Raw genomic sequence first — 144179 nt, 5'->3', positions numbered from 1 at the left:
CTCTAAACAAAGTGTACTTGCTTATTTAGGCTCGCTTCCATTTTTTTTAAATTACTATTTAAACCAGTGGTTCTCAAATATTTTCATGAAAAGGTGTTGTGCTCAGGGAGCAATTTGTGTTGTTAGAATGTTGTTGTTTTTTTAAATCCAAATTTTATTGCAAGAGTTTTTGAAAGTAACAGTTTTGAAAATAATAGTATTTTCAAATAATCGACGGTTTACGGCCTCATGTGGCATATTAAGTTGCTTCTTTTGGGCTTGTTTTCCTATACCGTGGTTGCTTATTTCTCTCACAAAACCTGGCAACACTGTTCTCAATCTGATAGCGATCGATTCTCTTCTCTCCATTTCCCTTTGACGTCACGATTTCCGCGCGTTCCCCTTTAAGGTTGCCAGGGGTTACGGCTCACATGTCAGAACGAGGAGAATTGACGTCAATGACGGCTCGTGATTGGTCCTAACCCGTATCCGGTGGGGCAACGGTCCAGGGCTTGGGGAGAAAAATCGAAGGGAGAGAATCTGATAACAGTTGACTTTTTCACTCATATCGTCCACCCCGAGTCACTGTCCGACGGCTCGGTAGGAATTAAGAGTTTTCTCGTAAGTATTTGCTCGCTGCAAAATGACCTCTGGATATAAACGAAGAATATTTGTTTGCTTCGTCTCGCATTTGTTTATGATAGAAGCTCAAGATGGCGTCATTGGATGAAAGCTTTTGCATTTGCAAGGCCAGCTGACACAAAACTGGCCGCCAGGAGCTTGGTGCCCATCGAGACACTTTATTTATCGAGATGTTTCGCAAAGATTCGCCAAACAAAAGAGTTAAAAAACGTACGCGATGTGCATTTTGCTGTGTATGGGTATACCCCGGATAGTATGTATCTCTGCATTGATCTTCTGGGCTGCATCAACATCCCCATCAAGCGTTCCTGACCTATAGCTGGTTACACAGTATACTGGCTTTAATGTTCAAAGGAATATGATTACAAGTATGTGTAGTTGAGTCGTCTTTAGAGGTTGTATTTTATTTTTAGATTTTTGCATATGCAGCAGACTTCATCAGTTGTTGAGCAAGGTCATTTATGCATGGTTGTGGTTTCAGTAATTTGATTGACAACCCGTTTTAACCACTTAAACCCTATATACGTTGTTGACCAAGGTCCCCCAGGGGTCTATCCTTGCCCCCTCCTCTTCCCCTCTACACCAAATAGCTGAAAATAGTAAATCTACTACATGCTCGTAGAATCCGTAGATTGGCTATTTTCGCATGATTATTACTATTATGGAATGCCCAGAATAGGAATGCTAGGGTTCAAGCGGTTTCGGTTTACATGTGAGATGGTGCATATAAGTGTAAGCATCTTCATTACCACTGGCAATAGGCCCTTTTATGGCAGCCATATTGACTGATAGGGTAACCGGAAGAGGGGGCACCTAAACATTGTGGGCACTTAGTTTTTTTTTCCAAAATGTAAAAATATATTAGAAAATGTTCCAAAGTAATGTATACATGATTTGAAGATGCTTCAACATTTTAAGCCATTTAAGGCCTGCTATTTCTACAATTGCTAAGAAGTAACATTACACAACTATTTATGTCCATATGGTGGCCATTTAAAACAAGAGGAAAACAAAGACAAACTTGACAGGTGTGCTCCGCATAGTGCATATCTCCGCCAAGCCAGATGGCCTACCCGGCTGTGTAAGTTGTGGGTTGCAGCCGGCTGGGCCACAGGAGCTGCAGGGGGAAATGCCATTTCTAAGGGATGTAGTTACATTTTTCACATTTGTGGTGGCCTCTATGGAAAAACCTTTGGTGGTACACTTTATAGAGGCCCCTCAACATTGCGATTCCGATTTGGCGTTGAAAGGGAATTTCACCGCGCCTCAGCCAGGTAGAGGTACTTCACAGCAGAGGGACACAGCGGCAACAAATGTCAGGAAGACACTGGAGCTGCTGGGACAAGTTTAAGCCTCTTTATTTAAGGTGCAAAGTATACAAGTCCACGACTAATGTGTCGATGTTTGTACATCCTCAGAGCCATGAATCTGAGCCTGGAAACCAGGCAAATCTGCCAGTGTCTTCCTCACTTTTGTTCCGATTTGGAGTTGCTGGATGTTGTAATCATAGATATAGAAACCTAGATACCTCATTGGCCTCTGCAGTTCGTTGGAGCAACTCGTATCGCGGCCGCCATTTTCGCGTAGGCAAACGGACACTCAAAGTGACTACTGGCCAATCACAGCGCTCACAGCGCGTTGACTACTGGCCAATCACAGTGCGTCTTTTCTAAGACTTGTCAGAATCTAGTTGCCCCCACCTGCCTCTGATTGCCCTACCGAACGCCCCCTTCTGTGACACACGTGGAAGCTTCCCTACAGCTTTCCTACGCTAAAATGCCGCCCGAGATACGAACGCTTCACAGCCAAAGGAGGCGTCTACCTTTATATGTCTATGGTTGTAATCATGTGTTTTTTGTAAGAAATAGGCCCCTCCCACTAATTTCTAAAACCAATTACAGGCAAACAGTATGGAATATCAAAAAGCAGTTTGATGCTCACTGTCACATGACTCATGTGTCAAAAATCCACTGCGGTGCATCCAGCTTGCCCGAGTGTTTATGCTATCTTTGTTGCTCTGCTAGCGACTCCTACGGGCCGGGACAGTACCTGCCAGCAGGGGGTGTTGATATGGGAGGAGTACGACGTTGGCACTAGGGGCTCCTCACTGGCAGGTGAGCCAGTAGGGTACAATAGCATTGACTAAAAGAGCACCGAAGTCTAACATCACTGCTGCTAGAGGACCCCCCCCCCCCCCGGGTCACAGCGTTATTTTTTGTATAGGCAAATCTGACTTGGATCGTGTTATGTAAGAACTGTGTTCCAGAAATAAACAAACCACACCGGTGATTTTACTCATATGGATATGGAGCATCAACTGACAGTGAAAAAGTATTAATTTCTCCACAACACAAACGGTACCAAATGTAATTCAATATCATAAACGACACATACCTGACAAAATCGCCAGGGCGGTTTGTTTATTTTTGGAACACAGTTCTAAATAACACTGTGACCCAGGGGTAGTGGGAGTGACGTCAATACTTCGGTACTCTATGCTGAAATGTGTCTGGAGCGTTTAGTTGCGTAACAACTAAATTGGCAGAAAAAAGTGGTACGAATAATTGGCTACTCTAAATTTTGAAAAAATAAATTAAAGGACAAGGTTTTGATCAGATTTGTTATCTGTTATCAGTAACTTGGTTCGATCTTTGCCTATTTTTTTTGTTGCATTGCAATGGCATTTGTCACATGTCCCTGTAACAGATTAGGTGGGTCTGCCAAGTTTCCAGCGACACTGTAGTAACATGAGGTCTGTTGATCCTGGCTCATCTTTGATAACGTGGCTGGTAATCTTCCCCTGGGACTTGTCAGATTACATATCATCCGAATCCTATTATACTGCCGCATATGCATGATTTTAGGCATGGGTAGGTCTATATAAGTTTACACAGTGGACCTTTGTTCTGGCAGAATTGAATCTGTTTATGTAAAATGCAGGTAATGGTCTCAACAGGCCTCTCGAGTCCTTCCTGTTTTTAGAATGCATGAGTAGAGCCGGTGTGAATATATCAAAACGGCTTCTATCAAGCAAGTCAATGGTGATCTGGGGTCTCTGTCAGGCTGTTTCTGGTCAGCATTGGTACAGTATCATAGCCTGAGGTCTTGCAATCCCACGGAAATACGTAAACAAACTTCTATGCTATGGTTTATATTGTTGGGTTATTGGACCTTTGGCTTACTGTTCTAGCCTAAGAATAGACCTTTTGCTGCATGTGTGCTACAGTTGTAAGTACAGTCATTTTCTATCTGTGGTGGAAAGTAAAACCAACCAGCTTTAGTTTATGCTGGCTGGGTGAAAACAGATTGTACTTTTCTTTTTCAGTTTTTCTTTCTTTCTTTCCTTCTTGAAAGATCTATGAACTGTGCATTGGGGGAGGGGTCTTGTCCATGTTAGTCAATGCTCTGTTCAGTCATTTATGTACCCTTTGAGTTTGTGAAACTAATCGGATATGTTCAAAAACAAAGCTTATAGTTACCAGCTTATAGCATAGCACCAATTCAGGGTTTGTGCTGGTGCTGTTTTGTTTATCTAGTTACAGAGATGACATCACATCATGTGACCAGAGTTGAAGCCTACTTCATACTTTGTCTAACAACTGTGTCACTTGCCATTGAGTTTGAACCAAAAAATGTGTCACATTTTGTTAATTTTTATTGTTATTTCCGGCAAGTGTCATGGTTGTGCGACAAAGTATAAATTCGCCATAACTCCTTCCTTTTAGAAGCAAGCTAGCTCTGCAGTGCCAAAAACACTCTCCTCTCTCTTTGCTTTCTCACTCTAGCTCTATTTTTCGCACTCGTTTCAGTGTCTGTCCATTTTCAGGAAGCCACATGCACACACACTGACGCAATTTGCACTCTTTATGTATTATGTATGTGGTGTTCCCTCCTGCGTACTTCATCTGAAGCCCTTTTTAAGTTGTCCTGTGTTTCACATGTGCTCTACATTTAGGGCTCGACTGTATTGATTGTCTCACATTGCCCTCCTTTGCCCCTTGTTGTAATGTGTCTCTCCCTCGCTAGTTCAGAGGTTAGAGGTCACGGAGCAGGGGTCGTGGTGGTCGTGTCATGGCGTCAGGCAGTACAAGCAGCGAGGAGGAGCGGAGCCTCAGGGAGTGTGAGCAGTATGTGCAGAAACACAACATCCAGCAGCTGCTGAAGGATTGCATTGTCCAGCTGTGCACCTCCCGACCTGACAGGCCCATGGCCTTTCTCAGGGAGTACTTCGAGAGGCTGGAGAAGGTGTGTGGGTGGATGTCTGTGTTTGTCTGTATCTGTGTTTTTATGTGCCAGTGTGTTTATACTTGTGTTTATGTGTCGTTGTATGCAGTACATATATGTAAGGCTGAGCAATATATCAGTATTTTATCAATGTCAGGATATGAGACTAGATCATTGTATGGGATTTTGTATATTGTATTTTTGGCTGGTTTTAAAGACTGCATTACAGTAAATTATTTGACTGTTCTACCAGTTCTATTATTTACTGAGTTGATGATTATTTATCAAAAACTCATTGTGTAAATATTTTGTCAAGCACAAATGGCCATTTCCACAATATTATCATATTATTGATAGCAAGGTATTTGGTAAAAATATTGTGAGATTTGATTTTGTCCATATCGTCCAGCCATATATAATACTATCTAGTATGTTGTATTTGTTTGTGCATGTGTGCATACATATGCACTTGTGTGTTTTGCTTGTCCAGGTGATGGTGTACAAGTTACTGTACATAGATAATTATACGGTCCATCCATAATTTAAACTTTATATTATTAAAGTCACGTTTTGGTACAATCCAGACTGATTGAGTCAGGTTGTCAATTTGACAAAGCCCTAATAAAAAGAAAGTTTGCTATTATTATCCTGAAACACTTCCTGTTTGTAAAAAAAACAGAGAAACGAGTATGTCTCTTTGGCAGATGAATGAAAATCCAAACAAGGTCCTCACAAGGGTGACAAAGTCGAATAACAAAAAAAAGAAATGCGACAATGGCACTCTTAAGAAATAATTGAAGCCTTTATTGTACTGGCCAATGAAAGTTGACGTTTTTGAATTCTTCCACATGAGTGCCTGGGTCTCTTTTGTTTATGTTATTCAACTTCCTGTTTGTATTACTAGACAGTACTCCAACCCTATTGGCTGACCGTGGCATTTTTAAACCCCTCCCCTATCCCACCCGTCCAGGAGGAGGCCAAGCAAATCCAGAACCAGCAGAAGGCCAGCAGTTCCCGTTCAGACTCTCGGGACGAGGAGGTGTCTCCTCCCATGAACCCCGTTGTGAAGGGGCGCCGGCGGAGAGGAGCCTTCAGTGCAGAGGTCTACACAGAGGAGGATGCAGCCTCTTACGTCAGAAAGGTAAGACACTCAATTATCAACACATCATTGAAATCATCATTTATATGATAGCTAAATTACATATTAATGAAGGGTGAGCTGCTTTTTCTTTCACAAATGTCAAAATATACATTGTCACATGTAAATCTATGAGTCTGAGAAGATGTGCTCATAATCTGGAAAATATCTGTTTTCAAAGGTCATTCCCAAAGATTACAAGACAATGGCAGCCCTGGCCAAAGCCATTGAAAAGAATGTACTCTTCTCGCATCTGGACGACAATGAGAGAAGGTACCAAAAGTCTCAAATCCTGCTAAGATGATCTCCATATTGGATGTGTTTTTCTTAGTAATGATTTTAAATTCGGTTATTTAGGTGTTTTTGTATCCGATGATCAAGTAACACGTGAATCTTTGTTGTTCTTCAGTGATATCTTTGACGCAATGTTTCCAGTTACTTACATCGCCGGGGAAACCGTTATTCTACAGGGTAGGAACACATCTGTTTTTTATGTTCAGTGTAATCGCTATTACAGAAGATGATTGTGTCTCTTAGGTGTTTGTGACAAGTTAACCCCAACACTCACATCTTGCCACCAACCATTCTTGTTTTTTGTATGAAAGTTTGCTTTATTGGGGTACTACTGTATATCCTTGTACGCAATTCCTTTGCATGTAGGTTTCCTTGCGTATGAAAAGGAATGTGACTTGACTAGGTGCCATGGTGATATTTACAATGCCATTCTATGCACGCAGGTGACGAAGGAGACAATTTCTACGTCATTGACCAAGGAGAAATGGATGTGAGTGACTCACGTAACGCTGTATTTTGGGAAACAATGTCACACCTGCTATAGTTAGTTAGATCTGACATTAATGCAAGGTGCTGGGCTTTACCAATGAAGATGATATAATGTCCTCACTCTTTATGCACATATATTTTATTATACTTGCAATGATTCTTTTCACGTGAGGTTATACGTATACAGTATAACTATGACTTAGAATGAATTAAGACCTAAGGATAATTTCGCGTCGCGAAAATAGCCCATCTACAAGCTCACATTGTGACATATTGTGAGCCGCTATTTTTTTATGTTTGCCCATAAAATTGTGATGCCAGGGTTAAAGTGGCTAATACAAAAATGTCCTACATATGACATTTTTTCCCTTCCTACTTTCCGCTGTCAGGTGTATGTGAACAATGAGTGGGTGACCAGCATTGGGGAGGGAGGCAGCTTTGGAGAGCTGGCTCTGATCTATGGAACACCCAGGGCAGCCACCGTCACAGCCAAGACCAACGTCAAACTGTGGGGCATCGACAGAGATAGCTACAGGAGAATACTCATGGTGAGGAGGCATTGCACTTGCACCGTTACATTTGTACTGTTATACAAAAGTTTGGTTTCATATGTTAGATTTGTTTGGTGGTCAATCGTCAATTCGTCACACTAAATCACCCTTTTTTGTGTGTGTGCACAGGGAAGCACTTTGAGAAAGAGGAAGATGTACGAAGAGTTCCTCAGGAAAGTGTCCATCTTAGGTCGGTGACTTTTTTTTCTCCTGTTATTTTATTGGTTCCTCTGCTCTTTGTGTCCACCTGTACTCATCACTATACAGTAAAATCGGTGTTAATTTAATTCTGAGAGTGTACAAAATACATTTGTACACACAACTTCTTGAAACTGGTCATTGAACAAGTACAGGGAACACATTGGTCTTTGCTATATTAGTTCTATAACATTATACATCAGAGTTTCTCACCTGCTCTCACACCAGGGCCCAAATATTATTTTGGTCAAAAGTTGGATCTCAGTCTGTGAAATAACCCAATATTCCTCTGCTGAAGTAACATCTCTCACAACGCACTTAGGTTATTGCCTGGTCTATAATATACACTGCATGGATAATGGGGATGTGTTTATGTACACAAATAAAAGCTAGTGCAGGGCAATGTTCCCTCAAATCTTTCATCGGTCTGAGCAAACAAGAGCATAACTTAACTCTTTAGCTGCCACCAACAAGATTTCTCGTCAGATTCTGCTAAGGCGCAGCCTGCCACTGACGAGTTTGACGAGATTTGTGTTTTCAGTGGTTTTCCACCAGTTGGTGCTGTTCGCTACCTATGAATGATGCCTGTCAGAAAAGGATAGACCTGGACATGATGTCATTAAAAAGAAAAACGGCTTGTTTACTTCCTGTTTATTGGTTGTGGAAAAATGGCTTCATCTCCGTTCCTGTTGTTTTTTGGCAAAAACAAGCCACATTCAACTGGCCACAACTATGCAACCATAAGATAGATGACTTGTACAAAGAATCTATTTACAGAAGTAATTGCAGTTGGATTACTTTTAATTAATTATACTATATCTAGGTCAGTTACAATGAAAATGAAAAATATTGTTTTTGTATGTCCATTCAGTGGTATTATACGGTAGGAATCGGGACAAAGCACTGACAGCTGCCAAGGTGACTAGAGAGGGACTTATATAGTAACAATAGCCAGGAATATGGCGTTCTCTGCAACAACTCGCCATCTTCACACAGAATAGGTCCCAAGCCCTCCCCACGTGCACGCATGCATGCACACACATTCTGGCCAACCAGTTGAACCAGCTTTACTGTTAGTTTGATCATCAGCAACCACCGCTTCGCACCTTTCTGCCGGACCCACACTCTCCACTTTCCGTTGAACAAAGTATACAGGCTAGTTAGGACCCAGAGACACAGGGTTCCCTCATGACCTGGAAAACCTAGGGGTAGAGGTATGTTTAGATGCACCCTATCGGATGAAAGCTATGTTGAAATATCGCATAATTTAGCGGCATGTTTTAAAATCAAAGAGCGCTGTAGAATGGAAGTGCATGTCACATGTCTTCAGTGTTAATCACTCTAAAAGGAGAATCCGTAATTAAAGGTGCTATAGACAACATTCAGCCACTAAATGTCAAACTACGCTCCACATCATGACACCTGTTATGAAAGGTTTCTTATTTCCCTGTGTCAAGTCTATAAGGCGACACTCATGCAGTTTGCACCATTGTAACATTTTGGCTGCCCCAAGGTAAACAAAAACAATATTTTTCAAAGTGCAAAAATGAGTAAAATAATTACTTCACAATCATAAAAGCGAAGAAAAAGGTGTGGAATGAAAGATACTTTTATTCCATTCCTTTTTTACAAGCTCTGGATGTATTTTCTTCTTTGCATCATTAATCTACATAAAACAGGGTAGCATGGGAGTCCATGTTGCTTACTGAGTGAGTGACTGACTCCCCATTGTTGAAACACACATGTTTGACTGGGTTATCTGTTCCCTACACATGCACTGGCAACATGGCTGCATAGACTGAAGTCAGTTGACGAACTAGTTGCAGAACAATCATTAGTCCAGGCTGGCATTAAAAAAAAGCTTGTGAGAACAATGGCGGCTTCTCTGGAAACTTAAGTATTTCACCTACAGTATGTGGGGCCAGAACCGGAAGGAGGGTGTCCCCAGGGGAGTATGTGCTGGGTTAGCAACCTTCATCGAAATGAGTGTGCAGGGACTCTGTGTCTGTTCTCCAGATAATATATAGCTCAATGGTTGCTACCTTGTCACATTCAACTATCTGATTGGCCGCCGCCTACACTACTGTACAGCTGCCAAGTGTCACAGCTTCCTGTATTTGTCGTTTTGAATTAAAAGCCCTCCAGCATGTCATACGCATTGGTGTAAACTCATAAAAGACCTGTACATCGCCAGTGCAAAGAAAGTGCTGTCAAGATTGCGCTGGAGGACCCCATCCAGCATAGCGCAGCAACCAAGTCATGTTGTCCTGACCTATGTGTCCTGACCAAATTGTTATTGTCCTATGTTTAATGTGGCGCCTTAAACAGACCCAGTTCTTGGATGTCCAACACAGTAATTTACACATTGGCAATAACGTGCTTCTGAGTTTTAATAATAGTCTCTCTACTATGGTTGAAGCCACTAGACGGCTATTATGTGCTGTAAATATACTGTAAATCCAGAATTTATTGTAGGTCAGCTGTTTCCGACCAAATTATTGAGAAAATTCTCATCTACAGTATATTTCTATCTAAGAGTGTATATTTCAGTTTAATCACAGGAGTCATTGTATTGTTGTCTATGGTATTTAAACTTCACATAGTTTTTTGATCATGTCCTCTGGCGGCCCTCTTCCCTCTTTAGAATCTCTTGACAAATGGGAGCGTTTGACAGTGGCTGATGCCTTGGAGCCGGTGCAGTTCGAGGACGGACAGAAGATTGTGGTGCAGGGAGAGCCTGGTGATGAGTTCTTCATCATACTGGAGGTATGGCTATTGTTCTTATTCAAATGTCACACTGGTTCTAGTACTCTATGGGAAGGAGTTGACCATTTTCAACCTGGCTTCCCTATGGTTTTACAAAGTGTGTTCGTCCGTCCCTCAGGGCTCTGCAGCTGTGTTGCAGCGCCGCTCGGAGAACGAAGAGTTTGTGGAAGTGGGGAGATTAGGGCCATCCGACTACTTTGGTAAGAAGTCTTTCTCCTCCTCTCAAAATGACTAATTAATTAATAGTTTCTTAATGATTTTGTTTTGTCTGTATTTACAGAGTCATTTATTAAACTTGTGTGTGCGCGTACGCTCTTCCAGGTGAGATTGCATTGCTGATGAACCGTCCCCGTGCTGCCACCGTGGTCGCCCGTGGCCCCCTGAAGTGTGTCAAGCTTGACCGGCCTCGCTTTGAGCGCGTCCTGGGCCCTTGTTCGGACATTCTCAAACGCAACATCCAACAGTACAACAGCTTCGTCTCGCTGTCTGTCTGAGGGGTGTGAAAGGGAGTTCACCCTTCCTGCACCCCTCCCTCTCTTCTCTCCTCCTCCCAAACCTCCTAACTCCCTCCCTATAACCCTCTCTTCCTCCTTTTAGACCCAGGGTCCACCAATGCAATTTGCTTTGTCACACTTTGTTATAACTTCCTTTGCTTTTGATTTATTTTCCGCTTTAATACTCTCTCACACACACACACACACACACACACACAGACACACACACACACACGCACGCACACATCGTTCATCTTTTGTTTACTACCAGTAACCTGGCCGTCACTTTTAGCCATTCACCAGCGCTTGTACCAGCTGCCATATGCTACCTTTATAGCCACAGTTACATGCCATGTCCACACACATCGTAAATATATCCACCGATTTTATGCTTCTTTCTTTTTTAAGCTCGACTTTGGGAAAACGCAAAGCGGGATTGTAAAGGGAGACCCCTGACCGGTGTCGGGGTCTCCCCATGATGAGATAGGACAATCAAAACTTTCCATGGATGAAGTTAACACTTTGTATCTTGTTGAATTAGTTCCTGATTTCATGTGCTAGATCGCTTTCAAGAGGACTGCGGAGGGTTTTCTTCCTGGTGTAAGGGTTTACTGTTAAAGACATCAGACAGATAGGTCAGATATCTCCCGCAGACCCTGTAGAAGGCTGGAGGCATGTGATTGCATTACATTTTGTCATAGGTTGAAATCTATGATAATCAATGGATCTTCTGCATCAAATTTATTCGGTTTCCCTCGATTGTCGAGTCAGTTACTCCGTTTTACCTAGTTTGAGAGTGCCTGTACGACATGGGGGATCGTGCATTGTCATACAGCCACCAGGCTAGTGCCAAAATGTTGATTTTATTCTCAAAGACGCATAGCCGTGGAAATGTATCAAGCACTCGGTTGCAAAGGAAGTGGAACTAAAAGACAGGAAGTAGTTGGTGTCACCTCATCCTCTGATTGTTAGAGCCATCAACCATACAAGAACTGCCTTGACTACTTAAAAAAAAAAAAAAAAAAAAAAAGTATTACTGTAAGTGTATTTCAGTATTCAAAGTTTTTCAGTATACAACACCAAATAAAGTCATTGCTCTTCTGCTATGGTTTGTAAAAAAAAAAAGGAAATGTTATGATATAGTTAAATTGATTCTAGTTCTATTATCAACATCTACTTAATGATGAACTAAAGTTTTGGCTATGGTTTGGAGTGAGGGTGATCTTTTGAAAACAAAGTACGTTTTAATTGTCTTTTTTTTTTCTTTTTTGGTAAATGCTTATTTTTCCATAAATTCTATTTTAGGTGTCCAGTGCCACAACATAAAAATTGCTTCTTTCTCGTCAACCGACGAAGCCGTATGTAGTCGTATTGTATAAAAACGTCATGGGATTAAACTTTTTAAAAATAGGTTAAATGGGCAATTTACAAAGTCTTGAGGGAGGCAAAAAAAAAAACAGTAGGCTAGATGGGTTTTAAGGATTCAGGACTTTGGAGTATTTATGTATTTAAGCGCAACAGTAAGCAGAGAGAATTTGGCAGGATCCTGACATGAAGATGAGATGCATTTACCAGGTAGAGAAGGGGATGAAAAGTTATTTATTTAAATCTTGTGTCATTGGTTGTGCCTGTTGAAGGGGAGGGGGGTGGGGGGGAGTAATTGTCTTATCATCAGAATAGCTTGTGATCTGTTCTCTATGCTTACTAATGCATATTAATGTTTTAGGCATCCAGTGAGTTGGTATGAATGGAAGCGTGTAGTTAAAAAAAAAAGAGGAAACTTTACCCTGCAAGCTACATGGTTAGTAGCACTGGGGCTTTGTCAAATATTTGGTTATTTACTCCGTAGCTTAACTGCTTGATGATATTTAGATGACATAATAAGTAATTTTATGGCTTTCCTTTCTTCCTTCTTTTTTTTATTTGTACTAACTCCCACTGAGATGTTGACTGCTGGGGTTTAAGGCCTAACTCCTCATTCCTGCCGTACCGCTTGTCACTATTAACCCAGATTACCCGTACCCAGTTACATTTGTGTTCCTAAGCTGCTTTCTTCTCTTTTTGACGTACTGTTACATTATATCACCATTCTGAGCTTATGTATGAACAGAGTGCATGGTTGACTGACTGACCTGAGGGATGAATGGATTGTTTGTATGTCCAAAAAGATCAGATTTTTTGGGACTGATTGCAGTGTAGTCAGCTTAATGAGGCAAGAGTGCATTTGTTAAGAGGACTCCGCTGTTTCCTTTACTGTTATTGGCCCTTCTTCCCTATTCCCCTACCTCTCAGGTGTTTCTTGTTGATTTGGTGTTGAATATGATAACACATGTTCTCTATCCTCATCTACAGGAAATGACTTTGTTAGGGGATAGGTCTATAAGACTCTTGTTTCACATCCTTATTTTCCTCCAGGTTGGGAGTATTGTCATTGTAAACTTATTTAGTCACACACTGCAATCATCCCAGTTTGCCTTAGCTTACCTGACCTGGGCTTACAGTAGTAGTCAGTCTCTCCTGCTAGCCCAAACTTCAGCAAGTTTGTTAGGCCTGCAGCACTAAAAGCTGCTGGTTATCAGAGGACCATTCTTTTTCTATTCTATCCTATGACTGTATTCAGTTTGACATCCTCTATGTGCAAAGATGTTTATCCTTTTGGTATAGATTGTTCCAGATGGCAGTTTAAGCAATAAAAGAGTAAAAAAATATCTGATTTTTGTCTTGTTCCTTTTTTTTATATAAATGTTTTGCGTGATTCTATAGCCCTGAATCCCAGCCTGAGGTCCACAACCTTTTCTAACCGTTTCAGTGACATAATTGCTGTCATGGGCAGGTTGGTAGAGTCGTGTGTACTGTATACATACTGTACAGCAGTCTAATCAGAGACTGGCCTGCAAGTTCCATGTTTGCCCTGCTGAAGTTTGTCGTTGAGCACTGAATCCACAAGTTCCAAAGGTCATAGCTGACCCTGTGCATGCACCTGCACATGAAGGGTGGTCACCAAGAGGACATTTTATTTTTGTTACCCGGCTGGCACCCAGCATGTGTGTGGGCCTTGGGAACGCACACATACAGGATAAATGCATAGAATTGGAAGTGATGAAACAAATGTATAAGTATATAAATTATATATGTAGTTTTTTTTAATTTTTTACCTCAAATAGCCAAAGTTTGAAATGTAGGCCTACACATGCATGTTTTATCCAGTGTTGAAACTTTTTTTTTTATTGCAGAGGAGAGATGTTACCTTGATTGTTCCAGGGTAGGCAGCATTACTACCAAGTGATATTTAAAAATTGAAAATGAATACATAAATACAATTAAAATGTTATTGCTGAGGGAATTGTGCCTTTATCGGGTTCTTGCCCATTTGCTTTGAGTTTATGGTGCCGGTTTTCAGTGGCTCTGGAAGTAGATATTCCATGACCTGGCAGTGGCAAGTGGCAACCCAGTAATGTCCGGTGCGCCATTGACTCCTGAGAAAAATACTGCAGACTAGCAAACACAAAGATTTTTTTTCTCTTTTTGGATATAGGCCTACAACACAACTAAAAGGACGAGAGATTAATTTGATGTGAGACTTGTGCGTAGCCTACTACTGATGCTTGACAACCCAGGCAACCCTGGTTCAAAACTACATCAGAATCAACAATCAGGTTGGTGCATTTCCCAAAGTGGTTAACTTCTAGCGCAGGCAGCAGTGAATACATTAAAACGCTTAGGCTACAGCTTTCTTTCAACTTTTCCACTAATCTAGGCCTAATCTAGAGATATGGGAACAATCTGAGAGCTCAGCTACTCTTCCCTACAAACCTAAAGTGCAGTAAGTAGGCAAACTACGCAAGAATCAAACTGAATTTAAACAGGCCAATGAAATAGGTTCGGTACTAGGTAGGCTATATAGCTATAGGCTAATTGACATGCAGTCAATTGGATATCTGTTCATGAGATAATTGTTTATCCCCCCAAAATATGAACGCTGTTTTGATCTTTGAGACAAATAAGTCAGTGCGTCTCCAAAAATGTATACTGTCTGTAACTGCATGCATACAGTAAACTGCATACATAAGTGAAGACCAAAAAAGTTGCAATACAACATATCTCCACCAGGTGGAGATATGGAGCTGCTGTCAACAGAATGTCTCCCATTGGAAATGGATTGATAAGAATGGTGGTGGTAGTAACAAAACCTCTTCCTCTATCATTCTGCTTTTGCGAAAACACTGGTTATGGATTGTTTGTAAGCCCCACCTCACTTCAAAAAGACATGCTATGTTGTATTTTCTCAATTCTGCACACTTTTAGTTAACTTTTTCTAGTATAGGCTATGCACCCTTAAATCAGTTGATAATAATAGAGTTTTTGACATTTTATTAACAATAAATACATACATGGTCCCTGATAAGCCCTACCATTTGCCACTGTTTGTTATTGAAGGCAAAAAAAGGTGTGTGTGTGTGTGTGTGTGTGTGTGTGTGTGTGTGTGTGTGTGTGTGTGTGTGTGTGTGTGTGTGTGTGTGTGTGTGTGTGTGTGTGTGTGTGTGTGTGTGTGTGCGAGTCATAATCATTGCTAGAGAGTATTTGTTCAGTAACAGATCTGCCTGTCTCTTCAGCTCTTTAGTAAACAAACAGAAAATACATTTTCAGGTTAGGATACCAATTGTATTCAAGCAGGAGAGAGAACTCATACAGAATACAGTGATGAAACCAAAAAATGAGCAGACCAAATTGGAATTCAATGGGTTCTCTTTTCTGATTGGATGAAATTGGTGATCCACCTGGAAATGTATTTTCTGTTTACTAAAAGGCTGGAGAGATGGGGAGACCCCTGTTCTGAACAAACACGTTTAGCTCTAGAAAGTATTACTATCAGAACATAGAGCTTTAACGAAACTTTGTTTTATACCCCAACATATCACTTACACCACCTTTTAATGCAAATATACTGCCAATACTCCTGTATCCTCCTCTCTGATTGCCACATGATGGAAAGTAGCATACATTTAAAGAGGCAGAGTTTTAAAGGGGAACCCAGTGTGTTTTGTTTCTATTTTAGTTGCTGCTGGAAACATACAAAATAAGCTATTATATCAGTTTATCAGCCTCCCTGCCTGCCAAACCTCAATTGGCAAGACATCACTCATCCTGGCAGCTCTTTAAAATAGTTGTGGTTATTTGCTGTCTTTGTTCACGTCTCAGAGTACATAGAGGATGTGTTGGATTTGTAGACGCATAGCATGACAATAACGCTAACTACACCAAACCCAGACGTGTAGGAACATGCTTTTTACAGGTTTTTTAGTTGAGGACAATGGGTTCGACACAGAACTGTTGGGAATGGGACCTTGTGGTGGTAGGAGGATGTGACACGATGCAATACAGTTCTTCAGCAGTTCGATTACTTCTCTGTCTCGGCCTGTTTTGGTTGGGTTGATGTGAAACCACTTAAAGACTTTGATGACAGCAACAAGGAGTAGAAGTCTGGAAAATGGGCCGGGACAAGCTAAATTGCTGTTTAATAGGTAGCACTTTTCTCTGGGGAGACATCTCACACAAACACACACACAATCTTGTGCTTTTGCTGTCTGACTCCTTACTGTACTTTCACTGACTTGAAAGTTGCACTTTGTAATCACATAAAATGCTTTTATTGACAATGTTGGCAGTAGACACTATAATCGACTTTGATGTCACAGACTCGGTCACAATATTTACCATCATCAATTTGATAACGTCTATACAGCTTTTCCAGTGCTTTGTCCTAAAAAAATGTCTCTCCTTCAATGCTATGAAAGCCATCTCAGTTCTGTTTTCTACTTTGGCATGTATGTGTACATGAGAGAAAGAGAGCGAAACAGACAGACAGACAGACAAGACAGAGAGTGCATGGCAAGTGCACAGATTTTGTGTGGGAGGCCACAGTCAGATAACGTGAAACCCAAGGGGGGATTTTTGACAGCAGATAAAATGATTAATGACCCAGACAAGTCTGAAATGTGATACAGTAACGTGCTGCTCTGTCCATGATTGATATCCAATAATGAGAGATGAAGAAGCCTGGAAATTAAGTCCCAGTGAAGTTAGCCTGCAGTCATCCCATTACTGTATGTTCAGATAAGGTATTGCACATTTCTTTTCTTTTTTTGATTTGGTCTCTTATCCGCTCTGATAGTCAACAGTCTTCCACTTCCATAGTGTTTCACGCTTAAAAGGACTAACAGAGCTTCAATGTGAGTCTGCTTTGACGTGAAAAAAAGTAAAAACAGGTCCAAAGTTCAAGTTCAAAGTCCTCCTGTTACATGCCCTTCTGTGGACTCTTCCATGAGTGGTGTTTGGTTTTACTACAGTATGTCAATATGATTGACTTGAAAAGAGCCAGGTACAAAGCCCCCAACTCTGTTCCCTGGCCTCCTCCTCTCTATAGATGCACACTCACTTTCAAGGTCTTCAGTCTATACTCATGTAGATGTCTCTCAGACCCGATGCCATTGGTTAATTGGTTTGGGGCGATTTCCCAATGAATGGCGTGGGTACGTTTAGGGCCTGTTTTTGCAAAACATTTGCCCAAGTACTGTATGTTGTTTCATAAATGTGTAGGCCTGTATTATAAATTCTCAAATTGAAGAAAGGCTAAGTGCAAGTGCTCTCTTTCTATGTTCTGCATCTGATGCATACTGGCACACACTTTAGTAAACTCTGAGGACATATATTTTCCCTCCACAACAACAAGATATGAAGATTTGCTTGTAGTTCTGGATTTATGTAAATTCTGAGGAGTTAAGATTAGGAAGGAAATATCCATGCCCATTTTGCAAGATTGTTGGATTGTTGTTGCCAATGTCATGACTGACCATTAAGAAGGTTTTGTTTTTGTTCTATCACCCTGGCTGTGTGATATGTCTATATATATTGTGGATTTCCATGTAGAGAAAATGGACCATTTTCTTGCCTATTACTTTTTGTGAGACAGTTTTAGATTCTAAGATTAGCTTACTATAATTGGATTGCTATAGGCCTTTGTTAACATTGAATTGTGTTGTGTGACGTTTGTTTGACTTTTCTCTGTTTGTATTTAATGGGCTGCTATTGAGCTGAGAGTTTGTTCTTATTTCTGCGGTGTGCACAAGAGGATTTCGATTTCAGATGTTAACTTAAAGTTTGTTTTGCTTGCACATTGCTCACTCTTATTGGCTCGTTGGCTCTGGGACTCTTTTCTTTCAAGTGGCCTAAACTAAAACAGTAGTCATTCCATATTGTGTGTGTGATGATGCAGAGCATAAAATAGAGGCAAGCGTTTAAAAGGTGATCTGGTATCTTGGATGGGCTTCACCGCTTCATGCCCAAACTAAGAGGCAGTGTGTTGGGCTCAAACCTACAGGTTCCACACCGTGGGTACAGGGCGGGCTAGGGCTTAGATTAAGAACCCATTCCAAGTTCTTCTGTTACCAAGTCCCAATTCCCAAGTCTCCCGTCCTCCTGTTCCCTGGCCTTCTTCCTCTCTCACTTAGCTCGCTGACGTTTCAATAGAGACAAGACTCTAGTACCAAGTCTCATGTCTGAACTCCTACGTCCCAGCTCCAAGTCCCAACTGAAGTGCGAGTCCCAGTTCTCCTTGGTTACCTGGCCTCCATCCTCTCTGTGGGTTGCGGCTGAGCGGTCTGAGGTTTTGCTGTGGACTTCATGAAGTCCTTGATGACCACCTGTGCGTCACCCAGCCTGCGCACGCACCGCTGCACCACCCGGAGGGCCTTCTGCAGCCGGCGGTCCAGCGCAAGCAAGTGAGGCTCGGTCAGCACCGGCTGTAAGGGGTCTCCCTCCAGGGACTCCCTCATCACATCGCTGAGCCTGTACTGAGCCTGGGTCAGGAGCTGGAGCCGCAGCAACGTAGAACTCTTGATCCTGGAGAAGAAGGAAGAGAGGTTGGATGAACAAAAGAGATGGAGAGTAGAAGGGAACAACTACAGTTTTGTTTTCTTGTACGGTCTTATTCATTGATGTCTAATAGATGCTGTGGAACATGGAGCCATATTGGAGGAGTGTCAAAATAGGATGTATAGAGTATAGAATGTTACATTGTAACCTCTTTCACCCTGAGCAATGCCACATTTTATAGCATAATTGATGTCAAACTGAGGAGAAAGAGGTGATGAAATTACAACCTGTCTGCTGTTCTTGTCAATCCCCTCACCACCAATGGTACAGTAATAATAAACTTTTTTTTATGAAGTATGCATCCCATAACCATAAGTATCCCTCACCAAACATTCCATCACAGACCTATGTTGTTATTTGCTATGCGACCCTATGTATTTATGCCCAGAGACGATATAAACACTAACAGAGAAGATTCGACACCGCCCTCTAGATTGCATGCCTGCGTGGTACTACTTACATGCAGCACTGAGACAGCGGAGACAGAATGGACATCTCATCATGTGAGTGCTTCCCAAATCTGGAACACAGTTTAAGATGTCAACATTGATAAGGAAACCAAAGATTTTTGATTAACAACTCCATAGTTAAATATCCTATGTGCTTCTCCTCTTCTCACCCTCTGGCGTTGTCTAAGTGGAGTAGGAAACCTTCGTCCCCAAACTTGGTGAAGATCTCATAGTGATGCCTGTCCATGTTGCCTGCAAAATACCAATACCTCAGAATTGCACAAAAGTTTCTTATTTGGAAAAGATCAGTCCCCCAATTTCAGTAGTTTTCATTTCTTTACCGTAATTCTTTATTAGAACGTTTTTTTCCTTTTTTTCTCCCTATTCAGTTATGCCAATTCCCAGTTTTCCACACTTGTGGAGTCCCTGTCACTGCTAACACCTACAGTTGGTCAAGTGGGAGGGCATAGACAACTACGTGTCACTTCCAATACATGAAGACTGACAGAGAGCTAATGTATCTTTCTTTGCATATTTCACTTATTTTGTAGATCAGCTAGGTTTGGTAAAAAGATTTTGTGTGTAGAGGGAAAAAAGAAGAGGCCAAGCATTGATCCCATGGGGACACTGGTTATGGACAATGTCACAGCGCCTGAAGGTAACAGATATAAACTAGTAAGTGAGGGTTGTAGTTTTGACATTCATGCATTTTACTTATATCGCCAGTGAAATTATGGTATCCTTTTCAGCACAACTGCTCAGTTTTATGGCTGCTGATGAAACATCTACAGTATCTATAAATGCACACAATCTGTGCCTGTGTGACTGTGGCCCTGCATATCTCTTGAGAGCCGTCCGACTGTTCGACTGAGGGAGTGATGTGCCTAATTGAAAGTCTGTCGGTTTGGCGTTTGTCCAGAAATATCTATAAATCCGCACATCTCCATGTCTGTGTGTCTTGAATAACCGGAGGGGCGTGCGTTCCTAACAAGCATCATTCCCAATAGGCATCGCCCTAGTTAGCCATTAATGTCACTACTGTATATTGAGATAATGTTGAAAATCACGATAGTGCCCCCAAATGCTTGTGATTATAGGGGAAGATGTTTCAGAAGACGAACCCGTTAAGAAGTCAAAGATGGACATGTCTATGATGTTCAGGAGTCTGTTGCCTGAGTTGTAGGGATACAGTTGTTTTATGGTGTCACAGTAGAAAGGATTGGCTTCCCACCTGTTATACACAGAGAGAAACAAACATTATTTCAACATTCACATCTAACTTTTTTGCTGTATTTCATTATAGGTCATATTATTCCACGGTTAATTACACTGCTGCTTACATTACATTTGTATTTTTTCCTTGCACCACAACCCCAAGCAAAAAATGTTGCCACTCCACTGTGGCCTTGTGTAAGGTGAACTGAAAGATTTAATTAAAAGATTTGAAATTAAATAAAGAGAAGTTGAGTGGAGACTAGTGTGGCCTATTATGAGGTCCTGTGTTTGTCCTGGGTGCACTGCAGCAAATCTTGTGCCGATAAGTATTGCAATTGAATCTTCAATGTGCTTGGTTACTGGTTGGCTCTGTGTTTTAGCATGCTTCACAGTAAAATCAGGAGTGTTAACCACTTTCAACCATGGATATGGTTGAAAGTGGTTTACACTTTTTTTTGAGTGTTAACTCAAAAAAAAGTTTTGAGTCATGCTCAAAATAGTGTTAACCTATTTTGAGCGTGACATTAGGCGAATATTTTCAAAGACTTAAAAGAAATGTTTAAACAACTTCAAAACATTTCGGAAAATTTCAAGACAAAAAAAAAATAGCACATCCGCAAGCTCACAATACATTGCTGCGCTGTGAGCTTGTAAATCACTGGCCAAGTCCTGTTTATGTAAAAAGAGAGATTCTCTTTTGTCAAAGAAAACAGTATGTGGTTGTGTTGTGTCTGAGCTCGTACTCCTCTCGTCCTGTGAAGCTGTAGGAGCGTATCCATGGGTTGGGGATGGAGATGCGCGGGGCGATGCTGAGCCCGGGGAGGTAGGCAGACAGAGAACCCTCCAGCAGGTCAGGGGTGCCACACACTGCGTACTCTGTCTTGCACACGTACAGACACTTGGCAAAGAAACACGTGTTGTTGGCTGTTTGGGACGAGAAGCACAATGATTGCGTACAAATGAGTCCAATAAACTATAATATCTGAGCGTGATATTATTCATCATCCATCCACTGTCATTTCAGATATTTTTGTTTAACCTGCTGTATTTTGCTCGTCTTCCATTGCTTGCTCTTTTAACAGGAATAAGATGTAGTGACAGTTGGTTTGGACTGTGCAGGGTGGGGGAAAAAAGTGTGACACAAGTCCCTCTCAACAATAGGCCTACTATGGCAATTGGGGGCAAAATTTCTATACACTAGGCGGTGCTTCAGAATAGATTGCAAATTCCAAGCTCTTTGAAATTGCTACTACAGTTACTGAGGAATGTCTACTGGAACCTTGTTAGCGAGCATCTTGTAGTAATGTTAATGCTACACAAGAACCGTTTGATGTGCAATATAAAATCTTTAGGTAAAAAATCGGAACTATTCCTTTAACCACTTGAACCCCAGCGTCCATAATATTCTGGGGGGAACAAAAATAGCCAATCTACAAGCTCACGCTGCGTTGCGACACATTGTGAGCTTGTAGATCGGCTGTTCTTGGCGAGGAGATTGGCAATTCTTTTTTCAAAGTACAAGTAACTCAAGTCCAGTTCTCTAAGACTCCAGGGGTTTACGTGGTTAACTCATCACAGTTGCTGTGATTGTGTAAAGATGTGTGTAGAACAGCCGACAGGTCAGCTAAATATGAGACAATATGGACGTGCGTGTGTGTGGATTGAATGAAAGACAGTTTACCTGGAGATGTGAAGAAGACACTGCGGAGGTCTTCACTGTGGGTGATCTGGAGAATTTCTCCCGTGAGGTTTACCGGTCTACCTACCACCGGTGGGACCCTCCGGAAGTCCAGGATTCTGGAACAACAAGGACAGCACGATATTCACCTGAGACCCGGATTTAATCTCTTCTCTCTTTTCACTCTTTCGCTCTCCCTCACCCTTTCTCTGTCTCTGTCTCTCTCTCTCTTCTCTGCCTCTCTCTCTCTCTCTCTCTCTCTCTCTCTCTCTCTCTCTCTCTCTCTCTCTCTCTCTCTCTCTCTCTCTCTCCCTCTATTTGCTCTCTTTGCTCTATTCACAGTTCCACCCCTATTATGCCGGCATAAACTCAGATGAACTCTAGAAAGACAGTGATACCCTGCCATCCTTATCTTCTTACCTCGTTCACACAGGCCCATACAATTCACCTTGACTGATCCTTATCAGCGAAACACCCCCAACGGACAGGGCTCTGCTCATTGTAATTGAGCAGGTGTTGATATATAAGGAGGCTGTATTTCCCCAAGGGCCATATACCAGTCAGTCGTGTCTCAATAACGGTAATCAAATTATAATCAGCATGCAAGGTTGAATGGGTGGTTTGTTAAATGCATACATTCCCCACCTGCTGATAAAGGAAAATGATTGGGCTTGCTGCCATGACTAGACAGACAGACAGACAGACAGACACTTCAAACATCTTAATGCAGATTCTTGTTCATCTACTTGTTTTTGTATTTGGTGAATTTAGCAATACCATAATTCTAAGTGACTCCTGGGTGCATAATAACCGTTTGAGTGTGCCCCTGTTGTTTGTGACGTTGTTGACAATGCATTACATCCCACGGTAAAGTGGTGATTTATCATGGTGTGCGGTTACCAAATAATACTGTCTGGCTCCAACGACTGTGTTCTAAGATGAGTCACCCGAGCTAATGTGCCATAGCATGGAGAAAGACTGTGTGTGTCCACAGACCACAGTATTTACACTAATCACTTTGGAAATGCTGGGTTGGGCGAACATGTTGAAATCATGGTGGGGCTACATGAGTATGTAGTAGTCATGGGTTTTGCAACCATACCTGGTGTAGTAGGTAGCAATAAACAACGTGGCTATATTCTGTTCTTAGTCAGCAGGGATAACTGATTTGTTGCCCGATTTTGCGAGAGAAATAAGCAACCAGGTCTATTGAAAATAAGCCCAAAATAAGCGACTGGAATATATTTGGAATACTTTTGAAACATTTTAACTAGACAAATCTCTATGGGTGTCCCTGTCAGAAAATATTTTCAAATGAGGGTCTGCGGCCTAATACATATTCATTTGGGGGTTCCTTGACACGAAAATGTTTGAGAACCATTGGTTTAAACAACATTAGACAGCAAGCCCAAATAAGCAACTACTGTACACTCTAGAAAGAAGCCCAAAAAAACACAACCCACAACTACCAATATTTACAAGCGACTTTACAGAAAAACAAGCCCAAAGTCGCTTATCATAAGCAGACTTGGCAACACTACTATTGGAATCCCATGATTCTTCTCTTTCTTTCAAACATTTTGTATTGTTTTGAGATAGACAGACAGTAGGAGGTATGAGATGGTTACCTAAGACTTTTGTTTTTAGTTCTGCATTATGCAGCAGAACCATAATTGGGAGCAAAACAGGAATGGATGTGTAACCAAAACTAAAATTACATCCAAGTACCACCACAGCAGACTTTGAGGAAGAAAAAAAAGCTTCCAAGTGTAACATGGATTGTGACAGAATAGGATAACAACTTGCATTGTTATTGTTACATTATTTTTTATATTTATTGAAATATTTGTTTATATTCCGCCTATAATGACATGGGGGTGGGTCAGATTGTACTGTACCTGTCGAGGTGAAAGGCAGCAATCTCTGCATTGTGTCGTTGAAAATCAACAAAGTAAAAGGCATTCTCTGGAGTCTGCTCGTCCCTCTTCTGCCTGACACACACACACACACACACACACACACACACACACACACACACACACACACACACACACACACACACACGCCAGATAGAAATAGAAAATACTTTAAAATGAAGACTAAACTGTAAAACCACTGTACATATAGGCTTTCCATGATAGTGTTCGTTTTTCAAATGTCTAACACGGTATCTACAAGTTTCTTAAACAGTTGCTCCTGACCTAAAAGTTCAAGATGTTCTCATACAAAGAACTTTGTGTTGTGTCATGTGTTTTTCAAATATGACATCCTGACTCAATTGTCAATGCAAAATCCAATTAAGTCCCGGCATGAAACCACAGCAATAGACAGTTTATGGTGAAGATCTGGAGTTATAATCCCTCACCTCATAGGTTTGAACATGGCCTTGCCAAAGTTCAGCATCTTCAGAGCCAGCTTCAGGTGGTGTCCGCTGGGCTTCACCACTGGGGTAGAGAAGAAAAAAACAGATGAGTTTGCCATGTTACTGTATGTCCTGCATCAGTACAAACGAGAGGTCAACAGCACTTAGTTTGGAAACAGAAAACAAAATGGTATGGATGGAATATCCTGCAAACTATGGAAGCTATTTATAGCCCATCACAATGGAATATGAAAAATATTTATCAATTATTTTTCATATGACTCCAGAGATAACAATTTGTGTGTGTTTTGGACAGAATCTGTAGGAACAGTTTTGAAGAAAATGCATCTGATCTGCCATTGGGCCTGGCCTACGTAGATGGGGATTCCATGTTCCAAGGAACCCTGGGAAAAAAAAAAAATTGTTTGTACGACCAATAGTTAAAGAATTATAGACCAAGGCCTGCGTGAATGAAAAGTTTGACACTGATCGGTCCAGTGGTTTGCGAGATTAGGTGCATGCAGACAGACAAACACACACACAAACATGGCCGAACATCTCCACCTCCCTGCCTTCTGGCCTGGCAGAGATGAGAATTAAAAAAAATACATAAGAATGTTATTGTTGGTGTGAAATCAAAAGCACGGTGGGCAACTATGAGTCAGCTTAAGACCTTTGCTTACAAAACATACACAATATGTTTCAGAGGATAGAAAGAGTTGGGGTTTTGGAATGTTGCGTGATGAATTCTCGGTTGTACTCTGGGGTGGCAGAAGTGTTGAAATACAGTAAAGAGTCTGTCTGACTTGTAAACTGACACTACACCTGTATCCTTGTTTACAGCTGTATCCCTGTTTAGGATACAGGTGTAGCTATGATGTCAGTTAGTTTTTGGACTTGAACATTGCATCAGTATATCAGCAGGTCTGACTTTTTGAACGAAATGCAAAGGCAGACACCAGGCAGGTGGAATCAAGCAAAACAATATTTTGCAGAGAAAGTCCTGGAGATTTATACCTTTTTTGTGCCGTATTTTGCTCTTTACTCTTGAATTGGCTGTGTCTCACAGGGCCCTGTTCCCAGTGATAAGATAATTACAGGGTTGGTCACACAGCCTGAGTTATACTCTCTGCGAATGAAATTCCTTTGCTCTCCGTCTGGGTTTATGTTATGTCACAGTAGTGGCCAAGCTAACCAAACACACGCCTCCCCCCATTGCACTTTTATGAAGCTCTAGCTAGCGTATTAATAGTTTACAATCGCTGCTATAGTTCTGTTTTGGAAGTGAATCAAAGGGGCACCAAACTGGCACACATGCCCTTTGAAGTCACAAATGCATTGCTGCCTCCTGGTTTCCGGCTAGTAATGAGAAAACTCTCACATGAATGGGAGAAAGGGAAGATGGGGTGGATTCACGTTGTTTTTCATGTATTTTGTTCTTGGCTGGGTGTGATGTGTGTGTGTGTGTGGGGGGGGGGGGTAGAAAATGTGAATGAAAATGAAGCTGCCTACAGACATATTTGTTTACATGTGTGTGTTGGGGTGAATAGGTTCATGCAGTAGCTTGATTATTTAAGAATTATTTGATTGATTATTTTGTGAAAGTACCACACATTGATTAATGTTATTCAAAAAGAAATACATCATCCCCACAGAAGAGAAGTACATGGTTGGCAGTTGCGGGGGTCAAACATAAACAGCAAAACACAGGTCAATATATGAAACTAAGTTAAATTAACGCTCCAGGTTCTTATTGTGTGCCTAGACTAATGTAAAATGCTGTTTTACTGTGGGGAAGTTCTCAAAGGGAGACCCAGACATCTGCAACTTTTCTATTCAGTCAGCCAGTCAAAATAATTCCCAGATCTAATTTAAATCTTGATTGCACAGTTGAGAATCCACTGAACTATTGAACCAATCGCACAAGAAACTTTCCCCAACACTGTTGGTAGACAATTATGCGGTTTTGATTTGTCTGCCTCTTGGAGGTATGAGATGTGGGTAGTGGGTACTGTAGATGGATGTGTGCAGGTTGGGCCCCTGGAAGAGTTAGCCCCCAACCCCCACCCCCGGAGCCAGTGCGAGATCAAACATTTAATTAAGTGCTTCCCCTTTGAACATAAATGAGTTCCCAGCTCTTTGCCCCAGAGCGATGTCTTTATACAGATAGCGACATCACAATCGTGGTAATTTATGGAATTTTGCTGCCAAATGAAAACAAAAGCTGCCACACAAAAGCATCATTGTGTTTATCTCCGATACTATCGCCAAGCACCACAGAAAAAGGGAGCGAGCGAGAGGGAGAGAGAGCGGGGAAAAACAAAGAGACTAGTTAGAAAGACGCACTTGCCATTGTTTGTGCTGCATTACAATGTGAGATAAGGTACAAAGAGTGCAAAGTTGTGCAGATATGGAAATCTGGTTGTGAACTGACTTTACCTTGGGTGCAGTCACATGTTCCCTTTAGGGCCTTCTCGTCCTGTGTATAATCTGAACAAGAGACATATAGTATCTGTCAGGAATCATTTCACTGGTTCAGTCAACATCCTTGCACCCTTCATTTAATTAGTCTATCGATCATCCAACCATCCATGTAGTATTTCGTTGCTGTCGGGTAGAAACCATGTATCTCCATATTACAACTTTTGAAAAAAGTATTTTTTTTGGTAGTGTCACACAAACGTGGCAAAAATAGTCGATCTACAACGCGACGCACCATGACGCGTTGTGAGCTTGTAGATCTGCTATTTCTGCTAAATAAATGTAAAAGTTAAGGTTGTATAAATGTTGAACCAATGAAAAGAGCTTGTGACTAAATAATAACTACATTTTATCCATTGATGGAACAGAGGTTATTTTTCCATTTCCTGACAAGTAACGGTTTTGGACATACAGTACAAGGTTTCTGCCGATATACAATACACTACCCGTCCATCCATCCATCCATTCATCCATCTCTGCTGTTACCTGCGCTAACAACCGCATGACTCTGCATGTCCTGGACGAGCTGTGGGATGGCGGGGTCGCCACGCGCGTACAGCGCATAGCGGTTTATGCCCAGGTGGAACTTCAGCCAGCTGGCTTCGGGGTCAAAGGTCACCTCCTGTTCGGTGACAGTGATGTTGGCGGCGGCCGCTGCCTCGTTGTAGAACTTCATATGCCTGAGGAGCAACAGGTCACAGGACAGGGCTCAATAGGAATATACAATATTGTACAAAGTGCAGTCGATACACTTGACTGCACTTTGCCTCTCTCCTCTCTCTTCACCATAGGGATTAGAGATTGACATGACGGTTGTAATAGGTGTGATCCTGCAGTCCCTCATCTCGCTGCGGTTGTTAATGATGGGTTACTTTACATGATTAAGTGTCTGGTGGTGGTGGTTAGTGCATAATAATATGTTGAACTCACTGACAGAGGCCATGGCATGCAGGCTAGAGGGTTACCACATTAACCCCGGTGTCCCTATTTTGGGTTTTCTTTTTTTTGTTTAAGCTTTTTTTTTGTTTTTAGTTTAAAAAAGTTGCGGGGAAAAAAAAGAAAATATCTACAAGCTCACAACATGTCGCATCACATTTGCCATACAACAAAGTATGTAGGCCTCCCCTCCCCTCCTCTCCCCTCCTCTCCTCTCCTCTCCTCTCCTCTCCTCTCCTCTCCTCTCCTCTCCTCTTCCTCCTCCTCTCCAAGCCAATACCACTCACTTGGAATTGTCCCTTCCTTCCTTTCTTCCCTCCTTCTTCCTCCCTCCCATCCTCTCCTTTCCGGAAGCCGTTTGGCTTCACTTTGTGTCGCCTCTGCAGCCTGTACTTACAGCGACCAGGAATCACTGGAAGACCAAAACAAATAAGCCTTGCGGTTGCAGGGGCAAGGCCGTGCCAGGACCTGACCACACTGTGTGGGACGTATAACTCTTTACCCAAACAAACTCCCAGAGAACCCACCCGGATAAAGTGCTCAGATAATAGAGCGAGGCCATGTATAATTCTCTTCAGGGTCATCACCCACCAGTCCATCAGTCACCCCAGCTGACTTAAATCGACCCACCGGAGTAATCAGGCCACAGGGTAAATGTACAGACCGCAGAGTCAAGGTAGGAGGGACCATGGAAGAAGAGGGAACAGGGCAGGACGCAGACCAGAGAAAAGTGGCCCAGCTCTTATGGTGTTGATGTGGGAGACCAAATAATCTGATCTGCCATTCAGCTCGGAGCATTTCTCCAGTTATAAATAGAATAGAATTAAAAGTTATAAATGTAAGTGACTGAGGAGAATATGAACATGAACAAGGGTGCATACAGTATACAAATAAATTGGCTATTATAAACTCTGCATGTAAAACATTTTAAAACAAAACGAAAAACCTCAAAACTCCTCCCTCTCTTTAAAAGTGTTTTTCTTTTCTTTTTTCTTTTTTCTTGTTGTTGTATTGATAGACTGTTGCAAGATTTTGCAAGAACTGCCTCAAACCCAGAGGGTATCCATTGTTAGAGTATGTGCACGTTTATGAGGCTGCCAAGAGAGAGAGCATGAGCATGAGAGGGTGTGTGAAAAGTCAGACTTAGAAAAAGTGTGCAAGAGACGACAGAGAGAGGGAGAGGGAGAGGGAGAGAGAGAGAGAGAGAGAGAGAGAGAGAGAGACAGAGAGAGATCCCTCAGTCATATTTCTTCTGATTTTCCACTGCTGGAGCCCAAACTATCTCTATCTCTGTGAGGGAATGTGCACAGTGTTGGGCGCAAACACAAGCCAAGTCAGCTACGTAAGGCTCCAACAGATTTAAGGGGATTTTATCGGTATTAAATCCCTGTTTACCTTAAAGAGAGAGCGCTCTCCAGATGCTAGCTCGCAGAGTGACATGTTTGTGAGGCTTTCTTCCCCCTGCCCACCCGCTACGTGTTGTGTTTTTACGATGCACACTTTAAAAGAACGTTTACGGGCTTCATGAAAATTGCTTTGCCCTAGAGCAAATGTTAAGGGTGGTTCTTCATGCACCCGCTGTGTGTACCTGGAGTGCGTGTGTGTGTGTGTGTGTGTGTGTGTGTGTGTGTGTGCGTGCGTCGGGGGGGGGGGGGGGGGGTGCGCGCATGCGGGGTGTGTGCGGGTGTGTGTTGTGTGTGTGTGTCATGAACCTGCATACGTGTCTGTGTGTTTACATTTGAGAATGTGCAAGTGTTTACCTCTGTCCACCTGTAGGTGTGTGTGTGTGTGTGTGTGTGTGTGTGTGTGTGTGTGTGTGTGTGTGTGTGTGTGTGTGTGTGTGTGTGTGTGTGTGTGTGTGTGCGTGTGCGTGTGTGTGCCTGCCTGTGCATCATGCACTTGTCTATGTGGGTGTGTGTGGCAGGGTTGGGAAATGGGAACCTCAACCATAATGTCATTGACCCTGCCCCCTCAACCACAGTCAAGCCTCAACACGTGTTCTCTGTCTGTGTTCAGAAATGAACCCGTACTTCATCTGTCAGATATTTGAATTCCACTGAAAACTCTAAAGCTCTCAGCTGCAACAAATGTACGGCTATTTTCTGATTTAGAACACAGTTGCGTTGTTGTTGTTCTGTCCATGTGTGTATCTTAAATTAGATCAAACAACCTGCATTTTTATAGAACACATGCATAATGCGACACTGCCTGGATACAAAACAAAAATATTGAACTTTGCCATTGTCTTGCATGGTGCCCAAAATGAGCAAAGAACGGATAAAATCCAACAAACTGAAGAGACGTATAAAAGCTGGATAACTGACCGTTCCCAGCGCGACACCTTCCTCTTGTAATACTCCAGCAGTTCCTCTGCCTGCAGCAGTCTCTCCTCTGGCCCCGGCACCGGAGTTTGGATGTTGAACAGGGGATGAGCGAACAACCTCCCTAGCTTCGAGCCTCCATCCGTGGGGTCAGTTTGGGTGACGGCTGCCGCCTCACTCGGTGGCGGCAAGGAAGAGGTCCCGTTGGAAAGCCAGGGGGTGGCGAGCCCACCCTGCGCAGGGAGCAACGTCTGGTTGTCCGCGCTGCAGAAGCAGAGTACATCCCCCGCCGCCGGTCCTAGACGAACGTCCCGGAGCTTGGGTAGCAGGACGAAGTAGAGGTCGGCGCTGAAGATGGCCGTAAGGGTCACGGCTAAGATGAGACGGTCTCTCCTCATGTTCAGAGAAAGTGGGAGGAAGAGAGTAACACCAAAAAGACACAGGGAGGAACACAGACCTAGAGAAGAAACTAAAGAAAACAGAAAATGAGAGAGAGAGAGAGAGAGAAAGCAGAGAAACTATAGACAGTGCTGAAAGAGGAGAGAGAAAGACAGAGAGGAAAAAAGGAGAGAAAGTGAAAAGCAAAGTGGAGGGAAGAAAATGACTATGTGCAGCTCAGGGCTGTACGAGGCATCACTTGTAGCTCTCCCACACACTCATCCAGACAGAGGGGAGAGGGAAGCAGCCAGAGGTCGGTCCAAGCCTCTCTCTCTCTCGCTCTATCTCTGTGTTTCAGCATTCGAGGAGCTGCTCATTCCAGCTTCTCCTCCCTTGCTCCCTCCCTCCCTCCCTCCCTCCCTCCCTCTCTTCCTCTCTTCCTTTCCTTTAGCAGCAACAGAAGAGAGAGCTGAGCTGACCCTGAGCATGTGTTAACAGCAGTCACTGACAGCCTGGCTACTTCCAGCGACCTGCCGCTGCTGCTGCTGCTGCTGCTCCGAGGGGTAGAGACTGTCTGTCTGTCTGTCTGTCTGTCTGTCTGTCTGTCTGTCTGTCTGTGTGACTGACTGAGTGACTGCCTGACTGAGTGAGTGAGTGAGTGAGTGAGTATGTTTGCAGTGTGGGCGTGTATGAGTGTGTATCTGTACCTGTACACACACAAACGTCAAATGACGATGTTATCTTATTTATTTCGGTGTACAGTGATCGGAGGTGAGAGAGAGTACTCACACGTGAGAGACATACTCAAACGTGTACTTGTGTGTCTTGGCGCAAACGTACACACACTTTAGCAGTGAGACCACTAATAGTAAATCTTTACACTCTCAGTTAAATCAACAGCTGTACACACACACACACACACACAGTTAGCGACCGTCAAGGAGGGTCGCTGTAGATGTTCTCGTTGGTGACTGCGTCCGCTCACGATCACAACAGATCTGAAGTCAGCCCTGTCCAACTGGATCCTGCACTTAAAAAGGGGCTGTGCTCTGACGCACCGAAATGTTTACGGATGTGACTGTGTGCTTGTGCTGTGCTGTGTGCTGTGTGCTGTGTGTGTGTGTGTGTGTGTGTGTGTGTGTGTGTGTGTGTGTGTGTGCTGTGTGTGTGTGTGTGTGTGTGTGTGTGTGTGTGTGTGCGTGTGCGTGTGCGCGTGCACGTGAGCGTGAGTGTGTGTGTGTGTGTGTGTGTGTGTGTGTGTGTGTGTGTGTGTGTGTCTTACAATCTGACTGTCTGTCTTTCTGTCTGTCTGTCTGTCTGTCTGTCTGTCTGTCTGTCTGTCTGTCTGTCTGTCTGTCTGTCTGTCTGTCTGTCTGTCTGTCTGTCTGTCTGTCTGTGTTTACGTGTTGTCTGTGCCGAAATGTAGGTCTACGACGGCTGTTGAAAGTCTGCGTGTGTTCTGTGTATTCTGGCTAATGCTTCATGTGGAATCGGTCCTGGCACGCAGAACTCACATGGAGTACTGGAGAGAGAGAGAGTGTGCGTGCGTGCGTGCACGCGTGTGTGTTTGAGGGGGGGTGGGGTGTCTGAGTAGATTTCCAAGTGTTTTTGTAAGAATGTGGTGTGTGTGTGTGTGTGTGTGTGTGTGTGTGTGTGTGTGTGTGTGTGTGTGTGTGTGTGTGTGTGTGTGTGTGTGTGTGTGGTCATGCCATGGTCCCTCCAGGTTCATTATAGTTCAGAAGGCACAGCAGCGTAGTTCACTTATCTTCTCCTGTGTTCTCATCCTTTCTTTCTCCTCTCCGTCACTCACGTCAACTCATTCACCCCCAGCCCTTGCGGGGGTCTTTTGTCATCAACACCTCCACTACTCTCTTCTCTTCTTTTCTCTTGCTTCTCTTACTCCTCTTCAGTCTGTTTTGCTCTAGGCAGACTTCCCAGCTGCACCTTCCTTCCCACTGCTTTTCCCATGCACATGCACACGCGCGTGCACACACACGTGCACACACACACACACACACACACACACACACACACACACACACACACACACACACACACACACACACACACACACACACACACACACACAGGCACGCACAGGCACGCACATGCACACAGGCACTCCTCCCACCTCTCTATCACACTGAGCCGGGGAAAGAGAAGAAGAGGGAGAGATTGGGAAAGAGGAAAAGATAGAGTGAGAGAGCGTGAGGGAGCCCAAAACTAGTTGCTTCACAAATCAACTATTTATTTGCTCTTTTGTTCCTCAGAGTGTGAAAACGTGGATGAATTGTGGAGGCTGTTTGCGGTCCCTGTCTGCTCGGGACGCCCTAAGCAGCTTTATGCCCAAGTACTTAGGTTCTCGCGGGGCATTTCCCAGCCTGCATCTGTGCTGTTGTTTCCCTGGTATTTTGGAACATCTGTCGTCTGTTTGTGTGTGTTTGTGTGTATTTGTGTGTGTGTGTGTGTGTGTGTGTGTGTGTGTGTGTGTGTGTGTGTGTGTGTGTGTGTGTGTGTGTGTGTGTGTGTGTGTGTGTGTGTGTGTGTGTGTGTGTGTGTTGTAACTCTGGCAAAATTACGCATGAAGGTCTGAGAGTCATTCCCCAGGGCATGTTTTAGCATTTTCTTTTTTTTACTCTCTCTGAAAAGAAAACAGCCTGAGAGAATGCTTGATTGATGTTGCAAATTAGCAACAGACAGTTTTAACCTGCCATTTACTATAGCCATGTTGTAAAAATGCTTCTGTTCTGTCTATTCACGCATCGACACACACACAGTCTGAGTGGGATGAACAACTCCCTAGAACGTTTTTCAGAAGACTACTGCAATGAAAACAAGAGAAGCTATTGTTCACATGACTCAAACGTTAGATGTGAAAATATGCTTTTATAGGCTGATAGACAGACGGCTGTCAAGCCAGTAAAAGCAAAACAGTCCTGGCTGCCAAATTTAAACCTGAAGGGAAAATATACTCTTTTCCCCCCTTGTTTTTCTTTGTGTTGCTGTGTTCATTTTGTAAAATGTTACCAAGGAAGCAGGACAGTCAGGGCCACTTGCCACATTATTTGTGCACTTATAACAGCAGGACACGATGACACCCTGTCAAATAGAAGATAAGACTCCAGTAACAGTCCAGATATTTTGTCATCATTTGATAAACCCTTGTTATCACACAGGTCCCTGGGGCTGAAGCGTATCCATGTTTTGTCTACTTGCCCAGCTGTGTCTGTTTGTATTTATCCCCTAGAAACATGCTGTGCTCTGCTGCTCGAGAACAGCTTCGCTCCACTCACTTCCTCCCACCCCCTTCCTACCTAAAATATCCACAATAACGCTTAAAAATAACCCATGCAGGCTGGAAGGACAGGGAAACTAACACATGCAAACAATTTTACAAAATTGAATATGAGAAAACAGATCTCTGAGTCCTGTAGCTCAGACGTAAATGCAGTTCAACAGAATAATGTTGATTGGGGTCATGTTGTTTATTGAAGACAAATGGGGCATGAATATGTCATAGAGATTATGGCTTAATGTCAGCATGATCTGGCCTGAAACCTTTGATAGCGCTGGGTAGGAGGGATTGACGCACATAGGTCACATTCATTGTGACATTTCCACCATGCCTCACGCTGTCTGTCTGAAGTCCATCTGACACTACAGCAACTTGAATAATCAGGGGAAAAAATAGGGAGTGTGTCAATCAAAGCCCGGCAACAAGGCTGACTGTTTTTGGCTTGTGATGTTGGTGATTTTGAAATGCATATGTGAGATGCCTGCTAAATACCTCAACCTGCAGAGATCAATAAGCAATCAGAGTCAAGTAAATGAGTCATTTAGACAAACAGGTTTATCACTGTGTGTGATTGAGATATTATGCAAAAGGATTTAAAAGGAGTTCAAATCCATCCACAACAATCCCCAACAAGAGTGATAACTATAAGTATAATGATGATAATGATGTGAGCTTCTACACTGATGAACAATAATCGCTCTAAAAGGGATCCCAAAGATGCCCCTCTGGTTTAGCCACATCCGTTGTACCCATTGTCAAAGTACCCATTGTACCATTGTCTGTGTCCCTTTTATGCCCATATATGGAGATCTCTGTATCTGTCTATCCGTGTCCCTTTTATGCCCATATATGGAGATGCATTCTTCAGGGATCTCCATTATTATACATTATATATGGAGAATGGAGATCCATTGCCACATGTCGGTTCTACACAACAGGCAATCCCACTGACTTCCCACTCGACACATCACTTACTGTATGCGGGTCCTCTGCGATACGCATGGTGACTTTGATGTCGATCGGTCTGACAGTTCTCGAGATATACTGCTGTACCACGGACAGACATGCACACATGCACAGATTCTGCACATTTCTAGAAGGATTATGTGGACTATGCCAGTTGAACATATTTATAGTTATCTATCGTTCTTGGTGTGGACAGCCCTTTAGACTGTAGCCTGCTGTATTAGGGTCTAGCTGCTAGAGCTAATTTAGTTAATTCAATAAGCTAGACTGTCTACTTATTGGTTCTCAACTTATTTTCTGAGGACATTGAGATCTGCTGGGTTTCACTCCGGCCATCTGATCGTGGACTTATTTAACCTTGGGACAGCAGTTAAATTCAGCTATGTACCTGACAGAATAGACACCACTAGTCTAGTCCAATAACTAGTGCTATGCAACTGGGAAGCCTGCCAACAGTGTATTTAGAATGGCACAAAAGAGCATTATCATTGCTGCCAAGACTGGCTTATAACATTCTTTCCACATATGCGTTTACTTACATTCTCTCTAACGCCATAGGACTCAAACATAAATGGTAAATGAAATGGTGCATTTGCTGAATATAGTGCTTTTATCCAAAGCGCTTTTCCATGTGCATTACATTCACCCGTTCACACACAGATAGCGGAGGCAACCATGCAAGGTACAGCAGTTAGGAGTTAAGTGTCTTGCTCAAGGACATTTTGACCCAAAGGCAGGGCGAGCCAGGGCAAAACATTTAACTAATGCTGGGACTTGCATGTGAGCAGGTTAGGTTTCAGTGTCCAGCTCAAAGACATTTGAGTGGGACTGCAGAGGGTACTGAATATGGAAGTGACCATTCAGACCATCTGTATCCACAGACCTCCTTAGAACTCTATAGCTGCATGGAGCTAAGCTGCTCGTCACTAGTACAGGGGCTTATGTAGCCTGAAGTAGAGGCACCTGCTCTTAGTCCTGGAAGGAGACAAAGAGGGTGAACAAAGGAGAGAAAGAGAGAGGGAGAAAGAATGAGGAATGAAAATGCTTTGGCCTTTAATATTGAACCTCACGTTCACAAAATGTTTCTCATAAATGTGGCATTCAGCTGTCTGGATAATATCACATGTTTTCTGACACTCTTTCTTTTGCAAACTCCTTTCTTTTCTCCTTCCTGTGGTTGTCCCAGAGGAGCGTTCGGATGAATTCTCTCACTTCAATAGGACAAAAGCCCTTGGTGTGATGGACAAAACCAAACCAAAGAGACGAGGGAAATAACTGAACAGAGAGAGAGGATTGTAGACAAAACAGAACAGCCTCATCGCAGGCAAACTCGAAGAACGGGAGCAAGGATGACATATCGCACGATTCAGAAAGAAAGAAATGTATGGAAGCATGGCACAGGGTGTCCAAGCATGCTCCAGCATCTCACTGGAGGACATTAAGTGTTATTTATCCCCCAGATGTGTCTGAAATAGAACAGCAGTATTCCTCTCTTCTCTCCTTTCATCCCTCTCTTATTATCCCTTGTCATCCATCAGGCTTTTTTGGACAACTTGGGACTGACTGTGGAATGCAGCGACCACAGCGTTGGGTCTGAGAGGATGTGGAGTTGTGGAGCTGGCCTGTCACATGAATTCCTACAGCATTGATCGTACCGTTTATAGTCATGTTTATACTGACCAGCATTATTATACAAGTCACCACTGGACGCTCACAAACCCACATACCGTCACCGCAAACGGCAATAGCCCCGGTATACAATTCCTGCATGCAGGGCTTACATAATAGATTCAAAATACTGTAGGTGGGAGGCACATACATTGGTAGAGATTAAATATGCCCTGCCTCGAAAAAACAACACAGCTCTCATCACTGTCACGAAACAAAAACAAAAACATCCTTTTAATTGAGAAATGAATGAGAAAAATAAGTTGTACTTTAGAAGAGGGGTTCCGTTTAAGTCATCTTAGTTGATCTAATTACACCAGTCTGCTTGCCAAGTCAGTCTGAAATTGGATCACTCTCAAGGATGTGCATTGTGCAGCAAGGAAGGGAGAACATCCACACATGCTTGGGGGAGCCCGGGTTGCTGTTTAAGGAAAAAGCTTGTTTCAAGCTGATGTCCCTATTTTGGGCATTGTAGGCAACAACAAAAAGTATCCCATTTACTGTTTTTACCATTTTACATGCAAGAAGTATAGGGTGGAGAGATGGATGGATAAGAGGGTGAATCGAGTTTCCATGTTGTGTGTGTGAGTCTGTGCGAAGTACCTTGGTTTGTTGGGGCTGATCAGGACTCTCTAGGGTCTGGATGGATTCTGTCTGGCTTTGTGGTACTGGAGTGAGAGGACATTGAGACAATATGTTTTAAGAGTAAGAGTGTGTGTGTGTGTGTGTGTGTGTGTGTGTGTGTGTGTGTGTGTGTGTGTGTGTGTGTGTGTGTGTGTGTGTGTGTGTGTGTGTGTGTGTGTGTGTGTGTGTGTGTGTGTGTGTGTGTGTGTGTGTGTGTGAATGCATGCATGTGCGCGCACGCGCATGGCCAGGCGCGGCTACAGGGAAAGCATAACTAATCGTTTATTTTGGCAAGTGCAGTACACAGACAGACAGAGGGAAAGAATTGTCCTGCAGATACACGCTTATGCGTGAGTGTGCGCACAATGCTGTACACAGGAACACATGTATGCATTGCACAAGTACATTTCTGTGCTTGAAACCCTGGCAAGTGTATCTGGAGAGGAACATCGTCCCAAATGTTCCAACGTTGCTCTGCGGAGCCTGGTGTTCTAGAATGTCAGGAATGTTGGGGCTCCTGTCTTCATAAAGTGGTGAAATTGGCCGTGATTGAATCAGAGTATCAGGTTTAATGGAGTTGGAAAGACACGGTGACCTGTACACTAGTTTTAACCCCTTTCTACCAATCCACTGATGCTCTCGTGCACCAATCCATGTGCACACACACATACACACGTGCGCATGCTTTAATGCACAAAAGAATTCTGATGGGTGTACTCTAGGTAATTACTGGACGGGACATTCCCTGTGCACAGCCAAATGTGACTGGAGCTGCCTGAGGTCAGAATGAGGGATGTGTGTGTGTGTGTGTGTGTGTGTGTGTGTGTGTGTGTGTGTGTGTGTGTGTGTGTGTGTGTGTGTGTGTCTGTGTGTGTGTGTGTGTGTGTGTGTGTGTGTGTGTGTGTGTGTGTGTGTGTGTGTGTGTGTGTGCGTGTGTGCGTGTGTGCGTGTGTGTGTCTGTGTGTGTGTGTGTGTGTGTGTGTGTGTGTGTGTGTGTGTGCGTGTGCGTGTGTGCGTGTGTAAGTGTGTGTGTCTGTGTGTGTGCACGCGCGCGCATGTGTGGTTAGTAGGGTTAGTGCATGTGTGCACATGTGCGTGCATCTGAAAAGCACCTGTTTGCTGTGGATGGTTACCTTCAGAATTGACATTCCTCCTGTGAAGTTTGACCCCAGCCGACAAGGTCAGATGCTTCACCTTTTAACCCCGCTGGCTCCTGATTGGTCACTCTCTGTCATCTCCTCCTCCTCCTCGTCCATCTCTTCTGTCACATGGAACTGTTTGTCCTCATGTGTCACTGGCCAGAAGATACTGCTCTTTTCTCCAGGGAATGAATGTGTGCAAAGTACAAGCACAGAGAGTTCATAATGAGAGAGTTCATTAACCACATGAACCCTAGCGTCCCTATTCTAGGGTGAACAAAGATAGCAGATCTACAAGCTCACAATGCTTCACAGTGCGAGCGTGTTGTGAGCTTGTAGATCTGCTATTCTCAGCAAAGAGATTTGGTATACATGTAGATGGAAAAAAGGAGCGGATAGAGCCCTGAGCGACCCTGGTCAACTAAGTGTATAGGATTCAAGTGGTTAAGGAAGTGATTTATCAACTGATCAAATATTTTGACCTACAGAGTAATGTTCTGGGTGTTTGGGCACCACAGAGGAGAAAGATGTTTACATGAGCAATAAGGGAAGGGAAAGATTCATCGTCCAAGTACATTCGCACATACCTCTGTATGTAAACCATTGTAATTATTACAATCAGAAGGCAGCAATTGAGCCGCTTCCATGGAATCAATGTTCTGCTCAAGGACACTTTGACGCAATGCTGGGGGGGAAACAGGGGGGAACTGGGGGAACCGGTATCAAACCGGGAAACTTCCAAACCCCAGGCAACCACTGTACCTCCTATTATTTCTGTATGATACGAGTTTATCCCCAGAGAGTCCTATCTGATATACTGTATATACAGTATGTGTTGCTGGATATGTGGTTAGGGTGGCTTTAACTGTTCTCTGTCCCTGTGGTTTGAGCTGGCTCACACATGGGTACACTATTAGAAGTATTGCCTACTTTTACTGGATTCCCAGTGTTGATTATTACCTCATGGAACTGTGCATTAGAGAGACGGTATTTGTGTGCGTGCGTGCGTGCGTGCGTGCGTGCGTGCGTGTGTGTGTGTGTGTGACTGTGAGAGAGAGAGAGAGAGAGAACTGTGATTGGTTAAGTGAAGTCACCCTTAGCGACGGTTTGTTATCCCTGGGATGTGGATGTGGTGAATTTGTCAAAAACCCTTAACACACATGAACACTGCAAATGACATGTTACATGCACGCACGCGCACGCACACACGCACACGCACACACACATACACACACACACACACACACACACACACACACACACACACACACACACACACACACACACACACACACACACTGATGATGGTTGAACATAGCTTATCACCTACAATAAGCCGTCAACAGCAGTTTATCCTTGCAACCTTCAAACCTTTGAAATGCTTAAAAGCAGTACATCATGATTTTGACCAATGCTGCTCATACAGTAGCATACTGTACTGTATAATACAAAGTCACATTTATCTTTTTTTAAGTATATGTGCTGACTTTCCCTTTTACTTTAACCCTCAAATTCAACCTTTTCAGGCAGGCCTTCCCTTTACGGTTCACTTTCCTCTCATTGCGTTACAGAAATACAGCAAAGCCCACAGCAATCGCCCCGAAGCCAAGCCAGAGTTTATGATCTATAACCAAACTTAGATTTCTATAAAAGACTCAAGCCTCTGTGAGATCAGCACGGGTGATGTCCCTTGCTGTTTTAGGACCAGCAGTATTCAAAACAGTTGAAATCCCCAGAATGTTACCATGACATGGTGGGAAACTTACAGTTAATGACAAAAGTTTGAGCTCATCATATTTTTAATGGTCACTAATCTGCACACTGGCCTACCTTTGTTCCGCATGAAAGAAACCGTTGCCTGGGCTGGACTTGCAGAAAGGACCCCACGCGATCTCTGCTCTCCTTTCCACAGCCCAGCAGCAACGGCCACTGAGGTAGTGAGGAGAAATAACCTGTCATCACACTCCAGCACTTCCACACTCACCCAGGGCCCTCTCGTAAGCTTTCCACGATTGCCGGAGGGAATGCCGGTCTGACACTGACTGTATGGAAAGAGAGTTGCATCCATGTAGGCTGTTAGTTTGCATCATTGGGCCTGAGGGACCCAGTCCGAGGGCCCAGGACCAGAGTTGAGAACAACTAGTACATGTGTGTAAAGAAGGTATACAGTAGGCAATACAGTATGTGTTTTGTGTCCAGTAACCCCTCCCCATCCCATACACACACATGCATTCACGTTTCCTCTCACCTCCTGTGTGTGTTGTTGTGTATTGGGAGATGTCCTAGAGCTGACCTCATGTGTCTCCTGAAACCAGGGATGCTGTTATTCCTAGCCTATACAAGGACATTATGGAAATTATGGGAAGATTATCACACTGAAAGGTGCATTTTTAGTGACTGCAGTGTATGAATCCCCAGCAAATGCTCATGCACACGCACGCACGCCCGCTCGCTCGCCCGCCCGCACACACACACACACGCACATGCGCACCCGCACGTGCACACATACACAGGGAAACAAACAAACACATATGCAGTGGCCTCGGGGCATGATTCTCCTCACCACTAAACACAGATGTGCCGTGGAGCGAGACATAGCTGTGGCCAGCTAGGAATGGCACAGGCGGAAGGCCAAGTCCACAGTTTAACCCTAACTCAGTGCTTTCACTGCACATAAATCCATAATAGCAGAGATCATTACAAGCGACAGCTTGCTGTCACTTGGTTTGGACTGGCTGTGAGAAGCCATGTTCCAATATAAGAGTTGACTTATATTTTTTCCTTTTGCCATCCTATTACGTCCTGCTGGTACTGTGCTGTACTATCTGAAAAATACAGCAGTGTATTCGTCCTCTAGCAGTAAATGTTACGACTCCAATCCTGTTTCTTTCAAATTAGAAACATTGCCAAAATTAAATTCTTATTAACATAAAAAAACATGAATGCTTTTGTTTCCTACCATCTGGCTTGCTCAGCTTGCTGCTCTGTCTCTCGACACAGTTCACACATTACTCTAGTGCTTGCTGGGTTAAGGGCCTTTAACACTGAGCACTATAACTATAACGATAACTACAACTATATTGTTCACCATTGTATTTTTTTTATAATTGGTGTGAACTCCATCCACTTGACTTAGAACGATTTCTAAAACTACATTTTTATAGTTATAGTTATATTTATAGTGCTCAGTGTGATGGCCCTTTACACTGGTTACCCATTGACTGCAGAATCTATTAAAAATCGATTAAAACATATTAAAATATATGTTTTTTCGCGTGTTTTATCACATAGAAAACTACAGACTGGCCCCGATATCTGAATTATTGTGCCCTCGGGACACTGTGAGATTGCTCAAATCTTCTGACCAAGGCCTTCTAACTGTCCCAAAATGTAGGCAAACAAGAAATGACTAAAGTCATAATTTAGCCGCGAGCGGCAGGCTTTTTTTGGCCCAATCTGCCGTTGAGAAATTGAAATTAAAAAAAAAAATTATAAAAAAAAAACGTTTTGAAAAAACATTAAAAAAAAAAAAAAACTTTAAAAAAAAAATATATGTCCTTTTGAATATGATTTGACATTCATATTATTAGCAGCTGTATTGTGTGTGTGTCCCCCCCCCAACTACTCAAGTTAAAGTATCAATACTGCAATGTAGAAGAACTCTGCCAAAAAATGGCATACCTCAATATGACATTTTGCGGCTATATTATGACTTTGTCATGTCTTGTTTTTGTATAGTGCTGTAACATGTTATGGCCTAATCACTGTCATTCAAGCATAAATGTCTTAACATTAAAATAAAAATAAGTAACCGGTATAGGACTAGGCTACCTATTGTGGTACAAAACAAGTCCTTCTGCAGTGAATTACAACATTAGGATTGTGCAGAATTCAAGAAGCTTTATTTGTTACTGACTCATAAAGATACAAGCAGCGAAATGTTGTTGGAACTTGTACCACAGATGGTTCTACATATAATTGATATAATGAAGAAAAGAAAATATTAAGCAAGAAAATAAAATGGACAATAATAACTAAATAAAAATAGCCTACAGATATATACAGTTTTAGGAATACTCTGGGACTTGTCTTAGACAGGCATGTCATCAGTGGTGTAAAGTAAGTACATGTACTCAAGTACTGTATTTAAGTACAATTTTGAGGTATTTTTCACTTTACTGTGGTATTTCCAGTTTTCAGTACTTGTACTTCTACTCCACTACATCTCAGAGGCAAATATTGTACTTTTGCTCCACTACAATTATTTGAAAACTTGAGTTACTAGTTACTTTGCAGATATAAATTATTACATTATAAAACATACATTAACCACCTTAGCCCTATTTTATACCAAGGCTATTTGAAAATAGCTGATCTACAAGCTCACAAAGTGTCGCATCGCGACACGTTGTGAGCTTGTAGATCTGCTATTTTCAAACATTTGTGTACTTTTACTTTTGGTACTTTAAATACATTTGGATACCAACACTTTTGTACTTTTACTCATGTAAATTTTGAATTGCAGACTTTTACTTGTAACAGAGTACTTCTACATTGCAGTATTAATACTTTTACTCAAGTAAAACATTTGAGTACTTCCACTGCTCCTCAGAGTTAAATCAACACTGAAGCCCTGCGGCTGTTGTAAGTCACAGCTGATTAGAAGATTCTCCGCTGGCCGACTTTTTATGACTTAATGACTTTATGACTCTCAGCCTCTCACTCTGTCCTCTCACTATTACGGTTAGCATAGCATGTTGCTAACACATCAACAAAGCAACCACAAACTTTTCGCTGGAGCTGGTGTGTGTGTGTGAGAGAGAGAGAGAGAGAGAGAGAGAGAGAGAAAGAGAGCGTGCGCGCGCGTGTGTGTGTGTGTGTGTGTGTGTGTGTGAGAGAGAGAGAGAGAGAGAGAGAGGGACTTGGGAGAGGGACAGATGGAGACGGAGGGGGGGGGGGTGCTGCGAGGGGAGGCGGGTGCTGTGAATGACGGCCGTCCATTGGCCGTCCATGGGCCGTCCATGGGCTTTAAAGTAGTGTCTCCCCATTGGCTGTAAAGTAGTGAAGGACAGCCAGGACAGCCAATAGACAAATAGGTGTCCCGAAAACATGTCGAAAACATGTCGTGTCGCGAGTGACGATGTCTGAGGCTGTCTGTAGAGCCGCAGCGCTTTCAGCTCGCGGCTAAAAACGTAGGCTTGTAGTTGTAGCCCCCATTCTATGGAATCGCCTTCCCCTAAAAAATGCAGTCGGTTGATCTTTTAAAGATGTGTGAAAAACTCTAGGTAGATAGATTATTTATTATTCCTTAGAGGAAATTCTAGGACACAGAAAAACTCAAACAATACAACAGTACATGTCACCTGAGTAACATGTCAGCTACAACGATACACAATACAATCAATACACATTACACCTCTGTACAGTATACCATCGTCCTGATGGCATAAAGTGGTATTGGTTGTATAGCGGGTGCATTACGTCACTGGTAATAGCTTTCCCTTTGAGTCTCGTACATATAGGGCATACATATAGTCAGTCAGAAGACAATTTTACCTTTGTCCAAAATCTCACATGTCAACTATAAATTGAAAGGTACAGCTCAGTAGATTTCTTGTAATGGAATCGCTGGCACAGGTGGCATCTACACAAAACCATTTAGTCGTGTTTTACGTCATTCGTCGGTATACATTTCTGAAAAGAAAACACTGTGCCTTTTTTGTTTTGACTGAATGCGTTTTGTCAAAAAGCCTAGCCAGTTCTGCTGAGTGCTGACACAAGGCACTATGCAACGAGAAACATTATGCCTGAGGAAAAGGGTTCATAGTCTGCTGTACAAGCAGGAACACTGAAAGTTGCTACCGTATTCGTTGAGGTGCAAATTGAACCACAGATGGGCAGATGTTGTTTGGAGATGGAGGTGAAAGGTGGCAGTAGAGTTGGAGACTGTTAACAGCACGACTGGGTCTACAAACCCACACTTCTGTCTCACATTGCAGCTCACATGCTTATATTGGCAAATTCCTTTTACTTATTGCTTGAGGCCAATGTTATACAGTACATCATGCCAGTGTATACACAAACGTGTGTGTGTCGATGAGTTAGGTGTGTGTTCTGAAGAGATTCAGCTTTTGTCTCGTTCTGCTCCTATTGCCATTTAATCATACCAGTGGTTGTATCTGCTCTCTCAGTGCATTGTAATTAAAGGGAAAACTTGAGAAATGCATTTGTGTGTATAAAGTAAGAAAAGGTTCCTCTTGGTGACCATCCTTCATGTGCAGGTCCATGCACAGGGTCAGCTATGACCTTTGGAACTTGTGGATTCAGTCTCTGATTAGACTGCTGTATGTATACAGTACACACACACCACTCTACCACCCTGCCAATTACAGTATGTCATCACTGAAACACAGTTAGAAAAGGTTGTAGACCTCAGGCTGGGAAACACTGCTACAGTATACAAAGGCAAAAAGGATATTGCATAAAACATTTCTCTTTTTTTATGCTTAAACTGGGACAATCTAAAGTAAAAGGATAAACATCTTTGCACATAGAGGATGTCAAACTAAATACTGGATTGAGTAATATTTAGTTTGACTGAATAGACTAGAATATGGACCACTGGATAGAGAAGAATAGAAAGGAATGGCCTCTTATAAACAGCATATTTTGGTGCTGTAGGCCTAATAAACCTGCTGAAACAGCTCTTTTTTTAATTGCATAGACTGCCATCTTGTACAATCCATCTTAAACAATCTATGCAACCCAATGCCCCCCCCCCCCCCCTGTCACTGACCCTGGTTATAGGGTCGGGAATCTCCATATAGATTTTAATCTCAGCTGAACGATTACATTATGCATCCCAACAACCAATGAGGCCTGGTCTTCCCCGGTTGAGGTGGTCTTAACAGAAAGTGGAAGGTGCTATTCTCCAATGGAGGTGGTCTATATTTTGATACTCTTCATACTGACTCAATAGCATCATGCAGGTTTTAGTCGATTTGTTGGCCACACATTCGCTTTAAATCTCCTGTTCCACCTCATCCCAATGGCGCTCTACTGGATTGAGAATGTGGGACTGTGCAGTGCATTGCACAACTGAAGTCATTGTCATGTTTGTGGAACCGGCTTGAGATGATGCGTGCTTTTTGACATGGTGCATGTTATCCTGCTGAAAGTATCCATTTGAAAAAGGGTGCACTGTCATTCATTATAAAGGGATGCACATGATCAACAATGAGCAATAATGCTTTATACTGTAACTAGTTACGCTGTGGCATAGACATCCATGTATGATGGTCAAGGGGCCACTTAAGCCCTATTCAAGAATAAAGATTCAAGAGGGTTTATTTGTCACTACTCATAAAAGGTCCACAAGACTGTGCTAACAGCAACACGACACAGCAATAACAATACTTTTGGATATGATATGAAAGTTAAAAAAAGATAATTATATAATGTAATTAAAAGGAATATTAGCAAGGAAATATATATTAGATAAAGATAACACCCAGCAGTTGAGGGGTGGTGGGTAGCTTAGTGTCTGGATTTATACATTGTGAAATATGGCATAACCATGTACTGTATACAGCTTGTAGATCTGCTATTTTCAAAGCTTGGGAAAATATAGAAACATTTAGTCTATAATGACATGCCCAAAATAGGGACGATACGTTGAAAGGGGTTAATGTGTGCCGAGAATACATTCTCCACACCATAACACCACCAGCACCAGCCTATGCTGCTGACACAACGCAGGATGGATCCATGGATTCATGATGTTTTACATCAAACTCTGACCCGACCATCTGCATGCTGCAGCAGAAACTGAGATTCGTCAGTCCAGCTGACGTTTGGTTGGCTGCTGTGAAAAGAGTCCATTCAAACCAGATGTTACCTGTGCTCATCTGTGCACCTGATCCCACAAATCAACTGTCACCGGTGTAAACTTGTGTTTTCCACATGAATGTTTTGACAACCTTCCTCTACCTCCACATGTCTCCAGATCTTACAAGAACAAGCCAGTCGCCCTGGACATAGCGTGTACCAGTGGCCCATTCCCTAATTTAAAAATAAACCTCATTTAATTCGAATGGAATCCTGATTTGTGAAGCTACAATAAGAACAAAAACTAAATGATAGCCGCTAGTCTCCATTTACAGTGTCCATATTTTACTCACTTACTACTACCGTTACGTTGAAATTATATGAATGTCTTTATTATTGATTTCATTTTTCTGTATGTCTCTGCTAATGTTGAATTGTAGCCTATCAGGCCATATGCTTAATTTAAAAAATCCCTCCTTCAATCCGATGCAAAATACCCCAAACTAAACTGAAAGACTGAGTATTCAAGCTTTTATGCCAATTATCTCTGTCTGTAAATCTTCTGTTTTGTCTAGAGAAATGGTTCATGTCTGGCTCTGGTGCACAGATTCCATCAGCATACTGTATGTACAAAACAGCTGTGTTTGTTTGTTTGTTAACTTTCTAAAACTATAATGGTGTGTGAATGTATTTGTTGCCCAGCATGAAAAACGGTAAATAACTGAATTTTAATGCATAACAAAGATAGTTTACTATTTCCTCAGTGGCTTTTCATGTAGCAACTAATTCTGGGTCATGGTGTGTCTTGTTCATGTTTCACAATTTTATTACTTCTTGTTCAACCAGGCAAGCAAGCTAAAGAACCAAGGGCCACTGTATGTAGCAAGGGTGTGTACACATAAAAATTATGCTGAGCAAAATTGCAGCAGATTTTCAGGGAGAGTTGTGACTTGCAAGAAGAGATAATGCCTATTATATGTAGGTGAAATCTAAATTTCTCATCTGTTCAATGCACCTTTCCCTGTTGGGGAAAATCTTTATGAACGATTGGGCCAATACATTTCTCTAAAAAAAAAAACTTCTGGGCAAAGTTGACTCCCTTGATGTTGATAGCAGCCATGCACTGGTCCAGTGGAGAAAGCACTACAATACAAATACCAGAGATTCACATGTATTATGACACATGTTTTGACAAAACTTAACTTAATTACAAACAGTTTTGTAATTATCAGTCCCTTCTCCTCCTCCAGTGACTCTTGCCTTGTAGGCACTGATCCGCTCTTATATATAATCTTGCTACCTCTTCAAGTAATGTTTAGATTCACGGTCAGTTTTTTTCCCCCACGTTTTTTTCAGCCATTGTCTTCAACATTTCACATATGTTTAAATTAACTTAGACTTGGAAATGTATAGGTTATTAAAGCTACAATCTGTAGGTTTCAGACCAAACTTGTTCTACCGCTCTTGAATGAATCTCTGCTTGGCAGTACTACTTGTCAACCAGTAGGTGTCCTACCTGACACCAGGGTCTAAATTCCTCAATGGGAGAGTAGGGAGACCAGACCACCTCCAACCACTGCTGTGCTGGTAGTTATGTTGTACTAATATACTTCTATACCATAGAGATTCATGCATGGTTAAAATAATCTTTCATTCATTCAAATACGTTCCAGATTGCAGCTTTAACAGGTTCATTGTGGGAGTTGTTCCTAACCATTAGGGCTAAAAGTGATTTATGATCAAGAACAGGTGTGTGTTTTTTCTTACAACTGATGGAAAAACGTCCTCATAGGCAACCTGCTTCGACCTCATACTCGAGTGGTTAGGGCACATACCACCTAATGCCTATCAGCAAGTCCCCGGTTTGATTCCAGGCTGGCCGTACCATTTTCTGCATGTACCCTGCTCTTCCTCCATGTTTACTGTCTCTCTCTCTCTCTCTCCTGTAGGCTATACCTGTCCAATAAAGACTCTGAAAAGACCCCAAAATAACTTCAGTATGGTCACAAGCAGAACAATGCGTACATCCATTTAGTGTGGATACTGTGCAACCTTTCATACATACGCCCCAGGGCAGTGTAGGGCATTGGTTCTCAAAGTTGGGTCCTAGGGGTCCTTGGGGGGGGGTCCCCAGCTAAATGTGTTACTATAGCATCACAATAATATTTTTAACTACTTTAACATTTTAGCAGATATAGCAGATATAGCAAGCTCATAACGCTATGAGCTTGTAGATCTGCTATTTTTGAAAATTCGTAAACATTTGTGCAAACCTTTGAATATACACATTTTTAAAGCGAACATTTGTAACTCAAATCTTTGCTTCTGGGGGTCCCTGGAACAAAACATTTTGAGATGGGGGTCCGCGGCCAAATACATATCATTTTGGGGGTCCTTGATATTAAAAAGTTTGAGAACCACTGGTGTAGGGAGTTGCTTGCCAGCCACAGCTGATGGAATATCCCAAAATCTCATCTACAGTAGAAGGTTACACACACATCACAACGCCTAATGTGGCAGATAGCAGCATCCAGTACGGTGACCCAATGACCCTCCAGTAGAGCAGATGGACTGGCAGGCACATATCGGTTCCACAGTCTGACCACATGGATCCAAACCAGTTACCACCAGTTTCAGAGCCATGCTGTAGTCAAAGCAGTCAAAACTATAGAGTAACTCCCTGCAAAGTAGCCTACACAAGAAGAGTACCAGGCAATGATAGACAATTAAACAAAGATGGTATTATACAGTACACATACTCTGTAGACTAGACATCTGTGAATAGCCAACAATTATTTTTGTTTTCTTTAATTTGCATATCCTGCTGTTTACATTATGAATTTGTAAATACACTACATAAATCTGTAAACTAAGTTAAATTAAATTAATTTAGTTAAAAACACTCAGGATTTTTGTGCTGATGCTGTATCATTTTTTTTCTTCTTTTTTTTTTGCCATATTTTTATTCATAACTCATGATTTGCTACTTCCCTTCACCATTGTAATGAAAAAAGTATTTTCACATCTTATCTTATGTTAAAAGGGAGTCCGGTGGAAATGCTACGTGTAGTGATGTTGAATTGAGCTTTCTGTGACTACTGACTTGGTGTTTCACAGTCTTTTGAATAGTAAAACGCATCTACTGTACTGTTCGAACACTACCAATTTAGTTGGCTCATCTCATTATTCTGCACTGTGAAATTGTTATTGGCAGCTTCATTGTTAAATTGACCAAAGCCAGACAGTTTATTGGACTATAAAATCAATGTGCCCTTTCCAAAACAATCTATTAAAATATTCATGGCTTGTAGGAAATATCACCACCTAGTTTAATAGAGTTTTATATATGAGAATTATCCCTTTCCTCCAGTCAGAGACGACATGTTTCTACTAGAGTGTGGAATGGTGGGTGGATGGGAGTGTACCTTTTTTAATATAGCAAACTAGGCTCACGCCTGATATTTGGTTTCCAGATAAAACAGCTTTAGCTCAGGGGATAATTCATGTCTACTGTGTGGGTTCTTTCACTGCCATGGAAGCAGACGGCGTCTAATGGAGTACGAGTTGACTCACCCTACTGGGTCACAGAGGACTCTGTCCCAAACATGTCCGTCTGACCTCCAGTTTAATCTAATGAAATCCATAAATAAACGCTGGGTGTTGCCCATCTTGAGCCAATCAAAATGACAGCACTACACTAAGCACAAGACTAAAGGCAAAACTGTACCACACCAACACACCATGATCACAACAGTCGTTCACAACAAGTTTCTTCTACCATAAAATAATCTGTTCACCCATTTCGCTGGTGTCACGATGTGACACGTCGTGAGCTTGTATATCTGCTATTTTCAACATTTTGGAAAAACCTCTCAACATTTTCATCTATAATGACATATACACTGTAGGGATGCGGATGCCAGGTTGAAAATACTGAATCCTCCAAAAGTAAGGCTTCACCCTGCCTGACCGTAATGACCACAGAAGAAGTGTCACTTCCTGGTGATATCACGATGAGGTCATTGTAGGACTCATACTGTACGTGACTCTTTTGATTGGTTCCTGGTGGAGGTTTTGGAGGTGAATGGGGATGGAAGGAGACCAAGGCGGTTGTGACCAGACGAACAGGCAGTTGTTGTGGGTTGGCTCGGCTGTCAGCGGGCAGGTCCTGTTGTCAAGGATGGGGTCATTGTAAAATGTGGTTGGTAAGAGACAATCATACAAGCATGACGCATTATTTATTATTATGCTTTTCCGTTACACAATTTTCCATGTGAGCCCACCGGAAACAATGAGTATGAGAGAACTCCAATTTGAGTTCAGTACTGTAATTGAAAGGAGGGAGGTCAGGCTTACAGGAATATAGATCTTTGATGATGTTTTATTCACTGAAAGGATTGCCAAACATTCTCAAGGAGTTCAGGAACCACATGAGATGGGTTCCTCCATCACTATCCCACCATAGAAATGGAGAACGCTGCTCTGAGTCTGAATACTGGCATGAAAAACAGCAGGGGTACCACTTCAGTTTGTTTAATCAGACAGATGAAATGGGATAAATCAGGAATATGGCATCAGGACTAAAATGCTCGTATAGGCTACTCTTCATGGGCCCATGGATGCATAATATCTCAACTGGGATATTATTAACCACTTAATTGACCGGAATCCCCCAGGGGTCTGTACCCCTGGGGGTCCCCTTCCTTTTTTCCCTCTACACCAAATGTGTTCACCGACCTACAACATATAAAAGCTCACATACAGTAAATCTGCAATTTCCGCTGAATGTTTGCCTATTATGACATACCCAGAATAGGGACGCTGGGGAGTGGTTAAGAAAAGTAAATATTGTATAATATATTGAGGCTTATGCATGCCTCTCCACCCATCCAACCTCGCAATCTGGGCCAATTATGGACCTCAGCCCTGAAAATCCTCAAAGCTCATTCCATGTTTAATGTCATCTTCCTTACGTCTTGACTTGTGTCTGTAGATCAGTGTGGCGAGTGAAAACCTCTTGCTTCAAGTGCTCTGCGGTGAGATTTTCATCTGGCCTTTCCTACCGGCATGTGGTGCGGTGAGATTGTCATAGGCCTACAGCCTGACCTAGCCGCCTGCAGGCTGCAGTGAGATTCTCACATAGGGCCATAAAGCTGTATACTATGCAATGCAATGTGGACAGAGCTCTCCATCTTTGTCCATTCTCCATGCTGTTTTGAATCGTTCACTACAGAATTAACGCAGCGCTCCCCAGTGGTGGCACTGGGACAACACACTTTATTCACTGTATGGAAAGTATCTTGTACAGTAAGTAACATACTGAACTTAACTTGTACATATTATGTACTGTTAGTGTTGTATTATGATCACAAGACAACTCATACTACAACAAAAAAACGATTCTAGAACAGAATAATAAAGTAGAGTGGGTAAATTAAGTTTGGGGGCCAAACTCCTGTGGGGGCCTATTGCTAAGGGCAACCAGACTCTATAACAATCAGGTAGGCTACATGTCTCAGCATTCTGTGTTCTCTCTCTGGGCATGCATGAGTGGTCCTCAGTGGTGGACAGTAACAAAGTACATTACTTGAGTACTGTACTTAAGTAAATGGTTGAGTATCTGTACTTTACTTCACTTTTAATACTTTCACTCCACTACATTTCAAAGACAAATATTGTACTTTTGACCCCACTACATTTCTAGGACGGGAAAAAGTACATTATGAATTGACCACTTAACCACTGTTTCAAAAACAGTATCTAAACTTTGACTCAAGTACTGGGGTTGAGTACGGTACTTTGTCCACCACTGGCCAAGGCAAGGCACATAAGTCAAGGCAGTTTGTGACCTCAGCCATCCTTGCTAATCATTCGTACATTTAGACAATACAGATAATGATGAAAACCGTGTGCACCATCAGAATCATGTTAATTTGTTTTAGTTTGAGAGCTTTTTGTTAACACTTTACAGTTTACACCATGAACAACAGGCTTGTTTTAACAACAGGCTGAGACATCGGACCTTGTTCCTCCACGACTTGCCTTCTTCTGCTGCAGGGACATGTGGCTCAGTGCAGTGCCGAGACATGCCCATCATGGCATTTATTTTGCTGTTTCTGGCAAGGTGTACGATTGAAAAACAAATGTTGTTCTCTTTCAGGAAGGTTTTGTATTCATGGATTTGAGTCCACAGCATCGTTTCAGTGGATGGGGTTTGCTTCTTTGCAGATGAAGCTGTTGAAGAGTGAGATGAGAGGAATGCGACTTTGTACTGTCTTGCTATCCTGCATTATTCACTTGCACAATTGGGGTTACACACCGTGTGGAGTCCAGGTAAGCCAATCCTGTTAAATGGCCCTCTATCTTGGAACATTTTACTTTCTGTAGCAGATCTTTGAGTTTTTGAAGATCTGTGTTACTGAGTAAATACTATACAACCCTGAGAACGCAAAAAATGAACCAGCTAAGCGTCGAAACAGGTGCAGAAGTTGGTAAGCATCTCCTTAACCTTCCTCTTGAAACCTCCAAAAGAAACCAAAGAAGGCATTTTGAGTCTGGATCGTTCCAAGCCCATGGTCCAAAATACATTAGGCTTCCTTTGCCGCCCTCAGTGCCCACAGGGGGGCACAGAGTAACGCAGCCAGGCATTGGATCTGAGTTTATGGGAATAAGTGATCAATTTGAACTTGGAGAAAATATAAGAGGGCAGGTTGCCGAGGATAGCTCTATAAATGAAGATGTACCAGCGCTGCAGTCGACATGAAGCTAAAGAAGACCACCCAGCTAGGCCACACAAAGTGCGATGGGTCCTGAAGGCAGAGTTAGACATAAATCTCAAAGCAGCATGATAGAGGGGGTACAATTTGGCGAATACTGTGGGGCTAGCAAACCTACAATGACGCCATAATCCAGCTGAGATCATAACAGGCCCTTTACCAACTGCCTACGAGCAGTAAAGGAAAAACACAATTGTTTCCACTCATGAGATAAAGCTGAGGCAGTAACGAAAGGTTAAAAGGGACAGTGATGGGTTGAGCTACAATCGAGGCCGAAACTTTAAAAAGAAGTGGTCAAGTCCATCTGGCCCAGAGGACTTTACATTTGTTCCTTCAAAATGCAAAAACAAAGCCAGTTCTCAGACTTTGTATTCCTAGCCAGTAAACATTGCTTATTGCGTGCGTTTATGACATCAGCTAAGTCTCCAGTAAACCAGGGATTTTATCGATTTTTGATTCTCACTTACTTGAAAGGAGCATGTCTATTGATCAAAGAAAGAAAGTGGTCATGAAAAAAGCAAAAGGCGTCATCAACGAATGGAATCAAAGAAATGCGAGACCAATCAACCTCAGCTACAGTAGATCATGAAGAAAAGCTTGTTCAGTGTCTAAAGCAGTGTTGTCAGGCCATGTACCCTAGGCATCTTAGTGCTCCTGACGCAAACAATTGCATGCATGTAAAGTATTTGAATGATGGCATTATTCAATCACTTCAGGACATTGATACATATCCTCCAGCCATTGTAAGTCCTTCTGCTGATGAACACAGATGATGCACAGATCTAACCCACCTTATGTGCTGTGAAGATTGATTACCACGCCATCCTTTATATTACAATTGGCTACTGGGAGGGCCACGTCACTCAGACATAACCATAAACAAACCCGATATGCCCATATATAGGCATGTCACTATGACTCAGACATAACCATAAACAAACCTGATACGCCCATATACAGCATGTCACTATGACTCAGACATAACCATAAACAAAACCGATATTCCCATACAGTATTTAGGCATATATGGAGATCCGGTTGTCCAGAGCCACAGATCTGACCACTATGGCCATATATGGTCATATGGGACCGACTGACTTCAAATTCGGTACGGGCATCGGCAAGGACTTGAGGGAGTGCGGTGCCCGCCACGGTGCCACCGAGTTGTCATTCATTACTTTCATTGCATTCAAAGGATGATTTCCAAGCCCAATGGAAAATCATCAAATATAATGATCCCAGAATTGACCAGCTCGTGGCGGATGAGATATTTGGTACGATCACTCATTCCTGTTTTGTCATGAAAGGTTGCCTGGGATTTGACCTTTTCAGGTGTTTCAAAAAATACTAAAACAAAAAAACGTGACACATCAGATATGTGGTATTCATAATAACATTTAAAAAATAATTCTGGGTATTTCTGTCAGTCTATGCTTGGATATTGAGATTATGAAACATTGACATCATTTCTTTTAAATTAGTGTTGAACTGAATGAAACATTAGTATAGATTCACATGAATCAAGATAAATGTATTTTTGAATATAGGCCCACCGGTAACTACAATTTTTATTTGCAGCCACCTAAGGCACTCTTTCAGGGCAGTTTTGAAGGAGAGTAGGGTTTTACACCACTTTTGGTTAGGACATTCCACATTTTTGTTGCATAGCAGGAGAACGAATTCAACCCCTTGTTTGTGCCATAATCTGGGTTGGACGTGATCAGAGAGCATTTGCATGCAGCTTGCTTTTCAATTCGCATACAGGAGAAACATTAAACTACTTCCCAGTGGTGAAGGTAGACACAGATGAGATGATGAGACAAAATGTGTTGAGGGAGTCTCCTCAGAGTATGGGATTTTGGTGCCCTCCAGTGGCTGAATTAAATTACATTTCCGTCTGGGGTAGGTTGTTTGTTCGATCCTAAATAACCACTAGATGGAAGCAAAGCTGTACTTTTTTAGTACAGTAATTTGAGACAGGATAATAATCCGTGATTTGCTTTAGAGTGGAATGAATATCGAAGCGTACTGCCAGTAGGCCTACGCTTCGATATTATTTTCAACCCAGTACGGTACTGGGTTGAAAATACAGGACACAACCTCTTCTAATAAATACTGAGTGTCCTGAAGATTTGCAGTGAACACAGAAATATCGGAGACATCAGTGGCTAACCTGAAATGTAAGGCTTAGACGCTACCCATCAGAGGAGGAAACGTCATGGTACATTGATCTATTCATCTAAGAATGATTTGTTTCCTATGTGGATTTCTATTTCTCAACAACTCCTTGTCGGCATGTTATAGCTAGGGGGTGGCAGCCATAGATATAGAAACGTATATACCTCATTGGCCGCTGCAGTTCATTGGAGCGACCTGTATCCGTTATATTATACCTCTATGCCTGTATCGCGGCCGCCATATTAGAGGGGGCACGCTTCCTGACTCCTGAGTCCTGGCCAATCACAGCGCGTCTTTTCCGGGACTATTTAAAATCTAGTAGTATAAAACATTGGTTCTCAAAGTGGGGTCCGGGGACCCCCAGGGGTCCTTGAGGGAGTTCCAGGGGGTCCCCAGCTAAATGATGGGTAGTAGGAACCAAATGGACCCTTATGGGTCTGTCTGTAACTCTGAGAGTGTATAAATGGATGGAACCAAATGGACTGTAACGGGTCCATTTGGTTCCATTTGTACACTCTCAGAGTTAAATTAACATTGATTTTACAATATGAATTGGGGTCCCAGAGATAGAAATTCCATTAAATGTGGGTCTGTTGTTGCCTTATGCACGTCAAACTGGGGGGGGTCCTTTAATTACAATGATTGAGAATCACTGCTAGAGCCGTACAAATCTTCTCTTATGGGGGTCCCTGGCTTATCTTTACAAATGGGGGTCCGCGGGCTAATAAGTGTCAATTTGGGGGTCCTTGACATGAAAATGTTTGAGAACCACTGGTATAAAATAATCCCGTTGTATTTTTATACAACTAGATTCTGCAAAGTCTCGGGAAAGACGCGCTGTGATTGGCCAGTAGTAAGGGAGCGTGCCCCCTCTAATGTGGCGGCCGCGATACAGACGCCCCAGAGTCGAAGGAGGCTTCTACCTTTATTTGTCTATGGTGGAAGCATTGTAGCAGGGCGCTGCCAGCAGTGGTGTAAAGTAACTAATTACATGTACTCAATTACTGTACTTAAGTACAAATTTTCAGTACTTCTACTCCACCACATCTCAGAGGCAAATGTTGTACTTTTACTCCACTACAAGTATTTGAAAACTCAAGTAGTTAAGTTACTTTGTAAATGTAAATTTGTATTATTATTACAAAACACACATAACCACTTCAGCCCTATATCGGCCATTTGAAAATAGCCGATCTACAAGCTCACAACGCATTGTGAGCTTGCAGGTGTGTTATTTTCAAAAGATTTGGATACATTTTATACATTTGAAAACTTGTGAAATTCTGCACAATGAGTACGTTCTACTTTTAGTACTTTAAGTACATTTTGATATTAATATTTTTGTACTTTTTTACTCAAGTACATTTTGAATTCCGGACTTTTACTTGCAATAAGAGTATTTCTACATCGCAGTATTGATACTTTTACTTAACTAAATGTGAGTACTTTTTTCCACCACTGGCTGCCAGTCAGGATAATTCGACTCTCGTGACCCGCCCTCTTTTCCCCTAAATGACACCCTTTGAGACTGTGAGCTATTTCCTCCACTTTCCTGCCCGTTGGCTTCAGTGATGGGGCGGCAGTGAGGATGCTGCCGCACAGCTTGTGGAATGACTTGAGACAGTTTTAAAGTCCACTGATTTTGTAGTTTTTAGGCTATTTATTTTTCCACAATGCTGCGAGTTGTAGTAGAATCCGCCAAGGCACTGCCTAAGAAGAGTTTTAGTAGCCCTGATCCCATCACATCTATCATTTTCAAAGGTAAGAGAGACTGAGTTTTGTCTAAATGTAATACTAGGCTACTACTCCAGGTAATTATCCCTTTGTGTTCCATTCAAACCAGTGTCCGGGTGCATGCTGGAAGGCTGGCTTTGCTACACGCTCAAACGAGCCTTAATTAGTGTAATTGGTAACACCTGTGGAGGAAGTAATTATATAGGCTAACTTAATTGTCAATATGACTGCCGTCAAAAAGTTCTGTCGGCGACTATGGGGGTCGGGGAAGTAGGCAAAATGCAAGAGTTGTGGCGTTTTGTATGATAGACAACGTCCATCTACATGTTACAAAACGGGTAATAATCATATTTATACATGGGATAAATTAAAGTTCATTTTAATGCATTTTTAAAGATGAAAACGGCAAAGAGTTGGCCCCATACGACTAGGTCTGTAGCCTATCTACTGTACTACTCAGTCTCTGACCCTCCTTTAGTAAATGAACTGAGCCACATAGAGCTCTGAAATCGAGTTGTTGAGAAATAACTTTCCGTCTTGTCATGGACTTGAGCAGAGGTTGGTGGACACTGCCTGCTGCCTCCTGACAAGATTGCCATGTAACTGGTAAACATGTAATTTGGACCAAACCAAATTCCATTTGCACACTCAGAGTCGGAGCTAGACTACAGAGCTGTTGTCCATTTAACAGGTCCTGGACCCCACTTTGAGAAACAGTGATGTAACTCACCTGGATGGGATGCTGTGTTACTACTGTATGCAATTTGATAGAACTGCACATTAAGGCGTCACCCACCTTGCCCAGACAGATCAAATTATATAATTACCTGAGTGTTTTGCATGGATGTCAAATCATGTACCAACGAGAAACTGACAGTAGCCTACAGTAGGCTATAGGCTTTCATGTTTGGTTTTCACAAAAATGCATTACACTTTCAGATGAAAAGAAGAAAACCAAATCAATTGACAGTGAGGTGAACCCAGTGTGGAATGAGGTAATCTTTACACACACACACACACACACACACACACACACACACACACACACACCAAGTGAACCTTATGCATTCCACCAAAGACAAATTGATTTGTCATGTTTAATCCAATGATTCCAAGATATAACTTGACTTCCCTGTAAATGGGATATATGTATGTTTACATAATCTACTCTATGATTAACCGTGGGGATGTGATATGATACTCACTGTCCTGTACAAAATTATTAATTGCATTTGTCTTTATCTAGCAAGGTTAATAAGGCCTCTGGTCGTAATCACATTTAAATACAGAATCTCTTTCTAAAAAGACGACTTGTGTCAATAACAGTCCTGTCATGGAATGTTTGTAGGGTGGTGAGGGACACGCCACCATGTTGGAGGAAAATGTGGTTTCTTTTCCCCCTGATAATACAAATATCCATCATTGGTGGTACAGTGTTCACATTACAGGGTAGATCAGGGAAGAATAGATGCGTACATGCTACTAGGCTAGTCCCTTGTACCTACAAGTATATTCCTTATTGCCGGCTAATTCACAATTCACCATACAACAGTGTCACTCAATGAAAATAACTGATTTCTGATTTCTTTACTTGACAATCAGTTATTTGTGACAAGCGGTGCAGTCAGACGACACATTTTGTTCAAGAGGCAAAATATAAGCATTAGAGGCATCTGTGTATCCATAGCTGATGGGCTGTTTGTCTCCTGTCGTTATGCCTTACAGGTGCTTGAGTTTGATCTGAAAGGCTCTGCGTTGGACTCTTCCTCCTACATCGACGTCGTTGTGAAAGACTATGAAACTATTGGGAAAGATAAGTGAGTATAAGACCCCCCACAACTTGAGCCCTTTAAATCCACTGCCTGGCTACTGGAGTTGCTTTCACCTGATGAAATAGAAGTGTTGTAAGAGAGACACACTCTGGGCCCCACCTCATGAATCACACTGCAAACCTTTTCTTAAGTGTGTGTGTGTGTGTGTGTGTGTGTGTGTGTGTGTGTGTGTGTGTGTGTGTGTGTGTGTGTGTGTGTGTGTGTGTGTGTGTGTGTGTGTGTGAGAGAAGCCAGCAGGACAACAAGGTGAATGAATCAACTTCAGAATTAAGTTACAGAAGTATCACTTTTTTCTTTGTCATTTCTTCACCATTCATTTCTTGCTGAGTATCTGCAGGTGTAACTTATTTATCTGTGCCAATTTCCCACCAAATAACAGCACTTACAATCAGTGGTGGACAGTAGAGTAAATGTACTTGAGTACTGTACTTAAGTACATATTCTGAGGATCTGTACTTTACTTGAGTATTATATATATTTTTATACATTGGAAAACTTGTGCAATGGGACATTCTGCATAATGAGTACTTTATACTTTTGGTACTTTAACTACATTTTGTGTGCTATAAAGTTAAAAAAGAAAAACAAGAAATTACCCAAAGCCTATTTTTCAGCATTAGTTGTATAAAAAAAGGTTTTCGCTAATAACATTTATGATAGGCCAATATCGTCCGGATGACGAATATATCAGTCAGGCACGTGCTAATATAACAATACATACCAAAGTCCCCTTCGGTCACCTCTTTTCACTGTGACTTTATACCTTTATCACCTACAATGCCACAGTAATGTTTAAGGCAAATGATACGTTTGGATAGGCACTTCAAGCCAATATTTGAGTCCTGTTGCTAATACAGAGAGGCTGGTTGTCTTGCTTCCCGGTGCACCCGGTCTCTCTATAACCCACGCCCTGCCTGCTTGCCATGCTGAGACTTGTACGGGCTGAGTGGGCAAGAGCTGGGATCCTGGTTAGACAACAATGAATGAATGGCTTAAGCACTGTTTGTCTTCCCTTCTCTCTATCGCTCTCCGGCATGAGTATGACTGTGACGGAGGAAAGGAAAACATTCAGAACGAGGGGGAGAGCCAGAATGGATGGCTTTGAAATATGAGAGAATATGTTGAGGCTTTTGACCAGACTCCATGTTGGATTGTACTGTGTCTACTACATTATAAAATACTGAGTGTCCTGAAGATTTGCAGTGTACACAGAAATATCAGAGACATCAGTGTTATTAAGGCTATTGTTAAAAGTTAGCTTAATTATAAAACATTGGTCCCTGACAAAGTGTCATGGAGTGGAACAGAGTAACTCAAAAGTTGCTGTGATGCTTCAAACTCATTCACAGGCTGGTTTGTTTATTTCCACAGTGCAGTGAAGACAATCACATATGGGACCAATCTACTGTAGACCAACCACAGAGAATGTTTCCAAGGTTTTGCTAATTAGGGCGATCAAAGTCTTGTCTGCTCTAAGAACATTGAAATATATCAAAACTAGAGCGTCACATGAAGTGTGTCAAAGCGGCCATGTATATTTTCAGTTCATGCCTGTGACTACTATACCATACATTTTTACAGTATTATCCAGGGCTTGGCTCAGTCATAACTGTGGGAGGTGCTTTTCATAAGCGAATCTAGCTCATGAGTGCACATGAGTCTGCCATGTAAAGTTAGTAAAGTTTTCCACTGGGCCGGCCCAGCTGACACACTCCCTCCCTAATGATGTGAACAGGGGGGGGAGTAGAGTAGGAAGTCTCTGTCGCTCTCTGCTTGGTTTTCCCAAATAGTTTTGCAGCTGCTGTTTCTCCCCCGTAACCTTGGCAACAACACAGAAGAGTTTAAACTTGTTTAAACTGTGCTCATCGAATTTTAGAACACTACTCTCTACACTGGCCAGGAGATGGTCATAAGACTGTTTATGTTAATTGCAGTCTAGTCTCGTGCATCTCCTTTAGTCAGGAATTTGATAGTTTTCGTCAGTGAGCATCAGGTATTTGAACTGAGAGGAATGCTGATGGTATGGCAGTTGCTTACTTTTGCTGTGAAATGTGAAAGGTTAAACCTCAGAATGTCTGCCATTACTCTTAATTTCATTTTGCCAGCAGGGTTCAGACCGTGCTCATTGTAGGCTATAATGGTAGTGAATGACCTCACCAGGGCTGTCAACAAATATGACAAATTTGAACATAATAATTATGCCAAACTCATACGAATGTTTGATTGTGAAAATGTTAGTTTCAGATTAAAAAAATATATATTTATAATAATCTGTCTCATGAGCTCTTCCATGGCCCTGGCACCCTGTAACCTTGCACAGCAGCTGGCCTCGCAAGATCACAGTTCCATTTTACCCTGGTGGTGCCAGGCAGAACCTCTGCACCGAATGCACCAGGAGTCACGCACCACTTTAATTGATTCAGAATTCAAATGTAGGGTAAGCTGAAACGGGCAGTCCATGTGGCAATGATGCTAGACAGTTCCAGACCGGACTCCCCCGTAGAGAGAGTGATTCGCACTCTGAGCAATCTAAAAAGCCCTGTTTGGAATGATCCCTTGGTAAAACTTCTTTGTCATATTTTTTGGAATTGTGACTTAATTTCAACAAAAACATTACAAAAGTGTAGGCTATACTGAATGAACAGATATTGTTTCATCATTTCCCATTTCATGTTGAAGAATAGATTGTTCCATGTTTCACAGCTCACTCAAGGTGTTGCATATTCCGTAAACTTCAATTAATGGCCCTGGCATTTATTTAAGCCATTGTATTACCAACCTTATAAAAAAATCTGGTTATCTAGTATAAAGTAGGAATTACTAATTTCATCTCATGCAAGATATTTTCAGCTACATATATTACAGCCAACATGGAAAATATACATTATATAAATGGATAAGTAAATTGGCAAGTAGCAACTGAAGATATATTGTACAGAATGTAGTTCTACATTCATGCACCAGAAGGATGAACAGTATATACATAGTGCACTTAAAATAACAGTAAATATTATGTGGTGAATGATTCTGAGCTACGTAGATACAATGGAAAGAAAAACGAAATGATGCAAAGAGATTGCCCCAAAAAATACTGTGCGTGCTCAGTTGTTGACCGGATATTTAAAGTTTGAAGACAGATGGGTCCTTGTTCAGAGCTCTGATAGCTCGAGGGAAAAAACTATGAGTCTTTGAATGTCCAGCATTGCCTTTATTTCACCCGAGGCTACACATTTTTTTACTTGATATGGGAAAAATTATAATTGAAAACATATAAGTCTTTCTGACGGGCCAAGATTTGATCATCAAACTAGCGGGGACATAATTTAACAATTAATAATAATTTGACACCCCGCAATTTCATAATGTTATGGTTAGGTATGTAATTATTAGGGTTAAGGTTAGCTAGGAGATGCAGAATGAATGTAAGTCGAGCCAACATCCCTAAAAATTCACATAACCAATGTGTGTATTTGCCTTGGTGCATCATAGCTTTAGGTTAAATAACATTAAAGTGGGACATTACATGTACTCTTGAATGCTAGCGATTCTATTCTGTAATAGCTGTGATCAGGGAAGCATAACATGAGTTGCTACACACTAGACCAAGCTTGTTCACACCCTCTTATATTAACGTGAGCAAATACCTCTATCAGTTCACTCACACTCCTCCATCTCTCCAAACCAGTGAAGGGAAATGACTTGATGACAGCAGAAGGGAGTAACATTATAGATTAAAACACAGCCAAGGATATCAAGGCTGCTTGTGTTGGAAATGGAAACCCCCCTCCCTTCACAGATGGGTGATCCTAGCTATTTGGCTGACGCATACCATGGTTTCGTCATACAGGGAAACACTTGGGAAATGACGGATATAGGGGATTCAGGGGAAACCTGTCTACTTTCTGTGACAACTCTATGGAGATGGATCCCCCTGTCTGACCTGACTGTGGACACCTAACATCCTGGAGAATGGAAAAATCTATCCCAAATCTCACTTTATTTTACGCAAATAACATGGCACAGATTAGTTCACCAGCTCGGTGCTTCATTGTTTCCCTTTGTAAGGAAGGACATGGCAGTTTATTCATCAGTGGTGGAATATTTCCCATTGACTCACTAGTTTCTGAAAATGGTCACAAAGTCTGTTTTGGGTCTGTGCCTCTGTCATTTGCGTGGAAGTATTAAAAGGGCCTTTGTTCATGGTCAAAAACAACACAATGACTGTTTGAGTATTAGTCAAACAGTAGCACTGACCCTTCCCACTTTCTTAACTAATAAGTAAACAGTTCTGGCTAGTTTCTGGTTTTGTTTGTTTTTAGGGCAATATCACTGCAAGGTATGTTAGGATGCAGCTATACAACACATCCATGTCATGTTTCAGTTCAGTAATTGATTCAGTTATTAAGTTCAGAATCTGGTCCATCAGCCTGATCGATCGACAAACTAACCAACCAATCACTTATTCGAATTAGTTGGCATTAAATGACTGGGAATCAAATTAAATGGATTTACTAAGAAATGTCTCATGCATTGAGGGAACAACCCCACAGTTTCCCGAAAGCCCCTTTGCAAGAGAATGCCTGGGAAACAAGTGTTGTGGATTACTGGTCATCCCATCAGATTCTACAGTTTTTATTGGTTTTGTTTCAAACATATAACTCTGGAACAAGACATGTAAAATATATGTATTGTTGAAAAATTGTGTTAAAAAAGAAAGAAAGAGAAAAGGTCAAAGTGGAAAAGGGGAAAGAAAGAAAGGGGAAGGAGGGGAAAGATGAACCCTACTGTCTCGCCTAGTGCTCCACCCACTCAGGCCTCCTCGTTAATTGGTACCTGTAAGCTTTCGTAATAGTCAAGGAAGGGGGTCCAAATCTCCTTGAATTTTTTAACAGACCCTTCAAGTGTGTATTTGATTTTCTCTAGTTTCAAGAAATGCATAGTCCCTTTAATCCATCTGGTAAAGCTAGATGGTAAAGCTTTCATGAAAGGAGGATAAGTCTCCTCGCGGGCAAAGATGTAAAGGCTATGATTACATAGGCTTTGCCTCGTATAGAACAGGTCTCTGGTGTAAAACCAAATGGTGCACAAATCCGGTTGTGATGACTTTTTGAAACATCTTAGAGTAAGCTTTAAATATGTCAGATCAGAACTTGGTAAGATTAGGGCCTCCCATCAGATTTTATGAGGTTGCATTCCAGGTAGATGGAATCACCAAATCACACGAGAATCCCTCCCTTTAGATGCTATATTATTTACAGCTCTGGTCACTGCCAAGACAATAATGCTGTATCCATCTAATAACACTGTCTGCCCCAAAAATGTTTTGTCCAGGAAATAACACTGTTCAGGAAATGACGCTGTCTTGTCTAACCAGTAGTCCTGTGTTCAGGAAATAATATCTAGCCAATAATGCTTCACTTGACAAACAGCTTAAGAATAACTTAAGGTGATAGAAAACTTGTATCTATTTTTTATCTGATCATATTGAATTCACTGTTTATGAGGGTGGAGACAAGTGGAGACATGTCTGACTCTAATTATGTAAAGTTGCACATGAATTCTCTCTTTAACTGGTAGCTGTGGTTGGATCTATAGCTTTATCTCAAGATGCTTTGTAGTATAGTACTGGAACACTGTCAAGACTGTTATTATTTTTCTGGGTTTGTGTTCTACTCTTGGTTTTAAGTGATCAAAACGGTGTACTATGCTCATATGATCTTCCTACAGTAAGTGGCACAATTTGTATTTGATAGGTTCTGTTTTTTATAGCTTCTGTGTTGTGCTGACTGAATCTAAGTCCCTGGGTGTGTTTGGTTTGCCTCCCTGGGTAGGGTTTGTTAGCTCTGGGTGGAGTCCCTTCCTAGTGCCCCTTTTGTGGCTGTGACATTATCCAGCATGTGTGTGTGTGTGTGTGTGTGTGTGTGTGTGTGTGTGTGTGTGTGTGTGTGTGTGTGTGTGTGTGTGTGTGTGTGTGTGTGTGTGTGTGTGTGTGTGTGTGTGTGTGTGTGTGTGTGTGTCTCTCTCTCTCTCTTATCCATAATTTCAATACATTGTATTAATATTTAGTGCAACTGGAATGGTAGGACTTGTTCCCGCAGACTATGTTTTGCTAGCCTGGCATTGCCAGACTGATATGGATTCACTCACACGTTCCCCCACGATACCGATTCAAAATGCCTCAAATCATGAATGCAGTGTTTGATTGCTGTGAAATTTTTCACGCATATTCCCACTAGGTTGAGGAAGAAATGCCACCCTTTTCACATTGGCTTATTATAGCGCCACCGGCAGGCAAGTTTTTTTTATATAACTCCTACAGATTTTTGTTCAAACATCACACACATCGGTACACATTATCTCTATGGTCATGTGATCAAGACGGATCTGTCCGATTTTTCATATTCCATCCTGGTTGGCGAATTCTGAACATTGCTGGCCCACAATAACCTACCTTACCTGACAGAGACCTGTGCTCCGAGGAGCACTTTTTCCCTCATTTCACTAATTGATGGACAACCCTTACTTGAATCCATCACAGTACATACAAATAGGTATGATCATGTACTGTACACTACATAACATCTTTACAACACTCAATATTTATCTGTTTATTGATCTATATTCCGTGTTTTCCCTGGCAGGTTCCTCGGTTCTGCCAAGATCCCGTTGAGAGACCTCGCATCAGGTCGAGTGAGATCACTGCCATCCAAAAATGTGCCTTTGGTCAATGAAAGTGGTCAAAGTATCGGAGTAAGTTTCATCACTCTGTTGCTAATGTCCAACTAGTTTTCCTGCATCTTAATCCTACGATAAATATAATACATGTCATGGTAGCACAATTGATAAATCAGCGATCACTTTCTTTCCAGTCTACAATCGACCTTGTGATTGGTTATGATCCTCCAGCCAATGCTGGGTCAAACCCAAATGATCCCCAAGGAGGCAATGCCACAGTGGATGCTGGTAGGTTCCAGAGGTCGTTAAGGAAACGGCAGATTGCAGCGAAGGTTTAATGGTTTAATCAGATTAGCTCATGTTATGAATGCCATGCTCTGTAAATTGCTAATCGTCCAGGCCCTGGTCTTAAAAGAATATGGTTAAAAATGTTTGCACCACATTGAACTCTTAGCAAAATGTTGCATTTAGAATTTTAAAAAGAAATTGAAAGTTTGGCAGACAACTAAAGTTCCAGAAAGTGGCCACAAACCACTGTATTGTATATCTTGTGAAAATATGAATAACCTTCAGGTAATCCAAAATGGATAGGTTTTGAAATGGAACTCTCCATTTGTTGTAAAAATAAAAATCTAAAAATCTATTTAAGTAAGAGAAAAATACTGTATCTCTGATTTTAAAACCCCTTAGCTGGTGGTGGTGATGAGGATGGTGAGAACGTGGCAGATGGGGGTCTGGGTGGCACAACAGGGGCTCCTTCCTCCCCATGTCAGCCTCCTAACTTCAACCAGCAGCTGGCTAGGAGGTCACGGAGTCACCACACACTGACTAACAAGCCCCAGGACTTCCAGGTGAAGTTTGTTAAATTAATGCAACAGTGCTACTAGGGCTGGGCAATTAACCGGAAATATTTCAAAACAGATATTTGGAACCAATAATCGACAAGAAACCGAATAACGAGAAGCAAGTGATATCAACAAATGGACACAAACAATTTTATCTGATGTTTGATTTATTATAATTGACTAAATCGATTAGTCTGAATAACCACTTAACCCTGTATTATAATGTGTGTACAATGGTGGCATACAAAAATGGCAAAATGGCTGATCTACAAGCTCACAATGCATCATTCACGACACATTCCAAGCTTGTAGATCTCCTATTTTCCCCTATTTTTATTCTTTCATTGTACATAATTGGGGCATACATTTGAAATAATTGTGATATTGATTTGAAGTCATATCGCCCAGCTCTGAAGTGCTACCTTTTCTACTCTTGAACCAAGTTTGGCATTCTCATACACATTAAAGTTTCCCATAAGCCAATATTACCTTTATGAATCATAGTGTGTCAATGGGAATTGTTATGTATACATACATTTTCATTCATATATTGACTCATGTATCTCCCCTTCAGATCCGTGTCCGGATTATTGAGGCTCGCCAGTTGTCGGGCAACAACATCAAGCCGGTGGTGAAGGTGAACGTATGTGGAGACACCCACAGGACAAGGATCAAGATGGGAAACAGTCCGTTCTTTGATGAGGTACACTCACTTCACTGTGAGCCACATATAACTGTTCAACTTAAAATTAGTTTCTTCCATTGTAACTAGAAGCTCAATTTAACAAGTATGTGACAAGGGTGCTGTTTCATACAGAATTCAGGTTGCAAGGTACACATTAGAAAAAGTGTCTGATCCAAATGTTTCTTTCTTTTACAGATGTTCTTTTTCAACGTGCACATGCTACCATCAGATCTGTTTGAAAAATACATCAGCTTCCGAGTAAGTAAAGTTAATTCTTAGAATCCTATGCATTCTTTAAATATACCTCCCATGCCTGGCTGTCCCAGCCATCTCAGTTTGTGACCTGCAGTTTGTGACCTTCATAAAGAAGCAGTGTCTAGTCAATTTGTGACCCTGTTTTGCTGTCATACCTGTTTTGCTGGCATAATTCATATCAGAATATTTTGTCGGACCCTGGGGCCGGCCTTGAATAGTCCATGTCCATTAATCCAGATTGAATGACTGATGTGCTACTTGGAAACTTATGCATCTACAGTACATTATCCCATGGCCGCAGGCATTTCATATTATTTATAATATATTTTCCCTGTGGTGTTTCTACTGGTTCTTTAATAAATCTGTATGATTTAACTAGAGCATCACTCATACTCTCTCACTTTGCATTTTAAAATGTGCAGAGATTCAGGTATCTAGATAATTGTTCACCAATGGAGGAGTCCGTTCAAGCAGGAGCGTCTGTTGTTGGTTCATAGTTGACTAAATGAATGCATTTGCTATGAAACTTGATATTTTATTATTTTTAGAAAGAATGAGTCAACTTCCAGTTCACTTTTACCAGAACACAACAGTTTAGATTACCAGTATGGTGGAAGTCATATTGTAGGTTTCAGTCAACTGATATTCACGCCTTTATCCAGGGTCTGCCTAGTCTTTGTTATATGCCTGTTTGAAGGGGCAAGATAAGGATAATTCCTTTTAACAGGTTGTTCATGAAAGTCCTTGCGGTCTTGTTTCCAATGAGAACCTGTGAGCAAGGTTAAGAGTCTTGCTCAGGGACAAATTTCATTTCATCGACACATATGCTGGCCTGGCCTGGAATCGAACCTGGGGCAACCAGGGCCTCTGGCTCGCTAGGCGGGCTCACTAACCACTCAGCTATGGCCGCCCGATACATAAGACTGATGTTATTTCACATGAAAGAATTATTTAATTCTTAATGAATTCACATATTACACAACTGTATGTAGCTTTTACTTGAATAATCACATACACAACCCATAGGGTCTCTCAGCCTACATTAAAAGTATTCCATGGTACTGGTGCTCAAATGTCATGTTCCCTCTCCACAGGTGTACAACTCCTACTCTCTAAGAGCGGACAGTCTTATGGGGGAGTACAAGGTACATAATCTTGTCTAGGTATCTCTGTCAGGTCTCTGTCTCTGGTGCACTCCTCAAAGTTTTAGGCTACCATTGTGACATATAAAGTGAATGTCTTCATAATCATTAATATGAATAATCTCTTGTCTCTGACAGGTGGATGTTGGTTACATCTATGATGAACCCTGTAAGCTACAGTCGACACACAGCTCCACAAACTGCATTTGCATGCACAGTGTCATTTACATTTGGTCAATGGAGGTTATTGTGAGGGAGTGAGACTGTGTGCGAAAGCGTGTGTTTACTTTGCACTACTCCTACACACTATAGTTTTTCTCTTACTTCTCTCTGTGTGTGTGTGTGTGTGTGTGTGTGTGTGTGTGTGTGTGTGTGTGTGTGTGTGTGTGTGTGTGTGTGTGTGTGTGTGTGTGTGTGTGTGTGCAATGCTGTGTAGGTAAGTGTCATGCGCTTGAATATTCTGCATTTACATACTACCTGTGTTTGTGTGTACTGTGTGTTTTCCATTGCAGCCCATTGTATCATGAGAAAATGGCTGTTGCTGAATGACCCAGATGACTCCAGCCAGGGGGCCAAGGGTTACCTCAAAGTCAGCCTGTTCGTGGTGGGAACAGGGGACGAGCCTCCAGTAAGGATGTCCTCACTCTGACTAATGATCCTACAGTACTTGCTTTCTCAATGAACATACTGTATTCAAACTACGTCCAAATGTCTGCCATGTGGATATGGTCAATTCTCATAGAAATCAAATAAGGTGAATGCTGTATGCCTTGCTATTCTTCTCTCACCCTTTGTCTGTCTGTCTGTCTGTCTTTCTTTGTCTCTCACACACAGGCAGAGAAAAGGGAGGCTAATGATGACCACGATGATATAGAAAGTAACATTCTCATGCCAGCAGGCGTAACTCTGCGATGGGTCACCTTGTCACTCAAGGTCTTCAGGGCAGAAGACATTCCCCAGAGTAAGACCAGTTTATCACAATAAGAATTGCTGGGCATATAAACGGAATCCACACTGTTAAAATTCCTAATAATAATGATTCAAGATTGTGAGTTCTGTTTATTCTAATATTGAACTACTTGTTTTGGAATGCACATTTTTCTTAAAACAATATATTTCTCATACTGTACACCTAGCCTTCACTCACAAACACTCCATGTTGATGACACATTAAGTGATAACATTTGGAGAGAGTAACCTCACCTATAGCGTTCTAGGGCAAATTTATAAAGACAATATTGTCATTTTCGGCACTGTGAAAGAGGCCTTTAGCTTACCACGGTATGTTTATTATATATAAAGAATACATCATATGGATGCACCTGGGACGTATCATCAGTGTTGTAGCCTGGGGTCATAGGGTGTTTCGGGTCTCGCAACATACACCCTCGCCCAGGTGACCCAGCCGGGTTGATCAAGCCCCAACTTACGTCCCAGGTAGCTACCCACGGTCAGTCCTATAGGGAAAGACAGGGCTAATCAGTCCGCTTCACCAGAACTACTCTGCCGGAACTCGGGGGAGGCTCTGGCACGTGGAGGGACTAGGCTCTGTGGTTGGCCTCCTGGCCGGGCTCCTCCTTCGTCTCACCAGGTCCAGGACCTGAGCGCTGTACCAGATCTTCTGCACCATCCCGATCCAAACATTTCCTTCTGGCGTGATGGTTCCTTGGGCCGATACCACTAGATTGGGCCGTCTAATGGTATTAGCTCCACTTGCGGTTTGCTTGAATGGCCCTCCTAAAGGCCTCACCGTGGGTTTGTTGGGCTTCTTCCTCACGGAAGACACAGGCTGGGGCGCCAACCCATACTGCTCCCGGTATGCCGTCTACATTCCGGCTGTCACCCGTCTCTCCGGTGGTCACCAAACTATTCCTGGTTGTCACATAGTCTAATTCCTATGAGCCACTATAAATAGAGTCACTAACTATAAAGAATACATCACATAAATGCACCTGGGACGTATCATCAGTGTTGTGATATTTACTAATCAAATCTGTAGTGCTTAAAACAACCATTATACATGGTACCCCTTTTATATGAACCAGATTAGATTAACTCTGTTATACCACACAACAAGAACAAATTGAAACACAAATCAAACGCAGGAATTGGACGACGGTGTCACTTACCAAAAAGAACAGATTTACAAGGTCTGTTCTTTTTGGCAAGCAACACATCATACTACAGAGTATAAATTAGCTAGCTTGTACAGTAGATCTGTTCTTTTTGGCCAGTGACACATCATACAAGTGGGTATAAATTGGTTAGTTTGTAGATGTGTTCTTTTTGGCCAGTGACACTAGTATGTTTGGCTGAGATGGATAAAGAAATCCTCTTATTTATTCTGTGCATAACTGCAGGAACCACATTTCTGTGGCACCTTTTCCACCAAAATAACTTTGTTTCTAGAACTGGTTCCGTTCTAGATTCTTGGAACCATGGTGCTTTTGCGGTACCGGCCGCGAACAGGCTTGTGTTTCCACCAGTTTGAAGCAGAGCCATTGCTTCCATTGTTTATATCACATCTGCATCTTCCAACCTGTAGAATAGTGACACCCCCACTTTGGTTCCCAGTTCAGGGCAAGAAAAAATATTTTTTGATTCCAGTTCCGAACCAACTTTTAGGGTTCCGAACCAATACATTTTCAGTGGAAACACTCTGTCTGAACAGGTTCAAAATTAGGCGGGGGGGGAAAAAGAATGGATCCGGTTCAAGCCTGGTGGAAAAGGAGCCACTGAGTGTCCCAAGATCCAACCCTTTTGGACTGCAATTGTAGCAGCTCTCAGTGAAATATTCCATATCGATGTCCTCGCCTGCCCTTTGCTCAGTATTTTAGACCAGACCACATTCATTCCAAAGCATTAATGTCATTAGATCTGCTGGTGGCTAAAAGAATGATACTCCTGACCTGAATTGGAAAAAGCTAAACTGTAACATATTGGCAGTCTATAAATGAATGGATGACTATTTCAATGTAATTAATATGAAATGTACAATTTTGTCAAAGATATCGATAGTCATTTGTTGACAAAGGATCAAACCAGGGCATTCACTGACTCCCCCACCATATTAAAGGTTTCATGAAATTGGGAATGACCTGCATATGAATGTTTTAATTATTTATTTATTTATGTAGTTATTACGCTAGCTTATTGACCCCCACATTGTTTTGTTTTTTGTTATGTTGTCTTAATGTCTCATGATCTCATGACATATCTCATGTTGAGGCTTGTGATTGCAGAAAACAGTTAAGCTAAACATTGCTTGGCTTGTGTTTCCTCAATCTGTTCTGTGATGTTTATCTTGTGAATCACCCATTTCAGTGGACGATGCGTTCATCCAATCTGTGAAAGAAATCTTTGGAAAGGATGGGAACAAGAAGAACCTGGTGGATCCCTTCCTGGAGGCTTGCTTTGCTGGCAAAAAGGTGTTTTTTTTAATTTAGTTTGTTTTAAAACTTTCATATTCCAGGAACAATTTTGATTAAGAACATGTTGGATGGTTATATGTAGTTGGTAGGTAGCATTACATTCAAAACCTTTTATTTAATGTCCCCCCCCCCTCTGTCTAGCTTTGTACGCCGGTCATTGAGAAGAATGCCAACCCTGAATGGAACAAGCTTCTGAACCTCCAAGTCAAGGTAACTGATCACAGGACGCCCGACTGTGTTCTGAATTGCTGAAATAAATGTCTCATGATTCAACAAATAAAATTCCTCTCAAATTACATTTTGCATTCACTCATTCTTCTTTGTCTTCTGCTCTAGTTCCCCTCCATGTGTGAGCGCATCAAACTGACTGTCTTTGACTGGTAAGTGAAACATACTGACATTTTTAGTTTTACAACACTGGGAGTCTTCTTCACTCAGTTCTGTTTTGAGAGTGCTGTTTCTGCAGCTGTAGCGGAGTTATTTGAGGGTTGGCTCAGTACAATAGATGACTGGAAATCTTTCCCTCAGTTCACTGGAGTGTGGTCACTTGTGTGTGTGTGTGTGTGTGTGTGTGTGTGTGTGTGTGTGTGTGTGTGTGTGTGTGTGTGTGTGTGTGTGTGTGTGTGTGTGTGTGTAATTCATCCACCCATGTCCCACTAACAACCTCATGAGAGTATTGCCATTGCCTATGACTCAAAGATTAAACTGGCCACTCCCTTCCCCTCCTAGCGTGTTCCTGAGATCCTGCTGGCACAGCCATGGCATAAACAAACTTCAGTATTACGTATGCACTGCATTAGTAATAACTGCTTTACATAAATCTGAAGATAAATCTAATCAAATGAGCAACTGAACAAAAACATGATGTGTGCAAAATGTGCAGTGTGAAAAAACATTGAGAATCCAAAGATGAAATGTCAACATTATTATGGAAATTGTGGAAAAGTCTTTCGAAAAAAGATTAAAGTTAATAGTCCATGCTAGCAAAATTGTGATAATCAGTGCATGAATACATGCACGCCACACACACACACACACACACACACACACACACACACACACACAATACTGATGCTAAAGGGGTCGAACATTAAAAAATAGAAAAAATTATGAAGTGTCTGGGGGAAAAACACACATGAACGCCTAAGCTAGCTACAATAACATATCTATCGGTCGCCCGTCCACTTAAAATGATTGTGTGTGTGTGTTAATACATTTAAAAAAGTGCATTGAAAGGACAAAAAAGAATGCCGCACACTGTCTTCACTTAAAGCAGCTCTTTAATGCAGAACATACAGAGTTTCAGTCACATTAACCTTCATCAGGAATCTGGTGTGCCACCTGATGAAGGTTAGTGCGACCTAAACTTTGTATTTTCTACATTAAAGAGCTGTTGTAAGTGGAGACGATGTTTGGGATTTATTTTTTCTTCTTTCATCTGTTGGCTCTTCACTTATGTACCTGTACTGTAGGTTTGCGCAAAAAAGTTTTTGACAAAAAAGATATTTAAGAGGGTTTTTTCCAGAGTCAAGGACCCCTGATAGTAAAGGCACAGTCACCCTTGCCTTTGCACTAAGAGCGTAATCATTCACATCCAGGAAGGCTGAAGGGAAACGAGTGCAAGGGAAAGGTTAGGAAAACTGGGTGTTCCACAGAAGGTGATGAAATAACCCACTGAATCTAATTGCAGCACTGTTGGTTATTTAGAGAATGGCACAGTAAGTGCACCAACACACAATGTCGTTTCATTGTTGTCTACAGGTCTAACAGTTGAACATGCTGTAGGAGGGTCATATCAGTAAAAATGGTAAAGGTTGTGTTGTCTAATTGCAGGGATCGTCTGACAAAAAATGATGCTATTGGCACCACGTACCTGAACTTGGCCAAGATTGCTTCTTCTGGTGGAGAAGTAGAAGGTATAAATATTTTAAGCCATTTTTGAACAATACTCATTGTAACAGGAATTATAATACCTACAGTAATGTAGTTAGTGCATCTACAGTAATGTGCTTAATACAGCAAGAGCCCATTTATGTCAAATACTGCAATTTTATTAGCTTTTGTATCCTTTAAATATAAGATATAAGCTGTTCTTTTTACATAAAACATTCTGGGTGAAAGGATGAATTGTGTATATTTGTATTTCTCTATTCAAAGTTGTGAACCTAATTTCACTTACTCACAAATGGTACTTGAATTGTCCTTTTTCTCCTGGTATAGAGGAACATGCAGAAAATGGGGAAAATCCATCATTTGAAGGTTCAACATGTGCTCTTTATTGCTCTGTGTAGCATGTACATGTGAAGTGACGTGCATGTTGGCTATGAGCTTGTATACAGTATCTGCATGTGTAACAAAATGTGTAAGCCTACCGCATGAGCATTGCCAATAATGCTACTGTTTTTAAGTACCACTAACTGTGTTGTCGTCATGTTGTTTGAGTTGCATCCGCCACTTGCTTAATACCCATCCTATGATTTGCATCCACCATTCTTGCAGCTGTCCGTCCCTCAGAATCTTCTAACATACAACTAGGGATGCATGATTAATCTGGCATTATATTGGTATCAGCAATATCTGCCTTAAATCTGCAATATCGGTATCGAGCCAAAACATATCAAATAAAATATCAGCTAAAACGGCATATTTATGTTTGAATGCTTTTTGTGATGATGAAGGCTGCAGATCTGATCGGTGTTTTCTGGGTAACCTTTCAAAAAGGTCAACAAGTATAATTAGTACATTTAAGTTGTAGAAGTTTTAGAAACTATTTTTTTAGAAGTCTGCACCCACACAGTTATTGTATAACAGGTGTAAGGTAAACCCTACTGGAAACATTTAGCAATACCGGTATCCTTAATAGTCGATTTGACAATGCAATTAATCGGTAATCAGATTTCAGCCAAAATGTTGATATCGTGCATCCCTAATCATAACCCATCCCAACCGTCAATCTGCTTTGCTTAGCTTCGTTTTCATGATTGGCAGGTTAACTCTGCTTTCATATCTCGTACTCCAGTTATCACAGGGGAGTCTGAGGTGGGTTTTCTGCCTGCATTTGGTCCCTGCTACATCAACCTGTATGGCAGTCCCAGAGAGTTCTCTGGCCTGCCAGACCCTTATCAGGACCTTAACTACGGCAAGGTAAATGGATCCAGTGTATTGTATTGCTTCTGTGATGGTAGATTGAAAATTACGTAAATATATTTGAAGACTCTGCTTGCAGTAATATTGTATGGCAAAGTGTTTTAAGGCTTTTCCTGGTTTTACTAGGTCATCTGGCCAGCTAATTTGAACAGCCCTGTTTTCTTCTAGCTGACTCACTTAATTGTATTTTAAAGATTTTTCTATGCATATGATAACCCACTTTTTTGTTTTGTTTGGATAGGGAGAAGGGGTGGCATACAGGGGCAGGGTCTTGGTTGAGTTATCCACTAAGGTTGATGGCAAAGCAGACAAGACTGTAGACAGCATCCACAGTGATGACATCCTGGTGGCCCAGGTATGGTGCTGCAGCTACATCTGTGATGTTGATTTAACATGATGTGGTCAGGTATTAAGTCGTGTCTCCCTATGTTTTTGAAATTAATTGTTTCATTAAAGAAGGTCAAAAGCTGAAGTATGTCTTGACTCCACCTCCCAACTCCAATCTCTCTCGCTCTCTCTTCCTGTCTCTCCTTTCTTCCACCTTTTCTTGTCCTCCAACCAGAAATACCAGCGGAGGAGGAAGTACTGTCTGTGTGCAGTCTTCCACAGCGCCAGCATGCTACAGGAACCCGGTGAGCCAATTCAGTTTGAGGTCAGCATCGGTAACTATGGAAACAAATTGGACACCACCTGCAAGCCGCTGTCTTCCACCACCCAGTACAGCTGTGCTGTGTTTGATGGTGAGTGACAACAGCACCGTGAGTGTTAAATGAATATTCAGGAATGACTGTGAGAGTGTCAGTTTATATGATTTATGATTGCTTTTTACTCTCTTCCTTAGTTTCTTTTGTGACACTTGGTAAAGCTACATGCATTCAAAGTGCTGTAAAGTGTTGTAAGCGCTGTAATATATCAATATTGTTATTATTATCATGATGAATTACAATGGGTGCATAATGTGACCAGGTAACTACTACTATTACCTGCCGTGGGCTGACACTAAGCCAGTGGTGGTGGTCACGTCGTTCTGGGAGGACATCAGCCACCGCCTCATCGCTGTCAACATCATACTCTACATTACTCACCGCCTGGTATGATGACTTGGATTGTAACATCATTGCATCATTTAATTTAAGATTAGCTGTAATCGTGGGTTTAGTGAAACCAGGTTTAAGGTCTGATCCAACAGAATTAACTGGCAAACTGCGATGCAATCAAATTTAAAGGTTTGATCCTTTAACTGAGTGGGGAGAGAGACGGAGAGAAAATATGCATGCTTGCTTTATTGAATGAGAAAGGGAGAGCGAGGGACAGACGATGGATGCTTGCTATAATGATCCTGACAGGAAAATTAGATGAATGCTTTATTGATCCAAAAAAGGAAATTGTTCAACTTTTCCCCTGCAAAACAAAGAATATACAGTAGCACACAGAAATATAAAATGTATTAGAAAAGAGGATAAAGGATCAGGAACATGAAGTTGAAGTCTTTTCCTTTCCTTGCTACTGTTTGTCCATGGTGGATCGCCTCTTACAAGCATTGGCAACACAAACATATCAAGACAGGCCTTTGTTTTATTGTAACAGTAATACCTGGAGGGTTCTATGAAGTAATATTAGTCAGTCATGATACAAGTGTGTACTTGCTGGGGAATAACAGGAAATTATTCTCCCATCTTGTAGCAATCCAACCTCGAACTGTTTAAAACCGCCATCTTGGCCAAGGTGTCTGCCAAGCAGGTGACCGATGTTTGGCTGCGGCTGCTCGACCAAGTCATCGAGGACCTAGAGAGGTAAAGTTACTAGGATGTGGTACCAGGCGACACCGTGATCAATGTTAGAAAATGGAAAATAAAAATGCGGATCACTTTTTTAGCCATTGCAGGCAAAAGTGCTAGCCTTTACAATCCAAGGATTTTAAATTTGCCTACACTGCAGGTTCCTCACAGTCCTCACCATGCTAGTCCTCACCATGCTGTGCTAGCACTGGGAAGGTCCTGGGTATCGCTGTGTGTATCCGTGTAAATGTCAAACAGGGTGTATAAGAGCATGTGTTGTTGACATAGCTCAACTTCCCCTGGATAAATAAACGTTAAATAAGTGTGGAAAGATTTAAATGGTTCATATTTGGTCATGGTAAATTTAAGTTGAAAACGATGTCTTTCACTCCCCAACAAACAAGCTGTAATGAAAAATAATTATTTGAAAGCATGCATTTTGAGTAGATCACAGTGATCTGTCCCTGCTTGATGTTCTTGCATCCAAAGATAAATGCATGCTTTACATTAGTAATCACACCATACAGTTGAATGAACATCATCACATACAGTACAGAATTAAACCCCTGTCTTTGTCGTCTTCCAGTTTACCCATTCCAGAGATAGAGGGGCAACCCAACCTGACGGCTCTGGACATCCAGATCAAGAAGCTGCGAGACGGTGCCCTGGCGACCATCCGGGACGGAGCCAGAAACATGAGGGAGCAGGCCAGAGAGATCAAAGACACACTTGCAGACATAGAGACATGGGTGGACAAACTCCTGCTGCTGGCTGAAGAGGTAGAGTGATGACACATACAGAAATGGACTGCTTTCAAGCACGCTGTCAGTCAATATGATCTCGGCAGGATAGGCGTCTATAAGAGGGTTGTTCTGTGTGTCGGTTTGTCTGGAGCTAATCTCACAAATCCTATGTGAATCCCGAGATCCACATAATTACATTTTTAGATTTTCTTTCAAGCCATTGCTGCTTTATAAGATGAGAGAAACTAGTAGTCAGAGAGGTAACATTGTGAGCATAGCGGGATATGAATCCAAAGACTTGTGATTATTTAGTCAGTACATGAAGACACCAGTGAATGTTTTGATAATCATTGAATGTAGAGAATGGCACACCATCGATGCTGACTGAATAGTATTAGGATGCCTTGCATGCAGTAAATCAGGGGTTTTCAACTGATCGTGAACGAGGGACCACCACCTTGACTAAGAATCAACCTGGGGACCACTTTTGGGTTAAGATTAGTGCTTTGGTAACATTTGCTATGCATCCATGTCTATACATCCCACTGTTATTCAACCAATGGTCCACGAGACTACCAGTGGTCCATGGCATAATAAGGCCTGCAGGTGAGCCATGGGAAAATGTTTTAAAATGTAAATACATAAATAAAATACCTTTTTGTTAAAATATGTTTAAGTAATATTTCATATTTCTATTTAACTGAAATATGCTATTGGTCCAGAGCTCAAAAAAGGTTGAGAACCACTGATCTATTCCCACGGTTACCCTCATTCCATTCTCTTACTTAATTCAACATTCCATTACTAACTCATTCCACTACATTAACTCATGTTAACTGATATACAGTACTGAGTATCTTATGTATGAGTGAGCAGACACATGTAATTATTAGGGATGGGTATCGTTACGATTTCTATGTGTCCAATTCCGGTTATGCTTATCAATTCCGGTTCCTAAAGGTTCCCTATTTCGGTTCCAAAATGGTAAAAAAATAAGAGATGACATGTTTATTTAACAAATAACTTTTGTGTCGATTTAAGACGGAGAGTAACATCCTCTCCTTTATTCCAACAGTTGATCCATTTTTGGATAATTTAGTAAGCTGCATTTTTTTTTTATCCTTTAAAAACATTTTTTTATTTACCCAGGGCAGTAGTGTTGTACTTTTTACTACTGAAAATGAAAATAATAAATATAAAAGCCTGTCTGAGCAGCATTGGGGCCAAATATCTACTGTAAACTGAATTCACAGCAAATAATCTTCCCTTCCTTAAATAATTCAAGGAATAAAACATTCAGTACATAACCGCTGCTTACATCCAAATAAACATAGTCCTTTGACAACAAACATTGAGACCACTCGGTGACGGTGACACTACTCCGTTTAATAATCACTGATTATATGGGCACATTTCCGCAATCCGGTACACTTCCCCTTCTTGAACAACCTTTCCTGTTGAATTTCTTGACCTCTGACTTCCCTGTAAATAGGTCACCAGGTCATTTAGTGCATTGTTCCGTGGAAGAAAAAAAAACCTGTCACTTTCCTACAGTACATTTCTAAATGCATGGTCAGGGACCACATGCAATACCTTCGCGGACCACCAGTGGTCCATGGACCACCTGTTGAAAACCCCTGCAGTAAATCATCTGTCCTGGTCCATGTTAAGTTGTATAGTACTGCACTGTGTCACATCCAGTTAATTTATTCTGTATTTACATCTGTGTGTCCAGCCCCAGAACAGCATGCCAGACGTGATCATCTGGATGCTAAGAGGAGAGAAGAGGATTGCCTACAGTCGCATCCCAGCCCACCAGCTGCTCTACTCCACATACAGTGAGCAGGCCTGTGGTCAGCACTGTGGAAAGACACAGACCATCTTCATGCAGGTGCAGATGTAACCCTTAACCACTTTCAACCTGGAGTTCTTATTTTAATCAAAACGTTTGAAAAGGTTTGTTCAAATGTTTCACAATCTCTCGAAAATAGCACTACAAGCTCACTACGCGTCACATTACGATGGTTTGTGACTGTGAGCTTTTTTTCCCAATAGCTTAAGTACAAAAATATGTAAGTAATGTGAGACATTGGCTCCCATCTGCAAGAGGAACTGTTTTGTTCTGCTTGCAGTTTCAGTTTTCAGGTGCGGGATTTACATCTGTGTGCTCGCTTCCCACTGAAAACAAACCGAAACTCATTTAACAATAGCGTCCTCGAAGCCGACAAAACCACAGAAAGATATTCACATTTTAACTTGTTGTTTCATCATAGAAACAAGTGGGCTTATAACCAAAACAATCCATGTTTTTTGGGAGAAATGGTGTTAGTGTTCCGTGGAGAAATATTGTTAGTGGCAATGAAAACATAGGCACACCACCGGAAGTAGAGGGCTGAAGGCATGTCCAAACCCCGGTTTCCAGTGAGCATGTCTAGTTAATCCCCCCCACCCCCCCGAGTCAAATGCAAAAGTGAAAAACAGCAGATGGCACTGTTTTTCCTTTTTATTTGACAATGGGTTCCCAGATTGCTGTAACAATAGATCAAATACATAGAAAACGTATCAGACATAACATATAAACATCAAGACACCTTAAGTTCATGGTATGCTGGACAGTTAAGTCTTAATCTTTATACTTTGTCATACTGAGTATACATTTTGAGTTATTTTTGGTGAGCAACATGGTAACAAAGTTAGAATTAGGCTTTGCGGTTGAGCATATTTATGGCACTTACTGTAGTCCTTTTTGGGTCAGCTGGGATTTAGATCAACTTGTATTGTCCCCCATCTCTCTGAAACCATAATGTCTAATGATGCCTTTTTATATGGTCTGTCCCAGTACCCCATGGACCAGAACAAGGGGCTGAAGGTGCCGGTGAAAATCAGAGTCAACATGTGGCTGGGTCTGTCCACACACGAGAAGAAGTTCAACTCCTTCTCTGAAGGAACTTTCAGCGTCTTTGCTGAGCTGGTAGGTAGCTGCTAGAGCAGAAACTGACTTTCCATCGATTCATTCCTCCCGGTTGTTGTTTTATGGACACATAGTATATATTTAGCTTTCTGCCACGTACAATCTTCGTTGTCTTCATATTTACATATAACATTGCTGCTTGTGTTTGAGCACTAAAGTTTGTAATAATAATAATAATTTGTGTTGTAGTACGAGAACCAGGCTGAGATGTTTGGGAAGTGGGGGACTACTGGACTGGTTGGGAAGTACAAGTTCTCAGACGTGACGGGCAAGCTTAAGCTGAAGAAAGAGTACTTCATGCCCCCCAGAGGATGGGAGTGGGAGGGCGACTGGTTCATTGACCCAGAGAAAGGGTGAGAGCCAAGGATCATGACAGATCCATTTGACAAGAGTTGGGATGTTTGTGAGTCGGGATGAGATAACATTTAAGATTAAATGTGTAAGATCTCAAGGGGAAATTTGCTTGCTTCCGCTGTCAGAATTTGATTGATGGCATAACAGAACAGTTTATCATCAATTTATACATCCGTACAAAAGATCAAACACTTGTTGGGGGTTGAGACTATATTGACCATATTCACATGCCAGCGATTTTGCTCTTGGGTCATTTCCCCCCCAAGTATGACGTAAAAATGGCCGCCATATGAATATGGTTATTTACCATGAGTGAGTTTTAGATCCATAGATCTTTACTGCCCTAAATACCAAAACGGGAAAGTCAAATTCATGGTTTGGCCATTACAGCATAAATCAGTCTTCTAAGGACAACAGTAATTTTAGAGGTTGTGATATCAGTTGAATATTATTCTTCCCAGCAGAACGCAGTTAATTCTTTCTCTGAATACAAACAGAGGAAACGATCAAGGCCTCCCATGAGGCACTGGCTGGCTTCACTGTTAACATTCTTCTGACAAAGTTACTGGCAAAATACCACGTCTTGCCAGCTCTCCCCCTTTTTTTTGTATCTGATGAAGCTGGAGCTTTTAACTTTAGAATTGCTGCTGTTGCTCAGATGTTTATAAATGTAAAACATTAATGCAGCCCTCTTCTCAGATACATTGCATGGCTTTGTGTTCTTTATTTTTACTGCTCTAGGTCTTAATGTCTGGATGCTTAATGTTTTTAGTTTTTGTGTCTGTATTCTTTTGCTTTTTACCAATATTTTATCCCCAATCTAGTTGTCCAAATATCTACTCAATCACACCCTATGTAATCGTAGATCTCCCTTTGGAAAGGTAGGTAGAGCCGTGGCCAGTGGATACAACTCAAACAAGTGTCTTTTATGGCGTTTTATTTCTGTTTCATTCACACACAAACTCTCACACACATATCTAACACTATACTGGTCGTTACAACGGTAGTTAGCAGGTTATAAACCTGCAGATAAAACATAGAACATAGCAATCATTACCGACATGAAATACATCTTCACAAGGTATAATATATATATGCAAGAAATAAGTTATGTCGTGTAAGGTCGGAGCTTAATTGTACATACCATCTGCCCACCGCGGCTCTTCTTTGTTACTGAGATACTAAACCAAAAGCCCCGGTGCTAGGAAAGCTGACGCATGCGCAGTACACTTGGTCACGATGGCAGGCATAACAAATAGCTTAAAAAACCCTCAGAAAGTTAGATAGTAAATACATAAATCACCCCACTACTAGGACAATACTTTCTATGCGCGGATTAAGCCGCTAATCTACCTAAATCTTAATGAAAGTATATAATTAAATCACGCTAAACCGGACGTGCGTCATCACTCCGTCATTTCTGAACAAACGGTCATTTACCACGGGATGGCGCTAGAGGGCCATATAAGTAGTTACATGTCAATAAACACTCCACCCTCATCATAATCATAGATTATTCCACACCTCCCACTTGGTCCTCTGGCTTTAAGACCCAAGAGGACCACCACCCATAACCCCCTTAGTCCATGCATTCGAAACATTTCTCCAAGGGAAAAATAATGGGCACTAGGCCGTCAATATTGTTCGTAAAAGGCGCAAAACAGTGTCTGTAAAAAACGCAAAATACGCGAAATATTGTCTGTAAAAGGTGAAAAATACGTTACAAAAATGGTGAGGTCCTTCTCGTGGTCCTTGATGCAGCATACAATCCTTTAAGCGCAGCCCTAGCAGATGCAACAACGCACAACTGCCAACTAAACATACAGAAGTACAAGCCCGCACAGAGGTGGGCTTAGACCTCGGTCATGTCCAGTCACAGTTGTACCAAGTTGCACCGGCACGGAACTGGCCTTACCGAAACACACCGCCAACCTCCAGGGAGGATGGCAGTGGGGAATCTTTTCTTCTTTTACTGCTCTTCTACTGGTAGAAGAACCACCAGCCTCCTAACATCCCTGTGGAGGATGGTGGACGGGCAACTTGCGACGGGCTGGTCACTCTTGGAAGGGCTGGTGCCGGCAGGAAGGCTGTGGCAGGTTCTCACCTTCACGTCTCGGACGACACCTTTCTCATCAGGAAACGCCTCCACGACTCAACCCAGTCTGAAACGGCCTCTGAGTGCGTTCTGGTCAGCGAGCCATACCAGGTCTCCGACGGTGACGTCCCTGGCAGGGGTGTGCCACTTCTTACGGATGAAGAGTCCTGGACCCGCTAGCTGGCTCCACCGTTTCCAGAACTTGTCCACCTCGATCTGGATCGCTCTCAGACGGACGAATGGGTAGACAGTGGAATCGAACCCTCCGGGGTCGCCACTGGGCCCTGCGCGCCCCAGCAGGAGGGAGTTGGGGGAGATGACCTCAACGCTCCCATCTTGCAGCTGGGTCAATGCGCCGATAGGCCTCTCATTAGACAGGTTAGCGGCCAGGTATAGAAGGGTCTGGAACTCCAGTGCCGTCATGTTTCCTTCTTTTCCCACGCTGCTCATCGCTCTTTTCATTACATGAACTGCTGCTTCTGCAGCGCCATTTCGGTGTGGCGAGTCGGCTGGGTGGAATACCCACGTCCAATCTGTGCCAGTCTCGGCAGCTCTCTTTTGGACTTTTTCCTTGTCGACACTTGCCAGGAACTTGTAAAGTTCTTCCAATACTGGCTTAGCTCCAACAAAGTTGGTTCCCTGGTCAGACCAGAGCTTCTTCGGATGGCCTCTCAGGGCAGTGAAGCGTTGAAATGCTTTCAGGAAACCTTCTGTTGATAGGTCTTCTACGATGTCAGCATGCACCGCTCTTGATGCCATGCAGCAGTAGACAATGCCCCAGGCTTTCTTGCTAGTCCTCTTCTTCACTGCATCTCTTAGAGAAGTTGATGGATACCATGACAAAGAGCTTGTCATCACGGACGAGGTAACCAACTCCCAATGCCTTGTTGTCTTCTTCTTTGAGCTGGTTAGGCAGAATCAGTGTTTCAGGTTTGGATTCTGTAGCATCAATCCTCCCACTTTGCCCAGACCGGACCCAGGGCTTGAGGTGGAAGCCTCCTGTCTTCAGTATAGCTTCAACCCCCTCCAGGATCTCTTCAAGTCTGCTTGGGTCATTATTTGATGCAAAGATGTCATCTACGTAGCTGTTCTCCTGAATGACACTTCTTTCATCCACAAGGTGGGAGAACTGAGGAAGATTGGCAGTCTCCCTCATAGCCACTTGCGCTATGCATCCGGCTGGCTTATCTCCCATGTTCACCCTTACAACGGCATAGTCTTCAATCTTGTCCTGTGGTGAGTCTCTCCACAGGAATCGGTGAAGATGGACTTCTTGCTCTTCCAGCCAAACCGAATTGTACATCTTCTTGATGTCGCCGATAGCAGCAAACTCTCCCTCCCGGAATCTGAGTAATACTGCCCGAATGGGGTTTAGCACGTCTGGACCCTTTAGCAGGATGCTGTTCAGGCTCACTCCCTTGTATTCTTGGCTGCTGTCCCAGACGATACGCACTGGTGTGGAAACTGAATGGGGATTGGGTGCTGCCAGATGACTCACCCACCACACTGGTCCAGTCCACTCTTCCATCATAGCCTTTGTCAACTTCACCGCTGCTCCTCTTTCCACCAAATCGTGCATCTGACTGGAGTAGGCTTCTTTCCACTTGGGATCTTTTTCGAGGCGCCTCTCTGTTCGTAGGAACGTTGCTTCCACTATTTTGCGGTTGTTGGGAAGTGATGCCGGATCCTCCTTCAAGGGGTACTTTGCATCCCAGTGGGGCTCTCCACTGTGCTCATCCCTTTCTTTGAAGGTCAAGCCTGCTTTTATACGCTCCATCTCCCTTTCTTCAACCAGCGTCATCTCCTTTCCTCCCGGAGAGCATTTCCCGCAACGACAGCCCCCGCATGCAGGGTCACATGCTGCTCCAATGCTGTCCATCTTCAACCAGCTTATGGCATCGGTAGCGCTTGCAGCGGTAGTTGCCTTTATCACATTACCCACAGGCTTTGAGACGTTTAAAAGGTGTTCCTTTTCCACATTGCCCACAGGCTCTGGGACATTGAAATGGTGTCCCTTTTCCACATTGCCCACAGGCTTTGGGACATTGAAAAGGTGTTCCTCCACCCTAATGGCTGCCGTCCTCATGGAACAAGCAAAGTGTGTTAATGAATGGCGTGTTGTCACCTCCACCTCTTCAAAGAGGTCCGGATGCACACCACTCACTGTCTTTCCCAGGGGACCATCCCACAGCACCAGATCACCGATTCTATGCAGTCTTTGCGGTGCTAGTCGGCCTTCGCGAGTGCTGATAAGAAGTTCAATCTTCTCGGGACGGGCCAATTCTCCTGGCCTGACCCTTGGGAAGAACTGCTCCAGTTCTTCTGATTCCACCACTCGATCCACTTTGGCGATGTCATCTAAACCGTAGCAGATCATCTCGTGGGATCTTAAGGTTCCTCTTGGGGTCCATACTTTGATTGCCACGAGATATCTCCTTGTGTCGACCCTTACCTCCATCTTCCCGACTCCAGAAACCACCAGTGTGATTGGTTCACCAGTCAGTCCGAGTCTTTTAGCGGCTTGGTGCGTGATATAGTTGGTGTCGGAGGCGAGGTCAATCAGGGCTCCAATATAGTCTCCTCCTCTTGTTGTGACATCCACAAGCATCATGAGGACTGGTAGCTCTTTTAAGCCACTTTTCTCCAGACTGTTCCTGGAGCATACTTCTGAAGTCACCTTGTTAGTGAACGCTTTCTTGAACTCCTCCCTCTGGCTTGGGCTAAGCTTGGTCGCGAAGGCTTCTTGATCCTCTGTCAGGCCACGAGGCCCTCTCTTCTCTTCGGCCCGGGTCTCCCTTCTGGTTGACGCCCCTCTCCCTTCTGAGCTGGGGCAGAGGAGGTAATGATGGTCTGCAGGAGCGTCCTCCCCAGCACACCCTTCCTTTCGGCAGGGAAAACCCTGTTTACATGCTCTGGCCCCGTGAACGCTCAGGCATCTGGGACACGCCTTTGTCTTCTTTACCTGGACTTTCTTAACTGACAGGTTAGCCTTCTTGAAGGCTGGGCAGACGTAGAGTCGTCCTCCATGTTTTCCATCTCCACACATAGTGCACGGTTCTCGCTGGGACTCCCTCTTGATCTCACTCACTGCTGTCTTGGTGAATGACTGCTTTTCCTGCCTCCTCTCTCTCGGTTTCTCCCGCTGGGCCGTCTTCTCATTAACATAGGTGGTTCCATGATCCATCTCTGCTAGCCTTTCGAGGATCCCCTCCTCCACTTTCAGAAACGTTAAGAGCTTGTCGAAATGATTCCCTTGGTTGACATCATTCATGGCGTCCTGCTCATGGGAAATCCATTTCCTCTTGACCTCCGCGGGAAGTTTCCCTACTATCCTATTGATCATCAAAGGATTTTTGATGGCCCCCACCATTTCCAGGTCTTCTAGATCGCGCAGTGCCCTTTCCACTGTCTGGATTAAGGTTATCGCCTTCCTAGGCTGGTTGCCCTTCACCGCAGGCATTTCCTCCAGTTCCTCCAGGATCACCTGAGCAGTAGTGCCCTTGTTTCCAAACCGGTTATCCAGGAGTCTAAAGATATCCATTGACGTTCTGCATGTATCTAATCGAAGCTCTGTCTTCAGTGCCCCTTCCAGGCTGTCAAGTAGGTGAGCCCTCTTGCACACTTCTAACCCTGAGGGTTCTGCATGTCCCTGGAGTTTCTCCCAATTGTTCCGCCAGTTCCAGTAGGTCCTTCTGTCCCCGGAGAACATAGGCAGACTAATCGGCTTCACCTTGACTTTGGGCCTGTAGTACTGGGCGCTGCCATCTCCTCCAGATGCCATGCCAGACCAACCGTGGGTTTCAAACGCTGCCTGCGGAGCTGCAGTGGCGCCGTGCTGTCCTGTACGGCCACTCTGCAGATGTGGTGGTATGCCTGAGGCTGGGAATGACAAGCGCGGAGTCCCACCGTCTCTTACTGGTGTTGAGGACGTGGGTGGCCCCACATATGCGCGCTTAGAGATGATAACGTCACTGGATACAGCAGGCCGGTCTTTAAGGCTAAACACTTGCGGGCTGGCTGGGGTCGTAGTATGCTTTGACGGGTCGTTATGTCCCTCATCTACCACCACCACTGACTCCTCCCTCTCGGCAGCTTCCTTAACCTCCCTGGCCCAGTCTACCATCAGCACCTCTATTTGCTCCTTCTGGTCCTTGTGCCTTCTCCGAATCTCGGCTCCATGATTCTCAGGGACAATGCTCCTCCATTCCATTACTCCTTGGTAATAGTCATCTAGTCTCCTATGTAGTCTATCTCTCTCTATCTCTCGATCATCCCTGGAAGCTGGCTGCAAGCTAAGTAGCTTGACTTTCCCCAAAGCATCCTCGAACTCCCCCCTTAGGGTGTCCATCTGCGGTGCTGCAAAACGGGACCATAGCGCCTCCCGGACCCTCCGATCCGTGTCTAAGGACCTTTCGTTACAGATCTTCCTCTTTGCCTTGGCGCCGGCAATCGCTGCTTCATTTCTACTCGCATCATCCTCTGTTAAGGCCGTAGTATACTGATTCAGGTACATAAAGACTCTCTCATCCTCGTTCAGGAGTGCTCTTCTCTCTCTCTCCAGTTCCTCGGCTGGCTTACGAGCCATTGCATCGTCTAACCGATCAGCTAATACCCCACATTCGGCTATTGCACCATTTAGCTTCTTCTTAATCTCATCAGCCATAATGCTGTCCGTCTTATTGTCCCCCTTTTTGGCTCTTAGCACGCATATAGGGACTCCGGAATAGCTTGATTACGGCTCACTAGGTAGCAGATCGCAGCAGAGAGAACAATAGCAGCAAAGTCAATAGCAGCAAAGTCAATGGCAGCAAAGTCAATGGCAGCAAAGTCAATAGCAGCAAAGTCAAAGGCAGCAAAACCAATAGCAGCAAAACCAATAGAGCGCTGCTGCAGCCTCCTTAGCATGTAGCAGTGTGTTGTATCTTCAACAAGAGACAATAGGGCTTCCTTCTCTAGCGAAACATCCAAGAGACAATAGCACTTAGCAAGTAGCAGCGTAACAGCAGCCGTTGTATCTCAACAAGAGACAATAGGGCTTCCTTAGCATGTAGCAGTATAGCATAGCATCCTCAGCGTAGCCTTCTCTAGCAAAACATCCAAGAAACAATAGAACTCAGCATGTAGCAGCGTAGCATAGCATCCGTAGCGTAGCCTTCTCTAGCAAAACATCCAAGAAACAATAGAACTCAGCATGTAGCAGCGTAGCATAGCATCCGTAGCGTAGCCTTCTCTAGCAAAACATCCAAGAAACAAAAGAACTCAGCATGTAGCAGCGTAGCATAGCAGCCGTAGCGTAGCCTTCTCTAGCAAAACATCCAAGAAACAAAAGAACTCAGCATGTAGCAGCGTAGCATAGCAGCCGTAGCGTAGCCTTCTAGCAAAACATCCAAGAAACAAAAGAACTCAGCATGTAGCAGCGTAGCATAGCAGCCGTAGCGTAGCCTTCTAGCAAAACATCCAAGGAACTATCACTTAGCATGTAAGCAGCAGCATCCACAGAAACAGTCACTTTACGTCTTTTAGCTTACAGCCTTTCTCTCCTTTTGTCCTCAAAGCCTTCTTTACCACTAGTAGTCAATATGAGCGCTATTTTACTTCCCTTTGATGGCTTCTCCGCCGTGCAGCGTCGAGTGAAAGTGGTCCGGTCGTCACGTCCGCTTTCTCCCCGCCGTCTGTTCCACACGTTCTCCTCCTCCGGAGGCGACGATGGTTTATAACTGTCCAAATATCTACTCAATCACACCCTATGTAATCGTAGATCTCCCTTTGGAAAGGTAGGTAGAGCCGTGGCCAGTGGATACAACTCAAACAAGTGTCTTTTATGGCGTTTTATTTCTGTTTCATTCACACACAAACTCTCACACACATATCTAACACTATACTGGTCGTTACAACGGTAGTTAGCAGGTTATAAACCTGCAGATAAAACATAGAACATAGCAATCATTACCGACATGAAATACATCTTCACAAGGTATAATATATATATGCAAGAAATAAGTTATGTCGTGTAAGGTCGGAGCTTAATTGTACATACCATCTGCCCACCGCGGCTCTTCTTTGTTACTGAGATACTAAACCAAAAGCCCCGGTGCTAGGAAAGCTGACGCATGCGCAGTACACTTGGTCACGATGGCAGGCATAACAAATAGCTTAAAAAACCCTCAGAAAGTTAGATAGTAAATACATAAATCACCCCACTACTAGGACAATACTTTCTATGCGCGGATTAAGCCGCTAATCTACCTAAATCTTAATGAAAGTATATAATTAAATCACGCTAAACCGGACGTGCGTCATCACTCCGTCATTTCTGAACAAACGGTCATTTACCACGGGATGGCGCTAGAGGGCCATATAAGTAGTTACATGTCAATAAACACTCCACCCTCATCATAATCATAGATTATTCCACACTAGTCGTTATGACAATTGATTCCTCCCCTCACACATTGCTGTGTGTTGTCACTGCTGTTGTATCCTACTGACCTACCAGTGACGTAGTTGTAGAGCCTTCGCCCTACTCCTCCTGCCTAATACTCCCCGCTGACAGGTGCCGCCCCAGCCCGAACACACGGGCCAATTGTGTTCGTATAGACGCTCGACAAAGCTGTATGCACCACGGTGGATTCGAACCCCCAGACTCCGTGGTGGTGGATAGCTACTTTACCACTGTGACCACCAGAGCGCCCTGATGCTTAATGTTTTGAATTGCCTTGTTGTTGGAATGTGCTACAAATAAACATGCTTTGTTGTTATCAGTCTGTTGACTGAGGCAGATGCAGGACACACTGACTTTTTGGACGAGGTGTTCCAGAATGAGACTCGCTTCCCTGGTGGGGAGTGGAAACCTGCCTCAGAGACATACACTGATGTGGTGAGGCGCACACACACACACACACTCACTCACTCACTCACTCACTCACTCACTCACTCACTCACTCACTCGCACTCATTTTCACATGCCCTCAACCTGTTGATCAGTTCTAAAATATCCTAATATCTACTACAGCTGAGTTCTTGTTGTTGTTGACAGAACGGGGAGAAGAGCCAGAGTCCTCAGGAGTTTGATTGTCCTCCAGGTTGGAACTGGGAGGATGTGTGGACTGTAGATGACAACAGAGCTGTAGATGACCAAGGTCTGCACATGTTACTAAATACCTTGTCAAATCCCCTCTTTTAACATCTGTACCGTTGCTCAACATAAATGGTTACATAGCGTAGTTAATCAGATGTGGGTATTTGTAAATGTTGAGCACTCTGATTCCAGTGATGAAATGTCTGCAATCATAATAACTGGTAATCTGTAAAGATGAGCTATTATTGATGCCTGTCCTTTTGTTGCTGTTTTTTTGTTAACTGTAGTTCATTTTTGTTAACTGTAGTTCATCAGTCAATGTTTAACATACATTATTCTATTATCAGACCTTTGCTTATTACAAGCTGACAATAACCCATAATGCTTTCGAGTCAACAATATCGTTTTGCAATGGTTATTGTTTCAATAATGGATGTGTGATTTCGGTTACTGTATGTGTGTGTTATCTATCTGTGCTCCAGGATGGGAGTATGGTGTGACCATTCCTCCAGATGACAAGCCCAAGTCCTGGGTTCCTGCAGAGAAGATGTACCATGTCCACCGCAGGAGGAGGCTAGTCCGGCCCCGCAAGAGATCTGCCTTGCCTACTATGGAGGTCAGCACATAGCGACTGTACTGTAAGAAAAGATAAAGGCATGCTAGCAGCTGACCGGATAGTGTGTCCACCACATAATTGCTACATCCCTGGTTCAACTGTGGCTGGAAACCTGCATGTCAAGATAAGATACGATCAACCTGAATGGTCCAAGAGGAGGAATTTGGTCTAATACATTGTAATTGCTTGATATGTCTAAAATGAGGTTTTTTTAAATGTAAAAGCAAACTCAACAGTGTGTCAGATATGCTTGATGACAATTCATTACACACATTTGATTGAATTGTTTTAATTGCTCTAAGTAACCAATTTTGAGCTTCTCATTGATGCATTATAATCTTTGATCACAGCGGCAAGAGCATGGTGACCGAGAGGGCTGGGAGTTCTCTTCCCTGATTGGCTGGAAATTCCACAGGAAGGAGCGGTCATCAGACACCTTCCGTCGCAGGCGCTGGAGGAGGAAGATGGCGCCAGAAGACCGCCTTGGAGCCTCAGCCATCTTCAAACTGGAGGGGGCGTTGGTGAGTGACAGTCATCTCTTTTCTCCTTTTGAGATTGTGAAATCAAATTGTATTATATTTGAGATGCAAATCTAATGTTTTTTTATTGCTGTGCAAACATAAACAATCTGCAATATTGGTTTCCCCACTGGGGCGCCAGTTTGGCATATATTTTTATTTTGTTTAATTATGCAGACGGGATAGTGCGTAGACCACATACTGTAATTGCGCGAACGTCTCTGGTTTGATCCTGGCTGAAGATCTTGTTAGTTCATTATGTCTGTCCCCCTCTCTGCCCTCAGTTTCCTGTCTCTCCACTGTCCTGTCTATATAAAGCAAAGATTATCTTTAGAAAATGAATCATTGAGAAGTTCTACAGCGATCTGATTTCTTTTGCAGTGTAAACCAATGACATGTGAGGCAGTTTAAGCTTAAATCCAGGATGTATTTGAATGAATAAGTAATTATCTGTACAGGAAAATATGTTAATACAATATAACTAGCACATCTGCAGTGGGTAGAGATGGTCTCCATACTGTAGTAGATCATGCTGCTAACTTTAGCCACTGCCCTTATCTAACAGCTAACGTTGCAATAGCTAAACAGTTACTTTCTGGTAAGAAGATCACAGGCAATTAGCTTATTATAGGACTAATGTCGATCTAATGTTATTGTTAACATTTACTCTGCTGGATTGCTGGAAATTACTCTGGATTTGTTACTTGGATAAGGCTACATCACCGGTGTGTGTGCCATTAGATGCACTGCCCTCTTTATAGTTCAGACATCGTTGTAATTACCTCTCTTTGTCAGGAGAGGGAAACAATGTATATAGTGAAACATACAGATTACGGCTTTAAATAGTTATAACGATAATGTCATCTTGGTTCACTGTGCAGGGCGTTGATACAGATGGCAAGGATGATGCCACCAAGCTGTTTGGGGACAACACACCCACTGTGTCCTGCTCATTTGACAGTAAGTGACAGAAGCACAGTGTATGTGTGTATGCAACAACACATACACACTGTCTTTTCTTTCTCACACTTTCAACCTGGCATCCCTATTTTGGGCATGTCCTTACTATATATATATCTATATAAATATCTTATCTCTATATAAGAAATAAACTATAGGGCTTAAGTGGTTAATATAGGCGATTATATGCAACGCACCACCACAGAAAGTCATGTTGATTGTGTTTTCTCTCTTTAGAATCATACATGTACCATCTACGTGTCTACGTATATCAGGCCAGGAACATGGTGTCCATGGACAAAGATAGCTTTTCTGGTAAGCTCCTAAACGGTGATCAAATACTTCTTCAAAGGGATTGAAATGCAATCAAATAATTTATGTACTGTGCAAATATTAGCCTTTTCTGGATGAAGGGATGAATGCGGACAAAGGAATCAATGGATATTTTAAAAAGAAAGCATAACAAAATGTATGACCCTCAAATAATTTATGTACTGTGCAAATATTGGCCTTTTCTGGATGAAGGGATGCATGCGGACAAAGGAATCAATGGATATTTTAAAAAAAAATGTATGACCCTCTCTCTACTTGTCCTCACAGATCCATATGCACACGTGTCCTTCCTGCATGTCAGTAAGACAACAGAGAAACTGCGAGCGACACTCAACCCAACCTGGGACCAGACTCTGATTTTCGATGACATTCAGATCTACGGAGACCCCCAGAACCTTGCTCGCCGCCCCCCCAACGTTATCCTGGAGTTCTATGACATGGACCAAGTGGTAGGTCTCTTGGGAGATGAGTTCTCTGTTGAAGTATTCAAAGTAGCTGTGCTGCCAGGCTGCATTGTTGCAATCTATAGCACCCTTTGTTGGATTATCTTGGTAAATGCAAATGTCCAGGAGTTGCATAGTAATAAGTGGCTGTGATGCATTGTGCTTTTTCATGTTTTGTTCCGGAAAACTCTGGTGTTTTCATTTCTTTTCCTATTAATTCACATGTTGCCTTATAATTATTCATAAAATAGTGTTTGGTAGATCTTGACTGTAGACATAACCCCTTGCACGCCATCCATGCTGATTGGTTGTAACATTGATTTTAATGTTGCTAACTGCTGTATTCTTATTCTATATTATATGTGACAAACACTTTGAACCATCAACATTAGGCCAACATCTAAGCTTATCCTACTGTTGCACGTTTTGTAAATCTGCATCCGTTAAAGGCCTTGAACACTCATATAGGTGTTTTAATGTACTCACTCAGGCTCTTCACACCTGGGAATTATTGTAAATGTTCCTCTTTCTCAGGGTAAGGATGAGATGCTGGGACGGAGTGTTTGTATTCCTCTGGTGAAGCTCAACGCAGGGGTGGACCAGACCCCCAAGCTGCAGTGGTGTCCCATCATCCAGAAGGGACAGAGGGCAGGAGAGGCACTGGTGGCAGCTGAACTCATCCTTAAAACCCAGGTTTTTAATTATGAATATCTATATGAGTGGACTCAGGTTTTTGATCAAGAATCACAGCGTTTTATGTCAGCAGATAAGATAATACTGGATCTTAATTAATTGTACATTGAATTGAAAACATTTGTCTCTCTCACTCACACTTTTGTCCCGTCTCTCCAGGCGGGGGAATCAGACCTTCCTCTTGTTCCTCCAAAGAGAGCGGAGAACCTCTACATGGTTCCTCAGGGGATCCGGCCTGTGGTGCAGCTCACGGCTGTGGAGGTAAAACTATTTGACATGCAGTACACACAAAAGAGAAATGTATTTATAAAATGTACCGTCAGCAGTTCAACTTCTGTAGTTTTAACCACTTTCAACCTGTCGTCCGTATTTGTGGCATGTCCTAGGTAAAACAAATGTCAAAAATAGCAGATGTGAGCTTATAGAGCTGCTATTTTTGCTATTCGCCATACGATGAATACGTATGGATTAAGTGGTTAAGGGCAGTAGCATCAGGGAGGAACAAATGCAACAAGCCTGGTAGACTTCGATCCTACGTGATCCTGCAGCAAAATGTGTAGTTCTAGAAGCAGACGAGTACACTTTCATTTGATGTGTCTCTGAATCTGTGTGTGTGCATTTCCACATCCAGATCCTTGCGTGGGGCTTGAGGAACATGAAGCCGTACCAGCTGGCTGGTGTGACGTCTCCCAGCCTGGTGGTGGAGTGCGGGGGACAGAGGGTAGAGTCGGCTGTCATTAAAAGCATGAAGAAGAGCCCCAACTTCACCACCTCTGTGCTCTTCATCAAAGTGGTAAAGTAAAGGGGGGGGGGTTGGATGAGGTGGGATGGGATAAACATTTAAACAGGATTTGGGATGGGATAAAAAATGTACATGGTTCGGGCGTCCGCTGGCCTAGCGGTCCAGGCGCATACCACATATGCTGGTAATCCAGCTTGACAGCGTGTCGCGGGTTCGACTCCCGTTTCCGACGACCTTTGCTGTATGTCTCCCCCCCCATCTCTCTCCCCATTTCCTGTCAGCCTAATGTCCTGTCCAAATAAAGGCATAAAAGCCCCCAAAAATATCTTTAAATTTAAAAAAAAAAAGAATGTACATGGTTCAAGCTGTTCTCTTCCTGAGATGTGGTCATTCCCTTGATTCACGATTATGCAGACATGCAAAAGTGTCACTTTTCAGCTACAGTCACCTTTCTGAACCCAAATAGGGCAATTGTGTCACACCTGACCCGAAAGAAAACAACATGTTGTCACCTTTTTCACCTCGGGGCTGTTTGCATGCCTGATTATGTTCTTCTCAATTCGTCCCCTGTTGTCAGCTGCTGCCTAAGGATGAGATGTACACTCCTCCCATCGTGCTGAAGGTGATTGACCACCGTCCTTTCGGCAGGAAGCCTGTGGTGGGTCAGTGTACAATCACCTCTCTGGAGCAGTTCAGATGCGACCCCTACGTCATCACTGCAGAGGGGGCCATGGCCTCCAAGAGTAAGGAATCATCCCCACACACACACACACACACACACACACACACAGACACAGACACACACGCTCATGCCAGAAAGGAACCAGCCTTAAACCTAATTTGTACGTCATTGCAATAGCATTGTTAGCTTGAGGTCTGTTATTATTATCGTGTGATGTATTAAGTATACAGTAAGTAATACAGTAAGTAATACTGTATTGTATGTTCATGTAGTAATAGTCTTATATACACATCCTTAAAGACCAGAATAAACTGATGTATACCCACACATGAGAAGGAAATCAGACATTTGCATGCTCACAACATGCACATTGATGACAATTCATTACACACATACACATATACACGGTACATAACACTGGCATACATTTGAAAGTAGTCCCCACTCACACACGCTGAAAGTAATCATGTTGTGTTCCCACCATTGACAGTGTCTTTGATGATGGCTTCTCCAGCCGGACATGTTGCTATTGACATGGAGGAGTCCAGACCACTACTAGAAACTCAGGTAGATTAATTAATCTGTACTACTGTAAATCCTCATCTTGATTTTTCAATACATGTATGTACAGCATTTCCCTGTATTAAGCTTGTATTAAAAAACAACAATGTTAAATATTATTTAACATTTGTTGAAAAATGCCTAACTGTTTTAATATAATTCTGACTCAAAGCTTACACATATTTAACTTATGTTAAATATATTTAAAGTTAAATATATTTAACATGTTACATATTAACCATCTAATCAGATTATCTAATGAAATGTAGACCAATCAGATGCAGATTATCTAATAAAATGCAGACCAATCATAGTCTCACTGAATGACTCGCTGATGATCACATTTTACAGTTTATCCTATTTCTAATTTGCATAGCTTTGTTCAATTTACTAAGAAGGGCAGAATTTGACCCTCTGGTCAAATCTGATGCTCCTGTCACTCTGACTTGCAGTTTATGTACAGTATGTCAACTGCACTCGACAAAATGGCCTCCCCTTCCTCCCACTTTGTATGTATGGTTACTTTTATGGCTTGCTAATTCACACAACTGGGCACCAATGACACCAAAGGGCTGGCTAATGACACACCTAATAAATAGATATCCTTTCTCCAGAGACTTAAGATTGCTTAATTCACAGTGACAGCTCGACAATGGCTTCAATATTTCCACAATGGCTTCAGTAGTTCCACGCAGGCTTCATTAGCTTCACAATGTGCATATTTAGCCTGGTGGTTGTGATTGCACTTGAATACACTTTACACAAATAATTGTTTCTTTCCAATCACAATCACGGGATCACTTTAATTAATCTGCAACTCATCAATTTTGCTCTGAAGCTGTCTAATCCTTACTTATACCTACATTCACAATAATGCTGTTCTTGCTTTTACTGTTTATTTACTACTGACCTTTTTATCTGTTTTATGTTGCATCCCATCCTCCTTCTCCAAAGCTTGTAGAGAAGGTAAGATTCATGATGATAAAACTATATTAAATCAAATACAACATAACGTATGCACAAATGTTAAAGGGATTAAACCTGTTCATCAGGAAAAGGAGACGGTTGATTGGTGGAGTAAGTTCTATGCCTCTGTGGGAGATCAGGAGAAATGTGGTCCATACCTGAAGAAAGGATATGATACACTAAAGGTAAAGGCGAATGCCTTTTATTTCCTGCTTTCACAAACTGGCTACAAATACATTGTTTTTTGCTTTGTTTTATCATTTATTAAATGTTTTCAAGCTGGCATCCCATATAGCTAACACATTGTAAGCTTGTATTTAGATAATGAGCTTATAGCTTTGTTTTGCTATTTTTGTGCAATGCCGTCGTTCCATAAACTATAAGATGGAGCTTAAGTGGAGGAGGAGTCCTAGGAGTCCCCCTCTTACAAAATGCTAACATCAGTCAATATATTATCTACAAAAGAATGTTGAATTTAGTCTTAAATTTGTATATCTAATTTTGGAATGAAACAATGTGATCTCCCCCTCTGTCCCTCTATGCAAAGGTATGATGGTAAAAACTCTTAAAGCATTGACATTTTGGCTTGTGAAGTAGGCCTTCTGTTGCACAACTATACATCAACTGAATCTGACAATGTGTTGTCAGGTGTACGACACTGAACTGGAGGATGTCCCAGAGTTCCATGGGCTGACCGACTTCTGTGACACGTTCAAACTGCAGCGAGGCAAAAACGAAAACGGAGACGACGACCCCACGGTGGTCGGAGAGTTCAAGGTAAAGGTTCCTGTTCGGGTTCTCCCCTTTTCACACTGTCACATAAACTGTAAAATCACCACATACCGCAATTAAATTAACACTCAGGATTTTACAGTGTAAAAAAAAAAACTATTCTATAATAATAATAATAGTAATAAACTTTATTTATATAGCACCTTTCATACATAAATGCAGCTCAAAGTGCTTTACAGGGTAAAAATACAAAAAATAAAATAAAGCAAAAGAGCTTTATAGAATGAATCATCTGGGCCCAATTGACCAACCCCTGTGGACATGACTAATATTCTGACGCCCTGTTCTTCATGTCTTCATGTACTGTATGCACTATCACAGGGTTCATTTAAGGTGTACCCTCTGCCAGATGACCCAGGCGTGACCGCCCCGCCCCGTCAGTTCAGAGAGCTGCCAGAGAGCGGACCCCAGGAGTGTCTGGTCAGAATCTACGTGGTCCGAGCCCTCGAGCTGCAGCCCAAAGACAACAATGGCAAGGTATCGGTTTTATTTTTTTTGTTTTCCCATCTCACCTACCCCAATTTTTTAAATCATTGTATTTTATCATGGTCACATTAATATATTGTATTAATCGTGTTCATTTTTGTGAGTAAAACTAACCAAAGGTATGAGATGCTCGCTGGTATACAGTAAGCATTGGGTGGCAATAAAGCAAACATAATATGTGTACACACATGCAGATTGTGCACACACTCGGTGGCACACAAGCGCCCACACACAGTTGTTTTTTAAACGTACTGTCTCTACCCTTCTCAGTGTGATCCATACATCAAGATATCACTGGGAAAGAAATCCATTGAAGACAGAGACCATTACATACCCAACACTATCAACCCCGTGTTTGGAAGGTACTGTACATTATACAGTGCCAATGAATAAACTGTGAAGAAATGAATCACTTTAATGCAGTCTTTTTGAAAATACAGCACCCATACGGTGTCCTGATGGCTTACAATAAATCAAGTGTTAATTAAGGATCACAACATCCTGTATCTTGACACCACATCTTTACCTAATACCACATCTTTACCTGTTTCTTGTCTTTTTTCTTTCTGTTTTGAAATAAAAAGTAATTATGTTTTATTTATTTTGTTAGTCATTTGTTTCTCATCTATAAGTTCCTGCATCTTGTTATAACTTTTTTTTCACCATCTTTCTCCTATATATGTTCTAAAAGTGTGCCACTAAATTAATAACATTTTGTTTCTGTCGGACAGGATGTTTGAGATGACGTGTTTCCTACCTCAGGACAAGGACCTGAAGATCTCTGTGTATGACTACGACGTTCTGACTCGCGATGAGAAGGTTGGTGAGACGGTGATTGACCTGGAGAACCGTTTCTTGTCCCGATATAACTCCTACTGCGGCGTGCCACAGACTTACTGCACGTGAGTAAACAGTGCTGGCATGTAATATGCAACGTTGAGGGAATTCTTATTTTTGAAAAAGTCAAAATATGAAACATTAAATTATATAAAGATATAATGAATAGAATGTCAACTGCTGTTATTGGCAGTTAAGTTCATGTTGATTGGGTGCTGTAATGCCATTAATAAATGTTCTTGGTTTCTGTTGATGTAGTTCTGGTGTCAACCAGTGGAGGGACCAGCAGAAGCCGTCTCTGATGCTGGAGAACTTGGCCCGACTCAAAGGCTTGTCCAAACCCAGGATTGAAGCCAATGGCACCTCGCTCACCTTCAACGGCAAAGATTACACGCTGGCTCAGTTTGGTAATGTCAAATATAAAAACCTTCACATTTTTAATTTATACTCAGGGGTGCACATAACTTTTTAGGTCTGGTACGCAGAAGAGCACCTGGAGATGTGACTTGGTGCGCATGGTCCCGTCCCGTTTTGTCAACGGGGGGGGGTTCAGCACGGTGCCCACCGGACAGTTTTGTCAACGGGGGGGGCGGGGGGGGTTCAGCCCGGTGCCCACCGGACAGTTTTGTCAACGGGGGGGGGGGGGGGGGGGCGAGAAAAAAAGGACGCTCTGCTTCTAAATTCCGCCGATTTTCGCCGTTTTTTTTTCTCACGCTGTTAGGTAAAGCCCCCAAGGTTGGTGCCCTGTGCTGCTGCGCTGATTTTATCCGCCAGATTGGGACGTTCACGGCATATTTTGCACCATTACGGTGTGTTCATCATCGGTGACGAGTGCCTCTAACAGCCGCTGCTGGCTGCGTGCACGCAGCGAGGCAATGCGAGGCGATGCGAGGCGACGCGAGTCATATCTCTACCCCTGTGCCTAATGGCTGTACATGGGGCCGACGGGTGCTTTAGAGTGATTGTGTGAGTGTGGCTTCAGGACGTAAATTCCTAGCCTCGATCTCCAGGCTTTTACTTTTTAGTTTTGCTAAAAAATAAAAGCTTGGAAATTCCTGTCCCAGCTGTTGGTGCGCAAAAGCGCCTCGCGTCGCCTGATGTGGTGCGCATTTTTTATTTTGGGTGCGCATGCGCACCTGCGCACCAGTTATGTGCACCCCTGTTTATACTGTACGATGATGTGGTAAGAGGGTGCTGGTGTTTGTTTTTGACAGTCAATTATAAAAATGTTTACCCATTACCATTTTATGATCATTGACAACATAAAGCATACAGTTTGTCATAATGTTGTGTTGTGTGTATTGTCTGTTCACATGCAGAGTTGAACAAAGAGGTGCATCATCATCTGGGTGAAGCTCGGGAACGTGTCTGCCTGCATGTCCTCAGAACACAGGGTCTGGTCCCTGAACATGTTGAGACCAGAACTCTGTACAGCAGTTTCCAGCCCACCCTCTCTCAGGTCAGAGGTCATGACATGACAGTCAAACTTTTTTATGTCAAGGACCCCCAAATTAACATATATGGCCATGGACCACTATCTGAAAATATTTTATGCCAGGGAACACACCATACAAGATTTGTGTTGTTAAAGGAGCTACACCATGAATTTAAAAAATAACTAGAAAAAGTGCTCCTCGGAGCACAACTCTCCGCCAGAAGACTTGTGTTGGTTCGAAGGTCGCGAAGGTCGCTATCCCTCTTGTATATGTAAGTGTCCTATCCATCCTGTCTGGGTAAGTGTCCTCTTCCGTTCATTCTGTGTAAGTGTCCTATCCCTCCTGTCCTATCCGTCCTGTCTATGTAAGTGTCATATCCCTCCTGTCTATATAAGTGTCCTATCTGTCCTATCTGTCCAATAAGACAGATAGGAACAATTGGACCGCGACTACTTGACTACTTCCGGTTCGAAGGTCTGGGAGTGAGTGGCCGGATTTTCGGTATTGGAATCTGGCTTATCACAGTGACACATGTATTTATAGGTCGCTATCCCTCTTGTATATGTAAGTGTCCTATCCAACCTGTCTGGGTAAGTGTCCTCTTCCGTTCTGTCTGTGTGAGTGTCCTATCCCTCCTGTCTGTATAAGTGTCCTATGTCATATCCCTCCTGTCTATATAAATGTCCTATCTGTCCTATCTGCCAATTATGTATCAGCCATGCAGCCATTTCATGGTTCCCGTCTTACCTCACTCTGACAGTGGCAGAGACACTGTCAGAGTGATGCCATGTATATATAGGCCCGGTGGCGTCACTAGCCAATCAGATCACAGTATTTCACGTGTCACGTGAGGCTTGACCAATCGGTGTGTCATGTTTATAAAGTGAAAACGCAGTGATAACAATACTCTCCTGGCGGAGAGTAATAATAATATTTAATATCATATTGTTTATGCCCTCAAACGTTTTTCAAAAGGTTTGAGCCTAAATCAAGCCTCAGATATACTCATTCCAACTAACTTCTCTCTGGCTTATAAAGCACTTTCACCTGCAATACCACATTGTCCTGTTTGGCACGGGGCGCTATTGAGCCAGTTTGTATGCATGTTATCTCCTGGTTATGTGTGGAAAAAGTAAAAAAAAAAATACGAAAATTTTTAAAAAAAAATTAAAACTGAAAAATGGGAGGAATTGTTCCCAGACCTGACGTAGGCAGGGGGAACAAATCTGACGGACTGTTTTCAGACCAATTTACATAAAAACCACAGATAGCCTATGAAAGCCTGCATGCTCGAAGTCGGGTATTTGTTGGAACAGAAGAGAGGTGGGGGAGACCAAAAACACACAAAAATGAAGAAAAAGTTAAAATTCATGGTGTAGCCCCTTTATAATGTTTCATATATTATCAAATGTTTAACATTCTTCTAAGATCTTTGGGAAATGGCAGAATGTATAAGCTCACAACGCGTCGCAGTGCAACATAAAGTGATGATGATTGCATGGCTGCATAGAATTGTAATGAGGGGCTGCATGTACATTTGACATCATACATACATTGTCTCATTTTAGGGGAGGCTTCAGATGTGGGTGGATGTTTTTCCAAAAAGAATCGGGGTCCCTGGAGCTCCCTTTGACATCGCACCACGCAAGCCTAAGAAGTATGCTGTATTTTGTTATTTTACCTTGTATAGTCATTCTCTGCCTGGGTCACCGGAGTGTAGATACTTGCTTTTATATGTCACCCGATAAACAAAGATTGCTTCTGAATTTCTCAGGAATATTCTGCGAGTGGTTATTTGGAACACCCAAGATGTCACTTTGGATGAGACGAGCATCACTGGAGAACACATGAGTGACATCTACGTCAAAGGGTAGGGTGATGGACAACACACCTAATGTTGCAAATTAAAGACGTCATGAAATGGCTCTATGCAAAAACTTTAGCTCAGAAACGGAGGCGTGTTTTGGCTTAATCAATCACAGTCTCAGCCGGCGGTCCCGTCCCCTCGGGCTATGGGATCAAGGGCTCTACACACAACACGGCTCGGAGCGCAGCTGACTCTTTGTATCTCGTTGTACAGAGAAGCACTGCTGATGCCCATTTATGAACTGCATTGCTTATTTCTCACCTCCAATGTTTACAGATACATATTTTAATGTACTGTTTAAGTTTAATACGAGTAATGCACTGTCATCTTGAATGAAATTCAAAACGGAGCATCCCTGTATAATTAAAAGCAGGTCTGTTTGGAGGGGCTATGGATGTGCTATGGGAATAACATGGGTGAATAAAATCATGATTCATATTTATTGGTAAGGACTTGCTGATGCAATCATGCAGTATGTTTGTGTTTGACAGGAAGTCATTAAGATTGGTCCCTTTTTAGGGACTTTTGTAACCTGACTCAGCCAGATGGGGGCGGTATTGAGTTTCACAATACACCCTGCATCTGGGATCGCTCAGGGAGTTGAGCTACCCGGTTGCTGCGTGTATGAACCAATCAGCGGCTGCATGGGCGGGATCATCAATCACCTGCCAAGTAGCTTGAAAAAATGAAACGCCGTCTTGCATCGATTCTGCTACCGGAGTCTCATATCATATGGAAGTAGGCTGTGAAACAAAATGTGTGACGCAAGCTTCTTCCATTTGGCGGAGTCAGGTTAGGACTTTTGAGGGACAAACATAGAAAATAATTGATTTCTCCAATGATTTTGGCTCCTAATTGTTTGGTATGTCCTCATTATCACCACTGATATGTCCTAAAAGGCATCTATTGTTTGGTATGTCTTCATTATGACCACTGATCTGCTCTAAATGTGTGATTTCTTTGTTGTTGTTGTGGAAATCTTTCATTTCATTGTCACTTTAAGAGTTTATTATGTACTTATATGGACCAAATACAAGTAAAATCTATAATTGCCTCTACCAGCTGGATGCCTGGCATGGAGGAGGACAAGCAGAAGACTGACGTCCACTACAGGTCTCTGGACGGAGATGGCAACTTCAACTGGAGGTTTATCTACGAGTTTGACTACCTGCCTGCTGAACAGCTCTGCCTGGTGTCCAAGAAGGTATGTCAGCTGGAGTAGGCAAAATAACTACTTTAAAAATACTTTTCCTGAAGAAGTTTACAGATAAGACTGGATGTGTGTAAATGTCATTCTAATTATATTGATGTAATTTGGTTGTTTTAAAATTTCATGTGTTTTCTCTTCAGGAACATTTTTGGAGTCTTGACAAATCGGAGTTCAGGACCCCCCCTAAGCTGATTGTTCAAATCTGGGACAATGACAAGTTCTCTTTGGATGATTATTTAGGTGAGGCTTTCTTATAAATGGTAACCAAATACACTTCATGGTCTGAATTTATTTACCTACTCGTTTCCACAAAAACCTGCCTTCACATTGTAATTCTGAACTGTCCAAATGTGTTATTACCAAGCATCAAGTCCTGTTATTATTTACTTTCAGTATAATAAATTGAATGAAGCGCACAGAGTAGGGTGCAGAACATATCCTTTATAAATGCTGAACAGCTAAAGCAAAAGTGTTAGTTTGAAATGACCCCCCATTTTTGCACTCTTGAGTTAAACTATCACTTTGCCATAGGTTGATTGTGATCTGACAACATTGTAATGACATCCACAGGTACAGTGGAACTTGACTTGCGTAACCTGACTCCTCCAGCCAAGAGCGCACAGAAGTGCAAACTGGAAATGATGGAGTCTCTGGATATTGGAGTACCACGGAAGGCTGATCACTCCAAGTCTCTGTTTGCACAGCAGTCTGTGAGAGGCTGGTGGCCCTGTGCAATAGAACAGGATGGTAAAAAGGTTCTGGGTGTAAGTAGAGGCAAACATGGCCTTTCCACAACTGTGCTAATAATACAGAACTCCTTACTGTTATTATGTTATCATTTATTTTGTGTTTATTTATCTGTTTGACCCTGTTTTATAGGGCAAGGTGGAGATGACACTAGAGATTGTAAGTGAACAGGATTCCGATGAGAAACCTGCAGGGAGAGGCAGGGATGAACCCAACATGAACCCCAAGCTTGACCCACCAAAGTAAGAAAGCCCAATATATATTCACTTCAGTATTCACTGGAGCGGTACAATAATTCCAGTCCATCTAACAGTGGTTCCCAAGTGGTGTGCCAAGGCACACTGGTGTGCTGTGAGACAAGTCCAGGTGTGCCTTGGGATTTTGTGACGACTACACATAATTTATTGCAACATGTACAACTGTACAAAAAGTTTAATTTACCATACAGTACTTTGTGCACACTCATTTCCCAATACAGAGGCAAATTCTATAATTCATTTAATTTGTTATTTTTGTATTTAATCAAATCATGTTTCAAACATAGTGAAAATAGCAGATCTACACGATCCTGTAGATCTGCTATTTTTACTATGAATACTGGTGTCCCTTGAGATTCTGACTTGCTTGTTAGTGGATGTTGAGCACTAAAAGTTTGAAAACAACTGATCTAGAAGATGCAAGGCTATGAGGTTTGCTTCATACAATACATGTAGTATTAATGTTTGACTATAAAGAAATCTATAAAACATGTTTTTTGTATGGCACATTACATACTCTCATAACAGTTTTTTCACGTTAAAATAAATATTTGCCCTTTTTCTTTTTTACCCAAATAACCACCAGACGTCCAGACACATCCTTCTTCTGGTTCACCAGCCCCTTTAAAACCTGCAAGTTCATCGTGTGGAGAAGGTTCAGGTGCCTCTTCATCGGACTCATTATTCTGATTTTAGTGCTCCTCTTCATCGGCATCCTCCTCTACTCTTTACCGGTAAGGATGGCCAAGTTGGTGTCACATCCATGACCCTGTCAGACCATCTTTTGATCCATTTTTGGGACCTGACTCACTGGTTGAGCCACTGCTCTGCAAAAAAAGCATGCATGAGGCTCAATACTCTTACGTGCGTTGTCATCAACATAATTCAGAGTAATTGGTTTCATCACTCTATTTATCTAATTATACCTAATGTAAGTATTGATAATCAAGGAACTATAAACAACGTATATTGTAATGGGATTGTCCATTATAGGTTTTCTTACTCACTTAACACAGAGACACTGGAGTACTAAGTGCTTAATAATGACATGATCTGAAGAAGTACTGATTTGATTGTTGTTTTTTTTTGTTCATTCCAGAACTACATCTCAATGAAGATAGTGAAGCCATATCAGTGACAAGATGCAATGGAGCCAAAGGCTAATTTAAACCTCTCACGAGACCACGGCCACTGGATACACCTTCAAAATAAATGAACAGCGTTAAACTACATTTTAATGGGAGAAACTTAATGCACCTTTGCACATTAGCAAAACACATTCTGCACGCTTTTCAGTCCTTTGATAAGCATACCATACAGACTCATATTTGCCCACTCCCCCACTATGTTCCATTTTTCTTACTCTCACAAATCTACACATTTGCACTTCAATGCACAATTTTCTCTGAAATCTTACTCTCACAAATCTACACATTTTCACTTCAATGCACAATTTTCTCTGAAATATCTCAAAATCGCTTAGATTTTTTTATTAAATGTATTTTAAATAAAACCAAAATAAATAAAATGAATGGACAAAAGTGATGGGACCAATTTTATTTTGGACAATCAAACATTTTCTGTAGCTCTGTGAGACTTCTGCAGCTGTTAACATGTAGTTTGGCCCCAGACTGCTCCAGCTGTCTCAGGTTTGATCGGTTTGCAGCTGTTGTCACATCAACATCAAGTTGTTTGGAGATGGTCATGTTGCCTTTACCAAGAGTGTCAATTATTTTCTTAATGATCTCCTCAGACAACTGCCCTTTTGCTTTCGTCACGTGCACTGCAGTCTCTATTTAAATAGCCTTAAAGCCTCACTCAAGTACTTTTATTAATGAATAAAATGTCATTTTGTCCACTCTGTATGGTAGTGTTAATACAATATAATTTAGAAACAATTGGGGTGGTTTTATTTTGTCTCCCTGCTCTTCTATTGAGACATTTAGATCATGTCAAAGGTCATGTCTCACCTAGACACAGGATCTGACACGAAGTTTGACATGATGGTCAAGATTACATTTATCCCCCGAGCAAGCAGGCCGGCTCTATTAGCTCAATGGTAAAAATGTCTGCACTTGAGCATGAAACCGGGTTCAAATCCTGGGTAGAAGAGGAAAGTTACATAGTGCTGCTTTAATGACTAAATTCTTTTTTTTTGTTAAAAAGTTAAAGCTCTATTGTCTGTTATGTTATAGTAATCATTACTATGAATTTGGTATCCCGAACTGAAAATGAAAATGCAAGAGCTGGAGAGACAGGGAGACCATAGTGCTAAACAAACACTCATTAGCAAGGATTGCTAGCAAAATGTAGAGTTATTTAACACTTTTAAACACACACACACACACACACACACAAATCTTTACTGCACCTTTTTGAAGTAATTGATTTTAAATCTGTTATATTTTCAAAGAAGTACCAACAAATGTGTTGAGGCCATTTTAGAATATCTTTGAAGAAACCATTCATCTCTATTCACAGCTTCTTTGCTTTATTCTATGACATTAGAATAATCAATAATAAATCTCTTAACAGATTCAGAGTAGCAAGTTTATGATGGGAACAACCATTTAATCCCAGTTTGAGCTGCAAAACAATTTATACTTTCTAGCACAACACCAGTAGATGTTGCATTGTATTCAGTTGGAAATGCGAGAGTTGTCAATTAACCTTGAAGCTGCTCACTATTACAAATGTGTGACAGCTGTTCAAAGCACCGATCTGTGTTGGAGAGAGTGGGGAGGGCAGGTGGCTTAATGTCTGCCAATGACACCTTTCCCAATGACAACAAACTGACTTACAGTACATCCACCTCCTGTATAAACAGCAGACAGAGTAGTCAACTTTAACTTCCTGCGTGACATCACCATCTCCCTGCCACTGGAAGATACTGGCTCTGAAACCAAAACACTCACAGCTGGAAGCGATAGGATTGAGAAGAGATCCCCAATAGGCCGCCCCCTGTTGTCATGAAGCAGCGTTGAGGAAATTAATTAGATAAATACTGTTTGATTTGAAGAAATGACAATGTATTGACTACGAGATGAGGAGGGTGCTGGTCTGGACTGTGGTGTATGTTTTGTTTTTGTGTAGGTTACTTCCATAAGACCAAAGCTTTGGTCTGATCATGTTCATCAGCAATATGTTGACATACAGTATGTCATAGAAATATGTGTTTTTTTATTGTATAGTTCTGGGCTAGCTTTCCCAGAAGCACCTTGGCATTGAAATCATCTTTGATGCAGTGAGTAGCAAGGAATATAACTACCGTATGTTTTTGCCCCATTCGTTACATGGGTGTTGATTAACAAATGACCTTGTTTTGCGCTATTAACCACTTAAACCCTGGATACTAAGTTCACCAAGGTCCCCAAGGGTTTTATACTAGGTCTGCTCCTTCTTTACAGAATCTACCCCAAATTTCTTCCCCGAAATTAGTCTATCTACATGCGTTGCAACACGTGAGCTTGTACATGAGCTATTTTCACCAAATGTTCGTCCCAGAATTTGGGACGCTAGGGTTCAAGTTGTTAATTGCACTCAAGTGCTCAGGTTGGGAACCCATATATTCATGCATATTTCTCCTTGTTGCATTTAGTTCTGTTTGAAATATGACCATATTTTGTAGCTGAAAACAAGTCAGTTTCCTGGGATAAGTGTGCTTTTACCGGGATAGGTAATGTGTCATTTCTCAACAATGACTTGTCAGCTCCCAATAGCCAATGTGTGCAGTCTGTGACTGCGGACCGGACCGGGCCTCTCTCCATGGAGCACGACCTGGACACGACCGTGGACTTCTACTACACTACACTATACCGCATATTATATTATCTTAAACATTTTTATATTATTCCATTATATACTGCATACACACTATTGCTGTACTATATTATACTATCATATGCTAGTATCTTACACTATTATATTTGCTATTATTGTTATTGTTACTGCTTGCACTGTATCTCTTTCTGTCTCTCCTCTGTCTCTCCCTTTCTCTCTCTCTTCTTTCCCCCAACACGGTCGAGGCAGAAGGCCCCCGCCCTAGAGCCTAGGGTCTGCCTGACGTTTCTTCCTGTTGAATTAAGAGGGAGTTTTTCGTTGCCACTGTCGCAAAATTGCTTGCTCAGGGTGGGATGTTGGGTCTCTTCTCTACATGTAAAGTGTCTTGAGACAACTTGTTGTGATTTGACACTTTAATAAAATTGAATTGAATTGAATTGAATTGCATCGGTACACATAAAGCGGGTGATTCTGAGATCACATATCTAGAAAAAACCTGGACAAAGAAAAAGGCTGATTGTTATTAAAGTTGTATTTAGATATTTACAGTACATTGTTGTATTATGCAGATGCCTAATCATATACATTTAAAAAGACAAAATCATCACATTAACCACATCTGTACATGTGTATTAGAACAAGTTGTGTTACCACAAAAACAAACAAAAATGAAATAAAGCTGAGGTAATCTAGTCACATCTCCAATAACGGTGCGCTCTTGTCAGACATTGTTCATTAGTTTGAGATTTTCTGAATGGTAGACCATACACACAGTAAAATCTCAGTGTTTATTTATCCATTTGTAACTGAGAGTACAAATGTAACCAAATGGACCTTATGGATCCATTTGGTTACATTTGTACACTCTCAGAGACAAATGAACACTGAGGATTTAACAGTGTGTTAGTCAGTGCAGGGTTTATTCCTCCTCTGAAGTGTGATGGTTGCAGCACTGCTGAAGTAGGAGCTCCACCTCTGCTCTCTGTGCCAGGCTGTTGGCTTTACCTTGGAAGCGCCCGTTCTTCCCTGCTCCCTTCCCCTGGAGTATCTCAAGCACCCTGCAGAGGGCAGACACAGTACAGCAGCATTCAGGGGACAATAAAGGGGGGGGGGGGGGAGATACAGTCACTTGAGTTCTAACATTTTAAGTATAATCATGTGTATGGTGTGCACAATTATTAACCCACTCCACCCGGAAAGTAAAGGACATTAAGCAAGTTAAGCACAGTACGTCCCACACCTTTACATTTATGTGCCAAATTCAATCAGTTCCCCAGTTAGTTCTCATCTTGCATTGTTGACTGGCAGAAATTAATTTTATTGAGTGTCAATACCATCCACCTTTTTGCACCTTACTTGTAATGTAGCAGCAACAGATGCTTTTAGTAACAAAATGGTTCATGTTTGCTTTCTCATCATAAATATTGAAAATGAAACTGTGGCATAATCGCAATAATAATCTCGAGATGCTGTGCAATAATGGCACTGGTATGCTGATCTACGACATGAGGCTGAGGTCCAACTGCAGCACTCTAGTATAATATATAATTTCTCATGTTATAGCACTACCTCCTGTGTACTACTGCATGTATACAGATCTGGTGGTATGTCTTACCGTGGTCCCATCTTGGTCACTGTTCCACTGGGCCCGGCAAGCAGAAACAGCCCAGGTCCCTTCTCTTCTCCAACGGTCAGGAATACCAATGTTTCCTACGAGCAGACAGTAAGAAGTCAGTGTTGACAAAAAGGTCTTATTGGTAAGAGAAACTCAGACTGTGTTAAGATAAAATCTTACCTCTGTGCCTATTTCTTTGGCAATGGTGTTCATGAACTCGTTATCACCTTCTTTTCTATGGGCAGAAAATGACATAAGCGATAACAGTTTCCATTCCAAAAGAAATGGGAATTCTGTTGGATATGCTGTTCAAGAGACTCACTCACTTGTGCAAGCTGAAGAAGTTTCCTCTCTGTGGGTTGCTCTTGAAGTTCTCTGCAATGAGGACAGCCATGTCTCGCAGGAGGCTCAGGTTACTCTGCCAGATGAAGCCATTGTTTAGCAGTTACGATAAGTGTAATGTGAGATTACTGTACGTTTACAAAGGAAATCCAGGGTATATTCAAAGGATTTTCTGGCTTACTTTCTGTAGCAGCTTAACAGACTTCTGGAGTTTGTCTACTGCCTCTACATGCTCGTCAGGCCCAGTTCTGTTGAAAAGACAGAAAGAGAATTTTCTCAGATAAAGTTGATTCACAAGGTCTTGGAATTAGGTCTGCACTCTGCACATTACTGAAAGTTGTTCTTCAGTGAGATACGTGTTGACAGAGCTTCGCAACATAAAATGGCTTTTATCCCTTTGAGAGAACAATTTAAGAGAGAAATTAGATCATGCTCTGGGTTTACTCTGAGTATGAGAGTTTTCTTTGAACTTGCATGTTTGCTCGTATGCCAAGCATTCAATGTAGAAAACTACAGCGGTTAACTGGCCTACTGTTTTTCAGATGGTTGTGCGATCCTATTTGGAATCACTCATTTGGGATTATGATCGTGTAGACATGTACTGTAGACTAGAGTAACTCACTTCAACAGAGAAACCAGCGACCGTTCTGTGCTGTAGCTTTTCTCAGCATACTTCAGAACCCGGTTCCCTGCCAGGAAAATCAAGTTGGTTTTATTCTTCTTCCCTTTCTCCGTCCCGAGCAGCTTTATTACCTAAAAGGAATTATTTGAAAGTGTTATAAAGGTGAAAAAAACATATTATAATGAATCAATTATATAGATTTTTGTGATTGTGTTTCAGTGTGCCCGTTAGTCTGTTGTTCCACCTGTAAGTGACTGAGATTAGACACATGGGTTCCACAGCACATGTTGGCATCAACACCCTCGATATCAACGATCCGAATAGGTCCTGCATGATCATCTGGCAGACCTCTGCTCCTCACCTGTGTAAAGATTTACCCTTATTGGTCATATAAAACAGGTAGCATGCTGGGTTAATCCATATACATATTGTCTTTTAGTCATGAAATTACAATTATACAAAATAAATAAATCGGCACCAAAACATTTTTTTTGTCTATGTTGTGTTGTTTGTGAATGAAAAAGAGTGAGTGAATAAATACATATAAGAAAATGCAATGGCAGAGATACAGAGTGCTTACCTTTTCCACAGCGGGGTCGTCTATAGAGAGAAGTTGTACATTGACAGGGACCTGGGCTCTGATCTTGTCATTGACAGCTTCCTCCAGGGCCTGCAGCTGGGCAGGCTTCATACACGGAGTGTCCAGCTCTATGGAGCTTCGCTGACGCCCCAACTCCCTGCAACAGCCCAGACCACAGAGACAGCGGTCAAAAGAGGAGCGTCTGTCTGAAAATGATCTGGAGAGTTGATACTGATGATAATTAAGGTTTTGCGTCCAAGTTGCTGCAGTGACAAACGGAAAGATGAGAGAACTTGATTGATCAAGTGGGAAATATTCTAATTTTAGTGGGCAAAGTTTGATATAGCAGCGATAGCATTTAACCCTTAAAATATTTATATACTTAATCTATTACTCACTCCATGGAGACATTTTTTCTTTGATTTTTTTGTTTTTGTCGCAAGCCAATAATTTGATGACCGGCGGCGGCTCCGGTAGGAGACTCAAAATGTCAACTTTGAGTCTCCTACGGGAGACATTAGCATCTTTCCACCGGTCATCAAATTATTGGCTTAGGAATGCGACAAAAACAAAAGAATCTCCATTCATGGGGTGTGTAATTGATAGAAAATAAGTAATTTTTTGGGGTGAACAATCCCTTTAATACAATGGGTGCAATTGAAAAAACTGCATTTGTGTCATTAAAGTGAATGGGAAATCAAGAATATACCAGGATGTGGTCTTGTGTCCAAACATGCTATCTGCCAATGCAGTGATCAGGTGTTGACCTAATTGAAAAGAGAACAAGAGTATTTAGCAGACGCTTCTATAGAAACTGTACTAACAGCCAAAACAACAGGGTTTCAGTGCAATACATACACAGTGAAATTGGGAAATTCGGAGAGAATATTTCACTACCATTACCTGTAGCGATTGGGCTTTTGCGGCCTGTGCATTTAGGCTTATTGAGGATATACGGCTAGCAAAGTCAGTATCATCTTTTAAATTCAATTCAATTCAATTCAATTCAATTTTATTAAAGTGTCAAATCACAACAAGTTGTCTCAAGACACTTTACATGTAGAGAAGAGACCCGACAATCCCACCCTGAACAAGCATTTTTTGCGTATAAATCACTTCTGAAAACATACTTTTATGTCAAGGTCTTTTGATAGTGTGTATTTTATTACCTATTTTATCTGTGCTTATTTCTTTTATCTTTTTCTTGTTATCTTGTCATCTTGTATTTGTTTTTTAAAGCACTTAGTAACACTGTTTGTAAAAGCGCTATACAAATTAATAATATATTATTAATTATTATAATTATTATTATTATAACTATTCTGTGTTTCATGAGGAATGAACCATGGCATAATAAGTTATAGATTATGAATAAACGCCTGGCCTAATTTCAGCTCACCTGAGTGCTGCTGCATGTGGTCAAACCTGCGGTCCCAGTCCACCTTCAGCTGCACCTCCTGCCCCTCCTCCAGAGCAGAGCGCACAAAGTGCACGGCCTCAGCCCCCTGCCTGGTCACCCTCAACACTGACACGTCTCCTATCAGCCCATGGTCATCTGGCTGAGGAAGCACAAAGCAGGGCATGACTGTAAATTGAATTCATTCAAATGTGCAGGCATGCAAACAGCCCCGAGGTGAAAAAGGTGACAACATGTTGTTTTCTTTCGGGTCAGGTGTCACACAATTGCCCTATTTGGGTTCAAAAAGGTGACTGTAGCTGAAAAGTGACACTTTTGCATGTCTGAATGTGTGTGTGCATTATTTAACCACTTGAACCCCAGCATGCCTATTCTGGGGGGAACATTTGCCAAAAAATAGCGGATGTACAAGTTCACACTGTGAGCTTGTAGATCGGCTATTTTTGGCAAAGAGATTTGGTTTTAAGACAGAAAAAAAGCAGTCCAAGTACAGTTGTAACTCAGCTCAGGTTTGTTTTTTTGAAGAATAGAGGGTTTAGTGGTTAAAACACAACCAATTACAACTTGGGCTTAATTGTACCTGAACTGAAATTGAATGATAAACATATTGTTATTACTGCAAATTCTGCTTACTTGACCACCTCCCTCAGGAAACAAGATGGTGTCTTGGAGTTTGACATTAAAACCCTTCAGGGTTTCTTTCTTTCCATTGACTTCTTGCTTCAGTTCGGCAGGGCAGCAGGACACCACTGAGGTAACAAACTACAACGGAAGAATATAACTTAATGCAAGACAAAGGCTGACATTCAACTGCTGTGTATCCTTACAGTGGATTGCGATTCTTAGTTAAATTTGGCCAAGCTTTGTGTGTCTCTTATGCTTAAGCATCAGGTGCATGAGGGCTTTTACTTCAAAGCTAGCTTAATGTGTGTGCATAAAAGTAAGTAATAACAGCGTTATTAACATGTCGCTATACCTATTGCTTTAAGCAAGTGTTACTATGATAGGATTAGCCTTGGATCAAGACTATCATAGATCCCAAGCCATAAGTGCTTTCTTGTGTTTAGAATCCTCTTAGCAGACCTTGTATTGAACTGCACTTCTCTGTGATTGTCTTTGCAAACTGTTAATAAAGTATTCAATCAATCAATCAAAAGCAGATGTATTTTATCGATTTTGACATTTGCATATCTATCATAGATACAAAAGTAAAAGTCAGACTCGATGAAATACATCTATGATGGACTTGATCCAAGGCTATGATAGATTATAATTAATACAGGTCATTAGGCTGTGCACTGCATTCATTTAACAGGCTACATGTACAGTAAGGTATGTCACTGGACAGTAAAACACGTGTTTTCCATAAAACCACATAACTATTAACTAGCACCGTGCTAACGCTAGCTACTGTTAGCTTGTATCAGTTGTATGAATGAAAGAGCTGTCAGGTTCTCCAGCTTCCATCAAGCGTCTGGTCTTACAACGTGGACTAATCGCATGCAGCTAATTCATTCCATACCTCTTTCATATAGCAATCCCGCTGACACTGGAAAGCCATGTTTAAATGAAGAAGACAGTCAAACTACAGTCACTCACTTCTTACTGAACAGCTGTCAGTGAGTACGGAGGGCAAGTTGGGACACATTTCATGCAATTACAGTGGCGAAGTGGGCCTAGCCCTGGTCCAGAGCGGAGAACTCACTCGCTCTGGACCAGGGTTAAAGTGGGCCCAGCGAGTACAGAAGTCCTGACGTCACTCGTTCATCCCCTGGTTCGTAAAGTAATTTCTCTATGGAGAATAACATTGTGTCATCATAGAATCGTCTCATATAAAAATTGGAGTAAAATCGCCGGGGTCATTTGTTTATTTTTGGAAAACAGTTCTTATTTGACGCAATATTAAACACGTCTATGGGAATTCAGAAGGGGGGGGACCGCGACCCATGTAGGAGGATGTGTAAATTACGTCAGACTTCGGTGCTCTTATAACTATAGCCTATGGCTTTCTAGCCTAATGTGTTAATGTTATAGACTATACCTAATGTAGATTAGGCCTACGTTTTGGGGGTCAAGCTCAGCTGAGAAACTAGTCTATGCAAATCCTGTCTGTCTGTCTGACTGTTTGTCATGTATTATGAATTCTCACAGCATCTTAGGAACCATTATGGAGGGCCAAGCTCTACCCTGTGCAAGCCAATCAATGTTTATAGTTCATGCCTCTAGGTTTGCCTAACTGACTGTATTTCACCAAAACCAATACATTTTCTCTCACACAGAAGTTGTTTAAAATCATTTTATTTCAACTCTACGCAGCATGCACAAAGCAATAATGTATGTCATACAAAATGTCACATATATGTAAAAGCAGAATTTTTGGACAAGCCAACAAACTTAAAAGTCGGCACAAAAGTGAACACAAATGTACAAAGTTTAGCACATGATCTAGGTGAGACATTATCAGTGCACTTCTCATGGCAGCCAACAAAGATCCAGATCCAGCCACGTGCAGATCCAGAAACAACCATGGGAAACAACCATCAGTCAGACTGAGGGAGAAGAAGAAGGTGATCACAGTTCATTATTTCATGTTAGGATAATATTGGAAAATATAATTTGTGTTGGGGGTAAAGCATAACATAAGTATGAATAATGTAATAATATTACTATCATGAGTATATCATTCATTTTACAAATTGGGTAATATTATTACAGTTACTATGTCAAGTATTTCTTTCAGAAACTATAAATGTATTATTATTATTATTAACTATAAGGAAATAAACAATGATAAGGCTGGAGTCCTGTGGTGGGAGGGGTGATATTGTAGATTACTACACTTACATCACTGAAATCATCCATAGAAGGTTTTGGTCCCACGTTTTTGTTGCCCATGTCAGCTATCATCTGAAAAGGAAGACCAAACCTTTATACACTGTATACACACTTTCATACTTTTTTTACAATGAGTATTTTGCTGTTTTACTTCCACTTCCACACAAAATGTGAGAGAAACAGCACATTGAGATCAACTGAGATACAGTACAATGAGATTAACTGAGATATACTATAGCTACAGCCCACTGAGATCAAGTCAGATATTATATAGCTACAGCACATTGAGATAAACTGAGATACAATGGATTGAGATCAACTGAGATATAGCTACAGTACATTGAGATCAAGTGAGCTACAGCTACAGTGCATTGAGATCCAACTGAGATAGCTACGAACAGTACTTTGAGATCAACTGTGATTTACTGTAGCTATAGTATATTGAGATCCAGCTGATCTTACAGATAAGCCCTTAAGCTCAACTCACTTCCAGATAGTTTTTGCACTCTTCCTCTCCATCATCATCCTCATTTGTCCAGTCTCTCCAATTGTCATAGTCCGTAGCGATCCAACTGGGCTGCAGAGAAACATGGAGAAAGACCACGTGATGAATGTGTTAACCAATGAAGCCCTATATAAGTCACCATAAGATGTGACAAATAGCAAAAAAAGAACAAAAAAAGAACCAATCTAAAAGCTCACAACTCATCGCATTGTGAGCTTGTAGATCGGCAAACACTGACAGTTGTCCTGTAGTCCTGTACTTGTACTGTCAGTGGCAGTGACAGTACAAGTACAGGACTACAGGACAACACATATAGCAAATGAATATATTTCAAAGCAAGTTTTACTGTATGTCTTGTTGATTTTTCAAAGCACATACCCTGGCCTCATCTTTCTGGAGTCGAGGCCATCCGACATTAGGCGTGTGCTTCCTCAGCAACATACGGATGCTACGATCATACACCCTCGTACTGCAATCCTTTTGAGCAAGAGGAGGATTAGCTGGAAATATAGCTACCTTTTACATTTTTCATTAATATTCTTTATTATATTCATATTTTGATACAATGTTTGTATAATAAGCAGATATGTCACCTGACCTAAACCTTTGCTTTAGGATCACATAACCACTAAACCCCATATGGTTGAGGGGAGTCCCTCAGGGCTCTATGCTAGTATAGTGTCTTTTCTGTTTTCGCTCGACATTGACATTTGCTAAAAATAGCAGATTGACAAGCTCACAACGCTTGTTTATCTGCTATTTTCTGCGAATGTTTTCCCTCAGAATATGGATCCCGGGGTTTAAGTGAATAATACAAAAAAGTGGATGCTTACCCCGATCATGAGTTTGCCATAGAGGTTCAACTCGTTGTAGATGACATCATCATCATCATTTTTGCAACTATTGTGGGTACACAGAAGATACAACAGATTATTACACACAGAGGACACAATAATATTATTACACACAGAGATTGCAATACACACAGAGGATAGGCTACAATAGATTTGAGTGAGAAAGAGAAAGGGAGAGAAACAATCATTCTTGACTCACCATAGAGTAATTTTTTCCTTCTGGATATCAAGCAGGACATTCTTTGGTCTCTGCACCAAGACGTTGACAGTGACATACTTTTTCCTGTCAAACCATATAAACTTTGCTGGTTGGCTATTAGGAAACAAAAACACGTTATTATTATTGGTATAGCCTACTCAAGCTCAAGTATTAGGTCAATGATGATGATGACAATTATGAAAGTTTATTCAAGAGCACTCTATGACCGTATTCAAGAGAGACTATAGTCTGCTTACTCATGAGGATTTACTCACATTAGAGGCACATGGTGTCTCTTGACACAGAGACGCCAAACCAAGATTTAACATTACATAGTGACAAACAAACTCACAACACTTACCTCTCCTCTGGCCTGGCAATCAAAGGAGGCTTGTTTTTTTTGATTGATTGTACAGAACTAGCCATTTCGTTCTGTGGACAATTCAGAAGGTATAAGCTTTTTGTATGGTATTCCCTCTTTGCTGAGAGTGCTTGAACTGAGAACAGAGAGGTGGTACAAACCGCCTGGTATCTCTCTGGCACTATTTTTAGACCAGTTGTACCACTCAGCTGCTTGGGGGACATGACTCCCGGGCCTCAACCCCGCCCTCGACCCTTTGGGGGTTGGCTGTGGAACTCTCGGGAAAGCTGAGGAATCTGCTGGTTTCCAGGACCACCCCCATTTGGATGGGAGGGGGTGGAGGAGGGTTGGGGGAAGGTGTTAAAGGGGCTCAGGTCAACAAACACAAACAGACAAACAGCAACATCAACAGATGGCATTCTCACAGGTTGATGCTGGATGAGCCCCACATTGTTTTGTGTGAATATTAGAGGCAACTTTTCCTTTCATTATTTATTCCATTTATGGTTTTACTTAGGCCTACATAATTGCATTAATTAATGTTTGGAACCAGGCTGGATTGCCAAGGATGTCCGAGCAAAAGTAATTTACTCTTTAAGCTTATGTACCTAAAGACCCAGACAAAACCATGAACCTGGAAGGTAGTTGGATTTCAACAAATGAACAAGGCTAAAATATAGAAACATAAATTATAACAACTAAATACAAGAAGAGTGTAAAATTGGCTATTTTGTCCAAAATTGTTAAAAAATAAAATATGTAAAGTACATGATTATCCGACCTAAATGTATCCTTCAACTTCTTGATTATGCCAAAAATGATTGAATATACTGGTTTTGTAGTAATTTGTAGCAATTGTAAAAAAAAAAAAAAAATTAGACCTTAATTGTCGAATGTTGACTGGATGCACATGACATAAGTGCATGTATTTTTCTCCAACAGTACAGTAATAGCAAACAGCCACTATGTGTCTCTGTAGGACAGGAAGACTCAGGTCGCCCCCTAGTGGTGATACTGTGGAAGTCAGACCGGAAAAGCAATGTTGTGTGTGGAAGCTGTGGCGCGAGAGCCCTGTATCCTATGCTCTGTAGATACAAACTTTTGAAGATCAAAATCGAGCCTTGACACACTCTCTTTTCAGCCGCTGTCACACCGTTTGGGAACGTATATTGTTCGCAAAATCAGGGATATAAAAACTAACTCTCGTAGAGGAAAATATGCCCCGTAGGCGACAGGTAAGAAAAATGTAGGTCGCACCCAACATAGGTTAGCTTAGCTTAGATGCTCAGCTAACTAATAAAGGGTTGCTAAGTCGCTTAGCCTGCTAACAGGAGCTATCTTAACATTTGGCCTGCTGTGGGTTTGGTCACAACGACAGTGGTAGATTTGTAATACAATTACCAACATAAACAATACAAGTTATAAGTTGTATCTGTCATCTTAACTGCTCACTCATAATCGTCCGCAGGGAATTCAGCATAATTAGCATGCTGTTGTCATTCATTGTTGACATGTCTTGCAGTGGCACAGACAGACAGCAGCTGTATGGCTGCGTTCAATATGTCCTCATGTGCTGTTGAATGATCGTATTGGAATGTCATGCTTTGTTTTGTGATTTGTCTCCCTGACAGAGACATGTGGCTGGCAGTGGTTCAGATGGGACCGAGGACTCTGACTCCTCTGCTGAGAGGGAGCAGACCAACAGTTCAGAAAGCGATGGGACCATGATGTCCAAGAGACAGCGCCTCACCAGAGCATCCACACGCCTTAGCCAAAGCTCTCAGGGTTAGCCCATTTATCTGTCAGATGTTACCATCCGCTTAACCACTTGAACCCCAGCATCCCTACTCCGGGGGGCACATTTGCCAAAAATAGCAGATCTACAAGCTCACAACATGTTGCGTTGCCATGCGCCGTGAGCTTGTAGATTTTCTATTTTTGGTGAAGGATTTTGGAATCTGTTTCAGGATTCTGTCTAAATACAGCACTTCCATTCCCTTCCGATCCATTTTTACTAAGAATAGAGGGTTTAATTGTGTTTTCTCCACTCTCCTTTCAGATACCCCAGATTTGAAACGAGCTGGGGACCATGACGAGTCTCCACCGTTGACGCCCACAGGGAATGCCCCTTCCTCAGAGTCTGAGCTGGACATCTCCAGCCCCAATGCCTCTCATGATGAGAGCCAGGCCAAAGACGCAGCCAGCAGGGACTCGGACAAGGACCTCTCCCATCGCCCTAAGCGCCGCCGCTGCCATGAGACCTACAACTTCAACATGAAATGCCCCACGCCGGGGTGTAACTCCCTTGGTAAAAATCAAGTGCCACTCTTGGTTCAACCACTCAACAGGACTGCCACCATTTGGATGAAGTGAATGTTATTGATGTTAATCGCCCTGTTCTAAGCTTGGTGATGTTGATCTGCATTTGTTTCTTGTTTTCGTTCCAGGTCACCTCACAGGGAAACATGAACGTCATTTTGCTGTATCCGGATGCCCTCTTTACCACAACCTCTCTGCTGACGAATGCAAGGTGAATCTGAAACCTCTTTGTTATGTTCATGAATTGGAATGGTAACAAATAATGCATTTAAGTGTGTCACCCATGCTGTGGCCAAAATTGGCCTCAGTTCTATTATTACTTAGGGGCTGACAAGTCCTTTGTCATGCATGCCATGGACAGATTGTGCCCCCATGATAGTCCAAGCAGTAGTAAACGCTTCCTCAGAGACGTCACAGTGGAGAATGCCTCAATAACATTGGATGGTGGTGGTAGATAAAAATATAGTCTGTAGCACTGCTTAGTCCAGATTAGCCAGTTGCTGTTTGTCTATGAGTCTGTCCACTGACTTCATCCTTGAGTCCAAGTGGAAGTTCCCTCAGGATCTCCTAAGATTCACGTTCACAACGTTGGGACGGACAGACGACTCAAAAGCATTATGCCTCTGGCATGGCTGTCCGCCGGCCTGATAATAAGTACCCTACTTATGTGTTCAGTCACTGAATTTTCTTGGAGCATCCGATGCCACTTGTTACAGTAAATACCACAACCAACCTGTGTAGTCAAAGCTCAGCGCATCATCAAGGAAGGACAAGGACAGGCACCACCCCAGCCACAAACTGTTCACACCCCTATGACCTCTGCCAGGCAAGGAGGCCTACCACAGTATCAAGGGCCACCAGGTTTCTGAACAGCTTCCACCCGGCTACCGTCAGACTGCTGAACAAGGCCTGACCACCGCCTGTCTTCAGGCTGGCCTTGGACTTGACTTTTCCTTGTGGATGTACCATGTGAATTTTACCTGTGGAAGTTTCCGCTCTATGTGAGCCTGTCAACAGGCAGGCCATGGACTTTACTTTTCCTTGTGGATCTATCATGTGGATTTTACCTGTGATGTTACAGCCCTTGTGGACTATGTGGTTGAATCTGACAATGCGCTTATACTCTCGCACCTGATGCACATACCTGCTGCTATGTGGACCTACCGAACTTAACTGAAGTGCCACCACCTTTTGTGTCAAACCTTATGCACCTTATGTCTCTACCTGTCCTCTTTTTCTTTTTCTGTCCTCTTACTGAAAACAACAAGAATGATGGAGCTTGCACAAAATAGAATTTCACCCACTTCTTTCATCTTTACACTTGTAAACCTTGATGTGACAATGAAATTGATTCTGAATGCATCTTCATATTGAACAAATGCATCATGAAGATTGATTAATTCTTCTCTGTATTTAACACATTTAGCATAGCGTAGCTGTAAATTAAATGTCTGTTCTATACATTTATTTCTATGGTACAGATTTCTTTTTTTGCATGCATAAATTATTATCTTTTTATTGATATTCATCCTCAGGTGAAAGCTGTCAGCCGTGAGAAACAGGAAGAGGACATGAAGGGACAGGATGAGGGCAACACACGCCACGCCACCCGGCACCAGGTATTCTCATCTTAAAGTGATTTCCACCAACTTGAATTTTACATCATCTACATATTATTAGGGCTAAAATTCCATTAGAAGTGTTCTGTATGTCTCTGAAACCCTGTCAAAGTTGAGCTGAAAAGGTTACTCCAGTGCTGTCATTGAGGTCAAATCCAAGAATGTAAAAAATCCTGGTTTTATGCTGGTACCATCAGTGGCTGTGATATTGTTCTTATTAGCGATCTTGACAAAAGAAAATATGAGTGAGGTTGATGTAATGTCGACCATAGACCGTATGGACATGTTTCTATCGACTATGATAACTATCAATAATGTAATGAAATTACATAAAGAGTGTGATAGTACCCCTTTAACTAATGTTGTCTGGTTACTATGGTCAGACTCTTGTTCTTCTCATTGTTGAATGCTCGTGATGTGGATGATGTTACATTACAGTCATTTAGCAGACGCTTTTATCCAAAGCGACTTACAATAAGTGCATTCAACATAGGTAGGGAACGAAACTACTAATCACCACCACCTAAGTGCATTTTCTGCTAAAAGAAGCAACTAAGAGTATACCTAGCGCTAAGGTAAAAGTGCAATATATCAGCTACCTACTTTCTTAAACAGATGAGGCAAATAGCAAAATCAAGTGAGCAAGAGCTAAAACAAATAAGTGTATCGACTAAACAAGATCCAATAAAACAATACAATAATAAAACAAGAGTTCGTACAACTAGTTAACAACAAGCAGGCAAGGCGAAGAGGAAGGGTAGTGTTTCCTGAAGAGGTGGGTTTTCAGTCTGCGGCGAAGTTGGTATGTTGTTATCGAAACTTATTCTGTTGCACTTAGAGTATGTTGTCCTGGATAACAGTGTCTGCTAAATACCAAAGGTATACCAATTAACTTGCTGATAAGGAGTGTCGTGAACGTGTTTCATTATATGAATGTCAATGATCGATGTGTTTGTATCACGTCTCTCAGACCCCCACATCAAAGCAGAGCAGATGCAAAGAGCAGGTTACTGAGATGCGGAAGGGGAGAAACTCTGGACTGCAAAAGGAGCAGAAGGAGAAGCACACGGTACATGTACATCAACACTCCTTTTGTTTTGTGTGTGAACACACGCTAACCTCCTATTGCTGTTGAGAACGCACAACTGTGTGTCCTTTCCTTTGAAAACAATGATGGGTGGGATAACTCTCTAGCACTGTGAAGAGGGGTTTCCCAGTGGGCATGTACTGTAACTCAATCTCTGCCTGTTTCTGTGTGGTCCTCAGGAGCACCGCCAGACACACGGCAACACCAGAGAGCCTCTGTTAGAGAACATCACCAGTGAATATGACCTGGAGCTCTTCAGGAAAGCCCAGGCCCGAGCTTCTGAGGACCTGGTAATAGAGTGTTATTTATCAATATCTCTGTCTACAATACCTTTTGTAAAAAAAAAAAAAAATCTAGACTAAAGCGAGTGGTTATTACGATTTTAGGTCCCTGGCTGGCTACTATTTCCACCCTGGACAATTGTATACACTTGTGGAGCACTCTGTCTTATGAATGACTCTGTCAATGGATGAATGTGTGGCCCCTGTTGATGCTGATGTAGATCAAACAGCTGATAGTGTTTTACCAAAATGTCGTTTTTGATTAGCAGTGTTTTGTTACACTTTTTCAGCTGCTTTCTGTGTTCATGAATCATTTTTTGCACCATAAGCCTTCTTTGTCATTTTCTGAAAGTGAGCAGAGTTGCTAAGCTAGCAGTTTGAATCCACCGTGGTGCATCCGACTTGGCCGAGTGTTTATATAAACATAGTTGGCTGTTGGGGTGATAAAAGGGGTAAAAAATAATTGGCTACTCTAAATGAAAAAAAAGTGTGGGGGGGACAATGCCCATTTGTTCAGGGGACTTGTAATGCTTGTGTTTGAAAAGCACAGACATATTCCAGGAGTAAAACTTCTTCTACCCCACGTTAACCCTTCAACAGGAGAAGCTGCGTATCCAGGGACAGATCACAGAGGGCAGTAACATGATCAAGACCATTCTGTTTGGCCGCTACGAGCTGGACACCTGGTACCACTCTCCCTACCCTGAGGAGTATGCACGCCTGGGCCGCCTCTACGTCTGTGAGTTCTGCCTCAAGTACATGAAGAGCCAGACCATCCTCAGGAGACATATGGTAAGAGCTAGGGTCACCAACTCACCATTCACAGCTGACATTTCAAGGGTATATACACGGACAGTTTTGCACGATCATTAAGAGCATTAATTCCTTCATGTTGTATTTGGTCCTCATATCCAGCCATACAAAATCCCAATAATAATACTTAAGATGTATATAGCATTATAAGGGTCAGTCGCTTTACATGGGGGGAAACATAAAGAATAAACTTTATTAGCTAAAAGAATAAAATAAATTCTGTCCAAAATCCAATACCTGTTGCTGCTAATATTATCCGATCCTGTTTTATAGTTGTTTTTATGTCTGTGAAACATTTGTTGTTTATATCATGTATATTTAATGCATTTGTTTATATAATCTATTGCATTTTCATTTTGGCTGTATTAATGTGTTTCCAGGCCAAGTGTGTATGGAAACATCCACCTGGAGATGAGGTCTACAGAAAGGGAGCCATATCTGTGTTTGAGGTCGACGGTAAAAAGAATAAGGTTGGTATGATGTGATGATATTGTGTCTTGTCTAAATTGTCCATGGCTAGATTCATTCTGGTCTCAAACACAATGTGTTGGTGTTCAGGACAGGTAGACCTTGTTGAGAGTGAGACCTGTATGGAATCAAAATGATCCTCTTCTGTCCTGCTCTAGTCGCTGTTCTAACACCACTGTTCTTATGTGATCTCATTGGAACATTGTGATATTGTCTAAGCATTATAATTCTGACTGTGATGTACAGTATGGATTGAAGTTTATTTCATGAAAAGTAAATACCGTAATCAAAAAAACAATGCCTTCTATTTTGAGGGCAGTAATGTTACTAATGGTTCGCAAGGTCGACAGCAGTGGAATTGGAACAGCTGTTACTGACAGACTAAAAAGCTGGGCCTTTTGAAAAAGGACAAGAACACATTTTTATTTTCCCTATCCAGTTTATCTGGTTTTCCTAATAAAGGTGAAGAGGGATGCAATTTCTGTTTGTGTGTAAGTGGAGCCCTGTGAAAACATGGCACTAGTTTATCACCCTCAAACTAGAGGCCAATGTCTAAATTATGCTTTGTCCCCAGATATACTGCCAAAACCTCTGTCTGCTTGCCAAGCTCTTCCTGGACCACAAGACACTGTATTATGACGTGGAACCTTTCCTCTTCTATGTCATGACGGAGGCAGATAATACTGGCTGTCATCTAGTGGGCTACTTCTCCAAGGTAAAGACAGAACTTTTTGTTTGCTTTTTGTTGTTCGTTTCATTTTTTACCTACTGTCAGTATTATGTGTTACATAATTTGTTTCTGTCAGGGCACTATGATGAGGTTTAGCACATAGGTAACAAGAACTATAGTAACTTTTTTATAAAAAATATTGTATGAGATACAGCAATAAACTATCGATACAAATGTATTAAATCATTATTTTTCCATTGTGAAATATAGTTTTATTGGAAAAAACAACTAATGTATCCTATTTCCCCCGTGTCCAGGAGAAGAACTCTTTCCTCAACTATAACGTGTCCTGTATCTTGACCATGCCACAGTACATGAGGCAGGGCTATGGCAAGATGCTCATCGACTTCAGTAAGTAAAAACATGTCCTTGGTTATTTTTTTACAGATGCTGTCATTGTAGGAAAATAGCCGCATCTCACTGAAGGCTTACTGAACTGTTGTTTGGACCGCGGCTCCATCTCCCAAGAGGGATAGTTTGGCATGCAATATTAGTTTTTTCTTGTCCTTGACAAGAACAATCTAGGTTATCTGTTTTCTGGTTACAGGAAAGAGTTGCATGCTTTCTGGTTTACTGAATACTTTGACATCCTCTAGGCTCCCATGCAAAGTTTATTTATAACCTATAAGAGTTCATTTGTACCTTCATGCTACATCAAACAAAAAAAAGATAGGTTGGGTGGTGCTCAACTACAATATAAATGTGTATAATAATAATAAGACCAAATTATTGTCACTCTTACTGTCAGGCTTCTGTTCCATTTGGAACTAAAGTTTTGACATCACATGACGCCTTCTTCAGCGTGTAATATAAAATTACTTTTATATTAGACGCTGAAAAAGTCATCATGTGATGTCAACATATCAGCAGCAAACCTTATTTTTATCTAAGTTAACTTTGCAATCGGAATTAGCGTGTGTGGCAGTATTCTATTTCAGTTGATTTTTCCAGTCAGTACTCAAGGTGTGCTTGTTGTTTAGCTCTGTGTAGACGACACTAATTAAGTTGAACACTATCCCCCTTTAACTGATCCTCTTTTGACTGTTCTTTCCCTGCTGTGTTTAGGCTATCTGCTGTCCAAAGTTGAGGAGAAGGTTGGCTCTCCAGAGAGGCCTCTGTCTGACTTGGGCCTCATCAGCTACCGTAGCTACTGGAAGGAAGTGCTGCTCAGATACATGTATAATTTCCAGGGCAAGGAGATCTCCATCAAAGGTTTGTGAGAAGCAACACTGTGTAGAGCTAATAAGGCATGGCACAATTATTGCATATTCGCTTAATCGCAAGTATTTTAAATCGCATTTGTTTCGCATAATAGTCATAATCGTTTCCATGTATGAATTCATACATCTATGTCCAAGTATATACATAATAAATGTATAATACACATAATTATATATAAAATAAGGCATTCTCTTCGCACCTCGGACCAAAATGCCTATGTAGAAGGATTTTACATTGAATCGTCAACTGTTTAATATATAGAGTTGCTCATTCTGTTCGCCCAGTGTCAGTCATATGCCAGAATGATTCACTATTGTAATATTTGCATGGTGTATACAGAAATAAGTCAGGAAACCGCGGTCAATCCAGTGGACATCGTCAGCACCCTGCAGTCTCTTCAAATGCTCAAGTACTGGAAGGGAAAGCACCTTGTATTGAAGAGACAGGTAAGATACTAATAAGTTGATCTATGTTAACATGTCTCAATTAAGCAATATTACACGAGAGGGTGTGCTTTACCGTCATTATTGGCACGCCAGTGATGCGGTCTGGAACGAGGCGGAGCCGAGTTCCGCAAGCATCACTGAAGTGCCAATAATGTAGGTAAAGCACACCCTCGAGTGTAATATTGCGATTATACAACAGTTACCAACAAAACACATCCAAATGTATTCATATTGTGGGGCAATTCATAATAAAAATGTTTCGCTATTATCCGTTTCCCTGTAAAGAGAAGAGTTTATTTGACTGAGACATTAAATAGTACCTGTAGCAGTGCTCTGAGGCACCGTCTCATCAACACAGCTGATTCCAGTAGGCTATATGCTCCGTTGTACGACTGTGTCACGTGGCCAAAATAACTGATCTACAAGCTGACAACGCGTCGCGATGGCGACGCGTTTGGTACTCATTTGGTTTCGCGTTCTCTTTCTCATCCTCTTCTTCTAACCATTGATCAACCGTAAGTCCACCAAAATTAACAACATAGTCCATTTTGCATAGCTGTTTGTTCTCCGGTGGCGGCGGTGGGTCAGGCTACTGTCTGTTTGTTTTCCTACCGTGGTACAGCGTGACGTCACAGCACAGCTGTGCCATATATGGTCTAATCAGGTGCGGACTGCAGTGACTGGAGTGATTTATTAATGTGATTAGGCCCGTGCTATCATGCTGGTTTGAAGCACGGCTAGATAGCTATTTCAACCAATCAGATTGCTTGGTCGGAACTACCTGTTGTGTATACGGCTTAGGACCCTTGCACTCACCCAGCATCCCAGGTGTAAGTTAGTCCCCCGATTGATGGTTAGAATGAAAACCACAATTGTCAGGCAAATACTGGAACAGGTGAACACACGAGTAGTGAAGAGGTGCTGACCACGGGAGATTTATAACCGTTTAAAAGAGAGGAGGTCGTCCAGCTCATAGTCACGATTCAAAACCTTTTTGATTTGAAAAGAAACCAACTCCTCTCTTTTAAATAGAATGAAAACACCTGTATACCTCTGGGTCCCCAGGGTCGGCAGAGAGCCGTGTTTCCTGAGAGTTTAAAAGGGAACACCGGTAATGTTGGAACCCAAAAAGTGCCGATGCAGACAGACAGATACGTTAGCTATTGTTATAGGATTATAGGAGGTGTGCCCTAAAGAGCACAGACAGTCCCTGATTAGATGGCTAGAAGGACAACAACGAGGTCTTTGAATTCCCATGTGGTGAGAACCACTAGTCGGTTGGATTACTGGGGCGTAGTCATTACGGTAGAGGTCTAAAACATTTTTAAACCTGGTCAACATCCAAATACTGATATATTATTGATTTCAGCTGTTCCAATTCCAAACATGCAAGTGCCGTGACACAGAATCAAATGTTTTAAGGTCATGATTCACCAGGAGCTTGGATGGCTTGGTTCCAGGCTTAAAATAATTAAAATAGATCTTTTCGGAAATCTCTATGGGAAACATTAATGGGGTTTATATCTGTGGAACCACAAAATGCCACTGCTATGCGTGTTTGTTCAGTAACATAAGTCTCCCCGTCTCTCCAGCTCTTTATTAAACAGAACAAAAATATCAATTGGGGATACCAATTTTATCCAACCAGGAGAGCAAACTCTCACAGGATAAACAAGTGAAATTGGAATTGATGACACAAAGAAATGAGCAGACAAAATTGGAACTGAAACACTATAAATTGAAGCTGATAAATGGGTTATCTCTCCTGATTAGTTGAAATTGGCAACCCACCTGCAAATGTATTTTCGGTTTATCAAAGGGTTGGAGAGACAGGGAGACCCCTGTCTCTCAAACACTCGATAGCAATGATTACTTATTCAGAATATTATTATTCAGTGCTTTAACCTTTTTTTCCTTTTTGTTTTAACCAAAAGAGATCACTTGCCCTACCTTTTAATATCCCTTCATTACTACATGTGTTACCATTATGCGCTATTTGAGTGATGGGGTTTACAGTATTCTACTGGTGAGAGTGCAGGTATGCATTATGCAATTTAGTGGCCCTCTCCATCATCAAAGTTTTCCACACCTTTTTTTAAACCATGAAATAATACAGGGTAAGAATATGCAGAGCACAAGGGTAATTAAACTGATGTCATTCAGTGTCTCATAAATTAACAAAGTAACCTTCACCGTGGTTATTTTCATTATAGGACCTGATTGATGAGTGGAAGGCAAAGGAGACTAAGCGAGGCAATAACAACAAAACCATCGACCCCAGCTCACTAAAATGGACCCCACCCAAAGGGACATAGGTTCCAAACCACAGGCAGGCTGCTGAATGAACTCTACCCCACCAGCCACAAGTAGCCTATGAACCTACCAGTCTATCAATAAGTATCAGTGTTCTCCGTTTCCGTCTTTAAGTCCGGAAATATCCCAGTAGCCCTCTCATTACATGTTACAAAGTTTTTTATTTGTTATTTCATATTTGTACGCATATTTATGTTTTAAGCGCCATGAGTCACAATTCAAAGTGTTCCTGACTGAAATATTGTCAAACAATGAAGGTTGGAGAGAATTTTAATTGAATTGACCTTTCCCATCTCTTGTTAGCTTTGAATGTCTTTCTACTTGCTGACTTTCTTTTTTTTATCCAATATGGCAGATGACATGAATGTTTTGCTTTTCCCAGTCACACAGACAAAAAAAAATACATGGCAGCATTTGCAGCAGCTTTTTATTCAAAAGTGCATTTTGAAGTTGGTTTATTTCGTTTGGGCTATACAATATCATCAGCATGACCTTTGAATCCGGACCGAACAGAATGTTCTCTGAGGAGTGATATTTTTTATGTATTGCAGTGGCTCTTTTTGGTTGGCATAAAGATGTTTTAAGATCATGTAAATGTATAATTCCTGGTCAAGATTCAGTAATAACTGAGTTGGGCCCATTCCTCTTGTTGTGAATCTGCCAAATAAAGAAGAACAAGAAAAATATTCATAAAATCATTCTGATATTTTAGAGTTTTTTTGGGATGTCATTGATGTGTCCTAACTATTACTCTGACAAATTGCACAAAGGAATAAAACAGCCTCAGGTTTTTCTATCTACAAAGATACCTTGCTTATCTGATTCCTGTGATACATCAAGTGCACTGCTGGTTGCAACTGGAATTATTCTGGTTAAAGACTCTGCAATAAACAAAACGTTTTATCAACATTTTAATAGGACGGTTTTAACTTGGCTGTAATGATAGTTGTTAATGTGTAGTGGTGCTTTATTATTTTTCTTCTCTTTTTTTTTTTACTATTAATAAAGTTGCCTTGAGATTTATCTTGGTTTTATTTGTTCTTACCACCGCTAGTAATGCTTCTCCCCATCAGGCCCACAAACACCTCTCCTTTATTTCCTAAAGGTGCAGAAAGCATAGTCAATAATTCACCATACACTAACTCATACTTTTATTAGCCTGACACAATTGCAACTTTTTTAATATAATAGCAATTACAGAAAATTAATTTTAGAACCGTGAACAACTGAATATGGGATATTTTAGACCATTCTGGCTTCAATCACACTCCACTTACTTCGTCTGCCCATTTGAATAGGTTGTCCTGTACCTGTGATACAGAAAGCCTAATTATTGGACTGTATGTACAGTACTATATTCAACATTAAACAAGAAATATCATGTAAGTTATAAAAAATGCTTGTGACTACCTGAGCGTTTGCCCATGAGTCCATAAAAGTGGGGTACTTTAGATCGCTTTCCATTAGCCGTCCAGCTATCCAGTCTCGCCTCCAGTGAGTCATCCTGTAGGGAACAAAAATGTCATTTATCTATGATCCTTAATATCAATATTATTCCATTTGATATATATATATTATTTAAAGTCATAGAAAAAGTGTGTCAATAAATCATTTCATTTATTCATTGATATTTTGAATATCAGATTTAAAGATTTATCAAGTAATCATGCAGTGTTATTGCTTTAAATAATACATAAACAGACATAATATCCTTTAAAAAGTACAATACATCTGTAAGACTAGCATTTCGACATAATTCCTTGAAAGCTAACAGTAGATTTTTGACACTCACCTGCCAGTCTTTGGAAAGCCATTTCTCCTTATTTATATTGAAAGACAGTCCCTGACAGGCTTGCACCAAGGCACAGAAGACGACTACAAGCTGTATCTTCCAGTTATCCATTTAGGGCTTCTAGTTTACTTTTAGTAAAGCGCCTAGTTTTCTATCAGTGGTATGGACCAAGAAGAATATATTAAAAAAGAAACTTTACCGATAGATGCGATGCAATGCAATGTCCTTACTCATACTGCCTGATCAAACTGTATCCAAGGTCCATGTATACCCCCATACTCCATGCTGCTAGTCCCCTCCCCCTTTAAACATGCTCAAATTATTAGAGACCCTCTGCTTTTTCTTTTGATCTGAAGGCAGCCTGGAACGTTTTCCACATTACTCATCCAGAGTAAAAGGATATGTAGTAGCTACAGTGATTTACTCAAGCCAACTTTTGTTATTGAGCCTCACAAATTTTACAATGCCATCATGACCATTACTCATGTAAACATTCACTTTTACTTTTTGAATTTAATATCACCTCTTTTATGACAAACAAAATCACACTATACTCAGTCATAAAAAAATACAGTTTTGTTCAACCAGTTGCCTGCTGCTCAAGTTTTTCTCACAATAATATGTGTGAGTGTTTCAGAGATTCCCCTTAGCAAATAGTACGCACAGAGGCTACAGTATATAACATTCAGCCTGTCTTAAATATTGACCATTCACAAGCGTAATTCAATTCCATGTTTATTAGATGCCCGGTGGACTATTGGTCAGAAAATATACCCCTTTCCTGCCTCTTTTATCATTGTGATGTGTGTGGGTTTCTTTGATATCACCCAGGACAGCAGGCGCCTCAGGTCTTTGAACAATGCTTTGTAAATACAGCCTTCTGCTTTGAGGTTCACGCTTTAATAGTCAGCCAATTGACTTGGTGAACTACAAACTAACCTTATTAAAGCAGGGCAAGCCCAGTAATGACCTATAGGTTCTATGGTTGACCGAGAGATACGTGAAGCATTATTCAATACTATGTGATTGCTTTCCATTGTGTACGTGTTGTGATGTGACCCTGTGAAGATGAGGGGAAAAGTGATGTTGATGTTTTTGGAAAGCAGGCACTCTTGGTTTTGTAATAAGTGGATATTGGTCAACTTTAAAGGCTTCAGCAAACCTCCCTTACCTTCACCGCTATTTATAGAGGAACCTCATTTCTAGTACCAAATAATTAGCCTGTCATCATCGCATAGCCATAGCTTACATTGGTGTTTTTTCATATATTCTATTGTTGCTGTCAAATACCGTAGGCCTATATGTCAGTCTTCAGCACAGAATGATGGACTTTAAGCATTATGAAGAAAATAAAAAGTAGGCCTACTTAGTATTGTTAAACAGCAGAAAATAGACCTACAGTATATGAGGAAGTACTATCAACCTTTTATGATGTGTATTGTATGTAATTAAGTCTGCATTATTGACAGTGATATTTAAAGTTATTCAAATATTTGCACAAATTCACTAAAGTGGTAGTCCTGTAATAAACTAATTTATTTTCAAACCACTGGGTATTTTGTTATTATAAATAATTTTGATGATCTTTATTGTCTTAACTATTTAAATGCTCTGTTTTACTTTTTACGGCGTGGAGGGTGTGTGTGTGTGTGTGTGTGTGTGTGTGTGTGTGTGTGTGTGTGTGTGTGTGTGTGTGTGTGTGTGTGTGTGTGTGTGTGTGTGTGTGTGTGTGTGTGTGTGTGTGTGTGTGTGTGTCTGTGTGTCTGTCTGTCTGTCTGTCTGTCTGTCTGGAGCTAATCTCACAACCGTATGTTTATACTTAATTGCTTAAATACTTCATTTTATTATGGAAGTCAATGGGAAACCTTGCCTAAATTTGGAGTCGTATGTCACAGGAATGTCATAGACGACTGATGTCATAGATTACTGATGTCACTGGCTGGTTACATCGCCATTTGTGTGATGCAGATGCAGAGATCCACATTTCACATTATGTTTTTAACTTTTTGGAAATATCCAACATTAATTTCATAATGGAATACAATACAATGGGTCTCTGGTCGGGCTGAAACCTTCGCCAATTTTTCTTTTCCACGACACGCTATAGAAAGTTGAGGAGAGGCAATTACTTGTCAATCGGTGGGCTCTCTAAGGACACCCCCTCGAAACAGGCCTGACACACGCTTTGATCCCTCTACAGGTGCTTCTCGATGCAGAAAAAGCCCAGGACAATTTGGCTTGAAAGGCAATTACCCCTGAACAGCCTTTGTGTGTACACAGCCCACAGCTAACATCGAGTAGTGAATCAAAAAGGGTTCGAAGGGCCAAGAATTTGCATTTTAAATGTCCCCTGCACAAAGAGCCTGTGTAATGGCAGAACGCTGTATTTCCATGTTATTAAGCACAGTCACAGCCCAACAGGCCTTTCCATAAGTTTATGATGCATGATTGATTGATAGCTTCTTAGGATTCGAGGTACTCTGACAACGAGCAATGACGTCATAGATAAATGATGTCAGAGACTGGCCACCATGTACTTTATGTCTATTTCACCTACGCAATAACCTGTGCAACGCTAGGTACCCCAGCTATTTATTTATACTGGAGGTTCGGGCTGCTACACGGCCCTCACACCTACGTTGCACCACCCTTCCGACCAATATGTCTGAGTCAGTGTTGGAGGCTTTGTCAGAGTAGCCGGTGTACCCGCCTGTCTATGTCCCTTTTGTGCTCATATATGGAGATCCCTTATGACCAAACCCTGTATATTGGCATGCCCATATGGGCATATTCATATTGGTGGGATTGGTGGTTCTGGACAACCACATATCCGAACGACTTGGCTATGGTTATGACACCGCACTCCCTCAAGTCCTTGCCGATGCGCGCGCCGAGTTTGAAGTCGTTCAGTCCCATATATGCACATGACCATATATGGGAATAGTGGTCGGATCTGTGGCTCTGGACAACCGGACCTCCATATATGCCTATATGTAGGCATATCTGGTTTGTTTATGGTTATGCCTGAGACCTGAGTCATAGTGACATGACTATATATGGGCGTATTTGGTTTGTTTATGGTTATGTCTGAGTCAGAGTGACGTGCCTGTGGTCCTGTCTTTGTTTATGGTTATGACTGAGTCAGAGTGACATAGCCCCGTGGTCTGCCGGCCGGCCCTCCCATAAGCCAATTTTAATATAGGATAACTAGAGATTCTGGCGGCCCTCACATCTAGGCCAGATCATATCACAGTCCATCACAATCCATATTCGGTAGGAAAGCTGCTGTGGCTAAAATGTTAAAATGTAGTTGTCTGTTTGTTTGTACAGATATGGCCAAATATCCGACCAACAGTCCGCAACAGTCCGATCCCCCAACAGTCCGCAGTTGGTGCATCACAGCTACGTGCTGTACTGACGACTAGCCTCCAAGTACTTTGTCCTATTTCTCCCCCACAATAACCTGGGCAACATTGGGTTTATATATACACATGACACACACATGCACACACACACTTATTGTTGTCTCCGCCAGGAGACTATGTTTTCGTTCTCGTCCTTCCGTGTGTCCACCAAGCTAACATTGGTCAAGCTTCACGTGACACGTGACAATATGTTGAAAGGGTGTGCTTTGATTGGCTAGCGAGACGCATGATGAAATAGAGACCTATAAATAGGTGTGTCACTTCAAAATAACATTTATATCTTTTGAAGTGAGGTAAGACAGGATTAATCAGGAACAGTACTGGCGGAGACCTGTGCTCCGAGGAGCACATTTTCTAGTTTATTTTATTTTTCAATTTTTTAGCGGCGCTGGCGCCGCTCTATACATAGTATAGAGCGGTCCTGCTCTATACCTGGCTTTTCCGTCAACGTTCTGATTGGTCAGGTCTGTCAACGTTCTGATTGGTCAGGCCCGCCAAGGTTCTGATTGGTCAGGTCCGTCAACGTTCTGATTGGTCAGGCCCGTCGAGGTTCTGATTGGTCAGACACGTCAACGCTCTGATTGGTCAGACACGTCAACAAAGTGATTGGTCAAGCTTCACGTGACACGTGGCTATAAACACATTATAAACACATATCGATGACAAAATGTATCAAAGGCGCCGCTACCTTCACACAGGGTGTGATTTTTAAATTTACAGACAGAGTAGACTAACAAATGAAGGTCACACCAACATTATGTGTAGATTCTTTGTATCCCAAGTGATTGATGTGAAATTACATTTTACTTGTGTGTCCTCTCAGCCATTCAGGACACAGGGATATCCAGCACTGGTTTGTATTGTGGCAGCTAGTGCTTGAAATTTTTGGACTGACCAACAGATAGATTAGCTTATACTAGCTATGTGGTCATCAACATTGACCAAAATGGCATGCTTTTTGGTCTTATCTAGTCTATACAATATTGTCAAACCCTGATGACCCCAGATGCGTGCCATATTCATCACTTCACACAGGTGGATCATCACGGGAATCATGTGCATGAATCATATGCGTGGGAACAGAAAGACACGAATTAAGTGTCTGTATAAGGACTATTGAATTCCCAAATGGCCACTGGAGTAGCATCAATGAAACCCCATGAGTGAGTGGCCTTACACTATTCATTCAGTACCACAGGGACATCTCGACTCTCCCTTGCCTTATTGAGCCCCATCTGGAATGTGTCCTCAGTTTGAAATTATAATGGTTTTTATAGTGACTTTGGAAGAATTTGAAATTGCATCACTCTATGTCCTTGGATGGGTATAAAAGAGCCATACATGCTGGAGGTTTGGGGAGGACAGAACCTATTCTAGTATCTGCTGCAGTTCTTAATATGACTGAGAGCAGGGTGTCCTGACTCTGTACACTGTAAAACCACTGGGTATTCGTTTAACTCTGGGAGGGTACAAATGTACCGTTTAAGACCCATTTCACAGCTGGTAAGATTTAGGCCATGATTCAGGGATGAAATTATATGCTCACAGTATCCAGGGAAATAATGTAATTCATTTGTTAGATTCCCCTAAATGGTTCCTTAACAGCCTTCATGGATCACACAAAGGGTTGTCATTTGATTGTCATTCTTATTGCCTCGATCGCACTTTTAATGTTCTAACAACACTATTGTAACGGCAGTTATCACTTATAGAAACTGAAATCGGGCCTACTGTATAATACTGATCAACAGGCAGAGAAATTGGACACAGCAGCCTCATCTGTGCATCGTTTGTTTTGTGGTCTGCGTTAATAAAAGCCATCATCTCTTCTTTTCCTCCCCTAATTGAAATCATGTGACTGTTTCAAAATACCACCATCCTGGAAGATTTGTTATTTTCATACCCTGCTTAACCTAACACAGGACATTGTATTTTAAGGCATTTTATTGTACAATTACAGAGCAACCTGCAAGGTGTTTAGGCACACACAAAATCTATGTCCTGTTCAAGGATGCTGATGGACACATAGGCTGTTGCAGAGATTGAGGCTGCAAATCTTGTGGGGGTTATGAGATGGTCTTTATAATGCCTAGCCTAGGCCACCCTGTATGTTTTAAACTCATGTTTTCTTGAGATCAAAAGTCCTACATGCTGTTCATACAAGGAGTTGCCACAGGGGGGCGCCATGTGACCAAAACAGGGGCACCTCATCCAAATTGCATCTGTCAGAGACTGCTTAGAAACATCTTTTCCTCAGTCTTTGTAATAGGACACCCACTGCTTGAGCCGGGGCCTGTAATCTTCTGTTGACAGATATTGTATGTTATCAGATGGGCAGAGGTCCACAAATACTGAAACGTGATGAGTTTAGTCACAAGGGCCTCCTATCGTCACGTATAGGTCTGACAGAGCTGCTTTAATGGGTCCTGAGGCTGGCTGCTAGACCTGCTGCCTGCCCACTATCTCTTCACAATCTGTGATCCATCTTAACATGGACAAATTAGTCCATTCATGGAACTAAGTGGGCTTTAGTGGAGTTTGTCTCACTGAGATGATCAGAGGGTGAACAAAAAGAGTGATGATTCGAAACATGCAGTGGTGGAAGAAGTATAGGCTATTCCGTTTTTTTTAAAGTAGGTCTACAACTCCAACATTGAAATACAGGACTTTCAGTAGGTTACCTTTATGTTACTAAATGGATTGTTATTGCCAACAACTGTCTAGCTAGTCTAAGCCTCGGCCTACTATAATAACTTATACAGACAGGTGCCATTAATTAACCACAATGCACCTGTCACTGTGTGCCCTGCCATACGCATGTAGGCTACTCACTGGAGGAAATGTGGTCCATGTGAAACGCGTGTAAAAGTGGTGATATTTGACTAAATACACGTTTTCTGCCAGAACCTTCAAATGGATATGAAACTAGATGATAACTGAATCTGGGTGAGTAGGACAGGGTACAAACGGAGCGCTGCAACGTTAATGCCGCCAATACCACCGCAATAAGTCCTCCTCCTCACGGGAGGGCATAGGAGTGATATGAAAATTGGCCTAGCTTAGCCGTGGCTACTATATTAAACATTAGGCCTAATGATTCGCCTAATTACCTATAGGAGGTTGGGCATGTCAGTTTCATGTCAAGCATTTAACAGGTTTGTCACAAGGTACAAAAAAAGAAAAGAACCAAATGCATTAATGCTATGTCAAAGGCTATTTGCCAAGAGTCAGAGGCTGACTGTGGCCTAGCCATAGGCTACTGCGTTAAGATATAGACCTAATCTTACAATTATGTTGATCATTGACAAGAGGGTATGTCATTGTTTATAATTCAATTAGGCTTGGAGAATGGAGATCTCCTATGCTGTGTGCATGGTGAGAGTACAGACCGATCTGACGACGATGAGGAGGAGGAGGATGATGAAGATGAATAGAGGATGAGTCGGTGAGGCAATTAAGTGGAGAAATAACGTGATGGGAGAAGATGACTCACAAGAAAGGTATGAAAAGAAGTAGTATTAAAACTGTATTTGATAACTGATATTTCAGGCTACATCCTCAGGCTAAGCAAGGCTAGGCTAAGATTCAAAACATTGTCATCTGAATCATGAATTTAAAGAAATGGCACTTCAAAGCACAGACTACTGAGCATTGGAGAGTGCATTATTGTGCATTGTATTTGCAATAGTCTAAATTGTATCGTACACACTTCATCTTCTGTCTGTAGAAGATCAAATTAGTTTGACTTTTCCAAGTTGTTGCCCCCATGGAATTACTTCTGGCATCATATGAGAGAAATTGGTTCCCACAGCAGCTCATATTTAGCCTGTGCAGTACAATAACAATACTAGACTATAGGAATACCATGAATGCTGTTAGTCTAGGGTAGAGTGGTTTGAATCTAGTCAGTGTGTAGAGATGGGAAAGGTGAGTGTATGGTTCTGTGCTTGATTTGAACACTACAGTGCAATATCCAATTAACCACCTTGATTTTGGTAAAAGACAAGATTCAGGAATTAATGTAAATTGACTGCCAGGAGTATATATTTTTTTGGTCAGGCTTCATTTGTGGCTATACATTAGAATGCAGTGTGTTACTTTGTTCAGATTTGTATTTGTCTAAATTATGACCATTGTGGATTATTGAACAGACTGACCGGGCCAAGGCCTGCCCACTGCAGTCCAGGGACCCTCACAGCCTCTGTGTGAGTTGCTCCTACCACTTAAACCTTTCTAGGGTTCAAGAAAGGGTGTTTAACTTTGCATTTCTTGTCTCATAGTCAAAAGCCTTACAGTAGTCTTTCACGTCAATTCACTTGGAATGAAACATCATGATACCTTTGAAGCAAGTTAATCTGTAGGATTTAAAGGCTGGGTACTCCATTCAATATGGACCCTTCAGTTCTGTGGGGAGAAATCCAAAACACAAGTGCAAAATAGCTTGAGAAGCTGTCTGCTTATTTGTTATTGTGCTGTTGGCTTTGAGTGTACGTCCTGCTGAGATGCAGGTGAATGTATGTCTCTGTTCATATGCTGTTGGCTTAATTGTGTGTACATGTACATATGCTGTAAATCCTGTTGAGATGCAGGTGAATGTATGTTTTAGTACGCTGTGTGCGTTAATTGTGTGTACGTACTGGATGCTGTAAATCCTGTTGAGATGCCAGTTGAATGTATGTCCTAGTATGCTGTTGCCCTTAATTGTGTGTATGTTAACTGTAAATCCGGTTGGGGGGTTGCTTTTAATGCATCCATCCGTGTCCAGGGGCCCTTGTGTCTCCTAATTCTCCGATGTATGTATTGCTCAGATCATTGCACTTGACAACAACATCAGTGTAAAATATTTTGTATACAGTTCTATTGAAAATAATATATTTCAGCAGTTTTTATTAGTTCATGAGAAATGAATAGGATATTCATCTTTCAGGCCACTCATCAGTCACTTGAGATTGTATTCCCTTTCCCATAGCTCCATAATATTTATGAAAATGTAAGTGTCAGTTTCTTCAATTCAATTCTGTCAGTATTACAACCCACAACACATGCCTGTGCACACTAGGCCTACAGTATGATATGTGTTGGTTCAACAGCTTGAAATCCCTTTGAATAGGCTATTTACAATAACATTCACATTCAACTTCTGTAAACAAAATGGGATTTGGGTTTTGTTATCCTGATATCATAAAGCCTACTTGTCATAGTACTGTCTCGCTTTCTCAGCACATGAAGGAATATATACAGGAACCTGGACTTGAATGAGTTTCACCTCACAATAATAATGTGTGAGTTTGTAATGGCACGTTATTGTTATGAGGTTTTAACTCTATGACCTACTGTATGATGAAACGGTGTTTGACAAATTGCTGTTCACTTTTTGATTAGACAAGCCAATAATATAATTTATCCTCATCTGGATTTTGATATACATTTGAATTCACTCACCTTCGGTTTTTATGTACAATAGGCTGTTGATGTTAATTTAATAGGTGATATCCAGACAGCAGGGGGCAGTATTGTCTAACATTTAAACTAGCAAAGGCCAGAAGCAGTATCACTGCTGGCTCACTGCCAAGTTATTGCTGCTGCCTCATTGGAGTAATTTTGAGGAGTCATACAAGTGCTCTAAATAAATTTATGTTGCCCATGGGTGTCTGCATTCTAAGGAACAGGCCAATGCATTGTAAGTGTCTCACAATCCATTACCTTGTTTTTCCCCTGTTTGTGGTGAACAAAGTTACCAAAACTAAAGCAATGTGCACGTACCGTAATGCCATGGTCGGTGGGAATGTGACATTGAATAATATTTGTTTTAGATTTTTGTGGTTTTGTCCATTCTGTTATTGGTAAGCTTTTAAGTAAAGACATTCAGGTCTCAGCATGTTTCTGCCAACAAAGAAATGAAACATTTGTTTCACACTATGACCTTCTGTAGTTCTCAGTGGCTGGATTAAAACCACTTGTAGATTAAAGCCTTGTTTTTCCACAATTCCAGTTTTGCAGGAATGAATAAAAGAAAGCGACTAATGTATTATTGACTTCCATGCTCAAGGCTTGTGTAGATTGTTTTAATTATGAAAACTAGGGTTCTGGGTGTCTGAGAAATGAAATTCACTCAAAATTGTAAACAGACATTTAATGTTTTAAATCAAGCGGAAAAATGACAAACCCCAGAATGGAATCACACAGGCTTCACACGACAACACATGCTATGAATTTTAGAACATCCTCTGTGTGTCATCTCTGTCAGTTGAATTATGCCCTTTGTCTAATGCCTATTTACTGAGCACTTAAGACGACTACGACATGTGCACATGGCACAATTAATGGTGATAAGTCATATGTGTCTTTTAAGCACTACTTTATGGCTTGTGTCTTTGTGAGCACCTATCAATCTGTGCTTGTCTAATCTATTGAAATCACGTTATCAGAAATAGGCCATAACCAGGTTTTGTTAATCTTCAGTGCAGTCACCAAACATTGCAGCAACCCGCACCGCAACAGGAGACACTCATTCGGAGGAGTCTGTGTCTATACAATGGTAGGCGTACACAAGCCCAGTCTGCATTTGAGCTATAAATTATCATCAGAGTTTGCACGGTTGAATTTGGTCTTAATGCTTTTACTCGCTCGTCCCTCAAGTTGTTTTTCCTGTTTGGTGTCCTGTGGCACTTTGCAGTGGTTCCTCCAGAGAGCTGTAAACTTGGGTCGCTTTGAGGCTCTCTGTTTGAGAGTGAAGTCCTGCTGACTGCCATTGCAGGCTGGGCCAGACTTGGAGGGGGGTTTGGGCCGGTACCGTGGCGCTGCTGTTTCTATGTATGTGGCAATGCCAGACAGGCTGGTGGCATGGGAATGTGCCACGCCAGTCAGGAACTATGAAAGAGGCTGGGTTAGAAGCACTGATCTGGAATGGTACAGTATTTGCGTGCATATGCGGGCCTGCATGTGCTTGTGTCTCTACGTACGCATGTGCTTGTGTCTGTGTCTGTACCAGTAGTTCTCAAACGTTTTCATGTCAAGGACCCCCAAATTGATATGTAGTTGGCCGCGGACCCCTATCTGAAAATGTTTTGTGCCAGGAACCCCCCGAAGAGAAGATTTGTGTTAGAAAAAATCATAATACTTTCAAGATTTAAAAAACGATATTCTAAGTAACAGCCAACGTATAAAATATGGATAAAGTGGTTAAAATGATTGTGATGTTGACCCCCCCCCCCCCCCCCCCAAGGACCCCTGGGGGACCCCACTTTGACAACCACTGCTGTACACAATGTATGCACACGTTCTTGTAGTTTGTTAACAAACACATGCACATGCAAACTAACAGCCAACTGCCCCCGTGCGCATTACCCATTGCACTATTCATATACCTTAATACCGATCATGTTTGTGTAGGCAGCCTTCGCTGTTGGCTTTCTCTGCCGGAAATGCAGGTGCTTGGTCACGCATGACAGCACTGTTTTACACAGCTAGCACGGCACAGTGCAAACACGCTGTAAAGATCGCATGTCATCACCAATGGCATTCTATACCGGCTCCTCACTCAGACGTGGGCAGGCCTCTGTTGGAGGCCTTATCTGCGTGGTTCCACTTTACAGAGGTGCAGCCAGGTGGTACAGGTTCACTGGAGCGTCCACAAACACAAACGGTGGGACCGGGACAGGAGGCGGCCAGAGAGAGGACGCGAGGCGGCCAGAGAAGTCGTCCGAAAATGCATAGTGGTATTCCATAACTTCCATGAATTTTAATTCATGGAAAGTTATGCCTGTGATGTTATTTATCAACACACAAAACCTAAACTCGAACGAAATGTAATGTCTGATTTACACTTGGTTGTGCCTCATGTTGCACACAGAAAATAGCTCACAAGTTCACAATGCGTCACAGTGCAACTAAGTATAAATCAGACATTATTGTTGTTATTCTGGCCTTTTCGTGTACTGTAAGTGTATGTCTTTGATGCATCTCAGTAGCAATGACATAATAGGCCTACACTGAAAGATTGAATCTCAGCCAAGGCTTCATTCAGTTCAAGCTAATAAATACCTTTTTTTTCCTTATGTACAAGAGTTTCTTCTTTGATGTACAGAATTAACATGAGTCATGCCTTTCACTACTTCCTACTTGTGTTGCCAGGATCTGTATTTACATTACTTGGTTACGCTGTAATTATTTTGTAACCACTAAATGATTATGTAATAACATGCAGTCTTACTGCGTATTATAGTAATAATACTGGTAAAAATCATACTGCAACCATTTACTTCACCAGTTAGACGGCTTATTAAAAATGCTTTATGTTAACATTGATTTGACATAAATTGAAGTCATGTTTTATTTGCGTTGAGTGTGCAAAGAACCCCAATTAAAAAGAAATGCAAACAAGAAATGAAACCATACAAAGTGCATAAAGGTTGTATCACATTCATAGCACATTCATAACAATCTATGAACCCCTCCCAAAATTTTGCACTTAGCTTTTCTACTGCTGTCATTTTACTTTCTTTTTTATAGTCACTTAAGGCCATGTCCAGCTCTCTCAGTATTCTTTTTTTTCAAATGTATTAATATTTGCCTATTCAATGTGGGATGTTGCTATATTGTTTCTTTTATTAAAAAATATATATATTTGATTTTATGTACTGGGACCTGAGGGACCTGTTTTACCCCTTTTCATGTTCCTACATTGTTGGAATGACAAATACAAATCCTTGTTCCTCAACTCTAATCGGTGCCAGTTGACAATGCTCAGCTATGGACCTGGTGTGACATTTAGTCTTTATATATCTCTAACGTCAGTGGAATCCTCTCTCCATCACTGTAATTGTTCCTTGTTTCTTCTGATTCTCCCAGCAGCCACTTGGGTCAGAACCCACGGGTCCCGCGAGGCCCATAAATGGCCCCGCTAGAGATGTGCTTACTGGCTAGGCTCATGTGGGTTCTCCGACACTTTGAGCCTATATGGCACGGCCTCGTTTGGTCAGATGTGCTTACTTTGTCCATGAGCCAATCGCCAATTCATTCCCAAAGCCTCAGGGGTTCAAAAGCCAAGTGCATAATTGCCCCTTAAATCAATCTGCAAATTTCGTGGTATCCGAGCAGCAAACAGTTGGCCCGGAGTCATCTATTCACAAGCATTGGCCGTCCATGGTATGTGTTTAGAGTCACAATAAGTACTACTGTGTCTCTGGGAAAATTGCATTTGAATCAGAGCAGATACAGTCAATTATGGACCACTGGCTTGCATGCATTTTACATTAGGATCAGTAAAATCCAACCCATTTGTTCAACCTTTATGGGTATCATCATGTTTTTTGTGGTTGTGATGGTTGGAGGGGGGGTATCAGGCCGGGCCACACAGCTAGAACCAAGTCCCCTCTCTTTGTCTGAGAGCGAGAGAGAATGAGATTCTCCCATATTTCAAGACATTTCATTTTCTTCCCCTCCCACTCGTTCTTCATAAACTTGACTCAGCTGCTGTGTGTTTGTGTACATGAGAGGGAGAGAGAGGCAGAGAGACACATAGGAGACAGCAGTGTCACTTAAAGAAAAGAAAAGAAACAAACAAACCCAGGACTCTCCTGTCTCTCTCTGGTCCCTCCACCTTAATAACAGCTCCTATCCACAGACACTTTGATGCCCTGGGCTTTACGAGGCTTGTTTTAATGCACGCTCTCTCTCTCTTTCTCTCTCTCTTTCCTTCTCTCTTATCCCTTACTGTCTCCGCTGTTCTGTCTGTATCTCCCTCTTCCTCCCTTGATTTCTCTCTCCCTCCCTCTCTCTCTCTCTCTCTCTCTCTCTGCTCCTCTGCCTGTATCTCCCTCCCTCCTATACAGTATGTGCACTCTTTCTCTCTCTCCTCTCCCTGCTTTGCTCCCCCTCTCTCCTTCTCCTTCCTTCTCTCTCTCTCTCTCACTCGCTCGCTCCCTCCCTCCCTCCCTCCCTCCCTCTCTTCTACCCTGCTGTATTTGCAGGCAGCTTTAGTGCCAGACACCCTGAGGCACCAGCAGCGCCAGCTAGTCTTCCCACCTCTGTTTTTGTGGTGAGAGATGACATGTCGAAGCTTTGAAGGGCAGGAGGGAGGGAGGGAGAGAAGGAGGAGGAGGAGGGAGGAGGGGGGGAACACATCACTCGGCACAGAAAGAGAGCGAGGGACTCAGTCAGAATGTGGCCTGCAGTCTGCCCAGATCCTCTTCTCTTCCCCCTCTCTCTCTCTTTCTCTCGCTCTTGCGCTCCCTCTCTCTCTCTAGCTGTCTATGTGGGCAGGGAGGAATGGCGACAGGAAGCAACCCCCCCCTTTCTTCCTCCCTCCTTCCTTCACTCAATCACTCCTTCCCTCACTCCCTCTCCACCCCCTTGTCTCCTTCGCTCTCTCTCTCTCACCCATGCTGATCAAACCATACTGCTTGATTCACTTATAGAGAGAGAGATTATGGTATGAATCTCTCTCTCTCTCTCTCTTTCTGTCTCTCTCTCTCTGTCTCTCTCTCTCTCTGTCTCTCTCTCTCTGTCTATCTCTCGCTCTCTCTCTCTCTCTCTCTCTCTCTCTCTTATAGGCGTGTCTGTGGATCATAACTCACCTGGTGTAGTTGAGGTGTAGGCGTGTGAGCTGTGTGACTGAGTGACGGACAAAACATGTTTGAATTC

At 41.9% G+C, this 144179-nt stretch overlaps 7 protein-coding genes across 12 annotated transcripts in view; 3 read left to right on the top strand and 4 right to left on the bottom strand.

Annotated features, from left to right (window-relative positions):
* Positions 1-12555, top strand: part of prkar1ab (protein kinase, cAMP-dependent, regulatory, type I, alpha (tissue specific extinguisher 1) b) — a 13787-nt gene extending 1232 nt beyond the window's left edge. The window contains exons 1-11 of one of the 2 annotated variants that reach the window (XM_084079239.1): positions 462-600; positions 4648-4866; positions 5816-5986; positions 6165-6256; positions 6393-6454; positions 6721-6767; positions 7156-7314; positions 7447-7507; positions 10160-10281; positions 10400-10481; positions 10603-12555. In XM_084079239.1, coding sequence (XP_083935365.1) covers positions 4693-4866; positions 5816-5986; positions 6165-6256; positions 6393-6454; positions 6721-6767; positions 7156-7314; positions 7447-7507; positions 10160-10281; positions 10400-10481; positions 10603-10775 — 1143 coding nt within the window. In that variant the 5' untranslated portion in view covers positions 462-600; positions 4648-4692 and the 3' untranslated portion in view covers positions 10776-12555. Of the gene's footprint in view, positions 1-461; positions 601-4647; positions 4867-5815; positions 5987-6164; positions 6257-6392; positions 6455-6720; positions 6768-7155; positions 7315-7446; positions 7508-10159; positions 10282-10399; positions 10482-10602 lie in introns of those variants that run through there. The other variant, XM_084079240.1, reaches the window with a different exon arrangement.
* A 2917-nt stretch (positions 12556-15472) lies between these two features.
* fam20a (FAM20A golgi associated secretory pathway pseudokinase) lies at positions 15473-30935 on the bottom strand. The gene is made up of 11 exons (XM_084077476.1): positions 30153-30935; positions 27379-27572; positions 26851-26901; positions 24415-24493; positions 23948-24040; positions 22053-22168; positions 21115-21295; positions 20278-20387; positions 19327-19408; positions 19168-19227; positions 15473-18674 (listed from the first exon to the last, which is right to left on the bottom strand). The coding sequence occupies exons 1-11, from the start codon at positions 30545-30547 to the stop codon at positions 18392-18394; spliced, it is 1644 nt and encodes a 547-aa protein (XP_083933602.1). The 5' UTR covers positions 30548-30935; the 3' UTR covers positions 15473-18391.
* Positions 30936-56542: 25607 nt separating this feature from the next.
* LOC311059501 (myoferlin-like) lies at positions 56543-105456 on the top strand. 3 transcript variants are annotated; one of them, XM_084077502.1, is made up of 54 exons: positions 56544-56761; positions 57674-57729; positions 58460-58551; positions 65208-65316; positions 65436-65529; positions 65932-66092; positions 66661-66789; positions 66967-67029; positions 68121-68171; positions 68307-68337; positions 68681-68796; positions 69003-69129; positions 71493-71596; positions 71741-71809; positions 71936-71979; positions 73433-73515; positions 73820-73858; positions 74619-74743; positions 74988-75101; positions 75309-75486; positions 75713-75837; positions 76430-76539; positions 77111-77303; positions 79003-79158; positions 80107-80238; positions 80428-80591; positions 89450-89564; positions 89724-89826; positions 90248-90381; positions 90732-90902; positions 91781-91859; positions 92097-92174; positions 92460-92641; positions 93170-93328; positions 93488-93589; positions 93960-94121; positions 94648-94813; positions 95243-95319; positions 96268-96279; positions 96366-96464; positions 96928-97056; positions 97393-97548; positions 97828-97919; positions 98289-98459; positions 98653-98801; positions 99714-99853; positions 101399-101487; positions 101605-101700; positions 102760-102901; positions 103048-103147; positions 103478-103671; positions 103787-103896; positions 104498-104645; positions 105011-105456. In XM_084077502.1, exons 1-54 carry the CDS (start codon positions 56674-56676, stop codon positions 105047-105049), a joined length of 6147 nt encoding a protein of 2048 aa, XP_083933628.1. In that variant the 5' UTR covers positions 56544-56673; the 3' UTR covers positions 105050-105456. The 3 variants fall into 3 exon arrangements, with proteins under 3 accessions (XP_083933627.1, XP_083933628.1, XP_083933626.1); XM_084077500.1 differs by lacking the exon at positions 96268-96279 and adding an exon at positions 95766-95831; XM_084077501.1 differs by lacking the exons at positions 73820-73858; positions 96268-96279 and adding an exon at positions 95766-95831 and having other exon boundaries at positions 56543-56761.
* Positions 105457-108220: 2764 nt separating this feature from the next.
* aarsd1 (alanyl-tRNA synthetase domain containing 1) lies at positions 108221-113898 on the bottom strand. Of its 2 annotated transcripts, XM_084077888.1 has the most exons (13): positions 113790-113898; positions 112901-113029; positions 112250-112409; positions 111560-111617; positions 110851-111007; positions 110515-110631; positions 110271-110401; positions 109830-109896; positions 109633-109724; positions 109487-109541; positions 109307-109401; positions 108589-108749; positions 108221-108525 (listed from the first exon to the last, which is right to left on the bottom strand). In XM_084077888.1, the coding sequence occupies exons 1-12, from the start codon at positions 113826-113828 to the stop codon at positions 108611-108613; spliced, it is 1239 nt and encodes a 412-aa protein (XP_083934014.1). In that variant the 5' UTR covers positions 113829-113898; the 3' UTR covers positions 108221-108525; positions 108589-108610. The 2 variants fall into 2 exon arrangements, with proteins under 2 accessions (XP_083934014.1, XP_083934013.1); XM_084077887.1 differs by having other exon boundaries at positions 108221-108749.
* Positions 113899-114560: 662 nt separating this feature from the next.
* Positions 114561-117154, bottom strand: ptges3l (prostaglandin E synthase 3 like). The gene is made up of 7 exons (XM_084077799.1): positions 117022-117154; positions 116661-116774; positions 116441-116507; positions 115986-116084; positions 115590-115679; positions 115112-115174; positions 114561-114816 (listed from the first exon to the last, which is right to left on the bottom strand). The coding sequence occupies exons 1-7, from the start codon at positions 117084-117086 to the stop codon at positions 114808-114810; spliced, it is 507 nt and encodes a 168-aa protein (XP_083933925.1). The 5' UTR covers positions 117087-117154; the 3' UTR covers positions 114561-114807.
* A 923-nt stretch (positions 117155-118077) lies between these two features.
* On the top strand, positions 118078-129341 carry kat7b (K(lysine) acetyltransferase 7b). Of its 2 annotated transcripts, none has more exons than XM_084078793.1 (14): positions 118078-118256; positions 118653-118806; positions 119081-119329; positions 119469-119551; positions 120876-120959; positions 121930-122028; positions 122226-122336; positions 122928-123119; positions 123521-123610; positions 124183-124323; positions 124596-124689; positions 125404-125550; positions 125899-126005; positions 128219-129341. In XM_084078793.1, exons 1-14 carry the CDS (start codon positions 118239-118241, stop codon positions 128318-128320), a joined length of 1671 nt encoding a protein of 556 aa, XP_083934919.1. In that variant the 5' UTR covers positions 118078-118238; the 3' UTR covers positions 128321-129341. The 2 variants fall into 2 exon arrangements, with proteins under 2 accessions (XP_083934919.1, XP_083934920.1); XM_084078794.1 differs by having other exon boundaries at positions 118078-118267.
* Positions 129102-130460, bottom strand: LOC311060563 (uncharacterized protein; the record flags this gene model as incomplete). The annotated part of the gene is made up of 5 exons (XM_084078795.1): positions 130111-130460; positions 129729-129822; positions 129596-129628; positions 129364-129417; positions 129102-129199 (listed from the first exon to the last, which is right to left on the bottom strand). Exons 1-5 carry the CDS (start codon positions 130219-130221, stop codon positions 129102-129104), a joined length of 390 nt encoding a protein of 129 aa, XP_083934921.1. The 5' UTR covers positions 130222-130460.
* Between the last annotated feature and the right edge of the window lie 13719 nt (positions 130461-144179).

The sequence above is a fragment of the Gymnoscopelus microlampas genome (genome assembly GCF_963454915.1).
Source record: "Gymnoscopelus microlampas genome assembly, chromosome: 14".
NCBI classification, from domain to species: domain Eukaryota; kingdom Metazoa; phylum Chordata; class Actinopteri; order Myctophiformes; family Myctophidae; genus Gymnoscopelus; species Gymnoscopelus microlampas.
The sequence above is the reverse complement of the archived record's forward strand: the minus strand, read 5'-3'. Positions and strand labels throughout refer to the sequence as shown.

Coding starts and splice junctions, on each gene's coding strand:
- fam20a (XM_084077476.1), bottom strand. CDS start 30,547: ATGAGGAGAGACCGTCTCATCTTAGCCGTGACCCTTACGGCCATCTTC. Junction 26,902..27,378: donor TCATGCGGTTGTTAGCGCAG/GTAACAGCAGAG, acceptor TCTCTTGTTCAG/ATTATACACAGGACGAGAAG. Junction 20,388..21,114: donor AGCTTCACAGGACGAGAGGA/GTACGAGCTCAG, acceptor TGTGTATAACAG/GTGGGAAGCCAATCCTTTCT.
- LOC311059501 (XM_084077500.1), top strand. CDS start 56,674: ATGCTGCGAGTTGTAGTAGAATCCGCCAAGGCACTGCCTAAGAAGAGT. Junction 65,530..65,931: donor CAATGCCACAGTGGATGCTG/GTAGGTTCCAGA, acceptor AAAACCCCTTAG/CTGGTGGTGGTGATGAGGAT. Junction 104,646..105,010: donor TCCTCCTCTACTCTTTACCG/GTAAGGATGGCC, acceptor TGTTCATTCCAG/AACTACATCTCAATGAAGAT.
- aarsd1 (XM_084077887.1), bottom strand. CDS start 113,828: ATGGCTTTCCAGTGTCAGCGGGATTGCTATATGAAAGAG. Junction 112,410..112,900: donor TTCCTGAGGGAGGTGGTCAA/GTAAGCAGAATT, acceptor GTGCTTCCTCAG/CCAGATGACCATGGGCTGAT. Junction 111,618..112,249: donor CCACATGCAGCAGCACTCAG/GTGAGCTGAAAT, acceptor CTTTTCAATTAG/GTCAACACCTGATCACTGCA.
- ptges3l (XM_084077799.1), bottom strand. CDS start 117,086: ATGGCTAGTTCTGTACAATCAATCAAAAAAAACAAGCCTCCTTTGATT. Junction 116,085..116,440: donor ATGGCAAACTCATGATCGGG/GTAAGCATCCAC, acceptor CTTGCTCAAAAG/GATTGCAGTACGAGGGTGTA. Junction 115,680..115,985: donor TCCAGAAAGATGAGGCCAGG/GTATGTGCTTTG, acceptor GTTTCTCTGCAG/CCCAGTTGGATCGCTACGGA.
- kat7b (XM_084078793.1), top strand. Junction 118,807..119,080: donor CCTTAGCCAAAGCTCTCAGG/GTTAGCCCATTT, acceptor CTCTCCTTTCAG/ATACCCCAGATTTGAAACGA. Junction 124,324..124,595: donor TAGTGGGCTACTTCTCCAAG/GTAAAGACAGAA, acceptor CCCCGTGTCCAG/GAGAAGAACTCTTTCCTCAA.